The 118219-nt window shown below is 43.0% G+C and overlaps 1 protein-coding gene, 1 long non-coding RNA gene and 1 pseudogene across 52 annotated transcripts; 2 read left to right on the plus strand and 1 right to left on the minus strand.

The window, feature by feature from the left end:
- Nucleotides 1-9386: 9386 nt before the first annotated feature.
- Nucleotides 9387-27816, minus strand: LOC134479837 (uncharacterized). Of its 50 annotated transcripts, XM_087559415.1 has the most exons (10): nucleotides 27671-27816; nucleotides 26825-27377; nucleotides 16938-17097; nucleotides 15436-15566; nucleotides 14584-14767; nucleotides 12802-12946; nucleotides 11478-11667; nucleotides 11039-11154; nucleotides 10273-10385; nucleotides 9387-10178 (listed from the first exon to the last, which is right to left on the minus strand). In XM_087559415.1, the coding sequence occupies exon 2, from the start codon at nucleotides 27317-27319 to the stop codon at nucleotides 26891-26893; it is 429 nt and encodes a 142-aa protein (XP_087415541.1). In that variant the 5' UTR covers nucleotides 27320-27377; nucleotides 27671-27816; the 3' UTR covers nucleotides 9387-10178; nucleotides 10273-10385; nucleotides 11039-11154; nucleotides 11478-11667; nucleotides 12802-12946; nucleotides 14584-14767; nucleotides 15436-15566; nucleotides 16938-17097; nucleotides 26825-26890. The 50 variants fall into 50 exon arrangements, with proteins under 50 accessions (XP_087415541.1, XP_087415547.1, XP_087415525.1 ...); XM_087559421.1 differs by lacking the exon at nucleotides 16938-17097; XM_087559399.1 differs by lacking the exon at nucleotides 10273-10385.
- A 10011-nt stretch (nucleotides 27817-37827) lies between these two features.
- Nucleotides 37828-73223, plus strand: LOC148004519 (uncharacterized). Its single transcript, XR_015624512.1, has 4 exons — nucleotides 37828-38154; nucleotides 43768-43813; nucleotides 44458-44569; nucleotides 72131-73223. It is a non-coding gene; the product is annotated as an uncharacterized LOC148004519 (long non-coding RNA).
- An 11911-nt stretch (nucleotides 73224-85134) lies between these two features.
- On the plus strand, nucleotides 85135-110455 carry Ube2r2l1 (ubiquitin-conjugating enzyme E2R 2 like 1; annotated as a pseudogene). The gene is made up of 5 exons (XR_015626101.1): nucleotides 85135-85167; nucleotides 85642-85749; nucleotides 99152-99249; nucleotides 108451-108585; nucleotides 109989-110455. The product of XR_015626101.1 is annotated as a ubiquitin-conjugating enzyme E2R 2 like 1, transcript variant X2 (transcript).
- The last annotated feature ends 7764 nt before the right edge of the window (nucleotides 110456-118219 follow it).

Consider the following 118219-nt stretch of genomic DNA (forward strand, 5'->3'; position numbering starts at 1 on the left):
GCCATTGAGTGTAGTCAGCTACCTGGTCAACTAATGTGCTGTCCCATGCAGGCTGACTCATTTGCAAGGCACCTGTCCTGGGCTTCCAGATCCTGCTCCGACTTGTCCTCTGGCTGGTCCTGGGTGTTCTTCCAATTGGAAATCTCTGGTTCATAACACTACCACAAGTGTAAGATCTCCTTGAAAAGTTTGTTTTAAGTTTTAAAGTTTTCATGTATAATTTAGTGTAAAATGATTTTACATCAATACTTACTGTATTATTTCCTCCCCTAGAAAATTAGTTATCACTGCATTAATTATTTCCTTCTTTGAAAAAGGAATTATGTTAGCCCCATGCCTCTGATTCTTGCTAGTATATTATCTTGAACTCAAGAAGAACTGAGCCAGGGCCTGGAAATTTCTGTTTGAACCTGAGGAGAGAAGATGAGTTGGAAACCTGTAAGTCACATGTCTTTGTTGAGCTCCATTTCCAGAGATGAGGCTCTCTTCAATTTACCTTTGAAAACCCTGAGTTCTAAGACTCCAGTTAGGATGAGTTTTCGTTGAGGGAAGGGTTGCGCTGAATTTTATTATTGTTGATTTTTAAATGTGTGTGTGTGTGTGTGTGTGTGTGTGTGTGTGTGTGTGTGTGTGTGTGTGTGTGTGTGTGTGTTGAGCACACATGCCCACATTTCTGTGCATATGCTTGTGCTGGAGCACATAATTTAGAGGTTAGAAGAATGTTAAAGAAGCCATTCTTACCATCTGCCATGCAGAGTCCAGGGATGGAACTCAGGCTGTCAGGCATGATGACAAGTGCCTTTACTTCCTGAGCCATCTCACTAGCCTCACCAGTGTGATGTGCTAAGAAAACGTGGCCTTTTGTGTTGTTGCCTGTCTAGGAATCTGCCAAGTATTTGGACCCACTTTTCCAGGGCAGAGAATAGCTCTTCTCCACCTCAAACCCTGACAGGAACACTCAGACTCAGTTTCCAAATAGTGTGAAATAATGCTGTCTTACAGAAAGAATTCACCGATTTAGAGTGGAAAACTCTCACAGAAGAAGGGGGAGAGTGGTGGGGGTTTTATGGATGGGAAATCAGGAAAGAGGATGACATTTGAAATGTAACAAAAGCCCTTGTTGGGCAGGGGACAGAGGCTGCAGCTTTCCCAGGCCCCACTGCCCGGCTGCCTCCCTTTGCTCATGGCAGGCGGTGTCTGCCTGGGACTTGCCCTAGGGCTGTTGCTGGTACTGGTGCTGGTGATGCCTGCCAAGCACATGGTGTGCAAAGAGCGCTTGGTTCAGTCAGATTAGGAGCTGAGGGAGTGGCAGTCTGAAAACAACCAGAGCTTCCAGTATGATCAAGAGGTCTTCCTGGGCAAGGACTCCAAGACCTTCGATCAGCTAAGCCCAGACTAGAGCAAGGAGAGGCTGGGGAAAACTATTGATCCAATTGACAGTGAGGAGATGGCCTTGTTACTACTGAGGAGCTGAAAGTTTGAATCAATCAGGTAGAGAAAAGACACATCTACGATAATGTGGATAAAGTCTGGAACGATTATGATAGTGACATAGATGAAAAGATCTCCTGGGAAGAAAAAAGCAGGCCACTTATGGCTACTGCCTGGGAAACCATGCTGAATTCCAAGATAGCTCTGATCATCACACGTTTAAAAAGATTCTGCCACAGGATGAGAGGAGATTTAATGCTTCAGACTTTCATTGCAACCTGAGAGCTCCTCAGGAGGAGTTCACTGCCTTTCTGCACCCAGAGTAGTTCGAACGTATGAAGGAGATTGTACTTCTGGAAACCCTGGAGGATATCAGCAAGAACAGAGATGGTTTGTGAACTAGGATGAGTACATCATGGACATGATTTTCCCGTGAGGACAATGGCCCTGAGCCAGACTGGGTTTTGTCAGAATAGGGGCAGTTCAATGATTTCCATGATCTGAACAAGGATGGGAAGTTGGACAAGAACGAGACTCACCATTGGCTCCTCCCTCACGATGATGACCATGCACAGGCTGAGGCCCAGCATCTGGTGTATGAGCCAGACAAAAACAAGGATGAGACACTTAAAAAGGAGGAGATTCTAGACAACTGGATCATGTTTGTGGGAAGCCAAGTCACAAATTATGGGAAAGTCTTACCAAGAATCATAGTGATCTTTGAAAGACACTCATCCTCATGTGGCCAACGGTCACAGGCTTTATGCAGATGTTCTGGGTGATTGCTATAGTTGTCAAGTGTATAGCAGTTGTGTCCCTAAACCGTGAGATTATACGTCAGATTGGGGTAAAAATTATTTTTCACTCCATATTTACTGGAAAATAACCATCACTATCTATTCCAGTAGGATTTGGCTTAAAACACATTGAACTCTTGGCAAAATGCAGTATTCTGGGGGATATGTTGCTAGAGCATGATCTCCTCAACTCCTTCCCTACTTACTTAATTAATGGGCAAGAAATCCTGAAGGGGTTCTGTAAGTCAAGGTGGGTGGCAGGGACACTGTGCAGAATAATCACTATGTATTTCAACTATTAAATTTTGCGACTTCTTAGTTGCCACTGTTAAATGGTGGCAAAGGTAAAGGCTTGAAGGAGGCAATGTTATATTGTCCTATGTCAGCCAACTTGGAGCAGGCATGGTTTTTCAAATTCTTTATATTGGGAGTTGCTATTGTAAATGGTATATATACTTTTGTGAGTTTTCCTGTTTGGACCTGCTAATGTGCACAATAAACCCACATCTTTGTGGTTTTGTTTTGCTTTGTTTTTAATACTAAGAAGCAGAGTTCCCTGCAGCTAAATCCCATGGGAGAGAGAGCTGGACCCTGAGAAGTGTGGAGACTCCTGAGAAATCAGTGATGACAACATTCCAACATTCCCTCTGCCCAAGAGAGAATCGCCTAGTGCCAACTGTGCCCCCTGGGTGCAAGGACCAAGGAGAAATCAGAGGCAGAATTCTTGTGATTCCTGCCCCCGCCTAGAGATGTAAGAGAGTCACTAGGATTGCCCACACACAGGAGATCAGAGCACCTGTTCTCAGAAAAGGCTGAAAGAAAACAGGAAAACAGTTCGTTGGGAGTGCAGACACAGAGGCCTACAGGAGGGTGAAGCCACTCTCAGAAACAACAATTCAAGCAAACACCAGAGATAACCCAACAGCTAGAGGCAAGCACAGGAACCTAAGCAACAGAAACCAAGACTACTTGCCATCATCAGAGCCTAGTTCTCCCACCAAATAAAATACTGAATAGCCAAACACACTGGAAAAACAAGACTTGATTTAAAAATCACACTTTATGCTATAGATGGAGGACTTTAAGAAGGACATGAATAGCTCCCTTAAAGAAATGCAGGACAACACAAGTAAACAAGTAGAAGCCCTTACAGATGAAACACAAAAACGCCTGAAAGAATTACAGGAAAACACAACCAAACAGGTGAAGGAATTGACCAAAACCATCCAGAAACAATAAAGAAAACACAAAGGGAGACAACCCTGGATACAGTAAACCCAAGGAAGAGACAAGGAGCCATAGATACAAAAATCACCATAGAAAACATCGACACAACCATCAAAGATAATGTAAAAACGCAAAAGCTCCTAGCCTAAAACATCCAGGAAGTCCAGGAAACAGTGAGAAGATCAAACCTAAGGATAATAGGTAGAAAAGAGAGTGAAGAATCCCAACGTAAAGGGCCAGTAAATATATTCAAGAGAATTATAGAAGAAAACTTCCCTAACCTAAAGAAAGAGATGCCCACAATGGTATAAGAAGCATACAGAACTCGAAATAGATTGGACTAGAAGAGAAATTCCTCCAGTCACATAATAGTTAAAACACCAAATACACAAAAGAAGAAATGATATTAAAAACAGTAAGGCGAAAAGGGCAAGTGACATATAAATGCAGAACTATCAGAATTACACCAGACTTCTTACCAGAGACTATGAAAGTCAGAAGATCCCGGACAGATGTCATACAGACCCTGACAGAATAAAAATGCGAGCCTAGCCTACTATACCCAGCAAAACTCTCAATTAACATAGAGGGAGAAAGCAAGATATTCCATGACAAAACCAAATTTACACAATATCTTTCTACAAGTCCAGACCTATGAAGGATAATAGATGGAAAACTCCAACACAAGGAGAGAAACTATGCCATAGAGAAAGGAAGAATATAAACTCCTTGCAATGAAACCAAAAGAGAGACACACAACCATAATTCCACCTCTAACAATGAAAACAACAGGAAGCGACAATCACTATTCCTTAATATCTCTGAACATCAACGGACTCAATTCCCCAATAAAAAGACATAGACATACAGACTGGATATATAAAAAGGACCCAGCATTCTGCTGCATACAGGAAACACACTTCAGAGACAAAGACAGACGTTACCTCAGTGTAAATGGCTGGAAACAACTTTCCAAGCAAATGGCCTGAAGAAACAAGCTGGGGTTGCCATTCTAAGATCAAATAAAATTTTCTTCCAATCAAAAGTCATTAAAAAGGTAACACCTCATATTCATCAAAGGAAAAATCCACCAAGATGAACTCTCAATCCTAAATATCTATGCTCCAAATACAAGGGCACCTACATTCATAAAAGAAACCTTACTAAAGCTCAAAGCACACATTTCACCTCACACAATAATGGTAGGAGATTTCAACACCCAACTCTCATCAATGGACAGATTGTGAAAATAGATATTAAACAGAGACATAGAGAAAGTAACAGAAGTTATGAACCAATGGATTTAACAGATATTTATAGAATATTCCACCCTAAAAGCAAAAGGATATACATTTTTCTCAGCACCGCATGATACCTTCTCCAAAATTGACCACATAATTGGTCATAAAACAGGCCTCAAAAAATATAAGAAGGTAGAAATAGTCCCATGCATCCTATCAGACCACCACCGACTAAGGCTGGTCTTCAATAACGACAAGAACGACAGAAATCCGACATATACATGGAAGTTGAACAACCCTCTACTCGATGACAACTTGGTCAAGGAAGGAATAAAGAAAGAAATTAAATGAAAATGAAGATACAACATACCCAAACTTATGGGGCACAAAGAAAGCAGTGCTAAGACGAAAACTCATAGCTCTGAGTGCCTGCAAAGAGAAATGGGAGAGAGCATATGTCAGCAGCTTGAGAGCACATCTATAGATTCTAGAACAAAAAGAAATAAATGAACCCAAGAGGAGTAGAAGGCAGGAAATAATAAAACTCACGGCTGAAAACAACCAAGTTGAAACGAAAAGGACTATATAACGAATCAACAGAACCATTAGCTGGTTCTTTGAGAAAATCAACAAAATAAATAAACGTGTAGCCAGACTAACCAGAGATCACAGAGCATTTATCCAAATTAACAAAATCAGGTATGGAAAAGGAGATATAACAACAGAGTCTGAGGGAATTAAAAAAAAATCATCAGATCCTACTAAAAAAGCCTATATTCAACAAAACTAGAAAATGTGGAGGAAACGGACAATTTTCTAGACAGATACCAGGTACCAAAGTTAAATCAGGAACAACAAAAAAAATCTAAACAACCCCATAACTCCTAAAGAAATAGAAGCAGTTATTAGAAGTCTCCCATCCAAAAGCAGTTCAGGGTTTAGTGCAGAATTCTATCAGACCTTCACAGAAGTCCTCATACCGATACTGTCCAAATTATTTCACAAAATAGAAACAGATGGAGCACTACCAAATTCCTCCTGTGAAGCCACAATTACTCTTATACTTAAACCACACAAAGACCCAACAAAGAAAGAGAACTTAGGACCAATTTTCCTTATGAATACTCATGCAAAAATACTCAATAAAATTCTTGCAAACCAAATCGAAGAGCACATCAAAATGATCATCCATCATGATCAAGTAGGCTTCATCCCAGGGACGCAGGGATGGTTAAATATACAGAAATCCATCAATGTTAATCCATTATATAAACAAACACAAAGATAAGAACCACATGATCACTTCACTAGATGTTGAGAAAGCATTTGACAAAATTCAACACCCCTTTATGATAAAAATCCTGGAAAGATTAGGAATTCACGGTCCATATCTAAACACTATGCAGCAAACCAGTAACTAACATCAAACTAAATGGAGAGAAACGTGAAGCAATCCCACTAAAATCAGGGAGTAGACAAGGTTGCCCACTGTCTCCCTACTTATTCAATATAGTACTCAAAATTCTAGCCAGAGCAGTCAGACAGTGAAAGGAGCTCAAAGGGAAGAAATCAAAATGTCAATATTTGAAGATGATATGATAGTATACTTAAGTGATCCCAAAGGTTCCACCGGAGAACTACTTAACCTGATCAACAACTTCGGCAAAGTGTCGGCTTATAAATTTAACTCAAACAAATCTCTAGCCTTCTGCTACTCAAAGGATAAACAGGCTGAGAGACAAATTAGGAAAATGACACCCCTCACAGTAGTTCCAACTAATATAAAATATCTTGGTGTGACTTTAACAAAGCAAGTGAAAGAACTGTATGACAAGGACTTCAAGTCTCTGAAGAAAGAAATTGAAGAAAATCTCAGCAGATGGAAAGATCTCCCATGCTCATTGATTGGCAGGATGAATATAGTAAAAATGGCCATTTTGCCAAAAGGAATCTACAGATTCAATGCCATCCCCATTAAAATTCCTACTCAATTCTTTATAGAGATAGAAAGAGCAATTTGCAAATTCATTTGGAACAAAAAAAAGCCAGGATAGTGAAACCTAGCAAAAACTACCTGCAACAATAAAAGAATTTCTGGGGGAATGAGCATTCCCTGACCTCAAGCAGTATTACACAGCCATAGTGACAAAGCCTGTATTATACTGGTACAGAGACAGGCAGGTAGACCAGTGGAATAGAATTGAGGAACCAGAAATGAACCAACACATCTGTGGTCACTTGATTTTTGAAAAAGGAGCTAAAATCATCCAATGGAAAAAATAGCATTTTCAACAAATGGTGCTGGTTCAACTGGGGGACAGGATGTGGAAGAATGCAAATCAATCCATTCTTATCCTCCTGTACAAAGTTTAAGTACAGGTGGATCAAGATCTATACATCAATCCAGATACACTCATAGTAATAGAAGAAACAAAAAAGTGGGGAAGAGTCTCAATCACATGGGCAGTGATGAAAATGTCCTGAACAAAACACCAATGGCTTATGCTCTAACATCAAGAATCGATAAATGAGACCTGGTAAAACTGCTAAGCTTCTGTAAGACAAAGGACACTGTCATAAGGACAAATTGGCAACCAACAGATTGGGAAAAGATCATTACCGATCCTACATCTGACAGAGGGCTAATATCCAAAGTTGCAAAGAACTCTAGAAGTTAGACTCCAGAGAGCCTAATAACCCTATTAAAAAACGGGATACAGAGGTAAACAAAGAATTCTCAGCTCAGGAGTATGGAATGGCTAAGAAGTAACTAAAGAAATGCTCTACATCCTTAGTCATCAGGGAAATGCAAATCAAAACAACCCTGAGATGCCACCTCACACCCATCAGAATGGCTAAGTTCAAGATCTCAGGTGACAGCAAATGCTGGCAAGGATGTGGAGCAAGAGGAATCTCCTCCATTGTTGGTGGGACTGCAGACTGGTACAAACATTCTGGAAATCAGTCTGGAGGTTCCTCAGAAAATTAGACATTGTACTACCTGAGGACCCAGCTATACCACACTTGGGCATATACCCAAAAGATGCTCCAACATACAACAAGGCACATACTCCACTAGGGACATAGCAGCCTTATTTATAATAGCCAGAAGCTGGAAAGATCCCAGATACCCTTCAACAGAGGAATGGATACAGAAAATGTGGTACATCTACACAATGGAGTACTACTGAGCTATCAAAAACATTGACTTCATGAAATTCATAGACAAATGGAATGAAGTAGAAAATATCATCCTGAGTGAGGTAACCCAATCATGGAAAAACTCACATGACATGTACTCATTGATAAGTGGATATTAGCCCAAATGCTCAAATTACCCAAGATGCACAGACCACATGAAACTCATGGATAACCAAAATTCTGATGCTTCACTCCTTCTTTAAAAGGGGAAGATTAACCATAGGAGAGGTATTCTATTCTTTAGAACAGAGCCTGAAGGAATGGTCATTCAGAGTCTACCCCATATTTGGCCCATACATATACAGCCTCCAAGCTAGATAAGATGGATGAAGCTAAGAAGTGCAGGCTGACAGAAACCGGATATAGATGTCTCCTGAGAGGCACAGCCAGAGCATGTCAAATAAAGAGGCAAATGCTAGCAGCAAACCATTGAACTGAGAACTGGATCCAAGTTGGAGGAATTACAGAAAGATTGAAAGAGCTGAAGGGACTTGCAACCCCATCAAAACAACAATGCCAGCCAAGCAGAACTCCCAGAGACTAAACCACTACCCAATGACTATACATGGACCGTCCCATGGCTTCAACTGCATATGAAGCAGAGGATGGTCTCCTTGCACACGAATGGAAGGAGAAGCCCTGGGTCTTGTCAAGGCTGGACCCTCAGTTTGGGGAATGCCAGAGAGTTGGGAAAGTGGGTGGATGGGGAACGGAATACCATTATAGAAGAATGGGACGGGTGGCATTGGAGCTTATTTCTGGGAAACCAGGAAAGTGAATAACATTTGGAATGGAAATGAAAAATATCCAATTAAAAAAAAGAACAACAACAACATGGCATTTAGAGCTTAAATTTGAAAAATGCCACAATCAGGAGACACAGAATTGTATGCCTCTGGTTTTCTTCAAATATGCTCTGGGCCCGATTCAGTTCTGGGCCCATGCTGGACCAAGCAGGTTCCTGCCACTGACTGCTCCTACATTCCTATATCCAGAGGCACTATGCAGTTTACTCTTGGGCCAGGGATGTGGGAAGAGTTGGGCGGAAGGGGCGGTGTGTCCTGTGATCTCAGGATTGTCCGCATTTCTGGGTGTTCAGCACTCTCCACCACGGGATTTTGGTGCAGGTTTCCTGATTGCTTTCATCTCCCTTATACAATGTTTATATTTCCTGGGAGATATTATAGAAAATTTGATGTTTATCCCATTAATTTGTTTAACATTCTCATCCACAGAAGAGTATAATTTAGTGGTAACTAAATATTTAAAAACAAGTATATACATTGGGTAATTTTTGCATGATGAACTTGGAATTCACAGAGTTGGAAACACAGTCTAAAGTGAAAGTATAATTGCCTTTGTATCTCAGTCTAACTGGGAAGTAATTATGATGCCCAGTCCCCATGAGAATGCAGAGATCCATCCCTGCCTGATAGCCGTGGGACATCAGATGGTGAAACCACACCTCAATAAAGAAGGTTCTTAAGAGTTGAGAGTTTGAGATCACTCTTTTATTCACCAGAATACATCAATAGTATCCAGATGCAGGTAGTCAATATATACAGTTTGTATCCTTATCAAAATAGCAAATCAAATGAATGAACAAAACAACAATGAATAAATAACAAAACTTCAAATGAATATAAGGAAAACCAAATAACCAAAGTAATCAAAAGTCAAACCAAAATGTAAACAGAGGAATTGTCCTAAGCATTCTTTTGATGCTCGTTTGCAGAATTGACTTATAGCCAATGACTTGCCTTGGAAACACAGTAGACAAGCAGTTACTGATGGTAATAATCTTTTCAAGGGGAATGTAAGTAGGTCTGCCTTGTTGGAGTGAGGGTATGAAGGACAAAGCCATCCAATACTGAGTATAAAACATATGACAGTCTTTGACTCAAAGTTTTTCCAATGTTGTGGACTGATCTCCATGAAACTCTTCTGGGTGACCCTTCAGGACAAGTACAAATGTACATGTGCACACTCTTCCTGGATGCTCAGCAGTTCTCGATTGATGTGCATCAGCTCTTCTCTGTGCACGCTTCTTCAAATGTGCACGCTTGCTCGGGAGAGCCGAGATGAAAGTATGGCCTATTCAATCCAAAGAAATCAAACTAAAGTAGGAAAATGCAGCCCACAACTGCTATGGATATTAAGGATGCGATGTAATAGTGGTGTATTTGTTGTGCACACTTAGACTCCTCCTGTGGCACTGCTCTCCAAGGGAGATCTTGTTCTGGTCTATGCCATGTTCGAGTTTCGCTGGAGAATTTTAGACCTAGCAGAGCAAGGGAAAAAAGGATTAGTGAGGGTTTGTTGATTCAGCTCTCCCTCTTACGTCAGCTCTATTCGGTTGGACAATCCAGCATTACCTGTCAACTGAGGTCATTTCCTGCATCCCCAAGTGTCATAGAGTAAATGGGCTTCGATTTATATATCAGCTTTTAAAAACAGCTAGAAATCGAACTGTGGACTATGCACAGTACTGGAATCAAAAGAAAAATGAGCATATTTTGTCACTGGTCCAGGTATATTATATTGAATAACAACATTGTGGCTATGTCTGAATCTGAGTTCAAGAGAGATATGAGCAACCTAGAATACCATGTGGATGTCTTATGGAGAACCTGCTCAGAATTGAAGTGAAGGTTCAGATTATTTTTGCAGGAAGGAACCTGCCTAGGTTCCATTTGTAACCACTGTATCTGTAAATACACAGAGAAACCATCTCACATCAAAACCATGGGCACTGCATACATCCTGTAATCACTGAGAATGGGCTCCGTGTAAATCTTCCCAGTGTACACACTGAGCATTAAAGGTGATGGTGGTGTACAAACAGAACAGAACCCCTGTATGTGTATAGTCATTGTAAGGCAATTTGTGAGAGAACAGAAAAGAAAATGTTCTCAGAGTTTACCACAGAGGTAAGAGAAAGAAGAAGTAGAAAATACCAAGAAATCTTGAAGATCACATATATTGCATCATGGACAAAATCCATATAAACTGTACCAGAATAATACTCTGAGTAGTTCTTTAGCTGACTGAGGCTGAAACCATGTAGGTGGTCAGTCACCCACAAAGGATAGTTATATAGGACAGGAAACCCAACTGGCTTCTGCCAGCCTATGTTCCTACCTGATCTCAAAGATGTCACAATTCTTCTACACTGTTTCTCCCAAGTCACTTTCCTGGGTGATCAGTTCTCTCTGCTTCAGAGTGTCCTGCATTGTTTCCTCTAATCCTTCCTTATTCTGGTCATTAGATGAGTGTAATGTCAGTGGAGGCATGCATACCTGTGTGCACATACAAACACACACAGACACACAGAAACACTAATACACACTCCCAAACACAGAACACATGTGTGTTCACACAATATAAGCATAGTACATTGCAGTCAAGTGTTTACTTTCTGAGGTAATCCTTAATATAAAGACCCCCCAGGATTCTCTGAAGGCATAAAAACAAATGTTGAGTGGGATATGTACATAGCAGGCATAGCCTATAGCCTATAAACAACTCAGTCAGTGTTGTGCTGTCCTCCCATAAACCAACATAGAATCATGGTCCTTGCCTTATTCCCCAATCTGGCTTAGCTCGTTCCCAAGGCTGTGTAGAGCAGGCTTGTTTCCCAGCAAAGGATCATATGTTGGTGGTGGATTAGACTCTGTTCTTGGCCACTGTTTCAGGCTTGCCCCCAAAGTGTGCAGCTTCTTCTAATAGCAGCTCTCTTTACCTTAACTTGAATGACTTCGTGCCCAAGGCTATTGGAACAGAATCATAGGAAATCTCCATACCCAGGATACAAATGAACAGTTTTTCTCCCCATAATGTGATTGTGTCACAGATATTTTGAGTAAGTAAGTAAATGCTTGCATGGATTATCTTACACTGAGTCATAATGCATGGAATGGCCCCACCGTATAGTACATTTTCACTCCCTTAGCTGATGGACGTCTGGACAGATTCTCCTTCAGGGCTGCTCGGGGACTACCACAGCACTGATGAGCCCTAGTTGCTCTGTTGACACCTACTCCTTGTTCTGTAATCTTTGGGTCAACTAAAACTTCTGTTCCAATTTCTGTACATGGCTTCTCATAGGCCTACCTGTTCTTACACTACCAGACCTGTCTTAAGATCCTCATTCCTCCTATCCCCCACTGAGGCTGACTTTAACTCAGAGAAAATGATGTTGACTAACAGCCCTTGCAGAATGCTACACAGATAACACAGGGGATGCTTTAGGTTATTTGTGCATCTAAAGCCGCTCCTGAACCTGCCCTGTTCTTGAACCACAGCACAGCTATGGGGCTTCTGCTGGATGCCAATACAACTCCATGCAACTCAATTTCTCAGTGAATACAATCCAAGCCAGACTCCAAGGTGAAGTTGTACTGTGCCAAGGTAGCTGGAAAGAAATGGGAGCAGGCAATGTGTAAAACAAGCTTGGAGAAGACACAGTGAGTGACATAACCTTTCAGTGGGCTTTCACAATTCACAAAGGACAAAGAAGGAATATAAACTCATGGATTTTATAGAGAAGCCTCCCCCTTACCTCCATGTACTCCATTCCTTTAATGTGCTCCAAAGGATTTCAATGCAGATTGGTAGGTTTGCCCCTAATACCGTTAAAATTGAACTTTACAAGTGCTTTTGTGTCCTTTTGCTGTACAGAGCTAGGAGGAGAGGCCAAAATGATTGGGCTGCTGTATTTGATGTTTCATGACGCAAAGTGAACTCTCAGAGTGGTTTTCTCAGTAAACTTGGAAATAGGCAACACAGTTATATTTTTGCACAAACTAAAACACAAATACACACACATGCACACACACACATTCACACACACACACACACACACACACACACACACAAACACACACACACTAAGGAAAACATACCTTTTATCCAGCAGGTTTTCTGTTGAATGAAGAATTAGTGGGAGCTATGTTATGTACAAGTCTCTTACAGTCAAGCAGGCTGTGCTGCCCTGGCCTGTACTCATTTCCACTTCAGGAAATCTTGCTATGCAGATACTTGCTGGACCTACAAGTAAGTTACAAACTCTGCACAGATAAACTAAACAACACATCACCAAATTCCCAAGACAGAAGAAAAGCCTCCAGCAAGCTCCATGTTGACTCATCATAGGCCCCTCACTAAAACTACCCTGCTTCCCTCATAGAAGACCTTGGAAGCATCAGAAGAAGACAGTGACTCATGGTCAGTACCCAGGGACTTTTCATCACATTATAATTCATGTGATATTAAAACAACCTCAACATCAGTCAGAAGGAGGCAAAAGAAAAGGCTACAGTGACTTTGCTGAAATGCTGCACCCTGTACAACACTGAGAGGGAATGTATCCTGAAGAATGCCATGCCCATGATATAGTCAGCAAAGCAATGTCAGCAGAGGGATGCACTATAGGATTCCATGCACGATCATGGTTAAGGCAATAAGACAGACCAGAATCTTCCAGGGGGATACCTCTATTAAGGTAAAGTGACAAAATCTAATCCTTACTTTTAAAATAGCTGAATGGTTTAGCTATTCAGAATGTGTTGAGACAAATAACAGAGGTGGCAACACCTGGAACTGGACAGGTGATGCAAAGACTGCTGACCAGCACAAAACAGGAAGATTTAGGTTTGTTGAGAGACCTAGGCTCAAAGGACTAAGTTAGAGAATGACTGGACAAAATTGTATGTCATTAACTGGCCTCCCTGAATACCCACAAATTACAGGTCACCACAGCAATGCATACACACACACACACACACACACACACACACACACACACACACACACACACACGAAAAACCATAAGTCGGCAGAAAACAATGAAGATTCCATCATGCTGGAGGAAGATCATAATATAGATTATTCAAAGCAGGTATTTTAAGAGAGAATCACTAACTCAGCTAATTTTCCCTAGAGGAATAAAAAGGCCTAGATAGCACTCTTCTTGGTCAGAATGTGGGGTATATATGGAGAACTTTGTTCTTGAAGTCTCAAATCTCTCATGCCTATCCTCACCTTTTGAAACCCTTTCCACATCCCTGCTCTTCTAACCAACTTCAGAGTATAAGATGCAGATATGAAATGTCCAGCAGCACTTAAACAAAATAGGACTGACATGCTGCTACTCAGGTTCTGTCAGGTACCCAAGATGTATGAAGCATGAAGAGACCATCTTCATATATAGGGAAAAGGGGATAGAAAGAACAAAAGGCACCAAAAGATTACAATGAGAACCATTTATTTGGCATTTCCACCAGGCTCTCCTCCTTGCAAACTACTTACTTCCTGGAATCTCACAAGATCCCTGTAAAGCAAATGAACTACAGGCATTTGCCTCATCCCTCAAAGCTCTGTGCTAGTCTAAAGAGGGGCTCCCACATAGCACCCTCCTCCACACATAAAGGCATGTAGTGCTGTGATGTAGTCAGCCTATCTCCCGTAATAAACTGCAGATTCTAGAATAGCAGGGGCATTTGCCTTCCAAATATGCAGTTTCTTCAAAAAGGCTACCCCAACAGAAAGCCTTGTAAACGATCACATAAATGAACACTTGGATGAGACATAGGTCAGTACATGGATAAGTCAATGGACAGTTACATTCGTTTGTCTATGTTTATGGTTAGACATGAGGGCAACCTGACCTTGAGGTCTAATCCTACCTGCAACTGCTTGGCTCTGGGGACACAGATGTTCATTCCGGCCTCTTCACAGAACCTCTTTGCCTCCACACAGGATGCTGGCAGAACAGTCTGCTCCACCATCAGTTTTTTGTTCTCATACAGCAAAATCTTTATATTGTTCTTCTATGGAGTCCGTTCACGCAGGAGCTGGAAGTGCCTGATGCTGAACCATAAACAAAAAATGGTAAATACCAGCCAGCTTCTATCTGCCTGTCTCTCCTGCAAGTACAATCATCCCTTCAAGGGTCCTCATCCTCCAACATCCCCAGAGTAGAGCCACACTATACAAGTCAGCACCAATTAAAGGCAGTCAAATCCAGAGTCCAAATTCAATATGAATCAAAGTACTTCTGAAAATCCTGACACTGAGTGTTTATATAAATCAAGGAAGAAGAAATGGTACATATGGGAGCTTATATGTCCATGGTATGCTAAAACCACCTGCAGGTAGAGGGCAAATCCCCTCTGAGGGTGATAGAAGACCCAGTAGCTATACAATCTTTCCATGTGTTTCTCATGGATCATAAATCTTTAAATCTCATGTCAGAGTCCTAGAGGTTCAGAGTTGATTGATATTCCCACCATGGTGCAAATCTTTTCTATCTAGAGAATCCTTAATGGGTAAAAATAACAATCGGAGGGTTTTCTACACTCTTCACATGTAGAACAACTAAGTCCAAGAGTTACAAATCCAAGACCCTTGCCACGAGGCAGGCTTCCTGTTAAGAGTTAGACACTGCAGAACCAGAGCCCTGACTTTTGTTCAAAGTCATAGCTGGACAGAAGCATTCCCTGCCAAGTGCTGGGGTTTCATCTCTGTCAGTGACTCACTGTAGGAATTGTTCTCTTGTATGAGCTCCTTGTACTTCTCCATGGCGTCACATATTGAGTTGTTCATTTAATGCACAGCCATCATTCTCATCCCACGTTCAGATTGAAGTATAGGCAATTCAACATCCAGCCTGTGGTAGGGCATGGCCCATGGAAAAAATAACCATCTGAGCTCATGAACTCAGAATTAGATGAAATGTAAATAAAAAATATCCAATAAAAAATTAAAATTTAAGGAATGGGGGTGAGGGAAGCATGTGGTAATCTCTAAGACCAGAGCAAAAACACAACAGTGAAACCCCAAGCATGATTCTTCCATAGAAAATATTTCTATGCAAATCAGCAAACAATTATTTTGAAATAAGAACTCCTTAAGAACCTGGGGAGATATGGCTCTGCAGACTCTCTGTATAGGAGTGGGCAGAGCCTGAGAACTGCCTGCTTGGGAATTACAAGTATCAAGGGTTTGTTTCCAAAGCGACTGTTTCTAGGTCACAATAAACCATTCATAGATAGCTAAAAAAATGAAAAGTAAAAAAATAAATAAAGTTCAAATCGGGCAAAAAATAGGTGAAATCAGACTGTTCTCTGTATTATATTACTTAAAGCCAGTATATATCACAGACTTGCTCCTTTGAACTGGGTCCTATTGGTGCTGATTAAACTTATTATCCTGGGTACAGGACAATAGAGCCAGGGTACCAATTGGAGGGAGCTGACCTTCAAGAGTTGGCCAGGTGAGCATGAAGGCATTGACTAGTTCTGTAAGAAGTTTCCTCAAGTTTGTGCCACAACCTTAGGTCCAACAGAAAGTGGCAATGACATTTCTTTTGTTTTGAAAGCAGGGATTCTCAATCATTGTTTCCTATCGTTACATGAATTCCCAGAGGGCATAAATACTTTTGACAGGGCAGAGGATTTATAACATCTCCTTCCCTCCAGAGAGTCCTATCTTCCACCAAGGTAAATAGAAGGTGCAAAGTGCTCTATTGATCAATGTGGGCCTCCACAGACTCATCACTATCATGACCTATAAACTGTTCATCAAACAAATCCTCAGAGCCCATCAAAGGTCCCCAGATGTCCTGATCCTGAGCAAAACACTCACAAATACTTTCACATACATGTATACCAACCCATATTTAAGTACAATTAGAATGCCAACTATATCCAGGGAGGTGCCTTAGAATCAGTGAACAATGAACAGATTCAGGGTAAAAGAGTGATGACATGCAGGCATTTCATTCACACTCCTAGATGCAGCAAATGTGACCAGGTCCTTCCAGCTGTTGACAGAACCAATCCAACTCCAAGCACCTCAGGCTCAAGTACAAAAGAGCTTGACCCTAAGCCCACAGCACCTAGCTTATCTCAACAGGCCACACCTGCCAAGGCTCTTTGAAATCCAGGATGAGGAGTGAAAAACTCTCTTGATGTAAAGAAATCTTGGGTTAGCAGAGAGAGCACAAGACAGTGAACAGGTGACTGGGCATAATGACTACCTATAGTCCCAATCATCATAGATATAAAGGTCCAGGATTTGAGAAAGTACATCCCTCTGGAATTTACACTTCTGGGTTTCAAATTTTAGTTCTTCCAATTTCTTTAGACGCTTCTCTTGCTTACTGATATCATTTCAGGATGATGCCTTCCTACCGAAACCTGTAGATAGATAAACACAAGTGAAATTGCATATTTGATGGCCCAGGGGAGGAAAAGACCATTCTGAGTCCCAGAAAGGAGGTTGAGGAAATGGAAAGGCTGGAGACTATATGATTCCCTGAAATAGCAGAAAAGCTTTCTTCAAACTGGACTCTTAAGCTATGTCCTTCTTCCCAATCTTCACTGCCATACATAAGTCACACTCACTATTAGAGGACCCCTTGCCCTGAAAGCCATAAGCTGCCTCAGACATCCAGACATGGGACATTGTCATCTCATATCAGATGTGGTACAGGTAAATCCTGGAGTTCCTAATGCTTAGAACCATCAATCTCTAATGAGTGTGTTCAAACCCAAAGTGTCTGAGATCTTAGTTCATGACTAGGGGTGCATCCTTCCTTGTTCTTATCATCAGAGACTTATGTAACCTACAGTAATCTAGAGGATGAAGTGCTTCAACTCCCAACCATGAATGGTCACATTGTTAATCTCATCATGCCTCCTCCTGGCATGTATTGGCACTCGAAATTACAAAGCTCCCAGAAAAAAAGCTGCAGGCTTGCCAATTCTTGGCTCTCTGTCAAACTAATCATCAGAACTCTGGACTCTTGGTCTGTCATTGAGAAATCCCAAGGTTCTTTGTTGCAAGGCCTACTCCTGGAAGGAACGTCTCAAACCTATCTCCTCAAGGATGTTCCCCAACTCTGCCCTGGACTCACCAAGCCTTCCCCAGAACGATTTCATTCTTCCTTTTTTACTAGACAGGAGGTCTGCATCCTTCTGCCTTTTTCTGGTCTCTCCTTGATCTCTACTCTCTTTTCGAACTAGCCTGAGCAGCTGGCGAAACATGCCTGTTTGTGAACCCAAAGGGAACTGAAGGAATATGCCAAAGGCAGTTGGTGTCACCACAACACTGGTGACATCCCAGAAGATTCTAGTGCTGTCTTAGAGACAAGAGATTTTCCTAGGAAAGGCTTACTGATGATGTTACTGCGAGGTTCTGTGGCCTACCTGCTAACTAGCTCTCCGCAAATTGATCAGTTTCTGTAGGGGCCTTTCCCTGCAGTCTCTCATGTGACTCAGGGAAAACCCTTTGACAACCTCTACTCCAAAGCTAGATATTTCTCTCTGCTTCATTGGAAGTCATCAATTCTCTTAATGGGAAGAGTTGGTTACAACCCTGAATTGATAAGAGATTTTTGTTAGCACCCAAATCTCTAGGGAGCATGGATAAGGGAGATTTTTCTTAAAAATAAATCTACCACCTGAGACAACGCATGTGACATAAATTTTGAATCCCAAGGTTTTCCCTGTTTTCTAGAGGCCAATAGCTTTCTCCTATACATTTGGCTATATAAAACCTGGTAATATTTGCTTAATGTGCAGTCCTAGACAGCTGGCATTGTTTCCATATACACATCTATGTATTTCACAAAATCAATGGTCTATAATCCTACTTTTTGAAATAATCACTCCCTTTTCTTGGGATCGTAGGGATCAACTACAGGGCATATATAAAATTATAACTTTATGTCTCTTTTATATATTAAGTTGGACATCCTCCCTTTCTCAAATATAAAAAGACAATTAAATGGGACATCAGTAAGCAAACGTCAGCCTGGACCCTGTGTTACTACATTGTAACCACATAGCCATTACTTCTCAAATATCATTCTTCCTGAATTTCCAAGTCTAGGCATGAGAATATTGGGGCTGCACCAGGATCTTTTACTCGTAGCAAACATAAGAATCAGGAGGATGGGCAGGGAGTGGAATGTCCTGAATTAGGAGGTCATAGTTCTAGAAGGTTATCCTTTGCTCTCAGCAGAGCCGACATTTTTTCAACCATTCCTCACCCTCTGCCACAGGACCAGAGACTTCCCCAAACAACTGGCTGGCCTTGCTAAAAGTCCTGGCTTGGCTTCTCTTTGTAGAATAAGACATTCAGAGTCCTTGAGAACCCACCAAGAAGTCTCCTCCACAAAGGCCCCTTGTTGTCAAAGGAAAATGTTCTTGCAGAATCCTGCCATGGCAGCAGGAATTTCAACTAGGCTGCTTTTAGGTCCAGCTCACTGAGGGCAGGCCTGAGGCCCAGGTGTATCTGTGGAAAGTAGCAGCACACACTACCTCACAGCTCTCTCTCTCTCTTGGATGCAACTGCTAGAAGTGTAATACGATTTTTATTTCTTTGTTTGTTTATTAGAAATACCTACAAACCTGATTAAAGTTGCAACATGCCTTCAATTCCAGCATGCAGAATTTTGTTAAATCATTGTTGTTCCTGTTTTATGTTTGGTTTTGTTTTTAGTCCCCTCAGCAAATTTCTCTGTACCTAGACTGTTAAGCACATGCTCTGGAGGGACCTATTATTCAAGTTAGGCAAAGCTTTTGTTCTTACCAACCACTCCATAGATGATCCCATTACTTACTTTCAAATAAGAAAACAGTCATAGAGAAGTAAGTTAACCTGTATGCTATCACAGAAGAAACACATCATGATTGTGGAATTGCACCCGAATCTTTTGTATTTCCTAGTTTTTTTTTTAATTTTAACTTTTTTATTGGATTTTTGGTGGGTACATTTCATTTGTTTTAAATCTAAAAGGTATCCTTTATAGCTCTCCTCTCATTTACAAAGAAGAATTTCACCTGTAATTGTTACTCCAGATCGTTTGGTCACTGGCTTAGATATTACCTTGCTCTGTTTCCTTGCCTTAAGCTGTGCTAGAAGCAGGCTCAAAGGTTCGGGACTCAACAAATAATGAATTCCACTACATCTGGATCCCTAGTCTCACAGACAGGAAGGGACTGTATTTCCATTAACTATTTAAAAAACAAACAAACAAAACAAAAACAGACGCAGTTGTTCTCAAGTATATTAAAGTGTGGATCGTGGTAATATAGTTATATTATATAATATACATGGCATTCATCTTTCTCCAAATCCTAAAATTTCTTTTTTTGTTCACATTTTCTTTTTTTGATTGCTTCTTAGTAATTTTTATCTTGTTTTTTTAATTTTAGTTTTTTTCATAGATATATTTCTTTATTTACATTTCAAATATTATTCTCTTACCTGGTTTCCAGTCCATAAGCCCCCATCCTGTCTCCCTCCCCGATATGGACAGTCTCCCAAACCACTCCCCTTACAACTCCCCGACATTCCCCTGCACTGAGGGTCCAACCTTGTCAGCACCAAGGGCTTCCCTTCCACTGGTGCCCCAAGAAGGCTATTCTCTCCTACATATGCAGGTGGAGCCCTGGGTCAGTCCATGTATAGTCTTTTGCTATTGGTTTAGTTGGTTGGCATTGTTGTTCTTATGGAATTGCAAGCACCTTCAGCTCTCTCAATCCTTCCTCTAATTTCCACAAGTGGGGTCCTGTTCTCAGTTCAGTGGTTTGCTGCTAGCACTGACCTCTTTATTTGACATACCCTGATGTATCTCTCAGGAGAGATCTATATCTGGACCCTTCCAGCAAGCACTTTTTAGCTTCATCAATCTTATCTAGTTTTGGTGGATATACATACTTACACACACACACACACACACACACACACACACACACACAAACACACACACACACACACACACACACACACACACATATATGGGGGGGGCATGTGCTGAGCAGGCTCTGAACGGTCGTTCCTTTAGTCTCTGTTTTAAACTTGGCCTCCATATCCCCTCCTATGGATATTCTTGTTCCCCCTTTTAAGGAGTAGAAGCATCCACATTTTGGTCATCCTTCTTCTTGAGCTTCCTGATGTCTGTAGATTGCATCTTGGGTAATTCGAGGTTTTGGGCTAATATCCACTTATCAATGAGTGCATACCATGTGTGTTATTCTGTGATTGGGTTACCTCACTGAAGATGATATTTTCTAGTTCTTTCCATTTGCCTATGAATTTCATGTAGTCATTGTTTTTCATAGCTGAGTAGTACTCCATTGTGTAGACATACAACATTTTTCAAATCTATTCATCTGTTGAAGGGCATCTGGGTTCTTTCCAGCTTCTGACTATTATAAATAAGGCTGCTATGAATAGAGCAGAGTATGTGTCTTTATTGTATGTTGGAGCATCTTATGGGTACATGCCCAGGAGAGGTATAGCTGGGTGCTCAGGTAGAAGAGTGTCCAATTTTTTGAGGAACCTCCAGACTGATTTCCAGAGTGGTTGTACCAGTTTGCAATGCCAGCAACAATGGAGGAGTGTTCCTCTTTCTCCACATCCTCGCCAGCATCTGTTGTTACCTGAGTTTTTGATCTTAGCCATTCTGACTGGTGTGAGGTAGAACCACAGGGTTGTTATGATTTGCATTTCCTTGATTACTAAGGATGTGGAACATTTCTTTAGGTGCTTATCAGCCATTCGATATTCCTCAGCTGAGAATGTTTCGTTTAGCTATGTACTCTATTTTTTAATAGGGTTATTTGGCTCTCTAGAGTCTGACTTCTTGTGTTCTGTGTATATTTTGGATATTAGCCTTCTATAAGATGCAGGATTGGTGAAGATTTTTTTCCCAATCTGTTGGTTGCCATTTTGTCCTTATGACAGTGTCCTTTGCCTTACAGAAGCTTTGCAGTTTTATGAGGTCCCATTTGTCGATTCTTGATCTTAAAGCATAAGCCATTGGTCTTTTGTTCAGGAAATTTTCTCCAGTGTCCATGTGTTCGAGACTCTTCCCCCACTTTTTTTCCTATTAGTTTGAGTGTATCTGGTTTGATGTGGAGGCCCTAGATCCACTTGGACTTAAGCTTTGTACAGGGTGATAAGAATGGGTCAACTTGCATTCTTCTACATGCTGACCTCCAGTCGAACCAGCACCATTTGTTGAAAATTCTATCTTTCTTCCATTGGATGGTTTTAGCTACTTTGTCAAAGATCAAATGACCATAGGTGTGTGGGTTCATTTCTGGGTCTTCAATTCTGTTCCACTGATCTGCCTGCCTTTGTGCCAATACCATACAAACTATTGCTCTGTAATACTGCTTGAAGGCAGGGATGGTGATTCCCCCAGAAGTTCTTTTATTGTTGAGTATAGTTTTTGCTATCGTGGGTTTTATGTTATTCCGAATGAACCTGCAAATTGCTCTTTCTACCTCTTTAAAGAATTGCATAGGAATTTTGATGGGGATGACACTGAATCTGTAGATTGCTTTAGGCAAAATGGCCATTTTTACCATATTCATCCTGCCAATCCATGAGCATGGGAGATCTTTCCATCTTCAGAGATCTTTTTCAATTTCTTTCTTCAGAAACTTTAAGTTCTCATCATACAGATCTTTCATTTTCTTGGTTAAAGTAATAGCAAGATATTTTACATTATTTGGGACTATTGTGAAGGGTGTCATTTCCCTAATTTCTTTCTCAGCCTGTTTATCCTTTGAGTAGAGGAAGGCTACTGAATTGTTTGAGTTAATTTTATACCCTGACACTTTGCTGAAGTTGTTGATCACGTTAAGTAGTTCTCTGGTGGAACTCTTGGGGTCACTTAAGTATACTACCATATCATGTTCAAATATTAGTATTTTGACTTCTTCCCACCCAATTTGTATCCCTTTGACCTCCTTTCATTTTCTGATTGCTCTGGTTAGGACTTCAAGTACTGTATTGAATAAGTAGGGAGACAGTAGGCAGCCTTGTCTAGTCCCGGATTTTAGTGGAATTGCTTCAAGTTTCTCCCAATTTAGTTTGATGTTAGGTACTGGTTTGCCATAATTTGCTTTTACTGTGTTTAGATATGGGCCTTGAATTCTTGATCTTTCCAGGACTTTATTCATGAAAGGGTGTTGAATTTTGTCAAACGATTTCTCAGCATCTAATAAAATAATCGTGTGGTTTTTCCTTTGAGTTTGTTTATATGGTGGATTTCGTTGATGGATTTCTGTATATAAAACTATCCCTGCATCCCTGTGATGAAGCCTACTTGATCTTGATGGATGATCCTCTTGACATGTTCTTTGATTCGGTTTGCAAGAATTTTATTGAGTATCTTTGCATCAATATACATAAAGGAAATTGGTCTTAAGTTCTCTATCTTTGTTGTATCTTTGTGTGGTTTAGATAAAAGAGTAATTATGGCTTTGTAGAAGGAATTTGATAGTGCTCCCTCTGTTTCGAATTTGTGGAATAGTTTGGATACTATTGGTATGAGGTCTTCTATGAAGGTCTGATAGAATTCTGCACTAAACCCATCTGGTCGTGGGTCTTTTTGGATGGGAGACTTTTAATAACTGCTTCTTTTTCTTTAGGAGTTATGGGGTTGTTTAGATGGTTTATTTGTTCTGGATTTAACTGTGGTGCCTTGTATCTGTCTAGAAAAATTGTCCATTTCCTCCACATTTTCCAGTTTTGTTGAATATAGGTTTTTGTAGTAGAATCTGATGAGTTTTTTTAATTTCCTCAGATTCTTTTGTCAGGTCTCCCTTTTCATTCCTGATTTTGTAATTTGGATATACTCTCTGCCCACATTCTTGAACCAAGAGGAAATTGCCTAGTACCATCTATGCTCCCTGAGCAAAGGGACCTAGGAGCAGTCAGGGGCAGAACCCTTCCAGTTTCTGCCTGGGCGGAGAGCTAAAATCCAGTCACCAGGAGTGCCTACATACCTGAGAGCAGAGGTATGATCTACTCTTCTGTGCCAAGAAATCCACCAGGTTTTCAGGTCTCACAAACTCAGGAGCACCTTTATGTTCACAGATCCGGCTAAAAGAAAGCAAGTCTACAGGAGTGCTGACACACAGGCCTACAGAAGAGTCAAGCCGCTGTCAGAGACAGTAAGACAAGAGAACACCAGAGACATCCTGATGGCGAGGCAAGTACATGAACCTAAGCAACAGAAACCAATACTCCTTGGCATCACCAGAGCCCAGTTCTCCCAGCAAAGCAAATACTGGATATCCAAATACACCGAAAAAGCAAGATTTGGATTTAAAATTACATTTTATGATGACTGAGGACTTTAAGAAAGACATAAGAAACTCCCTTAAAGAAATACAGGACATTGGGGCTGGGGATTTAGCTCAGCGGTAGAGCGCTTACCTAGGAAGCGCAAGGCCCTGGGTTTGGTCCCCAGCTCTGAAAAAAAGAACCAAAAAAAAAAAAAAAGAAAGAAATACAGGACAACACAAGTAAACAAGTAAAAGGCCTTAAAGAGGAAACACAATAATTCCTTAAAGAATCTGGGCTAACTGGCTAGCCTCTGCTCTTCAACCAGGCTCACTGGCTAGCATCTGCTCTTCAGCCAGGCTCACTGGCTAGCATCTGCTCTTCAGCCAGGCTCACTGGCCTACGGGACCCTAGCACATTGCTTACCAATCGGCTCATGACTACCTGGCTGCACTGACTCCTTAAAGCCATTCTCTAGAAAGAGCACAAAAACCAAAGAGAAACACCACTGGGACCTTTTCCCATGGGCTCCGCTTAAGTTTAAGCAATTTTGTTATTTCTTTTAAAAAGTGAAATACAATTTCTGCTACTCATATGGCCAAGATAGCTGGGCAGTAATCATTGCTTTATGGAATTTGATCCTTTATTTTATTACGAGGTTATCTTTATGCTGTATGATGTATCTTTAGAAAACACAACACTAAATTCCTAAAATCTAGATGTTTTAAGACATCAGTTCATGGAGAAACATAAGTGCTTACCTATCTAGACTGGCCTCTTTTGCTATACTGCAGGTACAATCAAGTTTCCACACTACTTCCATGATTTTCAAGAATGGTTAAGACAAAAATAAGTTGAACATAATGGACAGAAAGGGGATTCTGTCAAGTTGTCTTATGTGGAACAAGATACCAAGATATGACTGGTAAACCTAAAACCAACTGTTTCAGAGACCAACAAAACTTACAGAAAATACATACTTTCTTATCATTCCTCTGCCCCGGCGGTAAGTAATTTATTGAGCACCTACTATGATCCTAGCACTGTGCATCTAGGGGTGTAATGTTGAATTAAAAGTTGATAAAAAGCTTCATTAAGGAATAAAGAAAAATGAAACATATCTGAAACTCAGAATTCAATATAAGCAGCACCACCATTTCTCAGCTGGTGATTTCTGAAAAATTCATCATTTTTTCCATGTGCTTCTACAGAAATGATACTCAGTCTTGATTTTGTAAGTCATAAATAGGCAAGTCATACTTCTTTCTTGGCTCCCACAACTGTCAAAGGGAACAACACCGTCGCTGTACATTGGGCTTCCCTATTAATCCTGCTTTGAATGGTAATAAATTCTAGACTTTTAAATGTGAAAACAGGTCACCAAAAATGCTTGAGGGGAAAGGTTGTTAAAATTACCCAAACTGGTCTATTCTCTAAAACTTTCACATAGCATTTTACTGATAACACAATGCAAATTCACCACAAATATTTAACCAATAAAAACAGAAATATTGACTAGCTCTGTAAATCAATAATCATATATACTTGAAAACAACTTTCATGGAAACAAACAACGTACTAGGAGGAAAGATACATCACTAAAAACTACACAAGCAACAACAAAAAAAAGACACTACACTTCTTGGTTTAAAAGTTAGTGATACACTTGATCTTTAAAGACAGGCAATGTACTTGATCTTTAAGCCCTTTAACTGTGCCCTGTCCACATAGAAACTGAAGCAGTGGATGACAAGGCTAGATGTAGTTTCACAACAGCCTCTTACACAGCATCAAAGTGGTCTATTTCATTAGATGGTTCCAGGATGATAACACAGACACTTTCACAGTTCCTGAGCACTTCTGAGTTCAAATACCACCAGTGCCAAGCTCTGTGCTGTTGACACATTCTGACCTGTCTCCTAAGGTTGTCAGCCACGAAAAGGACAGGTTAGCACCAGACACTGTTCACTGACCTATCCTAAACCCCGCTTCGTTTCTGAAAAAGCAACATTCCATGCTTGCTCCCTATCTGAGGAAGCCAAATGGTTGATCTGGCTCATGGCTCTACTTTTCTTGGCTCATCAACTTTCTTTTCCCACTTCAACTGCAACTAAGCTGCAATATTTGAAGAAAACCACCATAAACTCTGAGTGTCACCTCTTGAAATTTAAAATTCATGAAACAAGTCATGGCTTTCTAAATAGCACCATGGAAAACAAACAAAACCAAGCAAAACCATCCCAAAGGAACTTGCTGATCTGGAGGCCTGCTTATAGCAGGTAGGAAAGAATTAAAATATGCAGAACTGTAATCTCTCAGAGCTTTTGAGGCTAAAAAAGGAAATCTGTGTTTATGTTCCCTTTCTCCAAGTAATCATTTGCAAGGGGCAGTCAATTACAAGGTAGATCAGAAGAAATCTATTAAATAATATATGTTCATTGCCTGCGGTTTTAAGAAGATATTTTCACACGATCCCTGTCCTTTAACACAAAATAGAAACCTTACAGGGAGTGTGCCACCAGGATAAGCTACCTCTCAAAAGCCTGTCCTACCCTGGCAGGTACAAGGCCATTTAATTCCAAGTCAATCTGGAGAGAGGTGACAGCTCCAAGTTCCTCTGAGGATGTCAGAGCACAGCTCTCATGCACATTCCAGATCACCTCTCCATTCTTTCCCCAAGGCCATGGGCTTTCCAATCCTTGCTTCAGCACTCCAAACATCCCTGAACCCTCCTTTCCCCTAAGCAACTGGCTCACTTTGCATCGCCTCCTTCTGCCACCACTTCCCCAGAGCGGGGAAAGTGAGCACAAGGATGCTGCCCAGTCTCCTGCCTACCTTGACGCTGCTGCTGCTCACAGGCCGCTCAGCTTGCTGTCCCTGGGGACCAGACCAGCGACCCGGCTAGGGGTCGGCCAGAGCACCATGCCTCGAGGTTCCCTGGCAGGGCTGGCCCGGACTTTTGTCCCCCGACACTGCGAGTCCGTAGTCTCTGTGGGAAACCCCGCCGCTGTCATAGCGCGCCAGACCTTGGCTAAGGCGACCGCCCTTGGCGCTACCGCGCCTTCTCGGGCTCCCGCTATCAGGGCGCCATTGGCGCTGAGGGCCCGGCCGGGGGAGGTGGGCAGGGCCCCACCTGTGGCGCCCGGGCCACACTCCGCCATGGGCGCCCCACGACCCGCCTACACAAAGTCGCGTCCCCACGTCCCCGCTGCCTCCTCCATCGCTGCGCGAGGCCCCTCCTCCTTGCCGCCTCCGCCGCCTCCGCAGCTTCTTCCGCTTCTTCTTTTCTTCTTTTTTTTTCTTTCTATTTTTGATCCTGATGTGGCGCATGCGGCGAGCTCGCCTCCGGAACGGAGGACGTCATGCAGGCAGAATCACCTCTGGGGGCCTGCCGGGATCGGAGAGAGAGAAGAGAGAGCAGTCAGCTTGGGCGGAGGCGCCCCGGGCTGCGGGCACCTGGGGAAGGAAAACACGCCCCGCACAGGCGCCGCTGCGGGCGCCAAAAAGAACGCGCGTGCCGGCGCCCACCGCCGCGCACCACGTCCCCTCAGGCCCTGCCCGGAGCTCACCGATGAGCGCCACGTCCCTTCAGGCCCCAGGCTCACAGCCTGGCGCCTTGTCCCCTCAGGCACCGCGCTCACCGCTGAGCGCCTCCTCTCCTCAGGCCCCTCCTTCACCAACCTGCGCCGCGTCCCCTTAGACCCGGCTCCGGCGCGGGCTCGCAGCAGGGTGAGAGGGACACGTGCGCCCACTCCGCGGCGCAGGGGACACGGAGATACGCGTCGCGCCGGGCTCCGGGCTCTGCTCAGGCCCGTCAGTCCCCCCTCAGGGCTGGGTGGAGGCCCAGGGCGGCTTCTGACGGCGCCCAGGCCCACTGCCAAGTACCCGCAGCCATTGCCTCCTGAGCTTCGCACTGCCCACTACAGGCCGCGGGGACCTGTCCAGGCTTCGGCGCTGGCATTGTGGTCACTGCTCTGCTAGGCCAGCTTAGCAGGGCGCAGCCCCCACCCCACCCCGCCAGCTGTCTGTCACCTGAAGGCATCCCGAGGGGCCGCAAGCTGGCACACCCTGGAGGGGCCGCAGGTCATGGGGCCTTGGATTTAGTCCTGCACCTACTCTCCAGCCCCTCACTTGGAACCCAGTCACTTCCCCTCCTGCTCCTGGTGAGCTTCCTCAGTGAAGCAAACCCATTTCACACACAGAAATCAATCCTTTTACGTGCCCCTGGACTGTGAAACTCAACATGTCCGACTGGTCGCCAGGATCTGGGGTAGGAATGGCATGGCTGGCAGGCGTTGAGAGACAGAAGACCTCCCCAAAGTTTATTTGGTGCCTCTGGGTTGTCCCACGGAGGTTTGTTATTGTAGTCTCTTTCAACTGTGTCTTTCCTAAACCTGCCACCAGAGATGCTTGCTTGTCCAACCCCTAGTGGGTACCAACCAAATCAGGACCATCTTTTGGGATAGGATCAAAAATCAGTAATCAACGTGTCGTTCCCATATATAAAGACTTTCCTTACACCTCCATTCCTGGAGCCAAGGAAGAGTGCAAGACCACTGGGTAGTCTGGCAGAGCCATTGGCAGAGCAGCAGGACCAGTGTGCACTGTATGGCACCAGAGGCTCCACCCACTTCCCTATCCCAGGCACTCTGAGGTCCAGTCTCCTGCCTGGTTCTAGCTCCAGTTTTTCTCTCATTGTACTTCTTCTTCTGGAAAGGCACTTTCCCTGGAACCAGGAGTACCTGAGAGTTCCTTGGGACAGAACTTAGAGACCTTGCCCTCATTAGCATGATATGGTACCCAATTGCCAAGAAGTCTCTAAGGAAATGAGCTTTACATTCATAAACATGCCCACCCTTTCCCCAGATGAAACATCAAAATCCCTCCCTGTTATTCTTGGGGTGTTTTAATTCTTCTGATCCTCTGGCAGGCTTTTGTAAAAGAACTGGGAGAGTCAAATAGGGTCTACACATTAACAAATGTTTTCTTATGCATAAACAATATTTTAATTCTTTTTCCAGCACCACCCTCCATATTAACTCCTTTCATAGTTTAGCCTCAAAATATTTTTATCTTCTGAGTTTTGAAGGAACTATCAAATCAGCTTTTCATTTGCTGTATTAGATTTACAGTCATAATTGTGTTTGAATTTGTGAGAGGACAGAATGCAGAGGTCTTCCAGTAGGAGTTCTCTAATAGTGATGTTTTCAATAACCACCTAGAGGATCCTGCCTTAGGCCAAGATTTCCCACGGTGCTTCCCAGACTTTTCCACCTGGTCAACTTGGGGTATATATTCGGTAAATAAAGCTACAGAATGGGCATTCCTTCTTAACAAAAATAACCCATGCATGTGTGTTTTTTTTAATCCCACATGTGATTTTAATAATCCCGCAGGCTTACGCACGGATCTCCGTGCTGTGTCGGTGTGGGCACTGAGAGCCTGTTCCTGTAACATGCAATTCTTGGTTCCCAACCTTTTTCTTATGCTCAGTTAAGAGTTTTTCTTCGTTACAAACAATACAGTAAGCAAGTATTTCTCCTCTTGGCCTATGCCTCTATAAGTCTAGGTTGTGTCAAGTTGACGATGTAAACTAACTAATGCAAGTCACAGCCCCTTTTCCCCCAAACTTACCTGTCAGCCACCCTGTCCCATTTTCAACCCACCAGCATTCTTGTATTACCTCCCCCTGACCAACCAGGCCTCATGGCCAAGACTTTTAACCTAACATGCTGAGTGGCATGCTGGTCCCTTCTTATTCTTGCTCTCCCATGTCCACCTTGCCAAGATGGATATATTTCTACATATGTCTACATATATCTAATCATGGCCTTTTCCTCGCATACTCCAAGCTGCCACTCAGCTGAAGAAAAAAAAGTCATGTAGCCAAGCTATCTGACAAATATATGACTTCTGTCTCTGAAGAGTCGTCTGTGCTTTCAGGCAACATTTTACTCTTTGCTACTGGACATGGACCTTTGTTCTCCAAACTGTTGGTCTTCTGATTGCCCACGTGATTCCCTAGCTCAGAAGCTGCCCTAGGATTCTTACACAGTCAACTGCCTCGAAAACTTAACTACATCGGCTGTTCCTCCAATCTGCCTGCCCTCACTCCACTCACCTCCCTAGTGGTCTAAAATTGGCTTCAAATGAGAAGCTGTGTGTGTTGGGTGTGATTAGCTTCCTCTATTAGGATGTGATTGATTGGATCTTGTCACCTTCCCTTGAGTACAAGGTGGAGTCTTTCCTGAAGGAGTGGCCCACACCATTGCCAAATGTAAGAACAAGAAGAAATCAAGATCTTTGGAAACAGCCTTGACTCTGGTATCATAAAGCAACATAAAAGGAGAAGATGCCTTCAGAAGATGATGGAGTACAGCTCAATGGTGGGCACTTGCCTCTCATGCACAAGGTTCCAGGGATGAAAAGAACAAAGTATTCTAAGTGTGCTCAAGGTACCAAAGTCTTAGACTGTGAGTAGCAACTCTGTATGGGGTCACAGAAGCAAGTGTAGGGGTGCAAAAACCTGGGCCACAGTAAAGGGGTTCAGAGCATGTGTTCAAAAATTCATTCAATGTCCCGCGCGACCTCTCCCCAGCAAGAAAACACGCGGGGACATACGAATCCTTGCTGCAGCCAAACTTTTGTTCAATCTTAAGGAGAAGCCCCGCACGCCTGCATGGCGCGGCTTATATACACCCTAGCGCGGCGCATCCACACCTCATTGGTCGCTTACCCATGATCTCATGAGGCACGCCCCGGAGTGGGCAAAGACCTGGCACGAAGGCACTCTTGCACATGCGCACACAGTTAACTTCCTGAAAGGAAGTCGGCTGGCGCGGTGGAGGCCAGCGCCATCTTGTAATGGCGGAAGCTATCCTGGCCTTCCACGTGGGGCGCAGTGGAAGCCAGCACCATCTTGTGGTGGCGAATGTTATAGCGGCCCTCTACAATTCAAGGTCAAATACATGGTGGATGTGTGGTGTCTGGCAGAACTCACCCATGCTGTGTCACATGACCTCACCACTCTTGGACCTGAAAGTGTAGTTAGAGCTCTTGAAACATGCCGTGTGATACCAAGGCTGCTGCCAGGAGCCCCGCAGCTCCTGCCAACGCTTTGTATCAAGAGCTGCAGCATTCTCAAGGTAGACACAAAATTTTCTGCTCTTAGATAAACGCTGGTTTAATCACAGAAAACAACGGCTTCTAATATTTTCCTACCATCAGTTCTCAGCATGTAAATATTAATTCATGTATTGGATCACCTTGGGTTAGAATGATGTGTCTTTAAAATCACTACTTAACTCCTTGATTTGGGCTTTATTTTTTTTAATTGTTAAATGAATTTTGATTTGGAAATGAGACAATTTCGAGCAAGTTTTGAAATGGCCCTCTACAGTCTTCTGCCATTTTATGCTACATAGTTATGCAAAGCAGTATCTTTTGCACTGACAATCATAAAATCAAATTTTCCATCAAGTTTAAAAAACATTGAAGAAGTTCTTCATCCTGCTAATATCCAGCCAAGCTTTTAATCTTGATGTAAAAATAAATACACATGGTACATCATCTCATTAGAATGAAACTTGGCTTTGTGATGAGTTGAATATGCTTGGCCCAGGCAGTGGCACAATTAAGAGGTATAGGCTTGTTGGAGTAGGTGTGTCACTGTTGGTATGGGCTTTAAGACTCTTGTCCTAGCCACTTGGAAGCCAGTCCTCTCCTGATTCCCTTTGGAATAAGATGTAGAACGTTTAGTTCTTCCAATACCATGTCTGCCTGGATGCTGCTGTGCTTTCTGCCTTGATGATAATGACCTGAACTGAACTTCTGAACCTGTAAGCCAGCTCCCATTAAAGGTTCTTTTTAAGAGTTGCCTTGGCCATGGTGTTTCTTCACAGAAACAGAAACCCTAACTATGACATACTTTGTATTTAATAAATAATAACTATATGTATACAAGGAATTATTTTTAAATAAGTTTATTATTTATCATCTGCAAATGTCGCATCTGTACTCCTATTTTAAATACTTATATACATGGATGGCATAAAAATTTAGTGAGTTAAAAGTCGTCAGGAAAGAGTTCAAGAGACCCTGTTCAAAGCAGTGAGAAGGGAATTGAGAAGCCAGGCAGGGAGGAGATGCCTTCATCAGAAGCACCCTAAGGCTGGATACTGAAGCACTAAGTAAGTGACTTCAAATCACTCCATATGGTTTTAAGTCCCTGATGATGTTAGCTGAGGCAGATTTGCCAGCCCTCGCTCCCCTCCACTGTGACACTACAAATTCAAGGACAGTCCATGAAGAAGAGAGGACACCCTCCTCCCCACCTCACTCCCAGCCAGCATGAGCCGGTGAGCTAACAGTCAATGAGATGCCAGAGCAAAGAAAACTTGAGCTGAAGAGACCAACGTCACCTACAATACGGAGGGTCTTTCCTATGATATCACTGACATGGCACAGGTCCTTGTTCTCTATCTCCTTTTTGCTCACTCTATTTCTCTTACCAAGGCTGCTTTCTTCCACATAATACACTGTATAGAGCTTCCCTTAACTGTCTCCCTCTCTTCTCACTTTCCTTCCCTCACATGAAGCCTCCCTGTCCACAACACATCTGTTCTGTGATTCTCGTTCTTTCTCCCCTTCTAAGCTGCCTTTGTTCTGTCTGCTTTCTGCCTTTTCCATCAGAACTGCCTTCCTAGAGATCCTGGTTGACACACTGAGTGCTGGTTTTCACTTTTTATATCTGTTGACTTTTTCTAGAACATTTGATGCTAACCCCTCTATTGTTGCCATGTTCCCTAGGTCTGCCAAGGTTCTGGGCTGACACATTAGTCAAAACATACTACATGTGAACTCCATAAATCGGTTTTCCTACACTGTATATGTTACTCAGGAGTGTTCAACCCACAGGGTAGCACCATTGAAAAAGTCCGCATCAATAGCCACCTCCTGAGTCTGTTGCTCCGTTTAACCCCCTGAGACATTGCAAATTAACCTAGAAATGTCTCTCCAGCCCATTCCCATGAGAATGGACTACTTACTGTGTTAGCATACTCCACACAGACTTCTGTACTTGCCTCCTTACCCTGCTTGCCATAGTTCCCTTCCAGGACCAAGCTGTGTCTGCAGCTCCAACAGAATGATCCTTGGTAGGGGTGAGGGATGAAGTGGAGTTGGATTTCTGTTCAAATTCAAACTCTCCAATGGTCTTGCTTCAAGAAAATTTCCTTTTCATATGCACAAGGACATTTATAAGCTAGGCCTCGGGTTTCTTTCTAGTATAATCTCCTACTTCAATGTAGCCAACAGTTTCACACTATCTTTGTGAGGAGGCTAGACATCATCACCTTCTGCCTGTGGTGTCTGCTAGGTATAGAATTTTTTTTTTCCTTTTCACCTTTAGAAGTAGGAGGTATCCTTCAAGAAACATAAACATTTATTGCTTCTATAATATATTTTAATAATTTATTAGTGTTTCAAGGCCCTTGAAGCACTAAATACACAGTTCCAAATGGCTCTCATTATTATATATCTTATTCAATTATTCATGAATCTTTGTCCACATGAGTTAGCTCCACATAAAGCTTTTTCTGGATGCAAAGTTAGTCAGCCTTTGACATTACATAGGATTTACCATCACCCCACCAACTAAGGGTTTGAATATTATAGATCGTCAATAATTTTGTAGATTTGAATTAATAAGACTACCTTTGTCCCTCAATACTCATAAACTCTTTCTTGTTTCCTAAGTCCTCTTCCTTCGATATTTTGAGTTTCTATAAACTCTATACTTTATAGTTCTTTCTTTCTTTTTCCTTATAACCCTATGCAAATAAGCGCCTTCAGGTAGCTACCATCTGTACTTTTGAAAGCGATTGTTTGGTTCTATGAAGGAAGGTAACTGGTTTGAAGTAGAAAGTATATCTATTGTCCATTGTGTATAAATTAACAGTTCTATTAAAAATGAATTAATGGGGGTTGGGGATTTACTCAGTGGTAGAGCGCTTGCCTAGCAGGTGCAAGGCCCTGGGTTCGGTCCCCAGCTCCGGAAAAGAGAAAAAAGAAAAAAAATGAATTAATGGAGGAGTTGAGGCCTCCCTACAGGGCTTTAAAAGTCCTATCTGTGAGAGGTAGACTATAGCAAAGCCCCACCAGATCAAACACAGCACCCCTCCAGCTTGGTAAAGTAACTCCATAATTAGTCAGAGATCCCTACCACAAATAACATACCACACAAAAATGGTTGAAATATTCAGAAATCTGTTGCTATAACCAAAGTAGTTGGCAACAGGGAGCTTCTCTAGACAGCTCCCACTTACACACATAAGAAAAAAACAAGGCCAAACTTTACCTCATCCTTGAAGGAAAAGGTACCTGAAACACCTGTGAGGAACAGTGCTGTCACACAAAGGTGGTAGTGGGAAGGCTCAACACAAGGCATCCTACACTATATGGAACTTGGAGAGGGGCAAAGGAAGGAAGTCAGGCTTGTGTGAGCCTGGCCTTAGAGGAAGTGATGGAACTCACTTGCCATGTGAGGTCAGAAGGTCACAGTGGAGAAGACTACAGCACAGGCTACTGTGCTTCTTATTTTCTGTCTCCATTAGAGTCCTGTACAAATTGTCTTCTGTACTTAAGTGGTGTTTAGGTGCTCCAGGGAGATAGCCTCAGATGATCTCTGAAGATCTTGTTACCATTGGAATCATGGACCCTGAGCTAGGCTGGGATAAGGGAAACCTTCCCTGCTCTGCTATCAGGCACTGGAATGCATTACAAGTGGAGTCTTTGAATTGCCTTTTCCTATGAACCTTGAGAACTGGGAAGGCAATTATCTGCCAGGAGGGTTGGGGCAGTTCCAGTCCCAAGGCAAAGGGTCATAATGAAAGATTCTGGTTGACCTGTGGATTCTCAGTGTTCAATCACTGGTGTGTTTTTTTAAATTTATAATTGCAATCAAATTAAATGTTTAGCAGCAGCAGCAGCAGCAGCAGCAGCTGCCTCACCCCCAAGTTCTTCCTAGTCTATTTTAATGGAATTACTATTTGATCTGATACAATGAAACATTGTAGCCTTCTTCCAAATGCACATTTCTCTCCTGTGTAGTTTTAGTGTATTGAAATCAAATACCTTTGTCACAGTGTATTTCTAGAACCTGGGTTGCACCATTTCACTTCACTGGCCCATTTCTCCTGCTTTGTAAATTAGGTCTCCTTTCTCTCTGTCATTGAGCAGAGATCCAGGATACTTGTTCAATTATAAGTTCCTTTTTCCTGATACGGTAACTGCTTTGATGTTGTGTGCTTGCTGTGTTTGTGACAGTCGGGAACAATTAGGAACAATTCGATCAAAGTACAGTCTGGTGTTGTACTTCAGGGTTTCAACTCACATCGCATCCAAAATAAACTTGTTTTCTCTTCCATATACTCTAGGATCAACTGGAATAGGGGGATTAAATTGGGAGGGAGCTAGGAGAGCAGGGTAGAGCAGGAGGTAATGTGGAGAGTACAGTGTTGTTTCTTTGTGTGGGTTGGTCTAAAAACCACCATGGCTGACTTATAGGAGTCTAACAGAAGGAACCTGAAAACTAGCCAGTTTAAACTGGGAGAAGAGCTTTACAAGTAAAAACACCCTGAGAGGCCTTTGAATTCTTTAAGAGGGAAGATATTTATCAGGTTTTCTATTTAAAGTGTATGTGAAAGCAATAAAAGAACCAGGAGTGTTCATTCCCCAGGAGGCAGAAGCAAGTGGGTCTCTGTAAGGCCAGCCTGGTCTACAGAGAGAATTCCTGGCCTCCCAGAGAAAGTCTGTCTTAAAAGACCAAAGGCAGAGACAGAAAAAGACAAAAGTCCATGCAATCCAAACATGCCATTCCTATTCCTGGTAAAGGCTTTGTAATCTTTCGGGAGGGGTATTGTGAGAGAGGGGGAACAGAGACAAACACACACATTCACACATAGAAAGAGACAGAGACAGAGACACAGAGACAGAGAGACATGCACACAGGAGTGCCCACACACATGCACACACAGACACAGACACACAGACACACAGACACACACACAGACACGGGGAGGAGAGGGAGAGGGAGTATATAGAGGAGACGGGGAGAGGGGGAGAGGGGGAAAGGGGGAGAGAGAGAAAGTGCTTAAGGGAATTAAAGCCAGGACATCCTTCTATTATGCTAGGTAAGAACTCTCTCCTGTGTAGTATCCTCTGTAGTTCTCTCTTTCCATTTATGTATAAACAGTGTCGCTAAATCGTCAGGGCACCCTTGAACTTTTTGTTTTCTTTGCCTCACAGCCTCTCCTCCCAAGCAGCTGGGGTTAGGAGATTGTACCTCTAAGCCCCACTTCCAGTAGGGTTCTCTTTGAAAAGTCCTTTTCTGTGAGGACCCCTTACCATCTCTCCAGACTGTCGTTTGCTCCCTTTTTCAAGCATTTAAAAAATACCATGCCTAAGAATCTTTTGCAGGGAAGGGGATAGTGAGCTGGGAAGGCCTATTTTCTTCATTTCGAGATTCTGGTAATAAACATGTCATAAATATAAATGCCAAACTCCGGAAATGCAGGTGTAGAGCGTCAAATTCTATTTGGACTTAAATGATGTGGTGTTTTGCTCTAAATTCTACTGTGCTCTCCGTTCCTCAAGTCCATGCATTTCCTTAGGGTGCTGCCTTTCCAGAGTACTGGTATGCTGCAGGGTGCTCAGTTCCACATCTGTCTGCACTATTTCAAAGTTTCCCTCCAGCCCACACAACTATGCCTAGAGCTAGAGGTTAGAACCATCTGTCCATGCTCATGAACCAACCACTCCAGATAGGTGTGGTGTTTTTTTTTTCTCTGTACTAAAATTAGGACAGTCCAGTCCCGTTGTTAGACCATTCACACCACAATGTAGTCACCAATCAAAGGCCAGAGGAAAATCAGATTTTCACCACTGCAGTTTCCAACTTATTTTCATTTTCCGGACCTTGGAATTTTCCCCCTTTTAAATGGGTGCATTATCCCTAATATTTTTATTTTTTATTTCTTATGTTATCATTTTATCCAGCATTACTGTATCTTTAATGGCAATTTTAAGTCTCTCGTTTTGCCAGTTCAAAAAAAAAAAAAAAAAGAAAGAAAGAAAGAAAGAAAAGAAAAAGAAAAACACGTAATACTTTTCTTCAGTACAAAAGGTAATCATGACAGAATAAGGCGTTGAAGGGGTTCTGTGATACGAGATTTTCACGGCCTAGCTGGTTTCTGTAAAGCTTACAAGGAAAAGCTCGCATTGCAACTTAAGTGCCACGACGTAAGAAATATTCTCTTGCGTGTTCACTGCTGTGTGTCCCTTGTACCTGATAATTCAGGTACTTATCATCGGAAAGGGAGAAAAAAACGGAAGGAAAAACATAAGTCCTGACGGCTGAAGGGCCAGTCTGTGAGTATGTCCTCCAATATGCAACCGGACTCATCTGCTAAATGTGGCTGGAGAAAGGGGTAAAGGGGTCTGGCCAGGCAAGGCCTTCTTTCTAGACGGGCCTGTTATTTTCTCTTTCTACAGGCATTTTGTTACTTTTCAGTTTGGTCGCTGAGCTTTTCAGACAGGATAACCCTATGTATTGCAGGCGCCATTTTGAGGGAATGACCTGAATAAATGGTTTCCTGACAGAACTCTGATCACGGTTCTGCACAGGACTTGTTTCAAAGGGTCTTCAGACACGGTTCTGGGGGGCAGGGGAGTGGCGCAAGTCTGTACATCTGCGAGGCTCCGGCCTAGCTCTGCACTGAGCACTGTTCCTCGCGCATGCCCCATGCGTACCCCTCAGATACTCAGATGGGCGACGTGGGTCCCCCCCCCCCCCCCCCCCCCCCCCCCCCCCCCCCCCCCGGCGAGGGCCGAGCGCTGCCGCCCATTGGCTGAAGCCCAGGACAAGGCCAGCCACCCACAGTCTTTCCCTAGGGCGAGCCACCCACACCTCAGTGTTTCACAGGCTCCCGCCAAGTCTGCTCAGCTGCCTTGGAGGCCCTCGGCTCTCCTTCAACAGCCACCTTGGCTTTTTGCCCGTTGGCGGCCAGGCTGCCACTCCGCAGCTGCCCTGAGAAGCTGCTAACCACATGGCTTCAGTGGTGCCACCTTCGCGTTATTTTTGCACCAGACTTCCGGCCGCCATCACGGTGAGTCTAGGGGAGGTCCCGGGTGACAGTGAAGACCAGCCCTAAGCTGCAGACTCCTTACATGGAGGTTGAAATTCGGCTTTTTGGGTGTAGCACAAAGAAATGGGGAGAGGGCAAAAGGGGTTCCTTCGAATTTCCGGTTCTGGGTTCCCCCACCAGACAGCCACCAGGGTAAATCCTGGAGGGCGGGAGTCGTGGCCTTGCTGACTTTGCGGCCTACACAAGCACTGAGGGGCCCCAGGAAGATGGGGGTCGGCCGGTGGCCAGTGGCAGCCCTGGGGACCTCGGGCTGGTCCAGGGTGGGCCATGTGCAGGACCTGGGCATCCTGTGACAGCCCTTTCCTGCCTTTGGGCGGAGGTGCCCAGAGGAGTAAGCCTTGGGTCAGGCCCGCGGCCTCCCACGCCCCACCCTGCCGCACAGGCCCTTGTCTGGAGCAGCTTCCAGGTAGGAGTCAATGTGGGCTCCTTTGCCAGGTGGCGCCTAAGCTGGCAGCCTCAGAGCCTGTGGACTTTTGGATTAGCTGCTGTGTCTAGGGTGACTTAGCAAGTATGGTTATTGGGAGGCTGGAGGAGGGCCTTTGAAGGCTGCCATTGGTCAGGCTCTGTGGACAGTGGTGCCTGAGTGGTGGAGGCAGCTTTGCCTCAGCTGTGTGTTTAACTTCTGGTGTGCATGGGCTGGGGGAGAGCCAGAGGCCTAGCTGGGTTGAGGAAAGGGTGAAGGAGGGGATAGCTAGACAGGACACGTGCTGTACCCCACTACAGGATGCTAGCTTTAGAGCTTCCAGGATAACTTAGGCTACAGTAAGACTCTGCCTCAGAATCAGTACTGTAAACGTTGATGGCCATTTAGTCACAAATCCATTGTATGTTGCATCTTGTTTATAATTTTTTGCACTTTAAAGGTAAAGGAAGAAATTCATACAGTTTATGACAGATGTGAAAATTAAGTGGGACTTTTGTAAACATTTGCAATAATTGAGAATCACAATTGTGAATTATCTATTACAATAATTAAGATCTGACAATACCGGGCAGTTACTCACTACATTAGTTTTTGAAATGTGAGGACTTCAGACTTTATATTAGCTAGTATTTGTGACATACATGGAAATTTGCCTAGTACAGTGATTTAATTGCATTTCAAAAACGTTATCCTAAAATCTTTAATAACAGTATTCTCAGCTTCTAGCACTATTTGTTATGTGGATATTCAAATATAATGGAATATGTTACTGTACATAATAGCAAAGTTTGTGTGTGCTAGCCTCCAAGTTCATTGCTGGTATTCTAACATTTCCCGTTAAGTCATAGCACATTTGGAGATATAATTAATCTGCCTTAAATTTATTACAATTTGTTTTCAGTATGCTATTACAGTCTATTGGTGGGTAAGATTATACTTTTCCACCAGTGTCAGTAGTGGGCATGTAGATGTGTGGAAAATCTCAACTATTGGGGTGAGTGGGGACCAGAGGCCAAGGCAAGAGGATCACTTGAGCCCTTTAGAAATTCAAGTCAACTTTGGCAACATAAGACGTCCTTTAAAATCTGTTGTACTCAAGAAATAGAGGCATGAGTTTGAAGCCAGTCTGGTCTTCATAGCAAGCTTCAGGCCAGCCAGAGTTACATAATAAGGCCCTATCTCTTAAGTTTAAAACTTAACACTTTCTTGAACATCAAAATTTGACTTACAAGTATTTGGTTGTGGAGTGGTTTTGATCATATTTTAAAAGAAGTAACTAAAGCGTTTATCAGTAGTGGGTGTTTTAAATACAACAATATTGAGCATACTGTAGGCATTAGGTCTTATTAAAATGGAGTTCTTTGCTTTCGTGGTTTTGAGTGCCACCTACTCAAGGATAAGGACCAGGATATGGTGTGCTTTCTTTAATACAGTTTACACTATTAGGGTGAAACCGATTTTATGTTTACTCTGGTGAAACAGGTAGTTTAAGCCCAAATCAAGCATCCTATAATATTTACTGCTTTATTTTCATTCTCAGTAAACTTTTCTCAAACATTCATTTTACTTTAGTACACAGAATACATTTAGAAGACATTTGAGATTTTTTTCTAATTTTTGTAAGCAAGCAAACCACTATTATGAACAATGAAAAGCAAGTTCTCCCAAACAATTATTTTGATCTTTAGTTCTAGAGGTACCCATTACAGGATTTTTCATCATATCCCTGTAGAGGTTTTGGTCCCAGTAATACTTTGTTATGGGAATCCATTGTTATGGAAATATCCCTGGCTGCCTACCACATGCCAGAAGTTTACTTCACTGGTGACATCCAGAAATGTTCTAGACATTTAATAGTACCCCTGCAGTACTGAGAATCAGTGCATTATAACTTATACTCTGGTTAACTGGTGAAATATTACACTTCTAAGTTGAAATATATCCATGTATTGTGGTACAGACACCAGTAAAAAGAACCATCAAATGTAAATATATTGTAAATTCATCCATACAAAATGGGATATTGAGAAATGGAATCCTATAAAAATTAGAGAACTAATGTTTTTTGTTTTGAGTTTATTTTTGAATAAAAAAATTGAGTAGAGATGGATAGATTGTCTATTAGGAAATCAAGTCAAGTCAGGTTCTAAATAGTGCAGAAGATGCATAGCATATATAGTAGTTCCATTTAGAATAAAACTGAAATTGTAAGATAGTGAAAGAAGGAAAAAATTTAATAATCTTACTCCCTGCCATTTCATTAGCATGAAATAACACAAAGGGGATTTACTGTTCAAAGGAATAAGGTAGTTCTCATGTAGGAAACAAAATAGAAAATATGGCTTTAAGTAGATAAAAGCGAAACATGATTTGATGATTTTTCATTTCTAAAGTTTTTATTAAGTTAATATTTTAAAAACTAACTGACATTTTTAGTTTAACATGTATGCACACATATAACCAAGTTATGTATTCTAGCTTTTCCTTAATATTCAGTATTTACCTATTAAGTTTCATGAATCGATTTTGAGTGGATGTGACATAATAGTTTACTACAATTCAATTCAGTGAATAAGGCAGCTAAGATAGGAAAATCTAGTGGGGGGGGGACTTTTCTAACTTCATTGAAACAAATTCAAATACATCATACTACTTTATACTTTATAAATTGAGTTCACCAATTTTAGTCATTATCAGAGCAGTCTGTCAGAGATAAACTCGGGTAAGCATGCTGCTTATAACGTAACTTAGTAAGAGGCATAAATGTAGGTGTTTTGACTAAGTCCATTTCTGTTGTGCTCTGTTGTATTGCCTCTTCCATACACACATTCCCAATAAGTTCTACTTAGAAAAATTCATCTTAACCAATTAAGAATCTACTGTATGTTGATTGAAGAGAGTTTGGATCAAAATCAGGAAAAAAAGGGGTTGTATGCGTAGAATATCTGAAAATAAAATATGGTATTGTTTCTATTAACTTCTGACAATTTCGAGATGGCACTGGGGCTTATATGGTGTTATTCAAGAAACGGCTATTTGAAAACATGCATTAAACACAGTAGTATTAGGAATAAGAACAGAATTCATTCATTTCTAAAGTCAGTCGGACATTAATGTGGGAGTGTTAAGATTTATATTAATTTAATAACAGAAGGGCAAAGAAAAAAGACTAATTTGAGAGTTTGATATTTTTCTGTTTGGGGTCTTAAAAAGCTGTTTTGTTTTCTTTGGAGTTTTAATATGCTTTTGATTCAACATACCCGGTAAAAATTAAAATTTAATAATTTAATTCTTCCCTTCCAATTTGTAGCCCTTTGAGCTCATTTCACTGTCTGATTTCTCTGGCTAGGACTTCGAGAACTATATTGAATAAGTAGGGAGACAGTGGGCAGCCTTGTCTAGGCCCTGATTTTAGAGGGATTGCTTCACGTTTCTCTCCATTTAGTTTAATGTTAGCTACCGGCTTGCTCTATATTGCTTTTAATATGTTTAGGTATGTGCTTTGAATTTCTGATCTTTCCAGGACTTTATTCATGAAGGGGTGTTGAATTTAGTCAAATGCATCTTCGAAGCTAATGGAATGATCATGTCGTTTTTTTCTTTGAGTTTGTTTATATAATGGGTTACCTTGATGGATTTTCATATATTGCACCATTCCTTCATCCTGGGATGAAGCATACTTGATCAAGATGGATGATCGTTTTGATGTGTTCTTGGATTCAGCTTGCAAGAATTTTATTGAATGTTTTTGGGTTGATATTAGTAACGGAATTTGGTTTGAAGTTCTCTCTCTTTGTTGGGACTTTGTGTGGTTTAGGATAAGAATAATTGTGGCTTCATAGAAGGAATTTGATAGTGCTCCCTTTGTTTCTATTTTGTGGAATAGTTTGGTATAGTACTCAACTCCATAATTAGTCAGAGATCCCTACCACAAATAACATACCACACAAAAATGGTTGAAATATTCAGAAATCTGTTGCTATAACCAAAGTAGTTGGCAACAGGGAGCTTCTCTAGACAGCTCCCACTTACACACATAAGAAAAAACAAGGCCAAACTTTACCGCATCCTTGATGGAAAAGGTACCTGAAACACCTGTGAGGAACAGTGCTGTCACACAAAGGTGGTAGTGGGAAGGCTCAACACAAGGCATCCTACACTATATGGAACTTGGAGAGGGGCAAAGGAAGGAAGTCAGGCTTGTGTGAGCCTGGCCTTAGAGGAAGTGATGGAACTCACTTGCCATGTGAGGTCAGAAGGTCACAGTGGAGAAGCCTACAGCACAGGCTACTGTGCTTCTTATTTTCTGTCTCCATTAGAGTCCTGTACAAATTGTCCTCTGTACTTAAGTGGTGTTTAGGTGCTCCAGGGAGATAGCCTCAGATGATCTCTGAAGATCTTGTTACCATTGGAATCATGGACCCTGAGCTAGGCTGGGATAAGGGAAACCTTCCCTGCTCTGCTATCAGGCACTGGAATGCATTACCAGTGGAGTCTTGGAATTGCCTTTTCCTGTGAACCTTGAGAACTGGGAAAGCAATTATCTGCCAGGAGGGTTGGGGCAGTTCCAGTCCCAAGACAAAGGGTCATAATGAAAGATTCTGGTTGACCTGTGGATTCTCAGTGTTCAATCACTGGTGTCTTTTTTTTTAAATTTATAATTGCAATCAAATTAAATGTTTAGCAGCAGCAGCAGCAGCAGCAGCAGCTGCCTCACCCCCAAGTTCTTCCTAGTCTATTTTAATGGAATTACTATTTGATCTGAAACAATGAAACATTGTAGCCTTCTTCCAAATGCACATTTCTCTCCTGTGTAGTTTTACTGTATTGAAATCAAATACCTTTGTCACAGTGTATTTCTAGAACCTGGGTTGCACCATTTCACTTCACTGGCCCATTTCTCCTGCTTTGTAAATTAGGTCTCCTTTCTCTCTGTCATTGAGCAGAGATCCAGGATACTTGTTCAATTATAAGTGCCTTTTTCCTGATACGGTAACTGCTTTGATGTTGTGTGCTTGCTGTGTTTGTGACAGTCGGGAACAATTAGGAGCGTGGCACAATTCGATCAAAGTACAGTCTGGTGTTGTACTTCAGGGTTTCAACTCACATCACATCCAAAATAAAGTTGGCTTCTCTTTCATATACTCTAGGATCAAGCTCTGCCTTCCTCCCTCCACAGAGCACTGACTGAGCCAGGTAACGTTCTTTACCCACCCATCACTCTCCAAAGATCTTATTAGTGTGCACTGACACTTCAGCCATGAAAAAGATCCCCATTGTCTCCACTACATCTCTGTTTCCCTTCTAAACAGGGGGCTTAGTTCAAGGTCCTCCTTCTCTAAGCCATTTTCTCTTGGTGGTCTGTAAGCATTTCCATCCAACAATGTAGTGTAGGCACTCCTATTTTCGGGGAAGTCAAGACTTCTGTCCACTTTAGGTGAATAGGAAGCGCACTGGCTGGGTGACTAAGCCAGATCAGAGGCACACTGCCTGGGAGTGTACATCAGAACCCTGGTAGTCAATTACTGCTTGATATGAAACAATAATCCTCGGGGATTATTATGTTCCAACTTGGTCACATGGGGGATAAAAACGATGACTGGGAGCCAGTGATTTGAGTCAGAAGGTAAAGGTACTTGTGGCATAAAAAGTGGGCTTCAGTCTCTAGGACAGACTTGGTGGAGGAAGAGGAGTGACCTCTGAACAGACAGACACATAGTCTCTCTCTGTCCTCTCTCTGTGTCTCTCTCTTTGTCTCTCTCTCTGTTTCTCTCTAAATGTAATAAAAATGCTTCAAATAAAATAAAAAATAGTAACTAGTCTTTATATCTTGTTCCCAGGGTTGATGGTGGAGCAAGTCACAAGAGCATCATGAATAGGACTTAAAAGGAGCAATAATCTACATACTATTTCTGGTACACACAGGAGATCTCAGCTCCAACTCTATGTAAGGTACATCCCTTCTCACTGTTTCACTAAAGGTTATTTTTAGCAGCCTCCTTGTTTCCATTTTTAATAGAATAGAATAGAATAATGTTCTATCATGGAATATGGATATGCAGTGTGTCCTATTGAAGTCCGTTAACAATGGATTCCTTCTTGACCTATTGGCTTGGGGATTATTTGCACATCCACTTGTCCATCCGTATTGAGCTTTAAAACCATTTTAGTCTTCTACTACAGAGTTAACTAACCTGGACTCACAGGGGCTCACAAAGATTGAACCACCAACCAAAGAGCATGCAGGGGCTGGACCTAGGCCTCCTACACGTTTGTAGCAGATGTGCTACTTGGTCTTCATGTGGGTCCCCTAACAATTGGAATAGAGGTTGTTTCCAACTCTGTTGCCTGCTATTGGGTCTTCTTCCCCTAACTGGACTGCCTGGTTGTGCCTTGGTGGGAGAGGATGCACTTAGGCCTGCTATGACTGGATGTTCCAGGGTGGGGCAGTACCCATGTGGGGCTTCCCTTTCTCTGAGGAGAAGGGGAGGAGGAGGTAATGGGGGAGGGATTTGTAAGGGTGGGACAGGGAGGAGAGAAGGGATGAGGGTAGGGGTGATTGGGATGTAAATTGAAAAAAAAACAAGAATCCCTAAAAAATAAAAACTGCTTTAGTCTTCTAAATCTAAGCTGATGATTCCAAAGAGAGAGAACTAGAACCCTGAGAGAAACAGATGGTGTCATTGAAAAAGAGAGGTGCCTGCTTAGCAAACAAAGACTGTCTTAGAGAAATGCACTCATCAATTCTGAAAGGCAGGTAGGTGTAACGAGGATCACTGGTTGGGATTATTCCCAGGATCAAAATGAAAGAACATATGAGAACTAGGGCTCTCTACCAAAGACATCTCCAGTCTCTGGACCGCACAGAGACGTCTCAGCTGCCTCCTCCACTCCCCCAGAGAAGGGATGTATTTTGAAGAAATGTGAGTCTTGAACCTCCAGGGTGATGGTAGGATGTAATTAAGGCAGAAGGATTCTGGAAGAAAAAGATTAAAACCAGAGCTTCCTTTTACTCCAGCTGCTCCAAACTAAAGAACTGGTGGGGCCTGAGCTTGGTCCCATCTGGTGGACACCTGGCCTCAAGCTCCTCTGGAAGCAACAATGGAACATTTGACATTAAATGAAGTAGACACAGAGAAAGCTGCTTGCAGTAATTTCACCCTGGTCGGGGTGCAGGCTAACGAGAGGACTTTCTCCAAACTGTCTGCTAGAGTCGTATTTCATTTAGATGATGCAGTGTCTTATCTAGAAAATCCAACAAAGTATCTCCAATCAGCCTGGACAAAATGTACCTCAGCAAGGCCATTGACTGCACAGGGTTGGCTACATGACTCAGGCAGGAGGGCTCTCTGCAAAGGGCAAGTGCTGAGATGACTAAGAATCGCAGGACACTGATAGCAGATGATCAGTCAAGAATTAATCTGAATGCTGAGAATAGGAACCTATGGGTGGGCCATAACATCCTGGAAGCATTGTCTGTAAGCACATATGGGAGCAGCAGGAGACCCTCAGAAATATGACTGCAGGTGAAGGCACTAAAATATACGGCAGAATCTTTAGACAAATAGGAGAGGAAGTCCATGGCTGATGGGCACAGGAGAAGTAAAGCAAACGATACAATATATGGAGAGTATACCTGGAACAAAGGATTAAAACATCCTCTTTAGTTACACAAATTAATCGTATATGGAGATGGACAAATGCCCTTCTGCTGACACCATATTCTCCCACTACACTTATAATTAAATAAAAAGAATAGAGTTCTACAGAGACAAGCTCACAAAAATGAAAGCCAATGTTCCACAGTAGTCCCCTCAGCAGGAAGCTAGAGTAACAACGAACACATGCCAGGAGATTCTGCAAGTGAATTTCTCTCTCTTAGCACATAATACTCAGGAAATGAGATTAGAAATGTCGTGAATTAATTCTGTGCCCAAAATGCCTAGCACGGAAGTAATGAGCCAAACACAGTAAGAAAGTAAAAACACAATCGAATAAAGTAATCCAACACAAAAGTAGTATGCATTCTGAAACAAATGGGCGAAACTGGCAAGCTATTAACCAGTAAAAAACAATAACAAGTTACTGTGATCAGCGAAAGGTTCAATTGATTTTTATTACATTTTAAGAAACACTGTTCAGGGCTAGGAATGCAGCTTAGTAGTAAAGGGTTTGCCCTGGGTTCAATCCCCAGCCTGCAAACAAAGGAACCAACAAAAAGCCATTATTCTGAGCTGCAAGTGTCTGACTAATTGATTTACTAGTCATGCTTTCCTGATTTTGCACAGGCATGTAATAAAAACACATAATCAGAAACAGAAAACGGTTGGGTGAGGTAGGTGCTATTATCTCAGTACGTTAGTGGTGAGTTCTTTCAAAGCTTTTAAAAAATAAGCCATTCCTACACTTCTTAAATTGCTCTAAGATAAAGTTTTAAGGTACAGCATGTTTTCTTTAAAACAGTATGAATTTTTTGAGCCCCAACTTCATCATAAAAGTACAAAACCTGAGTAACAGTTTACAAGTAAGGAAAAATAGGAGGGAATCCATCCAACAGAGGAACAGTCAGGATTCTCCCTGGAGAAGAGTGGTCGTATCCATGGACTCGATTATAGTATATTAGCAACACACGTATGGCTCCTTCTACACCAAATGCCAATAAGTACCATTTGGAGATTCCATCGCAATGTTCTCAGGAAGAAAGGCTACAAACAAACACAAAAAAGAATGAAATTTAAAATCTTTTTTATCAGGCTGGAGAGATAGCTTGGTGGTTAAGAGTGCTGCTTCTCCAGAGCTCCCAAGTTCAATTCCCAGCAACTGCATGGTGACTGACAACTATCTGTAGTGGGATCCAATGCCCTCTTTTGTCTGAAGCTCTCTTCTGACATGCAGGCACACTTGCAAACAGAGTGCTCATATATATATATATACACACACCTTTAAACAATAAAACCTTTTAATCAAGTTAATGTAACTACATCTAGAAGCTAGAAAAGGGTCACACCAATATTAAACATAATTCAGAAATGGTAAAGGGATGTAGGAGAGTCACAGAATTCACTGGGCAAGATGGTGTATGCCTGGAATCCCAACACTCACAAGGCTGAGGCAGGTGGATTGCCTTGAGCTCAAGGCTAGCCTAGACTAAAGTGTGAGACCTTGTATTAGAAAACAAAATAACTGGGGACAGGATGGAGAGAGAGAGAGAGACAGAGACAGAGAGAGACAGAGAAAAAGAGAGAGACAGAGAGACAGAGAGAGACAGAGACGAGAGAGACAGAAGAGACACAGAGAGAGAACTCGATGTCATTTCTTGCACTGATGACAAGCTATTAAAGAATGTGAATGTCTCCTACCAAAACACTGAGATAATGCTAATGACAGAATAGGTTTTTTATTAAGATATCATAAAACGCAGCTGGAAAAGTAAAGGAATATATAATAAATAAAAGAGAAATCAGACATTGGAAAGCCTGAATCTAGAAGATTATGTATGTTTAAGTTATGGGGAGGGGATGAGGCAATGTGGGGAAGAGAATAATCAGAATACATTGTATATGTGAATGAAAATGTTAACTAACGTCAACCAATGAAAAGAGAAAAGCAGGTTTAATTTACGATGAAATTGAGTTCCCATATGACACTATATAACATTTTATAAATTGATTATATGAATTATCTGCAATAAAAAATCAATTGTTGTTAAAGATGTGGTTGTGTTCATATTAATGTCAAATATTTTAAATCCTTTTCATTTATTTGCTTATTTATCGATCGATTTTTTTTAAGATAGGTTTTTGCTATGTAGACCAGGTTGGCCTCAAAAAGGAGCTCTACCTGCCTCTGCCTCCCAAGAGCTAGAATCGAAGGTATATACTCACACATGAAATTTACATGCTTAAAGTGATAAAAAATTACAGCAATCAACTTGGTACAATTATTGAACAGTGATCAACTGAATAGAAATATCAGAAGTACCTTTAAGACATTTGATTACTATTGTCAAAAGAATCTTGAGCAGCATTCAAGTCATCCAGGACACACATTTTGAGAAAAACAATAAAGTGGGTAAAGATAATTTAAATATTTTTTATCTATTAAACATTTTAAAGTGCATTTGATAGGAAAGCTGTGAGTGATACACTGCATTTTTGCTTATATACATCTTCAATTTTATGTGCATTCTGCAAATATTGTCCATGTTTATTCAGGCTCTTAATATTTCCCTTGACTGATAACATTCACAGAAGTCATATTGAGCAAACTGTATATGTTGACATATAATAGAATTGTATTCTACACAATATAGCATAGAAATATGTATATTCTAATATGTATAAGTGCCCACATATGTGTATATACATGTGTAAATGACGAAAGAAAATGGGTATGACTTTATCATTGTGGTATTATTTTCGTCAAAATACTAAAAACGTTGAAATGGCATCAAATAGGGGCCAGATTGGGAAAAATACACAAAACTCTTATAATGAATCTAAAGATACTAGCAAAAGATACAAAAATATTAATGTTGCAATGAAATAAAAAGCCCAGGTGAAATACTGTATAATATTTTTTCAACTCTAGGAAAATGTATTTTTGTACAACTATCAATAAAAGGCTGAATTTTGAAGAATTCAAAAGTAGTGCAGTATAATTGTGCAGTGGTCATACTGCTGCATACTATTGTACATAACTGCACACACTCTACAAGAACATACTACGTACTGTACATATTATAGTGTACTGTTACATAAGGATGGTATGTATTGCAACAATCAAATGTTCTGAAGGAGTCTTATATTAACCATGCTTTAATGGACTTAGATTTCCCTTGCTAGAGAGAGACTTCTGTGTCCAGGACAGGACAGAAATGTTAAGTTGTGACATGCCCATGAGTGTTGTCCAGCTTTGGTGCTGCAGTGCAGCTCTCCCCTGTGCACACGACTTGGGGAAATCCAGCCAGGCCTGTACCTCTCTTTGAACTCATTTAAGCTGCAGCCACATGACGACGACGTCTTTCTCACTTGGGGTTGGTAGAAATTCAGCTTCAATTCTCTAAAGTCACCATCTGTACACTGTAACCTATAACTTCCTTCTGCAGTGTCTGGATTTCTTTAGCCATGGAGTATCCTTGGAAAACAATTGAGAAGCAGTCACCCCTCTCCTTGTGTTCTGTGATCTAGGGATGAACTCAGGTAGATTTATGAGGAACCATTGCATTGTAGACTTAAAATGGATTAATTTGGGGGTGAGTAAGTCATATTTTGGTAGTTGCTTTAAAAATAAACTTTTGGATATTAATACATCAAGTAATTCTCCCCGAAGGAAAAACCAGACACCAAGAACCTAGACCACTGCTGTCCATGAAAACTTTCTAGATGATAGAAATATTCTATCTCTGCTGTGTTTCTTGCTATGGATTCTGGCTGGCTGTTGGCCCACTGGTTTGCCTGCTGTGACTAAAGAGGCAGATTTTAGTTCTAAGTTTAGTTCATCTCAAATAGCCATGTGTGACCAGTGGGTGCCATTTGGACAGTGTAGCCAGAAGAAAACACAGAAAACTGAAGCAGTGTAACCAAAGACTCACCTAGGAGTCAGTTGACCTCCTAGAAGGTGACTTGGGAAAATGTTGGCAATGATAACCTCTTGGGGAGCTTACCTTCACTAAAACAAACTGTGAATCCTTAACTCTTCTGCAATAGTCATAATGTAACTGGTCTCACACACACCCCAACCCTCACCAAAGACACTTGATAGGGAGCTTAATCCACTGTGTCCTTTAGATTTCAGTTTAGCAAGCACTTCCTTCAAAGTGGAGCAGACTGAGATTGCCAAGTCCTTTGCGTGGCTCCAGGGACTTGGGCCTGACCGGAGGTGAGGAGGAAATGAAGAATGACATTGGACACACATACATGGGCAAGGCTGGGTCCGTGGGCTGGAGAAAACGCAGCATCCCAGAAGCTCAGCATGTTTATTATATAGAGTTGGCCAGGAAGCAGGGTTCTTGCACACAGCAGCAAGGAGGTGGGCATTACATGCAGATAAACAAGGAGGGGAAGACTATGCATATGTAACTGACAAGGGGCAGATTTAGCTAATCTTAGTAGGAGCAGTCTCTGCAGGGAGCAGTCCTCAGGCTGTAAATATCCAGATGGGGCCAGGGAGAAAGATAGAGTAGACTTTTTTTGCACACACTCTCAACACCATCCTGAGAAGGCTTTGGCATTTTTCTGAGCCTCATGGGGCATGGGGGCCTTGGCCTTTTTCCCATGGGTAAATGGCTTTGGGGTCCTTGGCATGGTCATGCTCATGTTAACAGCACACATCCATTCACGACTTCACTTCCTCAGGGCTTCCTCTGCTCCCACAGTGAGATCTCAAAAGAAAAACAGAAACCAAACAAACAAAACGTGCTTAGTGAACTGGTTAATTCCCTAAAGTGTACAGATCCAGTGTCCTAAGTCTAGGACTTCCTCACAGGCTACAGAAAATTCTGTGGACCTATGATAAGCAAGAAAACAAAGAACCTTGCCTCCTCCCCCCAAAAAATGAATGGGAGAAAAATTATTAAGTTGTTCATAGAAAATTGGTGAAGAAAAACACAATGGAATTATACTTAATAGAGTTAGTGTGCTGAGATGTGAGGCCCACTCATAGCATGCAGCATTTGGAAATCTCAGACAATTTAACAGAAGAGGATTCATAATTATTATTTGTGACCACTCTCCTCACATGACTTACAGCTTAATACTAACCTTAATGACTGAGTTGGGAATAGTATTCACCATAGCAGCTAATTAGAGCATTAGTTTGCACACATGCACACACACACACACACACACACACTCACACACAGTCACACACACACACCCTCATACACACACATTCACACATTCACACACACACAGTCACACACACACACACTCACAAACACCCTCATACACACACACACTCATACACACACTCACACACTCTCACACACATACACTCACTAACACACACTCACACACTCATACACACTCATACACACACACTCACATACACACTCAAAAACACACACTCAATCACACACCCTCAGACACACTCTCTCACACACTCACACACTCAAACACACTCAAACACACTCACACACACTAATAAACACTATTGGGAAATCAAATCAAGTCAAGTTCTAAATAGTCCACAAATTGCATAGCATATATAGTAGTTCCATTTAGAATAAAACTGAAATTGTAAGATAGTGAAAGAAGGAAAAAATTTAATAATCTTACTCCCTGCCGTTTCATTAGCATGAAATAACACAAAGGGGATTTACTGTTCAAAGGAATAAGGTACTTCTCACGTAGGAAACAAAATAGAAAATATGGCTTTAAGTAGATAAAAGTAAAACATGATTTGACGATTTTTCATTTCTAAAGTTTTTATTAAGTTAATCTTTTAAAAACTGACATTTTTAGCTTCTTAACATGTATGCACACATATAAACAAGTTATGTATTCTAGCTTTTCCTTAATATTCAGTATTTACCTATTAAGTTTCATGAATCGATTTTGAGTGGATGTGACATAATAGTTTACTACAATTCAATTCAGTGAATAAAGGCAGCTAAGATAGGAAAATCTAGTGGGGGGGACTTTTCTAACTTCATTGAAACAAATTCAAATACAGCATGCTACTTTATACGTTATAAAATGAGTTCACCAATTTTAGTCATTATCAGAGCAGTCTGTCAGAGATAAACTCGGGTAAGCATGCTGCTTATAACGTAACTTAGTAAGAGGCATAAATGTAGGTGTTTTGACTAAGTCCATTTCTGTTGTGCTCTGTTGTATTGCCTCTTCCATACACACATTCCCAATAAGTTCTACTTAGAAAAATTCATCTTAACCAATTAAGAATCTACTGTATGTTGATTGAAGAGAGTTTGGATCAAAATCAGGAAAAAAATGAGTTGTATGCGTAGAATATCTGAAAATAAAAGATGGTATTGTTTCTATTAACTTCTGAAAATTTCGAGATCCAGTGGGGCTTATATGGTGTTATTCAAGAAATGGCTATTTGAAAACATGCATTAAACACAGTAATATTAAGGAATAGGAACAGAATTCATTCATTTCTAAAGTCAGTCGGACATTAATGTGGGAGTGTTAAGATTTATATTAATTTGATAACAGAAAGGCAAAGAAAAAAGACTGATTTGAGAGTTTGATACTTTTCTGTTTGGAGTTTTGAATGGCTGTTTTGTTTACTTTGGAGTTTTAATATGTTTTTGATTTAACATGCCCGGTAAAATTAAAATTTAATAATTTAATTCTTCCCTTCCAATTTGTATCCCTTTGAGTTCATTTCACTTTCTGATTTCTCTGGCAAGGACTTCGAGAACTATATTGAATAAGTAGGGAGACAGCGGGCAGTCTTGTCTAGGCCCTTATTTTAGAGGGATTGCTTCACATTTCTCTCCATTTAGTTTAATGTTAGCTACTGGCTTGCACTATATTGCTTTTAATATGTTTAGGTATGGGCTTTGAATTTCTGATCTTTCCAGGATTTTATTCATAAAGGGGTGTTGAATTTAGTCAAATGCATCTTTGAAGCTAATGGAATGATCATGCCGTTTTTTTCTTTGAGTTTGTTTATATAGTGGGTTACCTTGATGGATTTTCATATATTGCACCATTCCTTCATCCCTGGGATGAAGCATACTTTTTTTTTTTACACTTTTTTTTATTTAAAATAGTCATTTCTTTTATTTTTTTAAATTGAGTATTTCTTATTTACATTTCCAGTGTTATTCCTTTTCCCGGTTTCCTGGAAAACATCCCTCTAACCCCTCCTCCTCCCCTTCTTTATGGGTGTTCCCCTCCCCATCCACCCCCATTGCCGCCCTTCCCCCAACAATCACGTTCACTGGGGTTTCAGTCTTAGCAGGACCCAGGGCTTCCCCTTACACTGGTGATCTTACTAGGATATTCAATGCTACCTATGAGGTCAGAGTCCAGGGTCAGTTCATGTATAGTCTTTAGGTAGTGGCTTAGTCCCTGGAAGCTCTGGTTGCTTGGCATTGTTGTTCATAAGAGGTCTCGAGCCCCTTCAAGCTCTTCCAGTTCTTTCTCTGATTCCTTCAACGGGGGTCCTGATCTCAGTTCAGTGGTTTGCTGCTGGCATTCGCCTCTGTATTTGCTGAATTCTGGCTGTGTCTCTCAGGAGCGATCTACATCCGGCTCCTGTCGGTCTGCACTTTTTGCTTCATCCATCTTGTCTAACTGGGTGACTGTATATGTATGGGCCATATATGGGGCAGGCTCTGAATGGGTGTTCCTTCTGTCTCTGTTTTAATCTTTGACTCTCTCTTCCCTGCCAAGGGTATTCTTTTTCCCCTTTTACAGAAGGAGTGAAGCATTCACATTTTGATCATCCGTCTTGAGTTTCATGTGTTCTAGGCATCTAGGGTAATTCAAGCATTTGGGCTAATACCACTTATCAATGAGTGCATACCATGTGTGTTTTTCTGTGATTGGGTTACCTCACTCAGGATGATATTTTCCAGTTCCAACCATTTGCCTATGAATTTCATAAAGGCATTGTTTTTGATAGCTGAGTAATATTCCATTGTGTAGATGTACCACATTTGCTGTATCCATTCCTCTGTTGAAGGGCATCTGGGTTCTTTCCAGCTTCTGGCTATTATAAATAAGGCTGCTATGAGCAAAGGGGAGCATGTGTCTTTTTTATATGTTGGGGCATCTTTTGGGTATATGCCCAGAAGAGGTATAGCTGGATCCTCAGGTAGTTCAATGTCCAATTTTGTGAGGAACCTCCAGACTTATTTCCAGAATGGTTGTACCAGTCTGCAATCTCGCCAACAATGGAGGAGTGTTCCTCTTTCTCCACATCCTTGCCAGCATTTGTTGTCACCTGAGTTTTTGATCTTAGCCATTCTCACTGGTGTGAGGTGAAATCTCAGGGTTGTTTTGATTTGCATTTCCCTTATGACTAAAGATGTTGAACATTTCTTTAGGTGTTTCTCAGCCATTCGGCATTACTCAGCTGTGAATTCTTTGTTTAGTTCTGAACCCCATTTTAATAGGGTTATTTGTCTCCCAGTGGTGTAACTTCTTGAGTTCTTTTATATTTTGGATATAAGGCCTTTATCAGTTGTAGGAGTGGTAAAGATCTTTTCCCAATCTGTTGGTTGCCATTTTGTTCTAGCCACAGTGTCCTTTGCCTTACAGAAGCTTTGCAGTTTTATGACATCACATTTGTCGATTCTTGATCTTAGAGCATAAGCCATTGGTGTTTTGTTCAGGAAATTTTTTCCAGTGCCCATGTGTTTGAGATGCTGCCCTAGTTTTTCTTCTATTAGTTTGAGTGTACGTGGTTTGATGTGGAGGTCCTTGATCCACTTGGACTTAAGCTTTGTACAGGGTGATAAGCATGGATCGATCTGCATTCTACTACATGTTGACCTCCAGTTGAACCAGCACCATTTGCTGAAAATGCTATCTTTTTTCCATTGGATGGTTTGGGCTCCTTTGTCAAAAATCACGTGCCCATAGGTGTGTGGATTCACTTCTGGGTCTTCAATTCTGTTCCATTGGTCTATCTGTCTGTCTCTGTACCAATACCATGCAGTTTTTATCACTATTGCTCTGTAATATTGCTTGAGTTCAGGGATAGTGAATCCCCCTGAAGTACTTTTATTGTTGAGAATAGTTTTAGCTATCCTGGGTTTTTTGTTATTCCAGATGAATTTGCAAATTATTCTGTCTAACTCTTTGAAGAATTGGATTGGTATTTTGATAGGGATTGCATTGAATCTGTAGATCGCTTTTGGTAAAATGGCCATTTTTACTATATTAATCCTGCCAATCCATGAGCATGGGAGGTCTTTCCATCTTCTGAGGTCTTCTTCAATTTCTTTCTTCAGAGTCTTGAAGGTCTTATTGTACAGATCTTTTACTTGCTTGGTTAAAGTCACACCGACGTACTTTATATTGTTTGGTTTTATTATGAAGGGTGTCGTTTTCCTAATTTCTTTCTTGGCTTGTTTCTCTTTTGTGTAGAAGAAGGCTACTGATTTATTTGAGTTAATTTTATACCCAGCCACTTTGCTGAAGTTGTTTATCAGCTTTAGTAGTTCTCTGGTGTAACTTTTGGGATCACTTAAATATACTATCATATCATCTGCAAATAGTAATGTTTTGACTTCTTCTTTTCCGGTCTGTATCCCCTTGATCTCCTTTTGTTGTCTGATTGCTCTGGCTAGAACTTCAAGAACTATATTGAATAAGTAGGCAGGGAGTGGGCAGCCTTGTCTAGTCCCTGATTTTAGTGGGATTGCTTCAAGTTGCTCTCCATTTAATTTAATGTTAGCAACTGGTTTGCTGTATATGGCTTTGACAATGTTTAGGTATGGGTCTTGAATTCCTATTCTTTCCAGGACTTTTATCATGAAGGGGTGTTGAATTTTGTCAAATGCTTTCTCAGCATCTAATGAAATGATCATGTGGTTTTGTTCTTTCAGTTTGTTTATACAATGGATCACGTTGATGGTTTTCCGTATATTAAACCATCCCTGCATGCCTGGGATGAAGCCTACTTGATCATGGTGGATGATTGTTTTGATGTGCTCTTGGATTTGGTTTGCCAGAATTTTATTGAGTATTTTTGTGTCGATATTCATGAGGGAAATTGGTCTGAAGTTCTCTTTCTTTGTTGGGTCTTTGTGTGGTTTAAGTATAAGAGTAATTGTGGCTTCATAGAAGGAATTCGGTAGTGCTCCATCTGTTTCAATTTTGTCGAATAGTTTGGATAGTATTGGTATGAGGTCTTCTATGAAGGTTTGATAGAATTCTGCACTGAACACATCTAGATCTGGGCTCTTTTTGGTTGGGAGACCTTTAATGACTGCTTCTATTTCCTTAGGAGTTATGGGGTTGTTCAACTGGTTTATCTGTTCCTGATTTAACTTTGGTACCTGATATCTGTGTAGGAAATTGTCCATTTCCTGCAGATTTTCAAGTTTTGTTGAATATAGGCTTTTATAGTAAGACCTGATGATTTTTTGAATTTCCTCTGAATCTGTAGTTCTGTCTCCCTTTTCATTTCTGATTTTGTTAATTTGGACACACTCTCTGTGTCCTCTCATTAGTCTGGCTAAGGGTTTATGTATCTTGTTGATTTTCTCAAAGAACCAACTTTTGGTTCTGTTAATTCTTTCTATGGTCCTTTTTGTTTCTACTTGGTTGATTTCAGCTCTGAATTTGATTATTTCCTGCCTTCTGCTCCTCCTGGGTGCATTTGCTTCTTTTTGTTCTAGAGCTTTTAGGTGTGCTGTCAAGCTGGTGACATATGCTCTTTCCTGTTTCTTTCTGCAGGCACTCAGAGCTATGAGTTTTCCTCTTAGCACAGCTTTCATTATATCCTATAAGTTTGGGTATATTGTGCCTTCATTTTCATTAAATTCTAAGAAGTCTTTAATTTCCTTCTTTATTTCTTCCTTGACCAGGTTATTGTTGAGTAGAGCATTGTTCAACTTCCACATATATGTGGGAGTACTTACCATATTGTTATTGAAGACCAGCTTTAGGCCGTGGTGGTCTGATAGCACGCATGGGATTATTTCTATCTTTCTGTACCTGTTGAGGCCCATTTTTTGATCAATTATATGGTCAGTTTTGGAGAAAGTACCATGAGGAGCTGAGAAAAATGTATATCCTTTTGCTTTAGGATAGACTGTTTTATAAATATCTGTTAAGTCCATTTGGTTCATGACTTCTCTTAGTCTGTCTACATCTCTGTTTAATTTCTGTTTCCATGATCTGTCCATTGAAGAGAGTGGGGTGTTGAAATCTCCTACTATTATTGTGTGAGGTGCAATGTGTGTTTTGAGCTTTAATAAGGTTTCTTTTACGTATGTAGGTGCCCTTGTATTTGGGGCATAGATATTTAGGATTGAGAGTTCATCTTGGTGGATTTTTCCTTTGATGAATATGAAATGTCCTTTCTTATCTTTTTTGATGACTTTTAGTTGAAAATTGATTTTATTTGATAGTAGAATGGCTACTCCAGCTTGCTTCTTCTGACCATTTGCTTGGAAAGTTGTTTTCCAGCCTTTCACTCTGAGGTAGTGTCTCGCATGGTCTCTGAGGTGTGTTTCCTGTAGGCAGCAGAATGGAGGGTCCTCGTTGCGTATCCAGTTTGTTAATCTATGTCTTTTTTATTGGGGAGTTGAGGCTATTGATGTTCAGAAATATTAAGGAATAGTGATTATTGCTTCCTGTTATATTCATATTTGGATGTGAGGTTGTGTTTTTGTGCTTTTCTTCTCTTTCTTTTGTTGCCAAGACTATTAGTTTCTTGCTTCTTCTAGGGTGTAGCTTGCCTCCTTATGTTGGGCTTTACCATTTATTATCCTTTGTAGCGCTGGATTTGTAGAAAGATATTGTGTAAATTTGGTTTTGTCATGGAATATCTTGGTTTCTCCATCTATGTTAATTGATAGTTTTGCAGGATACAGTAACCTGGGCTGGCATTTGTGTTCTCTTAGGGTCTGTATGACATCTGTCCAGGATCTTCTGGCTTTCATAGTCTCTGGCGAAAAGTCTGGTGTGATTCTGATAGGTCTACCTTTATATGTTACTTGACCTTTTTCCCTTACTGCTTTTAATATTCTTTCTTTATTTTGTACATTTGGTGTTTTGACAATTATGTGACGGGAGGAATTTCTTTTCTGGTCCAATCTATTCGGAGTTCCGTATCCTTCTTGTATACTTATGGGTATCTCTTTCTTTAGGTTAGGGAAGTTTTCTTCTATGATTTTGTTGAAGATATTTACTGGTCCTTTGAGCTGGGAGTCTTCACTCTCTTCTATACCTATTATCCTTAGGTTTGATCTTCTCATTGAGTCCCGGATTTCCTGTATGTTTTCGACCAGTAGCTTTTTCCGCTTTACAGTATCTTTGACAATTGAGTCGATGATTTCTGTGGAATCTTCTGCTCCTGAGATTCTCTCTTCTATCTCTTGTATTCTGTTGGTGAAACTTGTATCTACCGCTCCTTGTCTCTTCTTTTGGTTTTCTATATCCACGGTTGTTTCCATGTGTTCTTTCTTTCTTTTTTTTGGTTCTTTTTTTCAGAGCTGAGGACTGAACCCAGGGCCTTGCACTTCCTAGGCAAGCACTCTACCACTGCGCTAAATCCCCAACCCCCCATGTGTTCTTTCTTGATTGCTTCTATTTCCATTTTTAATTTTTTCAACTGTTTGATTGTGTTTTCCTGGCATTCTTTCAGGGATTTTTGTGATTCCTCTCTGTAGGCTTCTACTTGTTTATTTATGTTTTCCTGTGTTTCTGTAAGGGAGTTCTTCATGTCTTTACTGAAGTCCTACAGCATCATGATCAAATATAATTTTGAAACTAGATCTTGCTTTTCTGGTGTGTTTGGATATTCAGTGTTTGCTTTGGTGGGAGAATTGGGCTCCGATGATGCCATGTAGTATTGGTTTCTGTTATTTGGGTTCCTGCGCTTGCCTCTTGCCATCAGATTATCTCTAGTGTTCCTTTGTTTTGCTATTTCTGACAGAGGCTAGACTGTCCTATAACCCTGTGTGTCAGGAATGCTGTAGACCTGTTTTCCTGTTTTCTTTCAGCCAGTTATGGGGACAGAGTGTTCTGCTTTCGGGCGTGTAGTTTTTCCTATCTACAGGTCTTCAGCTGTTCCTGTGGGCCTGTGTCTTGAGTTCACCAGGCAGGTCGCTTGGAGCAGGAAGGTTTGTCTTACCTGTGGTCCCGAGGAGGCTCAAGTTTGCTCGTGGGTGTTGCTTATGAGTTCTCCTTGGAGGCAGCAACCAGGAAGATCTGCGCCGCCCTTTCCGGGAGCTTCCGTGCACCAGGGTTCCAGATGGCGTTTGGTGTTTTCCTCTGGAATCAGTAATGTGGGCAGAGTGTAGTCTCTTCTGGTTTTCCAGGCGTGTCTGCCTCTCTGAAGGTTCAGCTCTCCCTCCCACGGGATTTGGGTGCAGAGAACTGTTTATCTGGTCGGTCCCTTCAGGTTCCGGCGGTGTCTCAGACGCAGGGGACCTGCTGCTCCTGTGCTCTTATCTCCAGGAACCCAGAGGCAGTATACAGTTTCCTCTTGGGCCAGGGATGTGGGCAGGGATGGGCAGTTTTGGTGGTCTCTTCTGCTCTGCAGTCTCAGGAGTGCCCACCTCTCCGGGCGGTGAGCTATCTATCCCAAGGGGTTTGCGAGCAGTGAGCTGCTGCGGGCTGGGGGGATGAAGCATACTTGATCAAGATGGATGATCCTTTTGATGTGTTCTAGGATTTAACTTGCAAGAATTTTATTGAGTGTTTTTGGGTTGATATTAATAAGGGAATTTGGTCTGAAGTTCTCTTTCTTTGTTGGGTTTTTGTGTGCTGTAGGATAAGCATAATTGTGGCTTCATAGAAGGAATTTGATAGTGCTCCATTTGTTTCTATTTTGTGGAATAGTTAGGACAGTATTGGTATGAGGTCTTCTATGAAGGTGTGATAGAATTCTCCACTAAATCAATCTGGTCCTGGGCTCTTTTTTGTTGGGAGACTTTTAATGACTGCTTCTATTTACTTTGGAGTCGTGGGGTTGTTTACATGGTTTATCTGTTCCTGATTTAACTTTGTTACCTCATATTTGTCCAGAAAATTGTCCATTTCCTTGAGATTTTCCAGTTTTGTTGAATATAGGATTTTGTAGTTGGATCTGATTATTGTTTTTAATTTCCTCAGATTCTGTTGTTATGCCTTGCTTTTCATTCCTGATTTTGTTAATTTGGATACACTCTCTGTCTCCTATGGTCAGTCTGGCTAAGGGTTTATGTATCTTGATTTCCTCAAAGAACCAGCTCCTTGTTTTGTTGATTCTTTTATAGTCCTTTTTGTTCCTACTTGGTTGATTTCAGTCACAGGGTTGATGATTTCCTGCCTTCTACCCTCTTCAGTGTATTTGCTTCTTTTTTTTTTCCTAGAGCATTTTAGTTATGTGTCAAGCTGCTGATCTGTGCTCTCTCTTGTTTATTTTTGGAGACTCTCAGAGCTATAATTTTCCTCAGCACCGCTTTCATTGTGTCGCATAAGTGTGGGTATATTGTGCCTTCTTTTTTATTGAATTCTAAGAAGTCATTAATTTCTTCATTTTTTTTCCTTGACCATGTTATCATTGAGTAGAGTGTTGTTTAACTTCCCTGTATATGTGGGTTTCTGTCATTTTCTTGTTATGGGATGCCAGCATTAGTCCATAGTGATCTGATAGGATGCATGGGATTATTTCTATCTTCTTGTGTCTGTTGAGGCCTGTATTTTTACTGGTTACATGGTCAATTTTGGAGAAGGTGCCATGAGAGGCTGAGAAGAAGTTACATTCTTTTGTTTTAGGATGAAATGTCCTATAAATATCTGTTAAGTCCATTTGGTTCATAACTCCTGTTAATTTCTCTATGTCTCTGTTTAATTTCTGTTTTGATGATCTGTCCATTGATGAGAGTGGGGTCTTGAAATCTACTATTATTGTGTGAGGTGCAATGTGTGATTTGAGCTTAGTAAGGTCTCTTTTATGAATTTAGGTGCTGTTGCATTTGGAGCATAGATATTTAGGATTGAGAGTTCATCTTGGTGGACTTTTCGTTTGATGACTATGAAGTGTCCTTCCTTAACCATTTTTATGACTTTTAGTTTAAAGTCAATTTTATTCGATATTAGAATTGCAACTACAGCTTTTTTCTTTGGGCCATTTGCTTGGAAAGTTGTTTTCCAGTCATTTACACTGAAGTAGTGTCTGTCTTGGTCTCTGAGGTTTGTTTCCTGTATGCAGCAAAGTGCTGGGTCCTCTTTAGGTATCCAGTCTTTAAGTCTATGTCTTTTTATTGGGGAATTTATTCCATTGATATTGAGAGATATTAAGGAATAGTGATTGTCGCTTCTTGTTATTTTCATTGTTAGAGGTGATGTTAGGTTTGTGTGTCCCTGTTTTCATTTCATCGCAAAGAGATTATATTCTTGCTTTCTCTATGGCATAGTTTCTCTCCTTCTGTTGGAGTTTCACATCTATTATCCTTTTTAGGGCTGGATTTGTAGAAAGATTTTGTGTAAATTTGGTTTTGTCATGGAATATCTTGCTTTCTCCCTCTATGTTTATTGAGAGTTTTGCTGGATATAGTAGCCTAGCCTGGCATTTGTAGTCTCTTAGGGTCTGTATGACATCTTTCCAGGAACTTCTGTCTTTCATTTTCTCTGGTGAGAAGTCTGGTGTAATTTTGATAGGCTTGCCTTTATGTGTCAATTGACCCTTTTCCCTTACTGCTTTTAATATTCTTTCTTTGTTTTGTGCATTTGGTGTTTTAATTATTATGTGACAGGAAGAATTTCTCTTCTGGTCCAATCTGTTTGGAGTTCTGTGGGCTTCTTGTATGTTTACGGGCATTTCTTTCTTTAGGTTAGGGAAGTTTTCTTCTATAATTTGTTGACTATATTTACTGGCCCTTTATGTTGGGAATCTTCACTCTCTTCTGTACCTATTATCCTTAGGTTTGATCTTCTCATTGTGCCCTGGATTTCCTGGAGATTTTGGGCTAGGAGCTTTTGGTGTTGTACATTATCTTTGATGGTTGTGTCGATGTTTTCTATGGTATCTTCTGCCCCTGAGATTCTCTCTTCTATCTCTTGTATTTTGTTGGTGATGCTTGTATCTATGACTCCTTGTCGCTTCCTTAGGTTTTTTTATCTCCAGGGTTGTCTCCTTTTGTGCTTTCTTTATTGTTTCTATTTCCATTTTTAAATCCTGGACGGATTTGTTCAATTCCTTCACTTGTTTTGGTGTGTTTTCCTGTAATTCATTCAGGCATTTTTGTGTTTCCTCTGTAAGGGCTTCTATTTGTTTACCTGTGTTGTCCTATATTTCTTTAAGGGAGTTATTTGTCCTCCATCATTATCATAAAATGTGATTTTTAAATCTAAATCTTGCTTTTCTGGTGTGTTTACATATCCAGTATTTTCTTTGTCGGGAGAACTTGGCTCTGATGGTGGCAAGTAGTCTTCCTTTCTGTTGTTTACGTTCCTGCACTTGCCTCTAGCCATTGGGTTGTCTCTGGTGATTGCTGTCTTGCTTTTTCTGAGAGTGGCTTGACCCTCTTGTTTTCTTGTTTTCTTTCAACCTGTTCTGAGAACAGGTGCTGGGACTCAAGTGTGTAGGTGTTCCTGGTGACCGTCTTTGACCTTTAGGTGCAGACAGGAATCAGAAGGATCCTGTCTGTGATTGCTCCTGGGTCCTTGCATCCAGGGGGCACAGTTGCCACTAGGCGATTCTCTCTTGGGCAGAGGGAATGTTGGAATGTTGTCACCAATGATTTCTCAGGAGTCTGCACACTTCTCAGGGTCCAGCTCTCCCTCCCATGGGATTTAGCTGCAGGGAACTCTGCTTCTTAATTTTAAAAATAAAGCAAAACAAAACCACAAAGATGTGGGTTTATTGTGCACATTAGCAGATCCAAACAGGAAAATTCACAAAAGTATATATACCATTTACAATAGCAGCTCCCAATATAAAGAATTTGAAAAACCATGCCTGATCCAAGGTTGGCTGACATAGGACAATATAACATTGACTCCTTCAAGCCTTTACCTTTACATTTAACAGTGGCAACTAAGAAATCCCAAAATTTAATAGTTCAAATACATAGTGATTATTCTGCACAGTGTCCCCACCACTCACATTAAATTATAGAACCCCTTCAGGATTTCTTGTCCATTAATTAAATAAGTAGGGAACGAGTCTAGGAGATCATGCAGTGCATCCCCTCAGAGAATTACAATTTCCCAAGAGTTTAATGTGCTTCAGGGGAAATCCTACTGGAATAAATAGTGATGGTTATTTTCCAGTAAGTATGGAGTGAAAAATAATTTTTACCCCAATCTGAGGTATAATCTCACGGTTTAGGGACACAATTGCTATACAGTTGACAACTGTAGCAATCACCCAGAACATCTGCAGAAAGCCCAAGATTGTTGGCCACATGCCAATGAGTGTCTTTCGAAGTTCATCATGATTTTTGGTAATATCGTCCCCATAATTGGTGGCTTGGCTTCTCATAAGCATGTACTTGTTGTCTAGAATCTCCTCCTTGATTAGCATCTCATCCTTGTTTTTGTCTGACTCATGCACCAGATGCTGGGCCTCAGCCTGTGTATGGTTGTAGTCTTGAGGTACAATCTGGTGGTGAATCTCATCCTTGTCCAGGTTTCCATTCTTGCTAGGATATCAGAAATCCTTGAACTGCTCCTGTTCAGACAAAGCCTCATCTGGCTCAGGGCAATTGTCCTCCTGGGAAAACATGTCTGCGATGTACTCATCCTGGTCCACAAACAATCCCCGTTCTTGTCGATATCCTCCAAGGTTTCTAGAACTACAATCTCCTTCATATGTTCCAACTCTTCTAGGTGCAGAAAGGAAGAGAACGCCTCCTGAGGAGCTCTCAGGTCACCATCAAGTCTGAAGCCTTAAACCTCCTCTTATTTTGTTGAAGCATCTTTTAAAAGGTGTAATGACCAGAGCTATCTTGGAATTCAGCAGGGTTTCCTAGGTAGTAGCCATAGATGGCCTGCTTGTATTCTTCCCAGGAGATCTTTTCGTCTATGTCTCCCTTTCTTTTATGTTCTCTTTCTCCAAGTAATTGAAGGAGGGATATTTTACATCCTCCAAGTACAATCACTTGCAAGGGGCAACCAATTACAAGTAGATCAAAAGAAATCTAAAAAGTAATATACCTTCATTGCCTGCAGTTTTAAGAAAATATTTTCACAGGATCCCTGTCCTTTATCATAGGATAGAAACATTACAGGGAGTGTGCCACCTGGCTAAGCTGCCTCTGAAAAGCCTGTCCTGCCCTGGCAGGTACAAGGCCACTTAATTCCAAGTCAATCTGGAGAGAGGTGACAGCCCTAAGTTGCTCTGGGGATGTCAGAGCAGAGCACAGCTCTCATGCAAACTCCAGATCACCTCTCCATTCTTTCCCAATGCCATGGGCTTTCCAATCCCTGCTTCAGCACTCCAAACATCCTTGAACCCTCGCTTTCCCTTCACAGTGGGCTCACTTTGCATTGCCTCCTTCTGCTACTGCTTCCCCTGGGCAGGGAGAATGAGCCCAAGGATGGGTACGGGTCTCCTACCTGCCTGGATGATGCTACTCTGGCGGGGCAGGCCATCTGGCTTGTTGTCCCTGAGGACCAGACAGGTGACCCGGCTAGGGGTCTGCAAGAGCAGGCATGATTGGAGGTCTGCCCTGAAATGGGAAGTTGTGAGTACTTTTAAGCCAACCGAAACCTGCAAGAGGCATTTACAGTGGTATATCTGTTGCTTTCTCATTATCCTCTGAGCCTTCCATAGGTGGGTATGTTAGCAAGCATTCTATGTGACAAACACTTCTGTTCTCATGGTAGAAATTTGAGTCCCAAGGCACACTTAGCAAATGTGTGGAACTTGCCAATAGGAAGGGAGAAGTCAGTTGACAAAGAGTAGATTCCTTTTTTGCCTTCCTGAAGCATTGTGCCTTCCTCTGGACGCCAACCACCAGGTTGCAGGACTGGTACTGAAAGGTCCAGGCCACCAGCCAATATTCTTCCCTTTCTCTATTCTGGGCCATCAGGTATGCTGGCAACAGTCCTGATTGTATGAGCTATATCTGTTAGAGTCAACCCAGAAACAGAGAACACAATGAGAATATCGTCCCCAGGTGAGGAATGGGAAAAGAAACTCAACACATATAACATTTCAGAGTGCAGTGCAATAGAGCATTTATCATTGACAATAGAGTTTTGTGCACTCCAAAGCTATCAGTGGACTAGTGTCTTAGGTAGGGTTTTACTGCTGTGAACAGACACCATGACCAAGGCAACTCTTACAAAGGATGACATTTAATTGGAGCTGGCTTACAGGTTCAGAGGTTCAGTCCATTATCATCAAGGTGGGAGCATGGCAGTGCCCAGGCCCGCATGGTGTAGGAGAAGCTGATAGTTGTTCACCCTATTTTGAGGGCAAATAGGAGAAGACTGGCTTCCAGATTGCTAGGACAAGACCATACCCACAGTGACACACTTCCTCCAACAATGTCACACCTATTTTACCAAGGGCGCACCTCCTAATGGTGCCAAGCCATGGGCCAGTCACATACAAACCACCACAGTGCTTAATAAGTGTGGATGCTTCAGATCTTCTTAGAAAAGGGAACAAAAATACTCACAGGAGGAAATATGGAGACAAAGTATGGAGCAGAGACTGCCCTACCTGGGAGATCTATCCCATATACAGATAATATTGCAGATGCCAAGAAGTGCATGCTGACAGGAGCCTGATATAGCTGTCTCCTGAGAGACTCTGCCAGAGCCTGACAAATATAGAGATGGATGCTCACAGCCAACCAGTGAACTGAGAACGGGGTCCTCAATGGAGGAGTTCGAGAAAGGACTGAAGTAGTTGAAGGGGTTTGCAACCCCATAAGAAGAACAATATCAACCAACCAGAACCCCAGAGCTCCTAGGGACTAAACCATCATACCAAGAGTACACAGGATGGACTTATGGCTCCAACCGCATATGTAGCAGATGATGGCCTTTTTGGGCATCAATGGGAGAAGCCCTTTGTCCTGTGAAGGCTAGATGTCCCAGTGTAGGGGAATGTAGGTGTGGGGAGGTGGGAGGGAGCAGGTGAATGGGTGAGGGAGCAACCTCACAGAAGCAGGGGGAGGGGGATGGGACAGTGGGTTTCTGGAGGGGGAACTGGGAAAGGGGTAACATTTAAAATGTAAATAAAAAATATATCCAATAAAAGAAAAAATAAAGAACGCTTACTGTCCATCTCCCAGTGGCTACAGCTGACCAAGGTGAATCGAGTCAGAGCCTTGAGCACCTGCTGGAGCCTTAGCTGGAACATCTGTACTCTACCCTTCTTCCTAAGGCCTTGTGGAAGATGGACAGAAAGATTGTAAGAAGCAGCGAGTGAATGCAAGAAGCTGTGTCCTCCGGACACAACACGGCAGCTGGACAAAAGCATTCACAGTGGCTATGACAGCAAGCACAAGCCCAGTGCAAGTTCAAATTAGACCAAGTCCTCTGCTCTTTTTAATATAGAAACTAAGAGTAGCATCTAGGCAGAACAACGGAGGTGGGGCTTTAGCACACAGTAGTTAGTTAAAGCAGGGGCCCCATAGTCACTCAGGTCCCTGTACTATTCTGTCTCAAGATCTGTTTTAGAAAGCAAACACTCTGATTTGTGGTACCTTGGGCCCCACAACTAAGTCTGATGGGCTCTTGGTGTAATATTTACAATCAGTGCCACGTGTTGGAATTCAGAAGAAATATTGTTGCATAGCAGCTTACTCTGCTATTGGAACACTCTATCCTACAGACGGCTTCTTAAACAGGCAGATAAACAACTCAAAGTAGATTTAAGAAATACCTGAAACTGACCAGATTCACCAGGCCCCTCCCTGCCAGAGTGAGCAATAGAAGCTGGGATTCCCTCTCAGACCAACTAAGGGGAACTGCAAATAAGACTCTTGAGACCACACAGGCTGCCTGGAAAAAAGCAGAAAGCAGCTGAGCTGCCTGGAAGAGGTTTAGACCAGAGGTACCTGGAAAGGTCACACTCTAACCTGTGCAGGGTGCTCCAGTTTCCCAGCTGTCACTCATACAGAGTGGGCCTAAATGATGCAGCTGCCTTTGAGACATTTGTGTTCTTACAAGTAACCCCTCACCCATATATATATATATATATATATATATGTATATATGTATATATGTATATATGTATATATGTATATATGTATATATGTATATATGTATATATGTATATATGTATATATGTATATATGTATATATGTATATATGTATATATGTATATATGTATATATGTATATATACATATATATAGTGTGTGTGTATGTATGTATGTATATGTATATACACACACAAATACATATGCCTATAAGTAGGTCCAATAAAACTCATTGCCCCACCAAGTTGGTCTTCAGTCATGTCCATACTTTTGTCTCCTGTGGGTTCCCAATGTGGGTTGAAGAGACATTTGTGCTGCATCTTCCCAGGACAACTTTATCACACAGCAAATATCTGCTCCATTCTGCAGGCATCTCTAGCCCTCTAGGAAATGTGGTGGGTGCTCTATATCCATGGGCTTTTAAGGGGTGAGAACTCCATCTCTTTGCAGTCTCCTGGAATCTCTCTTAGGGAAGAAGTAAACGTGGCTCCTTGTCAGCTTCAGCTATGTTCTTGGCACACGTGTGACACAAAGGCCACCTAGCCCAGTTTCTTCTTCTCTGAAACCTCATGAGCTGGGTCTCCATTGCTTGTGTTTCTTAGGCATTCTGGTCTTCTAAATCCCCATGGATAACAATAAGTTTTTCACATTCTTCATACCTTCCAGTTCTGCAAGCCTCGATCTATAGGGTCAGGTTAACAGAGGGTCAGCCTATGATCTATAGGGTCAGGTTAGCAGAGGGTCAGCCCACTGCTCAGTAACAATATTTCTGTATTAGCTACTTTTCTTGCTGTGAGGATGATAAAATACCGGACAAAGGTGATGTGCCGAGGAAAGGCGCTCTTATTTTGCCTGTAGTTTGAGGATATTGTCCACCATGGTGGGGAAATCATGGCCAGTCCATGGAATTGTTCCACTCACACCCACAGTGCAGGTCCCACCCATCAAGCTTCCCTGCAATGTCCTTACATACACACCCCGGAGGTTGTTTCCTAGGTGATCCTAAGGCCTGTCAAACTGAAAATCGAAATTAACCATCACAGCATTGTAATTAGTACCATGTGTGTCTGGAGGTAGGCGCAGGACGCTCGAGGCCACACCAATCCTATCCACACTGTGGAAGCAGAGGATAAAGGGCAATACTCATGCCATGGTATTTTATAAGAGCAACAGAAAAGCAACCAGTACAGATAGGGTGTGTTAAAATAGCACAAGTATCTTTAGAATATGAAATACCCAACCTAAGTGTACTGAACACTTGGTCCCCAGATGGTGGCCTCTCTGGGAAGGTTGCTCAGCTTTTGGAGGTAGCTCCTCACTAAAGAAAATGGGTCGGTGGAGGTGAGCCTTGAGATTCTGTAGCCTTGTCACACTTTGTTCTTTGTCCTGCTCTGCTTCCTGAGTGGTGCTGAAAGGAGACAGTAAGCCTCCTGCTCCTACTCATCCCTTCCCTTCTCACCAATGTCTTCCTGAATTACAAGCCAAAATAAGACTTTCCCTCCTTCAATTGCTTTAGTAGGGTGTGTTATAACAGGGAAGCAAGGCAACAAGCCACATTGCTCTACTTATCTCTTTGTTTTGCATGAGTCCTATCTGTACAAGGGCCAGAGGACTACCTCAGGTGTCTTTCTCAGGATGCACTTCCTTTGAGACAGGGTTTCCTTTTAGCCTGGAGCTAACTAATTAGATATACCCTAAAGATACGCCTGTCTCAAATGGCTAAGTTCAAAAACTCAGGTGACAGCATATGCTGGCGAGGATGTGGAGAAAGAGGAACACTCCTCCATTGTTGGTGGGATTGCAGACTGGTACAACCATTCTGGAAATCAGTCTGGAGGTTCCTCAGAAAATTGGACATTGAACTACCTGAGGACTCAGCTATACCTCTCTTGGGCATATACCCAAAAGATGCCCCAACATATAACAAAGACACGTGCTCCACTATGTTCATAGTAGTCTTATTTATAATACCCAGAAGCTGGTAAGAACCCAGATGCCCTTCAACAGAGGAATGGATACAGAAAATGTGGTACATCTATACAATGGAATACTACTCAGCTATCAACTTCAATGACTTTATGAAATTCATAGGCAAATGGATGGAACTGGAAAATATCATCCTGAGTGAGGTAACCCAATCACAGAAAAACACACATGGTATGCACTCATTGATAAGTGGCTATTTGCCCAAATACTCGAATTGCCCTAGATGCACAGAACACGTGAAATTGAAGAAGGATGATCAAAATGCGAATGCTTTATTCCTTCTTTAAAAGGATAACAAGAATACACTTAAGAGGGAATAGAGAGGCAAAGTTTAGAACAGAGGCTGAAGGAACACCCATTCAGAGCCTGCCCCACATGTGGCCAATACATATACAGCCACCAAACTAGATAGATGGATGAAGCAAAGAAGTGCAGGCTGACAGGAACCGGATGTAGATCTCTCCTGAGAGACACACCTAGAATACAGCAAATACATAGGCAAATGCCAGCAGCAAACCACTGAACTGAGAACAGGACCCCCATTGAAGGAATCAGAGAAAAGACTGAAAGAGCTTGAAGGAGCTTAAGACCCCGTATGAACAGCAATGCCAACCAACCAGAGCTTCCAAGCCACTACCCAAAGATTATACATGGACTGACACTGGGCTCCAACTGCATAAGTAGCAATGAATAGCCTAGTAAGAGCACCAGTGGAAGGGGAAGCCCTTGGCCCTGCCAAGACTGAACCCCAGTGAACGTGATTGTTGGGGGGAGGGTGGTAATGGGGGGAGGGTGGGGAGGGGAACACCCATAGAGAATGGGAGGGGGAGGGGTTAGGGGGATGTTGGCCCAGAAACCGGGAAAAGTTATAACAATCGAAATGTAAATAAGAAATATCCAAGTTAATAAAAATGGAGGAAAAGAAAAAAAGATATGCCTGTCTCCACTCTTCTGTGTGTAGCACTATGTAGCCCTGGTTTCCAGAGATAGACCTCAGGTCCTCAAAGCAAGAACTTTATTTATTGAGCTTTTTCTCCAGCCTCCTAATGCACATATGGTACTTCATTGGTTAAATATATGACTGTGTGAGAATCTTCATACCTGGTGCCCTGCTATTGGAACCTCCATGGTCCTGCTGGCATTGTCAATCATGCTGCATGCTGTCCTAAGCCAGCAGCAACTATGTCCCCTTTTCCATTGCCGTTTTCTCTCACATGTAGCTAAGGGCTGGCTCACCATGACACCCCATTCTCCCCAATAATTCCAGCTGTATTGTAACAGAGCAGAAACTGACGTGGTCTGGATTATCACCTATGTGAACTTGTTCTCCAAAATTGATATTTACCTGATTTCTAAGGTAATGTGTTGAGCTGAGTTTATGAGCCATGAACCCCAGGTACATGAAGTCAGGATCTCCCACTCATAGGTATAATTGGTAATTGAGGCCTGGAAATTCTTGTGTGGACTGTGCTGTTCATTGTAGTTTAATTGACAGTACTGTGTAACTGTTTCCTCTGTGTCGAATGTAGTCGTTGCCATCTTGATTCAGTATCATGACTCACAGAGACCCCCATGTGCCCTGTTAGCATGCTCTCCAGAGAGAGATGAGTTCTTGGGGCTCCTGTGAGATCTTCAGGAGTAGCCTCTCTCCCCTGTGATCCCAGTCCTGACTCCATAGGGGTAAACGCGTGACCAGAATAAGGCTTCTCTGGGGGCATAGCTACCCAGAAGTTCCCTCAGGGTCTTCCCAGCAGTGTCACTGCCTTTGGGTCACTTATACTTCTATTAGTATCTCCCATAACTTAATTGGCTCACCAAACTGGACCTGAAGAGAAAATTCTTTGGTCAGATTCTTCTCAACAGCCTTTATTGCAGGACCACCTCATTGTTGATATGGGGACCGCCAGCAGCAAGGGCGCTCACCTTATAAACATAACAGACTATGGTTGTATACTTTTCCTCCAGGGATTGGTGGAGCATGAAGCACCTCATTAGCATGAATATCGCCCCGGCCTGATAGCTGCCGGAGGTATGCCAACACATGTGCTGCACAGGTGTTTACCACAATCGAGTACCGGATGTTGGTGCCATCTTTTTAGACCACATCGCTCCCTACAAGGAATGTTATTTTGGCTTACAGTTTGTGGGAACACAGTCCATCGTGTTGGTGAGGAAGGACAGTGGCAGGACGGAGAGGGTGCGGGGCACATTATATCCATACTCAGGAAGGAGAAAAGGATGAGCAACCAACCGGTGAAGCCAGGCTAATAAACCTTGAGGCAATTCCCCACATGAACCCACTTCCTCCTCCAAGCCACCACCTTCTGCAGATTTCACATCCTTCCTTAGAGAGCCTCCAGATGAAGACCAAGTCTTCAAACATGAAGGGCTATGCAGGACATTTCACCTTTGACTCACAACAGGAGGGGTATCAGAAGAAGAAAGAAAGCTAATAAGCAGGTTGCTGTTGTGCATTGTATAACATGAGGGCTGCCTTCCTGGGGACTTCTCCCTTGAGGAACATGATGTTTTCTTATTTCCACCAGGCAGCACAAGACCATAACCAGAAATTTGGAGCCACATTTAATTATTAAATACTATCTAGGACAATGGACAGTGGTCAGATCCAAATTCAGGATTCCCAGAGTAGCCAGAACTACTTTATTCAGAGACTTCTAGAGGCAAAACCCACAAGGCTATGTGCTTTCTGTCTTTGTCCAACAGGGGCAAGCATCCATCATGATGTACCTCCTGCCTACTTCTGATGAAGCACATGCTGTGCAGTTGGGGCAACCAAGTTGGCTTAAAGAAGCAAGAACATGTGGCCTATTATCTTACATGACCAACATCCCCCAGCACTCCAGGCACATAGAAGGAGAAAGAAATGTGAAAATTTTCTCACTTTTCATATGCCTTAAATCATTTTCTCTTCATACTTTTATAACTTACTTAAGCTTTTATATCCCCAGATATGAAATTACTTTCTTTGACTCTCATAACTTTCATAAACTGTAAACCATTTTTTCCTCTTTAACCATTTCTCATAATACAGTTGTTGATTGCTGAGAGCAGTCCTTTATTGTGGGGATACTCTTCTTGTGCATTGTGTAAAGGTTTCTTTGTATTATTCAAATGTTGATTTCTGTACCAGCAGATTGCTGAGTACAGTCTGAACATTGCTATCATTTTCATGAAGCATCACTTGTCTCAGTGTTTGCTTTAATAAGGAGCTGACAGCCTATGGCAGGGCAGGAGAGGAAAGGGGAACACCTGGGTAGAGAGAGAAACTCTGGGACAGAATAGTGTGTGTGTGTGTGTGTGTGTGTGTGTTGTGTGTGTGTGCATGTGTGTGTCTGTATGTCTGTGTGTGTATTTGTGTCTCTCTGTGTGTGGGGGTCTGTGTGTATATGTGTCTATGTGTGTCTGTGTGTGTGTGTTTGTGTCTGTGTGTGTCTGTCTGTGTGTGGGAGGGTGGGTCTGTGTTTGTATGTCTGTTTGTGTGTGTGTGTATGTGTGTATGTGTGTGTGTGTGTGTGTGTGTGTGTGTGTGTAGTATTCACTAGCCAGACACGGAAGAAGAAACAGGTGCCAAGACTGAAGGAGAGATAACAGGACACGTGGCAGAATGTGGATTAGAATAAATGGGTTGATTCAGTTATATGAGCTAGTTGGGAATGAACCTAAACTATAAGGTCTAATCTTAATAAATAATAGTAAGTCTCTGTGTCATTATTGGAGGCTGGTGGGTTGAGGCTGCCAGGTTGAGACAGTCTGGAAATAATTTATTATTTCTTTAAATAAAGGAATAATAAAAAGTTACATCAGAAACCTGTTTATCTTTTTGTGAAGCCTGTTAGCAAGGTAAACCTGTCTACCTTTTCTGAACAAGAGATCTTGTTTTTGTGATGTCCTCACTCCCTTGCTTGTGCTTCTGAATAAATGACCTATAGACTAGCCTGTGTCTGAGAATTTTCAGGGAGCCCATTTTAGGACAGATTATAAATACACATTTCACAGAAGGGGGAATAGGAGAGACCAACAGGCCTAGGGACAGAGGATCAACTTCAGTGCTCAGATATATTCAAACTACAGAGGGAAGCGCCATTTTGTCTCAAAGTTTGGCAAAAAAAATTTTTGTGGTTGTGTTTTGAGATAAGGTTTCAGGTGGCGCAGGACAGCCTCACACTGGCTCTGACCTCAAACTTCGGATCCTCTTGCTTTCAGTTCCTGAATGCTGGCTTAAGGCTATGATGGACATTGTTGATTATTGGCTTGACTGTCTAGAATCAGCTAAAACCCAAAAATCCAGGACTCCAGCCCTACACAGCCATTGTTGAGCTACTTGAACTACAGACTGCAAGCCACTCTAAGAAATCACACCAGCTCTGTCCCTGCAGTGAGTTGTGTAGGCTTAGGTTTTTCAAAATCTACTTTAATAAGAATCCTCAAATGCTTCGACCCACTCTCCTTCTAGTCCACTGTCCAAAGGTTGGAGAGAAAAATGGTAACTAGGACAAGGGTATGTGGACCAGAATAGAAGTAGGTCTTTGGGGGTGATTCCAGTCTTTGTTGTTGAGATACCAGCAGTCCAATTTGGTAGTGGTAGGATATCAAATACAGATCAGCAGTGGAGGTATGATCTAGCAGAAACAGACAGTCCTCCACTATGGGAGTGACCAGAACCAGCCGGGGTGCCAGGAGAAACTCTCTGCCATACCTCTCTCAATGAAGTGAAGATCAGTGAAGACTGAAGACCAACGAAACATTGCAAGGCTAGCTGTGCAAGCACCCCATCACTGTCTGTTGAGTCCTATGTATGTATACTCTCTCCAAACATCACCTGTCCTGCTGCAGGTCTTGCCTAAGCAAAATACCACATGAGTCTGCATCGCATGACACAAACAGAAACTTCCACTTCATAGCTGTGACTACTCTGCAGGCAGACGCCACAATACCAGATTCACGTGGTTTACTATAGGGATTGATCCCGGGACTTCAGTGTCCCAGGCAACCACTGTACTGCCTGAGTAGGATCCACAGACTAGAACTGTGGACTGTCTAAGGCACTGGGAGGATGTGGAGAAACTAATGTAGTTCTATGAATATGTCACCCAGCACAGTGCCCTGACATCTAAGCACAACTCCAGGGTTAGCAGTCCCCACTCACTCTCAACTCCATCCCACCTGACAGCTGAACAAGCTGTTCTTCAAGGCCTCTGGTGGCTTCCCTACCCTGGCCAGCTCTCTGCTCCCCTCCCTTCTCCTTTTGAACCTTTCTCCTGTAATCCATTCTTTTTCTGCCTTGCATTCAGTTGGCCACCTCTCTTACTGAATTGAGAATGTGAAAGGAAAACAATGTGCATGTGTTTCGTCTGTCTCAGTGAGGCAGTCCTCAGTGTGTGTCTGTGCACTCCACACCCCTATATGGCTTCCTCGCCTGTCTGCTCTCTAGGTTGCCTCTGTGCTGCCCATCTCTCCTACGCTGTAGTATCACTCACATCAACAAGTGTTGTAATCCGACACAAGAAACAGTGGAAGGGGGGAGGGGAGGAAGAATAAATAAAGGAAAGAAAATGTCTTTGTTTGAACTTCTCTTTCTATAGCTCATTTACAGCAGCATATCTCCAGGGAGTTGTTTATATTCTGCCTTCTTGTTGGGCCCATCAGCATTGACTGATGTCATCCTTCTTGAAGCCCTTGGAAAGCTTCTGTGTCTCTCACTTGAGTCTTCCCCCGTGGCCTCCACTCTTCATTCAGCTATTTCCCCACCTTTCCAGTCACCTCATGTTTGTTTGGCCTGAGGCCCCAGCGCCTCTACCAGTTCTGCATGGACACATATCCCTTCTTCCATTTGCAGCAAGGCCACTGTCATGGCATCCTGTCTGGCCACTTCCTCTTTTCCTTGTTTCTCTGAAAGCTTCTCTCTACTGAACTGCTAGCGAGCAGGACCTTTCAAACAGCAATAACAAAAGCTCTGAGTCAGATCTCGTTCTTTTCTTTAAAATCCTTCCCACTCAAAACAGAACCCAAAGTTTCTAGGTGGTAGAGGAAATCCCATCTGATGGCTCCAGCTCCCTCCTGTTTCCTGTTTCTCCCTCCCTCCCTCCTTCTCTCAGCTCCTCAATGCCATTTCCAGAACTGCCTTGTGTTTCCCATCTCAGGGTTCAGCTAATTCCTACCCCAGAATATTCCATTTCCAGATATCCACATGGCTACTCTCCCTCAATCTCATCTCTGTTCAAATGTCACTCCATTCTCAGAGAGTCTTCTGCTGAGCCCTCCATCTAAATAGCAACCTCGCCAGTCTCTGCCTTCCTATCCTGATTTATTTTCTTCTTTGCTTTATATAGAGCATTATATATTTATAGTGTCCTTTCTTCCCTTACTAAAACAGCGGGAAGCTGTATTTATTTTTGATTACACCCTGTTCCCATCCTCATTGTATTTAGCACAGATAGGTATCCAGTAAATCTATGCTGAATGAAGGAAAGAATAGACTCAGATCTAAGCCAACAGCTTCATCGCAGAACTTTTCACCACAACAAAGTACTTGGAGCAATATTAATGCCCTTGTGTGAGGTCCTGGAGAAATAAAATGAATAAAATGCTTTATTCAATTATTATAAGAAATAAACTATTTATGTGTCCAGCTATCAGTTTGGGTAGATCTGAAGAACACAAGTTCAGGTGGAAGGAAACAAGAGACTGAGAATAGGGAATAAATGAGAGAATGTCCAAGTAAAATAGATAAGTAGTAAGATACACTCGGATCACATTAAGGCTCCTCCGCAAACTGTCCGTGATGGGGTTCTCTCGGCTGAGTTCAATTGTATGCTCAAGTTTTAAAAGTAAACCAAAACCACAAAGTCTGTGAGGAAGAGGAGTTGTTTCTTACTTAACTGGAGACTGTAGGACCTGACTCCTTCGAAGTGCAGGTGAGAGCCAGGGACTGGGCTCATGAAAGTGGTGTGTCTCTGAAGGAGGCAAAGAATGAGAAAACTCAGTCCTCTGCAAGAGGTTGAAACAGGAGGAGGAGGTAAGCTACAAAAAGAAAAAATCCAGGACAACGCACAGAGGGCCCTACAGTGTGTAAAGCAGGAGAAGCGAAACCATCGATAAAACCTCCGAGCCTTGAGCATGTCAGGCCAGGGTTCTACCTCTGAGCTACACTCTGCCCTCTGTAATTATACCTCCTTTTATTTAAATGAACAAGTATTATACAGAAGGTAGTCTTGATATTGAAAAAATTAATTTTGAAAAGAATGCTTTAGACTCTCCTCATAACCAAAATGGTAGAGCATTTACGTTTTAAAAATGAATAATCTTTTAAACAATGACTTTTATTTAAATTTGAAAAAGCGCAGGAGATAGCCGAACAGTCAGTGCTTCAAATGTGTAAGCAAGACTACAGTCTGGTCCTGTGAGCCTCAGTTGCATAGACATTCCAGTCTGTTCTGTGTGTTATCTTCAGGTAGGTTTTAGATTTCATAATGAATAGAAATGTGAAGATCAAAGACACAAATCAAGAAATTCATTCCCAGGTAGAAGTTACGCCAGGTGCAGCCATTTTGTGAACATTTATACATTCACATGAATCATACCTTACTTACCTTAGTTATCTGAGTCCATTTAGTCATAAAATGTAATTGTAGTACTATAAGAATGGCTACAATATCTAATACTTACACGGGCATTTTTTTCTCTGTTTTTTAACATGACATTGCTCATGAAACAGAGAGTGCAGCACAAAGGACCTGTTAGCCATGGGAATCCCAACTTTCCAGTCCCACCTTGTCTCCCTTAGATGTTCCAGAATTGTTCCTTGGCTGTTCTAGAGCCCCTCCCTCCCTTCCCACTTTCCAGAACTTTCAGAGTGAGCTCTCAACTTTTGACTGACTCACCCACCCACCTTAATACTCTGCCCATTGCTCCCTACCACTGCCCACAAAGCCTGGAAGACATACTTGCTGCTTCCCTTGACCACTTTTTACTTCCCTATCTCTGCCACAATGATCCCAGAATTCAGTTGTGATGACCACAGGGCCTTTGCATATGCTTCTTCCACAAACAAGAACACTACTTCCGTCCTTCCTCCTGATAATGATATTTACCTCCAGCTTCCTAGCTCACAGGTCTCTCCATAGGTATGGTACTGATATTCCAGTATGTTTGAGTAGATAGAAAACGTTCCTTCTTTATGCATCAATATTCTAGTGAGAGCGTCACAGTAATGTATAAATGTGCAGCACGACATGGGCCTTGGCATGTGTGCTAAGAAGAGAAAGAGGCAGCACTGGAGGGGTAACCTTGGTGTAGATATGGAGTAAGGAAAGGGCTTCAGGGCAGAGCCGTGGAGGTAGGATTGACACTTGGGACAGGTGGACAGAAAAGACCTCTCAGTTAAGCGGCATTTGATTGCAGCCGGAAAGAAGAGAGAAATCAAGGGTTTAATGAGGCAAACCCAGCAGGCAGTGTGAGATTAAGCCCAAAGTCCTGACACAGGCTGTTCTTCACAGTCTCTGGAAGAATAAGAGGCCAGCTATAGAGCAGGCTGAGCTGTGGACTGGGCAGCACAGTGGAGGAGCTGAGGTCTGGAGGCAGTGGGGAAGAGCTTACCTGATGTGGAGGCTGGGCGCTATACAAAGTAGTTTCCTGTGCAGAAGAAAGAGGGTAATGGTTGGGTCTGAAGGGATGAGATCCAGGATTCAAAGTATATTTCTGAAGAAGGACTCGGGCTGTTCGATGGGTCACAGCCAACAGTAGGCTCTGAGAGCCTGTGGGAGCCCACACCTCAAGAGTAAGGAATGGTGGAGGAGAAATGAGGGAATTCTAGGTTTTCACTGAGGGTAAAGCCAATGGGCTTCTTGGAGCCCTCTCTGGTCTGGGTCAGGCCCATTGTGTCCCTGCCTCAGATCTCCTCCAGGTCACAGGGTTGTGTCCTTTGTGTGGTTTTGAGATAAGAAACGTTGCAGCTGTTGATGGTCTTTCTGACCCAGAGAGGAATGAGATGGTCCAGGACAAGGAGGGTCCCTCTTCGGTCCTGCTTGGAGAACTACAGCAAGGCTAGAGGGATACACAGTGCAAATGGACAGAGTCACTGCTGGGTTTGCCCAGGTTAACGAGTGGGAAGGGAGGAGGACCCCTTGGGCTACACTCATGTTCTGTGCCACTGAGCCAAGGCCCAGAGGAGGAACATAGACACGGGGCTTCCATGTTGGGTTCTCATAACAAAGAAGAGCTTGGCCTGGGGCAAGATCTGAGCGGAATGTGATGGCCTGAGAAGAAATGGGATCGCAGTATGTGAGGACAGAGGTTTCATAAGGCACGTGGGACAGATCCCAGAAGCAGCACATGCCCCTAACTGTGTCTGCAATTCCATGGAATATTCCAAACCCTCGCTTTGTCTTCTTCTGGCTCTGTGGCCAATGAACACTTGAAACGTGCCTCTGTGGCCAAGAAATGAAAATTTGATTTTGGGTTTGTTTTTGTTGTTGTGGTCTTTGGTGTTCTGTTTGGTTTTGTTTTTTGTTGTTTGTTTGTTTTGAAAGATTGACTGGACTTAAATGTAAAAATCCAATGTTGCTAGTGGTTGGTGCTGGGCACAAAAGCAGGAAATTTAGGCCAGAGACCAATGTTCTTTGTCTCATACAGCAGGGAAACTCTGAATTGTTTGTGTCCAGGAAGTTCCTGGAATCACCAAGAGGCCCAGACCCAGGAACTGTCCTCACAGGAGCTAGTGTGGGAAGGTAGAGACAGAGACCCGCTGCCCACTGCACCCTTGGCTTCACCCAGTTAAGACCACTATTCCCCCTGCCTTTAACACAACTGCTGGGTAATGAGGGTAGCTGAATAGACACTGCCCTGAAAACACAAACAAAAACACCTGGAGTGTTCTTAGCAAAGAAGGATTCTGATAACAGGCTAACAGTAAGTCCATGCAAGAGTAATGGCTAGGTTTACATATTTAGCACCCAGTACCATGTGACTTTTAGGCATTTGTTTTGTTGTTTTGTTTTGAAACAGGGTCTCATAAAAACAGGAAGATCTCATGGGTAACCTTGAGTTTCTGATCCTTTCTGCCTCTTCCCCTGGGATTTCAGGCACACCTGATTTTAGAGTCTGGGTTTCAGAGCAGTTTAGGCAAGCTTCCTATCAACTGAGCTATACCCTAGCCAGCCATGGATATCTTAAATGGAAATTCAATGACAGTTCAGAAAAACAGTGAGAGTGGCTAAAGCTGCCCTGTAATTCTTCCTTGGCACTGCTGGGGCCAACATGCTAGAGGCTCAAACTTCTTTAAAGAGCCACACTGTCATTTTGATACTACATGGCAACAGATCCCTTCTCAGCCGGTGAACTGGCTTGTGCTGGGTGGTACAGTGAGTAAGCAGTAGCACCTTTAAACAGAGGCTTCCTGTATTAGTTAGGGTTCTCTAGAGTAACAGAATCATAGAGAGAGTCTCTATCATCTATCTATCTATCTATCTATCTATCTATCTATATCTATCTATCCATCTATCTATCTATCATATGTATATATGTGCATACCTATATGAATAATACATATATCATTATTTATATAGTATATATTGTTATATATAATTATTTATGCATATATGTATACATGTATTATATGTATACTATATGTGTATTATAGTATACATATGTACTTTATGTGTGTGTGCATGTATATTCTATATGTACATTATATGTGTATATGTATATTATATGTATATATTGCATATATATGATTTATCAGAATTACTTATAGGCTACAGTCCAGCTAATTCAACAACAGCTGGCTGTGAATGGAATGTCCAAGAATCCAGTTGTTGCTCAGTCCACAAGGCAGGATGTCTCATCATATCTGGTCTGCAGTATACACTGCAATCCTGAAGAAGGAGGTTCCAGTACCAGTGAAGGGATGGGTATTCTAGCAAGGTGAGGGTGAGCAACCAAAGAGCAGAAGTCTACTCTGTCTCTGTCTTTTACGTAGACTTCCAGCAGAAGGTTTGGCACAGATTAAAGGTTTTCTAATCTCAAGATCTGCATTAAAGATGTGTGTCTTCCTCAAAGGTCTGGACTAGAAGTGTACTCACCCACTTCAAACCAAGCAAAAAAATCTCTCATAGCTGTACCCTCCATTTCTGGATTATAGTTCACTCTGATTATAATCAAGTTGACCACCAATAACAGCCATTATGCTCACCAAAGCAAGAGGCTCAAGGAACCCACTCTATCTCAGCCCCAGCTCATTAAACACACAGGGGCAATCACTACTTGACCAGACCCCTGTGCTATGTAGCCCATGATACAGAGAGGCAGTGAGGAGTGAGTTCCCTGAGAGCCTTCCCCATCTGTGGCTAGTCAAGACCTTGGGCAATAATACTTCTCTGTGGCTCAGCTTCTGGGTGAAAAGGGACGTGATGACACCAAATGTTTGTGTGAGAACGGCCAGCTATTGGGTCCTGGCCAGTGCTCCTCATGCATCAACTTCTGCCTCTGCTATTCCTGTGTCCTGGTAACTCCTGAGAAAAGTGCATGAGGATGACTCCAGGAGCCAGTCAATCATCATTTCTTGAATTGATATTTAAAAAAATATTTAAAGCACTTTATTTAACCATGTGGCTAGTAGTCAATCCACAGTGGTGCTTGGTAATGTCACTATAGGAAGTTTGAGCCTTAATTATGTCTTATGGGAAGAAAGGCATTAGAGGTGTAGAGGTTCTTGACACTTAAAGCTCCAGAATCCAGCTGTTACTAATGCAGATACTCACGCAGGGTTGTAGGTATAAATATTGGAAATTTAAGCCGATGAAATAGGAAGATTGGACTAAACTTTACAGGAAGGTTCCCTGAGGGGGTTAATAAGTGTCCTTAGGTAAATTTGGGAAACCTGGGGTCAAGTTAAGTGGATTACTGCTATCTGTCCCAGAGGTCTATCTTCATGAATAGCAGTGTCTTTTTTCCTCTCCTTGTGATGAACTCTGCAAGCACATAGGTTATTGTGTCCTTCTCACTCTACCCTGAAGACACAGAGCAGGTTGCAGCCTGTCCCTGTCTGTCCAACTGTCCATTATAGTGACTCAAACACTATACCCATTTTCATCTCTGGTCCCCCTATGGTACTTTTAGAGTTTGTGGTCCAGCTCTTCCCCTCTCCTTGACCTCCTCTCCATCGCTTGGAGGTCAGCAGCAATGTGAGACCCACTGCAAGTCCTTCCTGGGCTTCTCTTTGAGCTGATGCCCAAGACACTGTGCTGGGAAGCCAGCCCAGGATGCACCCTGGGGTGGGTGTGGCTGGCCCAGAAGGAAGCTTCCCTTAAAGGTGGGAAGACCAAGTGCTGTCTTCCCCAGCATTCACATGGTTAAGGTTGTAATCCCTGATGTGATATCATTTGAGGGAAAGTTGAAGAGGTAAAGAGGGTGGGCCTCATGGTGGGACTAATGGCCTGATTTTTAAAAAGAGATCAAAACTCAAAATATGTATTTCTTTGTGAACCTAGCCTTTCACAGCTGAACTATCTCTCCAGCCTTATACTTAACCAAGAAGCTATTTGCAATTAATGCCCACTTGTAAGGGGAAATTCATGTTTCTCCAGTGAGATGTCACTGGGCATATCAACCACACTTAAGAACAGGTTCAGGAGTAGTTGTCCAACACAAAACAAACTCAATGTTTGTATAGTTTCTCTTTTATTTTGGCCATTATTTTCTTGGTTTTGTTTGTTTCAATTTTCATCTTTTTGGGTGTTTCTTCTTGTTTTTCAGAGAGAGGGAGGGGTGGAGGGAGGGAGGGAAGGGAGTGGGAGGGAGGAAGAGAGAGGAAGAGAGGAATAGCAGTATTAAAAGGAGAATTAGTACCTATAGAAAGTTTAGGGCAGAGGAAGAGGTGGGAAGGGCTAGTATGCTCGCATGGACTGGGAAATGTGGGATGGGTACTTTTTATACTGAAGGAGCCTGAAGGCCAGCATGAGCATTGGTGTGTTGACAGATACCACAGGTAGCCATTTGTCCCTCTGCCTTTGATAGATGGCAATGAGTTTCACAATTCCTGAGGAATGCTGGCTATTATCTAACCACCAGAAACCCTCCTGTAGTCCAGGCTGAGCTCATACCTGGATGTTTGGACTGCCTCTTGGAGTCAGGGGAATTGGAGTTTCCTTTGGCTCTGACATTGAACTTTATTTTAAACATGAATACAGTCAAGTCTTGTTTATCTATTTTGTTTTTGATACTGCAGTTTTGGAGTCACAGACAGGAAAACTGCCACATACAATGTCATGATAATTTACACCTATGTTTTAATGTGTGAGTTTTATAATGTTAGCTCTTTTTATGACTTAAAAAAAGCTTTATTTATTTTATAAGTATACTGTAGCTGTCTTCAGACACACCAGAAGAGGGCATCAGAACCCAATTACAGATGATTCTGAGCCACCATGTGGTTGCTGGGAATTGAACTCAGGACCTCTGGAAGAGCAGTCGGGTGCTCTTAACCTCTGAGCCATCTCTCCAGCCCAGAACTAAACACTTTAGCAGGGCCATGGTAGTGCATGCCTTTAATCTCAGCACTTGGGAGGCAGAGGCAGGCTGGATCTCTGTGAGTTTGAGACCAGGGCTAAACAGAAAAACCCTGTCTCAAAGAAACCACGTGTGCACGCGCGCTCTGACTAGGGTAACTTTGAACATAATTTTAGGCAGTAATTTTCAGCAAAAGCCACGAGGAGAACTGTTTACATGATGGCCCTGCTTCAAATTAGATAAATAGACATCTCTCAGAAAGTAGAGGTTTTTAGAAAACTTGTAGAAGGGGCAGATAAATGACAGTTCTCAAGGGTGCAGTGTGGGTGTCATGTGGTTTGAGCAGGTTCTCTCCAGTGCCTGCCCACACACCGACATCCCACCCCATCATAATTTTTTATATTGAATTTATAAAATATTTGTTGTAAAGCTTTTGCAATAGCAGATTAGACTAGACTGAGTTGTTCTTTGGAAAGGCCTGCTCTCTTGTGACTAGCCTCTAGAAAGTAGGCCAGCCCTTCTGTCTTGACCTCCTGAGTGCGTGTGTCACAGATGTGTGCTGCCAGGCCTGGTGTTGGTTATTTCCTAGCCCTGTGAAGTAGCTGATCTTTATACAGCGTTTTCATTGCTTTTATGATGGAACTCCTAAGGGTCCTTGCTTTGGATTTCTGAAAAAGATTTTTTTTTAATTTTTTTAAAAATGTGCTTCTTCTTTGTTTGTTTGCTCTGCTGCAAGTACACCTGCATGGCAGAAGAGGGCAACCTTACAGAGGGTTGGGAGCCACCATGTGCTTTCTGGAAATTGAACTCAGGACCTCTGGAAGAACGGCTAATCCTCTTAACCACTGAGCCATCTCACTAGCCCAGTTTATTTTATTTTATGTATATGAGGGTTTTACCTGCAGGTATGTCTGAGTACAACATAAATGCAGTGAGGAAGTCTGGACAGAATGTGAGATGCCCTGGAACTGAAGTTACAGACGGTGTGAGCCACCTGAGTGCTGGGTACTGAACCCTGGTCCTCTGCAGAAGCCGTCAGCGCTTTAACCACTGAGCAGTCTCTCCAGGCCCTTATTTTATATTTCATAATATTTTAAATATGAATTCTGGCCAAGAACATATATTGTAAGATATTTATCATATCAAAAGAGCAAGGAATAACCTAAATATCCCAAGGTAAGAAAACGACTTTTTGAAAGAAAGAATTCCTGTGTGTGGGTGAATACCCATAATCCTAGTTAGTAAATGATAGACAGGAGGACTGTACACTGGAGGCTAGCCTTGGCTACATAGATAGCTATAGCCTGGTTCCAAAAAGGTTTCATCTCTGTGTGTATAATCAGGTTATGTTAACATTGATAACCACACTCAGAACATTGCTCTATTTGTTATAAGATACGGACTACATCATAAACTGGGTATCTTTTTGGAAAGGGGCCACATTAATCTAGGCACAGTTCCAGTTTTATTAAGTAATCACTGCCCAAACAAGGGCTTACTTTTCTGTAGAGTCTAAAGCAGCACCAGGCTGGCTTCAACTCACTGTGCCAAATGCTCAAGTTACAGATGTGTCCCACCTGGGCTAGCTTTTTGTGGTTTTGAGACAATCTTTTTTTTCGCACCCCCTTTCTGTTTTGAGACAATCTTAAGTAGCCCAGGCTGGCCTAGCATAAGAATATTTTATAATTAAAAAATGTTTATGATGTGATACAGGCAAAAGCAATATAGAATTTCATATGTCTACATGCTAAAATTTCCTTTTGAGTCATCTTTTGTTAACATAAATGCACACATTGTGGTACATACATTGTTATACCTTGTTGGTTTTTGCCTCTCTATTACCCACATTTCAAAATTTTCTTTTTGTCAGTTCTTCAAATTGAACTTAGGGCTAGGGAGTGAATGCTAGGGAAGTGTTCATTACTGAGATGCATTCAGAGCCTGTTTAAAGAAAGTGTTAAGAGTAGCCAGCTACTCAGCTGGCTCATGGTTAAAAGCACTCGTTGCTCCTGCAGAAGACCTAGGCTTGGTTCCCAGTTCCCATGAGGTGGCTCACAGCCATTCATAACTCCAGTTCCAGGGCCTACTCTCCCTCTCTGACCTCCACAGCTACCAGGCTCATGTGGTACGCGTACACACAAACATCCAGTACATAGATAACACATTTACATGTAAGTTTTAAAACCTTTATTTAGTGCTGGGAGATGCGTATGAGCTTGAACTATGAGCTTTGGAAGGTAAACTGGAGTCTCGAGGCTCGGTGTGGGTGGGGAAGTGTGTAATGAAAACCCCTGGAAGGAAAGGATGTCCAAAGGGGGCAGCAGCATTGTTTCTCATTGGGGGGATAATGTTTGCATGATGGCAATAAAAAGAAAATGTATTGATTCTGTAATCTTTACTAGAAAACCGTATCAGTTGTTTTGTCTGGCATAAGAACAGTAGCCAGAGGATGAGGACGGGTGTGGCTGCAGAGTGCAGGTTTGTATGCCGTGGTCTGGGTCCCTCCTTGCCTGGCAGCAGCAGCCTCAGCACTGGGCACAGCCTACCTTTCATTCTTCTGGGTTGGGGAATTTAATATCAGTATTTGATGAGATGCTAAAAGAACATGCTAACAACTAGAACATACTTTATTCTTATTAGAAAGGAAGTTTGTTTATTTGGGATATAAAAGAATGAATTATTAGGCAAATGAATAATGCTTTGTTTATTAGCATATCGTCTTTCTCTTTCAGGCACATGTTAAATTTCCTATTGACTACCCATATTCACCACCTACCTTCAGATTCTTGACCAAAATGTGACACCCCAACATCTATGATGTAAGAGACATTGTCATAACTGTCTGGTTTTGTTTTTTCAGATTAGTTCTTTAACAAGAGGTTAGGGCTTTACCAGTCAGGGCCCTGAGTCTGATCATCAGCACACAGAAAAGAAGTGGTTTGGACTAGAGAGGGGGGCTTAGTGGTAGAGCATCTGCTTAGCATGCACAAGGATCTGGGCCCAGTCAGAACAGCACAGCCCCCGCCCACCTCTAAAGTAGATTGGATATCTCAGAAAAGTGTGTTTTGCTCTAACTACAGGGAAATATTCATGATTTTTGCACTCCTACTTTGTAGTGTCTGGTTTAATTATAATATGTAGTAATTATAATCCAGTTAAAGATTAAGCCTTAGCAGCTTACTAAGATTATAATGCTCGTGTGTTAACATTTGCATTTTAAAAGTTTAATAAAGTCATATAAATGTATTTGTGTGTGTGTCCCTAGCCCTCATAATGAGGGTTACCTGTTGCTGTGCGCGACTGGGCTTTTGGGGCGGAGAACTTATCCACTTGATTTGGACTGGCTTCCTGTCAGGGGTTACAGCTGAGCATTCGAGCCTCTTGGAATAAATCTTCTGTGAACAAGCTAATGTCCTGAAGACAGCATTTCTAGGAGAACTGGTGGTTGAAACATGAAACATACTTAGCTTCGGGCTGCATCCTGACAGTACTTGAGTAATCTGTGCATTACCCTCTCCTGTGAGGTGTCTTCATTGCACTTCCTGGTTAATTTGGGTTTGACACAACTTTCCTGATGGATTTCAGGCTGTCTTTCATTGTCCTCGGGGCTTCCCAAGTGGGTTCTGGGCACGCACAGTTTTGTTTTTGTTTTTCTAGCTAGAATACACATGACAACAGTGATGTGTGGTTACCTCTCCAGAAACAGCGCCTGTGATATTCTCTTAGTATTTAACATAATCATAACACTAAGGCACTGCATGAAGGCTCAACCAGAACAGGCGCCTGCCACCAAGCCTGGCAGCTTGAGTTAGTTTCCAGAAGCTGCATGGTGGAGGGAGAGAACTGACTCTTCAGAGTTGTCCTCTGGTCTACACACACCATGGCACCTCTCCCCCAATAATTCCAGACGTGTCAAACAGCAAAAGATGGAGTTCGAATTGTGGTACCCCCCACAAACACACACACTTAATCCTAGAAGAGGCAGGTGGATCTCAATTGGAGACCAGTCTTGTCTAGAGAGAGAGCTTTGGGATAGTCAGGGATACACAGAGAAACCCTGTATGGGGGTGTGTGGGGATCAAACTTTGATTATAGTTTATTAAGTACTGTTATGGCCAAAAAGGCTGTAAACTTTACTGTAATAATTGTGAATTTAATACTTTTAAAAATACTATGTTTATGAAAGTTATAAAAATGAGGCAGAAACACGGAACAAAAAGAAATTTAGTTGGAGCCCTAGAGATGAGTCAGCGGTTAAGAGTGCACCCGGCTTTTGGAGAGAATCCAGGTGGAGTTCCTGTTGTTCTCGTTCGGTGTTCGAATCTCCAGGGGTGGATACTGCAATGTCTGTAACACCGGCAATCTCATGCTTAGAACCAATTCCTCTATCTGCAGGGTTAAAGATGGATCTTTAAATACAAAATAAATTCAATGTGGGTTTGCCATCAGTAATTATACTACCCAGTATGATTCCTTTCTGCATAGGACTGGAGAGATGACTCAGAGGTTAAGAGCACTGTCTGCTCTTCCAGAGGTCCTGAGTTCAATTCCCAGCAACCACATGATGGCTCACAACCATCTGTATTGCTCTCTTCTGGAGGGAAAAAAAAAGATTCCTTTCCATTTTGTACTGTTATTTACAGTTAAGAAATGTATTGGCTGCAGGATATGCTGCTGTACAGTATAATCCTAGCACTTGGAGGGCAGGTGAATCTCTGTGAATTTAAAGTTAGCCTGGTTTGCTTAGAGAGTTCCAGGCCAGATAGGGCTAGATAGTGAGACTCTTTTTTTTTTCTTTTTTTTTTTATTAAGTAGTTTTCTAGTTACATTTTTCCTGTGCTCAAAAGCATTCAACTGGAATCTACTTGGACTGTTGTCTTTATGCAAATGACTACAAACCTTATAGATAGGATGACTTAAATAAAATATTCATTACCATCCTCACCCTACCCCACCCTAGAACCTCAGCTTACAGTGCATGGGAAAGCCTGCTATCATGAGAGCCTGAGCCCAGGACCTAAAGGCTAGCTTGGACAAAACAAGCCAGGCATTTGCTGTCTGATAGTAGTGAGATATAATTGGAAAAGACATATATTTGAATCCTGGAACTGGCAAGTCATTTGTGTTAACTTTTCCGTTCCCTCTCCCTTTCTCTCCACTGTTACATTGCCAGTGCTGGACTTGAACATCCTATCCCAGCAACAGTGGGCACATCCCTGGGCCCAGCCTTTGCTCGGTGTTATTGGGGCAGCAAAGCTTCGAGCGTGAGACAGACGGAATCACTTTTCTGCTTCACTTCTTGATTGTTCTTGTTCACTATGTTGGTTTTACTAAATCGAGTTATTCTCTGTGTGGAAGATAGAAATATCCACTATCTTATAGAACTTGTAATTTCTGTAATACTAGCTTTAATGATTTATCCTAACTAGGAATCAACTGACAAGTCTAAAGATAATGCACTAGGATTTCATACACAGGTTATACTGTGGCAGTTTTATGACCTTATAAACCAGAGACGTTATTAACTATCTCATTGTTGTTAAACTCATGGACATTCTAAATATAAAATTCTTAAAAAAATTAAGATTTGGTGCACTATTTGTATGTTTTGTTCTCATTGTCGAAATGTTTTAGCCACATTAAAAGCCACTGACATAAACTTTTAAAAATGATTTTTGCAGCAACTTTAGATTTTAAAAAGGTTACATGGGGCTAGAGAGATAGCTGAATGGTTAGGAGCATTTGTTGCTCTTGCAGAAGATCCAGGTTTAGTTTCCAGCACCAACACAGTGTCTCACAGCCATCTGTCTGTAACTCCAGTTCCCGGGAATCCAGTGCCCTCTTCTGGCATTATGGACACCAAGCACACATGTGCACCACAGATACACAGGAAGTCAAACACTCATACACAAAGTTTAAAGGATAAAGAGGTTTCAGAAACAGTTGACACTTTGGATATTTTGAGGCAGTGTCTCACTGCATCGCCCTGGGTAATGCACACCCTCGAGTCCTGGCTTAGTCTTTCCCAGTGGTGGGAGTTAAAGTATGTACCCCAACGCTGTATCCTCACATACCCCTTTTGTTTGGTGCTCCGGGTTTGGGGAGAGTAAGACTGAGACAGGGTCACAGTAGCCCAGGTTGGTGTGAAGTCACTGTAGTCCTGCCTCTGCCTGTTCTTTCTGCCTTCCAGATCCTGAGAATTCGTAGGTGAGAGCACTGTACTCGGCTGTGGATCTTGGTTTTTTATCTTTTTATGTTTAATGGACGTCTGCCTGTGTGGACGACTGTGTACCACATATGTGCAATGCCTGTGGAGCCAGAAGAAAGGTGTGAGGTCCCTTGAGCTGCCGTGCAGTATTGGTAATGAACCAGGGTTTTCTGAAGAGCAGCCAGTGCTTAAGGGCTGAGGCTTCTTGCCCTTGTTTTGAGAATGGCTGTTGAAAGAGCTCCCTGTAGACCCTTAATGCTGTTTTCATTATCCTGCGTCACCCTGTGCACGCTCATGCACATGTATATTCACACACACACACACACACATACACACACTCATCACAAACACTCATCACAAACACTCATCACACACACACACTCACACACACTCATCACAAACACTCATCACACACACACACTCACACACCTGCACACGTACTCATCACACACACACACTCACACACCTGCACACATACTCATCACACACACATGCACATACTCATCACACACACACACATGCACACACACACAATCACACACACACATGCACACACACTCATTACACACTCATCACAAACACTCATCACACACACGCACACACACTCATCACACACACTCATCGCACACATACACACATATGCACACACTCAGCACACACATGTTCACAAACACGCATCACACACATACGCACACACACACACACACACATGCACACTCACACACACACATGTACACTTAGGCTTAGGCAGCTTCCATTCAGGGCAGTCCTGCTTCAGCTCCCCAGTGGCTGGCTTACACTTGTGTACTACATTCCTCGCCCTATTTATTATTTTATTTCCCCCCAAAAATTGTCATCACTGCCCAAGCTAGTTGCTTTCTATATTGCTGTAAACAAAATACTTTACAGAAGAATCTACAGATGAGTCACAGTTTGAGGGTTTGAGGGTGCAGCTCCCTGTGATGGGAGAACTCTCAGCTGTGGGGCTGCAGGTCTGTAGCTCACTCTGCTGTCCAAGGAGGCTGACATTTATCTTGTGTTCATTTTACTCTCTGGCCTTTAACAAGGACCATAAAAGGCTGGAGAGCTGGCTCTGCAGCTAAGAGCACCGACTGCTCTTGCAGAGGCCTCTGGTCTGATTCCCAGCATCCATCTGTAACTCAAGCTTCAGGAGATACAATACACTTATGTCTTCCGCAAGCACCGGCTGCACACCCAGCAAACGGACAGGAAACACTCATACACATGAGTACCGCCATGGACGGAGAACTGTGCACTGTTGTTGTCCTTGTTTCTCTGTGTAGCCCTGGCTGTCCTGGAACTCGTTTTGTAGACCAGGTTGGCCTCAATCTCACAGAGATCTGCCTGGCTCTGACTTCTGAGGGCTGGGATTCCTGGCTCAGACAAGCTTTTTTCTTTCTTCAAAGGGACAAATGGTATCCTTCTAATACACATTTTAAAATTCTATTTTAGCTGGAGAGCGATAGTGCATCTCTTATCTCTTTAGTTTCCAGCACTCAGGAGTCAGGTGGATCTGAGTTTGAGATCAGTCTACTCTACCAAGAGAGTACCAGGATGTCCAGGACCAAACAGAGACCCTGCCTTGGGTCATTTTTATTTTATGTATGTGAGTGTTTTGCCTGCATATATGCTTATAGACCGTGTTCGTGCAGACATGTTAGGGCATCAGATCCCCTAAAACCAGAGAGGTGTGAGGCACTTTGTGTGTGTTGTGAGAGAAACTCAGGTCTTCTACAGTAACTGGCATTAAGTATTCATTTTTTCCCTTATTTTGGTAAAGATTTATTTATTCATTTTACATAAGTGTTCTATCTGCATGTACCCCTGTGTGCCAGAAGAGGGCATCAGCTCACATCGTAGTTGGTTGTGAGCCACCATGTGGTGGCTGGGGTTAAACTCAGGATTTATGGAAGAGCAGTCAGTGCTCTTTTAACTGTGGCGCCATCTCTCCAGCTCCACATCAAACATTCTAAACTACCAAGAGATATCTGTAGCCCCATACATGTACATTTTTATCACATAATCAGAACTTTTTATTTTTTGAGAGAGGGTCGTAGTATTCACCTTGGCTAGCCTGGGATTCTATATAGAGAGCAGGCTGGCCTTGAACTCATACAGACCACCTGTCTCTGCCTCCCAAGTACAGGGATTAAAGATGTATACCACCATGTCCTGCCCAGACATAATATAACAAGACTCCCATACACATAAACTTTTAAAGAGACAGGAAGGGGAAAAGGACACGGCTGCAGAGTTGTGGAGAAAAAGTAACTCGTATGGTTGTTGGTTGGGCATGTGCGATGGTGTAAAAATTAACATGGACGTTCCTCAAAAAAATTGGAACTGTGATGTGAGCTAGTTGCTTGCTATGTACCCAGGAAACTCAGGGTTAAATACAGTTTGGATCCCTGCCTGCCTACACTTCATTTAACTTCACAACAGTTAGGTACATAACCAGGTTAGATGCCCATTAGTTGCCAATGCCACATAAACTGGACCCAGTAGGACATTTCTGTTGTTAGAGCATTTTGATGGAATCAAGAGGATTCTATCCTGGGCTTACCAAGTACCCAGGTCACATAGGGCTTTCTGTCTCAAACACACAGCAAAGTGTAAGCCCTAGCACTGAGAAGCAGAGGCAGCAGGTCAGTGCCAGTTCCAGGCGTGGTGGTGCACACATTTAATCTCACTGCACCTCTGAAGGCGGAGGCAGAGGCAAAGGGAGAGGTGGGATAGCTCTGAATAGAGGCCACTTGATCTACTTGTAGAGGTCTAGGCCAGCCAGGACTATGTAGTGAGATCCTACTCCAAAACAGACAGACAGCAGAAACATACATGGGGAAAAGAAGATGTACTATAGACTCACAACAGAATATTATCTAGCCAAAAAAAAAAGTAAAGTCCTGTCATTTGTAGGAAAATGAGCAGAAATGAGTAAACAAAATAGGCCCAATTCAGAAAGACAAACACTTTGTTTTCTTGAGCCACTGTCATGCTGTACACCTTTAATTCCCAGCACTCGAGGCAGAGGCAGGCAGATCTCTGTGAGCCAGCCTGGTCTACAAAGTGAGTCCAAGACAACCAGGGCTATACAAAGAAACCTTGTCTTGAAAAACAAAAAACAAAACAAAAATTTTCTCATACATATCCAAATCTTAAAAATAGAAACAGTAATCAAGCAAGAGACGGACAGACATAAAATTAGAATGGGGACTATAGGAAATAGAAAGGGAACCAGCATTAGGGAAAAGAAGAAAGGGTGTAGGGGGTGAATATGATCCTAGAATTAGGGTCTTTCTATCGGGCCTGAGTATTGCCAACTGCTTAAGGGTGGCTGATCAGCCAGCCCCAGGGATACACCTTTCTCTATATCAGCCCTGGGATTGCAGGGGTGCCATGGCACTCAACTCTGTTCATGTATTTATTTTTTATTTTATCTAAAAATGACACTTAGATATTTCTTTTCTTTGTTCAAAAGAAGATTTCTCTGTGTAGCCCTGACTATCCTGGAGACCAGGCTGGCCTTGAACTCATAGAGGTCTTCTGCTTTTGCCTTCTGAGTGTTGGGATTAAAGTTGTGCATCAGCACCACCTCACCACACCCAGCAACAGTCAGCATTTCATGTGCACACTGGGGACTGAATTTAGGTTTTCACGATGTCACAGCAAGTGCTTCACCAGCTGAGCTCCTAATAAAAGACAACTGTAAGAGGGCAGAGAGTACTTGGCATAAATGATCCATAAATCTCCAATCAAAGTAAGTCTCTCTCTCTCTCTCTCTCTCTCTCTCTCTCTCTCTCTCTCTCTCTCTCTCTCTCTCTCTCTCTCTCTCTCTCTCTCAGCAAGATGCCCATAAAATTTATAGAGAAATGAGATCTAAAGGTAGGGCCAAATCGACATCGAGAGAGAAGTAGAGTGTGAAACTTGTTACCAAGGATTGAGAACGTGTGTAATTACTGGAGTTTTTGGCCTGGTACCCACACTGGCCTCTAACTCACACTCTTCCTTCCTCAGTTTCCCAAGGTTTGACATTGTAGGCAGGAACTGTGATGCCCGGTCATGACACCACACTCGTTGAGTGGTGTACTTTCTATGGCTTCTGTTGTGATAAACTACCACAGATTCCTATGAGAAGGTTTATTTGGCTTGCATCTTCTGGGTCACTGTCCAGAGAGGGAAGCCAAGGCAGGAACTGATTGATGCAGAGGTCATGGGGAAAGTCTTTCTGGCTTATATCTCAGGGCCTGCTCAGCTAGCCTTCTTAACAACCTGTCCAGGGGTGATTCCCCTTCCCCTCCAACATCCACATTAGTCAGTCCTTGTCCACAGAGCAGTTGACCTCCTCCCTGTTAAGATTAGCACAAGTGGGAAGTAGCACACTTATTAATAGTTGCATTTCCATGAACAACAACAACAGATGATAAAAATGTTCAAAAGCTGCTCAGAAATAAACTCTAGAGGCAGAGGCAAGAGGGCTCCTGCAGTTGAGGCCAGCGCAGTCTGTAAAGTTCTTTAAGGAATTTCAAAAAACTCAGTAGTAAGAAGATTAACCTAGTTGAAAAGTAGCCAAAGTTAGCCACAAATGTATACTCAGGCTGAGGTAAGAGGATTAGGCCCGACTGGGCAACAACCTGTAGGAAAATACAAGGAGAACCTGACAATTATTGAATGAACTGAAGGACACATCACATCAGCCTAGGCTAGCTGCATCTGAGGAACAAGGACTGCAGATGCCACACACTGCCAGTAACGCACAGGACAGTGGACATTCTCTTAGACAAAGGTAAACACGGGTCTCACATCTAACCCACAGTTCTGCTGTAAGGGAGAAGAAGCACACGCTGTAGGCAAGCACACAAGTGTAGAGCTCAGCACTGCGCACACCAGTGTCCCCACAGCACCAGCTCACCACATCCACGCAGGGGGTCACAAAGGAGAGGCAACTGAAACATGCAGGAAAGTGAAAGAAGTCAGAGAAAGGCTTGCATATTGTATGGTTACATTTGTATTTAAGATCCAGGTATTCAACAGAAGAGCAAGATGGTAGTGAGAAGTCTGGGGAGGTAAGGAGTGGGGAAAACACCAAGCAGAGTATTTTAAACTGGTGTGATAGAACTTGAAAGCTTCTAAAAACGTTAATTCATAGTCCTGTGAATGTACAAGCACCACTGGAGTGTGGTTTTTGTGGTGCTGGGGCACATTAATACTGATTTCTACTTCCAGCCCAGCAGTTCCCAGACTTTTCTGACTTTTTGTTCGCTTTTTTGAGTTTACTTGAAACAGTTTACTGTAGTGATAGCAGACAGATCTGTATCTCACTGTGTAAACTACGCTGGCATGAACTTAGAGCCATTCACCTGCTTCTGCTTTTCAAGTGTTAGGATTGCAAATGTGTGCCTCCATGTCCAATCCAGTTACTCTAGCCAGCCATTGTAACATAGAATTTTAATCCCAGCACTCAGTAGGCAGAGATGAATGGATCTCAAGGAGTTCAGTTCCAGTCTAGTGTATATAGAACTCCTAGCTAGCCAAGGCATGATGATAAGACCAAAGTTTAGTAAGTAAAATTCATCTAAAGATTTTTTTTAAAGATTTACTTATTTTAAGTATGTGAGTACACTGTGCTGTCTTCAGACACACCAGAAGAGGGCATTGGATTCCTTTACAGATGGTTGTGAGCCAACATGTGGGTGCTGAGATTTGAACTCAGGACCTCCAGAAGAGCAGTCAGTGCTCTTAACTGCTGAGCCATCTCTCTAGCCCTAAATTTTTTTTAAAGGGATACGTTCTTGCTTCTACAAAAGTAGTTTTGTGGCTGGGGGTAATGATGCACACTTTTAATCCTAGCACCCACTAGGGAGGCAGAGGCAGGTGAGTTTTAGGTCAGCCTGGTCCACAAATTGAGTCCAGGATAGAAATCCTGTCTCGAAAAAACCAACCAACCAACCAAAGGTTTGTGAGTTTGAGGACAGAAAGAGACCCTGTCTCAAAAAACAATACAAAACAAAACAAAAAACCAAAAAAGTATTAACTATACAGAATGGGTTTCATACATTTCATACATGGATATAATTTTTTATCATATTCCTTCCTTTACTCCCTCTTGTCCCACTTTGGTTCTCTCATTCTTTTCCTTTTTCCAGCTGCTCCTCTTTCTACCCTGTCCACTTTTTCTTGCTATTGTTGCTGCCTTGTTTTTGTTTTGGTAAATGGGTTGCATGTGTTTGCTGACAGTGCCTGGGCACCTTACTAGTGACACCAGGATTTTAGCATTGAAGAAACTCTTCCTCCCTAACAGCCATTAACTATAAGCTCAAGGAAGGGTGGGGCTTGTTGAGTTTCTGCCCTTTGAGTGACAGGATATTGGCAGGTGTTTTCCTGTAGGGCACATGAAAGTATTCACAGCTGCTGTGAGTGCACGAGAACACCTGCGTGTCATGTGCAGTAGTCAGCTCCAGGCTCCCAAGACTGCTTACCGCCTTGCTGACCTGTGGTTGCTGAGCACTTGAGGAGGGGGATGTAGATGCCCTGTTTGTGACTGAGGCGACAAGTTATGAGCCTACTGCAGAAGGGAGCTTTTCTGACCAAAGCTGACAGCAGCATCAGTCTGGGGCATAACTATGGTTACCTGGGAGGCAGCCTGACAGGCACTATGTCCTCTTAACAAAGCAGCAGAGTAGCTTCCTTAGGAGAACTTAGAACTGCCTCAGCCTCAGGCTTTCAACCAGATACAGCAGGTGGTCTGGTTATTTGCTTGTTTGTAATTTCTGGAGCTGGGAAGACATTCAGCAGTTAAGAGCATGCACTGCTCTTCTGGATGACCTGAATTCAGTTCCCAGCACCCACACCCTAGCTCACAGCCAGCTGTATGTGACTTCTACACCCTTTTATAGCTTCTATGGGCATTATACTCATGTGGTAAACAGATGTTCATGAAGGCAGAACACATAAAAGTAAAATGAAATTTAAAAAAAAAAGTTTACTCTGTGTGTGTGTACACCTGTGTGTGTGTACACCTGTGTGTGCAAGTGTGTGTACAGTTGTGTGTGTGCACCTGTGAGTATGTACACATGTGTGTACATGTGTACAGTTGTGTGTGTACACCTGTGAGTATGTACACTTGTGTGTGTACACCTGTGTGTGTATGAGAGTGTGTGTGTACATCGGTGTGTGTACACGTGTCTACACCTGTGTGTGTAATCCTGTGTGTGTGTGTGCGTGTGTGTGTACACGTGTGTATACCTGTGTCTGTGTACATCTGTGTGTGTGAGTTTGTACACCTGTTTGTGTGTACGTGTGAAGACCTGTGTGTGCGTATATACACCTATGTGTTTGTGTGTGCGTGTGTACAGCTGTGTGTGTGGGCGTGTATACACCTGTGTGTTTGTGTGTACACCTGTATGTGTTCGTGTGTACACCTTTGTGTGTGTGTTTGTGTGTGTGTACTTGTGTACACCTGTGTGTGCAGGTCTGCAGAAGACAATGAGATCAGACCTACTGGAGCTACAGGTGGTTGTGAGCTGCATGATGCGGGTGCTGGGAACTGAACTTAGGTCTTATATCAAAGCCATTTCTCCATGTTATTTTTTGTCTTAAAGATTTGATTGCTGGACACTGCAGGACAGTGGACTGTGAGAGGAAGCCTAGTAAGATCGAGGTGGGGTTGAAGACCCAGGGACCCACGAGGGACAAACATTAGGAGCTTCGCCTGCTCCTGTCACCAGGCCCTGGTCTCATAGCCACAGCCTACCATGGAGAGAATTGTGGCCATCAGTCATGGAGGGTCAGTGCCTCCACATAGAGACGAGGCGTCCCTAAACATTTCAGACCAAGCCAATAGCAATAAAGATGTGTGAGAATTACTCCATTGTCTGAGAGCATCTGTCACACAAGAGCTGTAACACTGCCTGGGAAGAGAACGCTCTCCAGAAGCTTTTGCCACTAGGAGCCCCTCTGCACGTCACTGTCTAGCCAGCCTTCTACTGTCTCATCTCTGCTCAGCTCCCAGAGGCTGACATGGGGACATGCAGTGGCCCCAGAGCGGCAGTCAGGCTGGGCCTGGTGTGCAGGGCACCTTTGATGGGAAAGGCCCATTTGCTGTGTTGGGGGTGACTGGTGCTCCTGGGTTCCATAAGAAAGCAGGCCAAGCAAGCCATGAGGAACAAACCAGTTAAGAAGCACCACTCCGTGCCTCAGCACCAGCTCCTGCCTCCTTTGAGTTCCTGTCCTGACTTCCTCCAACAGTGCTGAGGAAGTGTAAGTCAAATAAGCCCTTTCCAGTTGCTTCTGGTCACGGTGTTCCGTCACAGCAATAGTAAGACCAGCTGATTGACAGACATTTTCATACAAAGAGACATTTTCCCTCTCATACAGTGCATCCCAACTACAGTTTTCCCTCCCTCTGTTCCTACCAGTACATACATATAATTTAAGAAATTCAACACACACACACACACACACACACACACACACACACACACTTTAAAGTGCTTTGCACTTGGGTGATGCCTCAGGGAAGTGATTACTGTGCAGACATGAGGGCTGAGCTCCCGTCCCCAGCTCCTGTGAGAAGCCAAGTGAGACAGTGCAGTGTAGACCTAATTCCAGTGCGGTGTAGGCAGAGGCAGGAGGATTCCTAGCTAAGCCTTGTAGTTGACTATCTTCGTGCTCAAAAAATAAGGCAGAGAGGAAATGACAGGGTGGTCACCACTGACTCCCTCACACGGGCTACTCACACATACAAAGAAGTAGTTTGTTTAGTTTTTCTACACAGGCTTTCTCTGTGTATCCCTGGCTGTCCTCAATCTCAGAGATTCCCCCTGCCTCTGCAAGTGCTAGAATAAAAAGCTTATGCTACCACCGTCTAGCCGTCTGCATGTATTTTAATTTGATTATACATAATAATTTTTATACCTCACATTATATATATATATATATATATATATATATATATATAATCAGTTCAAAAACTTTTAACTCTTATCTCCATCCTTGAGATTTAAAAAACAAATAACTTGCCGGGCAGTGGTGGCCATGCCTGTAATCACAGCACTCGGGAGGCAGAGGCAGGTGGGTCTCTTGAGTTTGAGCTCAGCCTGGTCTACAGAGTTCCAGGACAGCCTGGGCTACACAGAGAAACCTGTCTTGAAAAAACAACAGGAAAAGGGAAGGTAGGGGGAGAAAAGAAACAAATGACTGTTTTACTGACCTGTTTTCTATTGAGTATGTTTATTTAGATACCTCCCTGTGGCTGTGTGTTTGACGTATTGACTGTGCTTGTTAGATCTGCTCTTACAGTGCTTATGCATTATGCAAATCGTATAGCACAGCAGTCAGTTGGTAACCGTGTATTTAGCAGGTACCATGCTTGCTTGCTTGTTCTGTTTGTTTCAGAAAGATGATGCTACAGACAGGACAGACATCTATCTTGGAGACTACCCCATATGTTTTGTTCTGCTTGAGGAATAATAGCCCTAGGTGGCCTGGAACTTAATATGTATATAGATCAGGCTGTCTCAAACTTGGAATGACCGTCCTGCCTCTTGTCTCCTTGAGTGCTGACATGTGCCACCATACCCGGTCCAAATAAAATTTTATAATATTTAATTCTACTTCAACTTAGAAATTGAGCATGGAGAAATTTTAATAAAAAACTTTATCACATTTTTGGGTTTTTGGTTCTGTTTTATTAGAGTCAGATTCTTACCTGTAGCCCTAGCTGGTTTGGAATTTGCTGTATAGCCCAGGCTGACACTCTCATATCTACCAAGGCATGGGGTTAAAGCACACATGAGAGAGAGAGAGAGAGAGAGAGAGAGAGAGAGAGAGAGAGAGAGAGAGAGAGAGAGAGAGAGAGAGAGACTGTATAGTAGCCCAGCTGGGCCTCATACTTGAGACCCTTCTGCCTCCGCCTGGGTTGCAGATGTGTGGGGTTGCACCTTGCTTGTATCAGTCTCTTACATTTTACTGAACATTGTATCATTGTCTTGTAGAATGGAGATGTATGCATTTCAATCCTTCATCTGCCCGTAGATGACCCACATTGTGGAGAGCTGCCCTCTGAAAGGTGGAATCCTCCTCAGAATGTGAGGTAAGGTGTTCTATGGAGTGGACTGTGTTGTGTTTTGCTTTCATTTATTTGTTGGTTAGTTGGTGGGCTCATTTTTTGAGACAGGGTTTCTTTCTCTCTGTAGCCCTGTGGCTGTCCTGGAACTCAGAGATCCCACCTGCCTCTGCCACCTCAGTGCTGGGATTAAAAGTGTGTTCCACCACTAACCTGGCTATTTTTTGAGACCAGCCTCAAATTCCTGGACTCAAGTAAATCTCTTACTTCAACCTCCCGCATACACAGGGAGTACAGACATCTGCTCCTTGAATCTTCGTTTGGGCGTATATGTGGTGTGTCTCATTCTGTTTGAATCTGTGAACAGAATCTTTCCTGCGTTTGTGACTTTCTCTCTTGCTATTGCATGAGGGTGTGTTGGACGGCTTTCAAGGTAAAAGTGTATCCTGGTGACCAGCATGCTAAGGAATACTGCAGAATTCACATCATGCAACAGACCTCACACAACAGATTTATTGGAGAGTTGGGGGACGTGAAAGGTGATGGCCTTTGAGTGGGGATAAGAGAGAGCAGCTGTGACGGCTCAGGTTTATAGGAGGGCATGGGGCATGGGCGTAGGGAGGATGTGCACAGTGCTGGCAGTGGACTCATCACATCAGCCTGTACTGACAGTAAGTGAAGATGGAGTTGGGATAGGGGAGCATCTGATTCTGTAATGTGTGCAGTTCCTAGTTGACTGACACATGCACCTGCATCAGTCTGAAGTGTTGACTCCCTGAGCAGTGCTGGTTGGGACTCTGATTTTCCTCATCTGCTTCTTATTTATTTATTTATTTATTTATTTTGTTTTTTAGATTTATTTATTTATTATATATAAGTACACTGTAACTGTACTTCAGACACACCAGAAGAGGGCATCAGATCTCATTACAGATGGTTGTGAGCCAACACGTGGTTGCTGGGATTTGAACTCAGGATCTCTGGAAGAGCAATCAGTGCTCTTAACCACTGAGTCATCTGTCTAGCCCCTGCTTCTTCTTCTTACATTAGAATTTACTCCTTATTAGATCCCTTAACTTTTGTGTTTAAATTGTGTTATGTATATATAAAGGGAGGGAGAGAGAGACAGACAGACAGACAGAGACAGACAGACAGACAGACAGACCGACCTCAGGTGCTGAGGTCCGAGGCCAGAGCTATGGAAATCAGTTCTCTCTTTCCATCAAGAACCAATTCTGTTCATCAGGTAGCAGGCTCCTTTTTTCCATCCAACTTGCCAACCCCACCTGGGTGATTCTGAGGAGCTTAGGCAGCCCAACTAGTTATGGTTTTGATGTAGTAAGAAATATACTTCGTGGACAGTGTCGTGGTGCACACCTTTAACCCCAGCATTCTGGAGGTAGAGGCAGGAGGATCTCGGTGAGTTTGAGGCCAACTTGGTCTACATAATACATGTGCAGCCAGCACCACACAGGAAGAGCTTGTCTTGGGGGGGTGGGGTGCAGACAAAGAGAAGGTAAAGACTTGTTGCTTCTGTGAGGTGCAGTCTCTGTTATGCTCCCCTGGTGCTGAAAGTTGTGAGTCAGTGAGGAAGCAAAGCGGCTCCACAGCACCTGTCAGGGAGCTGCCTGGGGCCCTGTGTGCTGTCAGGTGGGAGATGACGATTTGCCCCCCCTGCCAGAGGGCAGAATAGCTGCCAGCTGCATGCATGTGTCGCCCCAGTCCACTCCACATGGCACATCTAATCTGAATGCTGAGTACATGAAAAATATTTTAAACATTTTGTTTAAATGCATTCTACTTCTTTGCTTTGAGAAGAACCCTGTATAGCAAAGGCTTTGAATAGGGACTATGGTAACAGACTAAGTAGGGAAAGTTTCATTTATTCCACTCTAAGGTCATCAAGTGTCTAGGAGGCAGCCTGAGAGGGCCCTGTTCTGCTTCCCAGGCTACTGTGAGCTGCAGGTGAGCAGACAGTGTACTTTGTTTCCCATGGTCAGCTGTGGTCTGAAAGGATTGAGAAAGTCTAGCAACAAACAGCTTACAAGTTTGAAATTGTGCTCCCCGCTTGTGTTCTGACTGTGTGTTGCACACCCCTTAGTCACTTAGCAGCTGTCGTCCTCACCAGGGCAGCATCACTTTGTTCTCCTTGGCCCCAGTGCAAGGGTAGTTAGGAGGCAAAGCTTAAAGGAAGCGTTGCAGGAACCAGGCCGGTGAAGTGCACAGGCCTGCTTTCCTCAGAGGACAGAAGGATGATGGCTGGTTACCCAGAATCCTGGAGTGAGAGAAACAGAGGCCCCTGCTATCCTGTTAGGAGCCAGCCTCCACCCAAATCCTCAGAGTGTGTTCGGCTCTAATCCTGGGCTTTGCCTTCAATGAGGAGGACTCATCCTTAGGAAAGAAACCCAAGTTCCCTGCGTTCTCCATCATGAGAATCCACCCTATGGTTATTACGAATCCTCTCTGGGCCCCGTGTCCTGTTCCCAGTCGGTAGCCTTGATCCTCAGAGAGAAGGTCTCAGGTGCTCTGCCGAGGTCGGGCATCCGTAAAGGAGTTTTTATGTAGCTGTCCCCAAGGCTTTGCTGTGAGACTTGTCATGTGGAGACCACACCCCAACCCCTGGTTTACATCAGGTTTTACTGTGTTCAACTGTGTAAAAAGATTAAGCCACAGGATCAGACTTTGTGGAAGTTTTGGTCCAGCATCACTGACTAAGTAAGGTTGTAGTGAGTTTTCATCCTCATCTCTTTGAGGTTCAGTTTCCACCAGCTGTGATACCTGCAGGGACTCCCCAGCAGAAGTGATGCTATAAACCAGATGGCCCTGAACTCACACACATCCACCTGCCTCTGCCCCCCAGTGCTGGGATTACAGGGATGCGGCCATGCCTGCTTCTGTTGTTTCCTGCACCTAGTGTAGGGATGAACACTGTAGGTCGCTGTTACATTTCCAGTCTGGTCCTGTGGAGTTTGAGGTATCCTGAGGATAAGTCTTTAAGAGTTCATTTAAAGTTGGTCACACACCCCCATCCTGGTTATCGCTTGAAGTGTGAGTGTGGTGCTTATTACTCAGGCAGGGATGGTGCACACCCTGGCTTTGATGAAGTGGTCTCCCTGTATTGGTGGTGCTTCTTTTTAGAGGCTGAGTGTTGACTCCATGTCTCTGATTCTTTACTTTGGGGAATAAGCCTCTGCCTTGATAGAAAGCCTGGAACGAGATTTTTAATCATTACATCCCTTCCTGGATGCTGCTGTATTCCTCCTGTTTACCAGGAAGTCACACTATTTTTCCTCGGTTACTTGTGGTGGCACAAACTTTTAATCGTAGCCCTCAAGAGGTAGAGATTGTAGATTGTGAGTTCAAGGCCAGCCCAGTCTACACAATGAAGATAAGACTACAGTAAGATCCTCTCTGGAGAGAAGGGAGAGAGGGGAGAAGAGCTCTTTATCCTAACAGGGAGGTGTGTTCTGCTCTCACCAGGCTGTTTTGTTGTTGGGCGGCTCTGGAGTCACGTCCTAGGCTGCTTGCGGCCTTTGTCCCTTTGCTTTAGAGCTGGTTACTCTCTTGGGTCTTGTGTCTCTGTGCTGCATGATGTTGGTTGTTACTTCAGTCTGAAACTGCCTTGTCTGCTTGGCACTACCTGGTGGTCTTTGGGAGCCAAGTCAGGAACGTGTCCACTCATGATTCGCAACAATGGCGAATCTTTCTCTCTCTTTTTTTTTTGTTTCTGTTATTTGTTGAGACAAAGGTTTCGTTTTGTTGTTGTTTGTTTTGTTTGTTTAAAATAAACCCAGGGATTTACTGTTAGCCTAGCTGACCTTGATCTCGGGCCTCCATCTCCTGCATGCTGGGATTACAGGCACGCACCAGCAGGCTTTGGAGGTTCTCTCTTTTAAAGGTTTTTTAAAGATTTATTTTATGTATGAGTACATTATAGCTGTACTTCAGACTCACCAGAAGAGGGCATCAGATCTCATTACAGATGGTTGTGAGCCACCATGTGGGTTGCTTGGATTTCAACTCACTACCTCTGGAAGAGCAGTCAGTGCTCTTAACCACTGAGCCATCTCTCCAGCCCTGGAGGTTCTTTCTAAAGATGGTAAATTGCTAGATTTGTTTGAGGGTTACTTGTGGAAGTGCTATGTCCCCTGTGTAGCTCTGGCTGGCCAAGCATTTGTTCTGCAGACTGCTTTGCCATGTATTTGCTGCCTCTGCCTCCCAAATGTTCAGCAGGTGTAATGATGCCACCTGTAAAAGACAGTCAGATGGACAGGTGATCTTCCAATCAGCACTGCTGCTGAACTGTCAGCGTTTAGCAGCCTGCCTGACCGAGGCACTGTCAGTAAACTCTGAATCCGGTCTAGTTGTGCTCACATCTGTGACTGTTCGCATGTGAGTGGGTGGGTTTTTGTCACCTAAAGAGTATGTGGAACCTTTTAAGAGCTGGAGTCCATACGGTTGTGGGAATTGAGTAGAGCAATAAACAAGAAAAAAAATCCAGTTGTTATCTACTGAAGTTTGATGGTTTTGCCATCTCTGAAGGACTGAAGTCCAGGAACCCCATGAGGACAATGCTGGTGAGTGGTCCTTTGTCTCCTGTTTGTGGGAAACGGCCAGAAACCGACTCTCGTTCTTGCCGTGGCCTGACCTGACAGCTGCTTTCTCTGAGCTCCTCTCCAGAAGTACCTGTCATCTCTCCTTTTCCTAAAGGGTGGAAAAGTGGTCTTGGTAGGTGTGAATGGGGGGACCCAGTCCAGCAGCCACAGATGCGGGTATGAGTTTCTTGTCTGGTCTTCTACAACCTGTTGAAATGGAGAGATCCAGGGTCTGCTGCAAGCATTTGTCAGCAAAATGGGCACAGTGAAGGGGTTTTGTTTTGTTTTTGGAGAGACAGGGTAGTTTGTTCAGGTTGCTATGTCTGTGTAGCTCATGTCAACTTTAAAGTTTGCGCTCCTTATTGTCCTGCCTTCTTCCTCCAACTGCTTGGTGTGTGTCACCACCGTGCTTAGCTCTGTGAGTCAAGGCCCTGCCTTGTAAACCTGGAGGTCTGAGTTCCATCCCCAGCGCCCACGGAAAGGTGGAAGGAGAAGACTGGTTTCACATAGACACCTTTATACCTATGTGACGTGTGTGCACACACATGCACACAACACTTCATACACTCATGCAAAATTTTTAAGTTACTTTTTTGCTTACCTGTCTTTCGTGAGAGCTGTTTGATCTCCAGAGGCATGCCTCCCCAATCTTAGGGGGCTTTTGTGGTTGCTGCTGCTGATGTTTCTGAGACAGGGTCTTTCTACATAGCTCTGGCTATCCTAGAACTTACTATGTAGACCAGGCTGGCCTTTCAGTCTTAGTTTTTAGACTTTGCACTTTTGTGCAGTTCACCAGGGAATCCTTGTTTTTGCATTATGTCCTGGGAACATCAGCAACAGCATCCCAGCACTGCTCAGCCAACACCATTAAAATGTCACAGTTGCTTTAGCAGCATAAAGAGAAAGACCCAATATGTCAACCATTGAAACTACTTTTTTTTACCATGTGTTGCTTCCAGTTAGAACTGGATTCTTTCCCTGATGTCCTCTCTAAATATCTTTTCCATGTTGAAGTATACAATAAGGACAGTATTAACTGGGTTATCTTTTGGTATTACTGTCTGCCTTTTCAAAGATCCTTCTAATTAGCAGAGTCAGGGTAGAATATAGAGCTGATGTCAGTGACAGCAGCACTGTGTGGAGTTTACCTCTGACAGATTATACTAAACCTGTAAACCCCATCTACCAATCCCTGGGTTACGCTCAGGTTTTTAAGAACGAGCTCTTTTTGCTTTCTCAATGCTCTTCGGGGTGGGTGGGTATAGCCTGGGGAGGGAAAAACAAGGCCAGGCTGTTTTCTGTTTATTTCTTTAGTTCACTCGCTTACTTATGTATTTAAATATTTATTTAGAAACAAGATCTCACTATATGGCCTTGACTGGCTAAGAACTTGCTGTGTAGACCAGGCTGGCCTCAAAGCAGACATGCCATTCCCTCTCTCCCTTGTGACTCCCTTGGTTTCTGTGAGAGCCAGGCTCTCGCTCTGGCTCCTGCACCTCAGGTGTGCTGAGATTGCACACATCGACTCCTCCCTGCCTTCTAGGTGGCTTAGCCAGATGGTTGCTGGAAAACAGGTTTTTTAAAAAATCTATTTGATTTTTAATTATGCATTTGTGTATCTGTCTGTGGGTATATGCATGTGACCAAAAAGACCAGAGGTTTCAGATCCATAGGAGCTGGAGTTAGCGACTGTGTGAGTGCCTGATGTGGGATTGTGTGTGTTGGGTGCTACATAGCAGATTTGGGTCTAGAACAACAGTACTTGCTCTTAGCCACTGAGTCCTCTCTCTATCTCTGAAACATATTTGAGAATTTCTTTTTTTAATTTATTCTCGCTCTCTGTCTCTCTCTGTCTCTGTCTCTGTCTCTCTCTCTCACACACACACATACACACACCCCTCTCTCTGTCTCTCTGTCACTCTGTCTCTCTGTCTCTGTTTCTCTCTCTCTCACACACACACACAAACCCCTCTCTCTGTCTCTCTCTCTCTCATACACACAAACACACCCCTCTCTCTGTCTCTGTCTCTCTCTGTCTCTCTCTCTCTCTCTCACACGCACACACAACCCTCTCTCTGTCTCGGTCTCTCTGTCTCTGTCTCTCTCTCTCTCTCACATACACACACACACACACACACACACACACACACACACACACACACACACACAGACACCTCTCTCCTCAGAGTAAGACCAGACCTCCCAAGTATAACAGCTGAGACCAGGCACAAACCCTCCTTGCAGCCCAGTGGGAGGATCACAGTCCATGATCAGGCAAGAGAGTCAGAGATGAGACCCACAAGAACACTGAGCTACACAACCATAACATACAGACAACCTGGCACATACCCACGCAGACTGTAATTGTCACTTCCCTCTCTGAGCCTGTATGTATGTTTCTGTGGGCTGTGTTCTCCTGGTGTCCTTGACCCATCTGGCTCCCATATTTCCTTCTCCCCCATTTCTATGGGGTTCGTGAGGGAGGAGCCTGATGGAGACCTCCAGCCTGGACTGGCACTCCCCTTAGTGTCTGGCCGTGAGCCTCTGTATCAGTCCCCTCTGCTGCCAAGAAGCCTCTTTGATGACAAGTAGGTGAGGCATCATTAGGAATCATTTGTTTTTTGTTTTGTTTTCCCATCATAGGTCTCTGGGCTGTCCAGTTAGTGTCAGGCATAGGCTTCCTCTTGTGGGGTGGGCCTCAAAGAAGACCAGTCATTGGTTGGCCACTCCCACCAGTTCTGTGCCACCTTTACCCAGGTGCATCTGCAGGAAGAACAGATTGTAGGTGGAAGGTCTTGTGGCTGGGTTGGTGTCCTAGGCCCACCACTTGGTTACAGAAGACGGTCTGTTCAGGCTCCGTATCCTCCGTTACTAGGAGTCCTCCCTAAAGTCATCCTCGTGGGTTCCGGGGAGCTTGCACTACACTAGGTTGCCACATCACCCCATAAATGCTCTCCAGTTCCTGCAGTCTCTCCTTGTGCTCTCTGTGTCCCCCACCGTGCCCTGATCCCTCTATTTCCCTCCTCAGCAGAATCTACTCCCTTCCTATTTCCCTTCCTAGGGAGAGCCCTACTTGTTATGTAGCCAGCCTCCTGGGTCTGTGGACATTAGCATTTGCCCTTGACAGCTCATATGCACTTCCTGACGAGTACGTTCCACGATGTCTTTCTGGGTCTGGGTTACCCCACTTGGGATTATCTTTTCTAGTTCCATTCATTTGCCTGCAAATTCCATGATATCATTTTCTTAACAGCTGAGTAATACTCCATTATATAAAGGTATCACATTTCTTTATTTATTCCTCAATTCAGGGACATCTGGGTTGTTTCCCACTTCTGGCTATTATGAATAAAGCTGTGAACATAGTTGAGCATGTGTCCTTTTGGAAGGATGGATCCCCAAGAGTGGTATAGCTGGGTCTTGAGGTAGATCTAGTCCCAGTTTCTGAGGAACTGTCATACATGTTTACACTCCCCCCAGCAATGGAGGAGCACTCCCCTTGCTCCTCATCTTCACCAGCCTGAGCCATCCATCCCTTGTGGTTTTGATCTCGGCCATTCTGACAGGTGTGAGGTGAACTCTCAGGGCCATTTTGATTTGCATCTCTCCGATGGCTGAGATGCTGGAACATTTCTTTAGGTGTGTCTCAGCCATTTGGGATTCTTCTATTGAGAATCCTGCTTACCTCTGTGTCCCAGAGTTGGATTATATGGTTTGTTGATGTCCAGTTTCTTGAGTTCTTTATATAATTTTGGATATTGGCCCGCTGTTGGATGTGGAGTTAGTGAAAATCTTTTCTATTCCTGTAGGCTGCCGTCTTGTCCTATTGAAAGTGTCCCTTTTCTTACAGAAAAATTTCAGATTCATGAGGTCCCATTTACTAATTGTCGATCTCAGCACCCATGCTATTGGTGCTGTGTTGAGGAAGTTGTCTCCTAAGGCTCTCCCCACTGTCCCCTCTGTCAGGTTCAGTGCATTTGACTTCATGCTGAGGTCTTTGATCCACTTAGACTTTGGTCTGTGCAGGGTGGTAGCTATGGACCTATATTCATTCTTCTATGCAGACGTCCACTTAGAGCACAGCATTTGATTTCTGAGTTTGTCTTTGTTGGATGGGTATTTTGTTTCTTGGTTTCTGTTATTTGTGGCCTGCGTTGAACTGGGGGGTCTCCACTAGAGTTCAGGGCTGAGTTCTCGAGCCTCTGATCCAGCAGGGAGGTTCTGGGGACACAGAGTAGTCCTGTGTGGGTGGCCTACCTGGAGTTCTGGTGGTTGAAGTGGCTTCTGGTCCTAAGAAAAGAAATGACATTTACTGTGTGTATTTATATTTGCATGTTGTGGCGTGGAGTATAAAGCAGCTTGTGGGGCATTCTCGTCCTCTGTCCTTTTCACTCAATGATCCACGCAGAGCAGCAGGCTTGGTGGCAAGTTCCTTTACCTGCTGGGCCATCTCACTGGCCCCTGAAAACAAAATTGCATAATCCACTTTTCATAAGTCATCAAATATTATGACCTCAAATTTGCATCAGAAATTTTTTAAGGGGAAAAACTTTAAAACTGTAGTTTCTTAAAAACTGTGCTTGTGGATATGATGGACGTGGAGCTTCACTGTGGGTTCTTCTTTCCTTCTCAGGACTATCGTGCTGAGTGTAATCTCCCTGCTTAATGAGCCCAACACCTTTTCCCCAGCCAATGTGGATGCTTCAGTCATGTTCAGGAAATGGAGGGACAGCAAAGGAAAGGACAAGGAGTATGCTGAGATCATTAGGTAAGGCATTCTGGATCTAAGGGGTTAAGTTCAAACTTCAATATTCTGAGTACTTTAGAACAATTCTCAGTTGTATTTATGGAGTAGTAACCTGATGAATTTAGCTATTGAAAGAGAACCCAAAACAGAAACAAAGCACAGTAAAAAAAAAAAATAAGTAAAGAGAACTCACTGGACAGGAGTATAGAACTTCTGGGCTTGTTTTGGTTGTGTGTGTATCTCTCTCTCTCTCTCTCTCTCTCTCTCTCTCTCTCTCTCTCTCTGTGTGTGTGTGTGTGTGTGTGTGTGTGTGTGTGTGTGTGTGTACATGCATGGGTGCGAGGCAGTTTAAACCAGCCTGGCCTTGAACACAGAGATCTGGCCTCTGCCTCCCAAGTAGTGGGATTACAGTGTCCATCCCTGTGCCCTGCTTGTGTTTAGTGGTCAGCCACTGGGGTGAGTGAGTCATATCAAGAATCGAAGGTATTTAGTGTAAGCTGTAAAGGCCTGTAGGAGCTACAAGAACATCCATGTTCAAGGCCTGGCAACAAATTGAAGCTTCTAGAAAGTGGTGTTCTTTTCAGTTTCTCCAGTAGCCATGCCTCCCCAGTCTCAATGGCTGTTTTTGTACTTTAGGCGAGAAGCTATTTACACGTAGGCAGAGAAGCTATTTACACTTAGGCAGGCAGCATTTTGTGGCAGAACTGTTACCTGCCAAGCCCTCACAGGACAATGGAAAACAGAACCCAGCAGGAAAAGGGTGAAGGTCAGGTGGTGCCCACAGCCCTGCACATTTCACAGATGCAGGGCATGGCTCTGATGCAGGACCTCTTACCTAGCATTCGGCCCTGCCACTCCAGACACAGGGAGACTCAGTGACTGGGGGAACCTAGAGGGTGAGGGGAAAGTCTGGCCTAGTAATCAGCTGCATGAATGCAAGGCACTAAGCATGCTGGGCCTCTGGCTCACGTGTGCAGGAGTTCAGAACCCGCATATAGAGCCAGTAGTGCACATGTGTCCACAATCCCCAACCCTTAGCAGGAGATGGGAGGCAGAGGACAGAGCTTTGAAATGCTCTCGAGCTAGCCTGATCTCTGCAGCAGCAAACGAAGGAGACCTTGCTGCAAACAAGGCTGAAGTGTTAGGGCAAAGACTCTCCATGACACGAAGGTGCCTGATGGTTGAGAGCCTTGGCGTGATGCAAGATGTCTGCTCTGTGTGGCCTGAGACATGTGAGTGACAGGGAGTCTTGGTTATGCACAGTTATAAGACTCACCTAATACAAGTGTGCTGGCTTTCCCTAATAATCCAGCACTCCCATCCAAGGGCTGGAGGATTATAGAGGCGAAGCCACGTGGGTTAGCCTGAGACCCTCTCTAGATAGACAGACCTCTACAAATGTTCCTATGTTGTCCTCTGTCCAGAAAACAGGTCTCAGCCATGAAAGCTGAAGCAGAACAGGATGGAGTGAAGGTCCGAACAACCCTGGCAGAATACTGCATCAAAACTAAAGTGCCTTCCAATGACAACAGCTCAGATTTGCTTTATGACAACCTGTATGACGACGACATTGATAACGAAGACGAGGAAGAAGAAGATGCCAACTGTTATGATGATGATGATTCTGGAAATGAGGAGTCGTGACATGTTCCTTCAGTTCCCTGTACTGCCCTGACATCTCAGGCCAAAGGGAGGGAAGCAAGTGGGGATCTACAGTGGCCACTCAGCAAAAACTTACTCATGGGGTGGGAAGCAAACAGCCCCTGATGACTCACTCCTCTTGCAGATCTCAGTTTGCTCCTTTTTATGGACCTTACTGGAGAGGAAGTTCCCTCCACAGAATGTCTGAATCCTTGCATTCTTCCCTCCATCACTGTATTGATTCTTTTTTTTTTTTAACTTTTTTTATCTATATCAACTTGCGTATTTCTTATTTACATTTCGATTGTTATTCCCTTTCTTGGTTTCCAGGCCAACATCCCCCTAATCCCTCCCCCTCCCCTTCTATATTCTTGTTCCCCTTCCCATCCTCCCCCCATTACCACCCTCGCCCCAACAATCACGTTCACTGGGGGTTCAGTCTTGGCAGGACCAAGGGCTTCCCCTTCCACTGGTGCTCTTACTAGGCTATTCATTGCTACCTATGAGGTTGGAGTCCAGGGTCAGTCTATGTATAGTCTTTGGGTAGTTACTTAGTCCCTGGAAGCTCTGGTTGCTTGGCATTGTTGTTCATATGAGGTCTCAAGCCCCTTCAAGCTCCTCGAGACCTTTCTCTGATTCCTTCAACAGGGGTCCCGATCTCAGTCCAGTGGATTGCTGCTGACATTTGCCTATGTATTCGCTGTATTCTGGCTGTGTCTCTCAGGAGAGATATACATATGGTAACTGTCGGCCTGCACTTCTTTGCTTCATCCATCGTGCCTAATTGAGTGGCTGTATATGTATGGGCCACATGTGGGGCAGGCTCTGAATGGGTGTTCCTTCCGCCTCTGTTTTAATCTTTGCTGCCCTATTCCCTGCCAAGGGTATTCTTGTTCCCCTTTTAAAGAAGGAGTGAAGCATTTGCATTTTGATCATCTGTCTTTAGTTTCATGCGTTCTGTGCATCTAGGGCAATTCAAGCATTTGGGCTAATAGCCACTTATCAATGAGTGCATACCATGTATGTTTTTCTGTGATTAGGTTACCTCACTCAGGATGATATTTTCCAGTTCCATCCATTTGCCTATGAATTTCATAATGTCATTGCTTTTGATAGCTGAGTAATATTCCATTGTGTAGATGTACCACATTTTCTGTATCCATTCCTCTGTTGAAGGGCATCTGGGTAGTTTCCAGCTTCTGGCTATTATAAATACGGCTGCGATGAACATAGTGGAGCACGTATCTTTTTTATATGTTGGGGCATCTTTTGGGTATATGCCCAAGAGAGATATAGCTGGGTCCTCAGGTAGTGCAATGTCCAATTTACTTAGGAACCTCCAGACTGATTTCCAGAATGGTTGTACCAGTATGCAATCCCACCAACAATGGAGGAGTGTTCCTCTTTCTCCACATCCTCGCCAGCATTTGCTGTACCCTGTGTTTTTGATCTTAGCCATTCTCACTGGTGTGAGGTGAAATCTCAGGGTTGTTTTGATTTGCATTTCCCTTATGACTAAAGATTTTGAACATTTCTTTAGGTGTTTCTCAGCTGTTCGGCATTCCTCTGCTGTGAATTCTTTGTTTAGCTCTGAACCAACAGCCACCACCCCTCAAAACCCCATCTCTGCAGAGTGTTCACAGCAAAACACCTTTGTCTGTTTCTAGATTCTTGAAGAATTAGTCTGTTTAAGACATTGTGTTTAAAGCTGGGAGCCCACTGGGAGTCCACAAGTGCTGCATATATTGGGTAGCAAAAGAAAATGGGGGAAAAAAGAAAAAAAACAACAAAACCGAAAAAAAATAAAATAAAATAAAAAAAACCCACAAAACAAACTTTAAAAAAAAGCCAATTTGCCAAGGTTTAGCTGCTCCTTTACATTAGTGCGTGTGCATTTTTCAGCCCTGTGGTGGTGAGTTTTGTTTCTTTCCCTTCCTAAGTCTGGGCTGAGGTGGGCATCAGGGACTTACTCTCGCTAAGTCTGATGAAATGTGCTGCCTCTGTGAGACCATCCCAACATGGAGGCTGCAGCTACTCTGAGGAGATATCAGATTTTGCTTTTTGGAATGGATTGGGATCTAAAGCCTGAAATAAATATTCATACTTTACATAGAACTGAGCACTTGGTTGCTATTTATTTTAAAGGTAGGATAACTTTTTCCACCAGAAGGTGGGGCCGGGAGTGGTGGTAGAAGTTAGTGTGTGTGAATTTCTAGTTCTGAAAACAGAACTATCCCAGTGTTGGTTGATGGCTCTGATGGGGAAGAATGAGGACTGCTGGTGGCCGCTGTTGGGAGAGGGTGGATCCCAGGTTTTTATTTAAGTAGCCACCTTTAATTATTCAGTATTAATCCTGGGTGCATGTGTTAAGATTTTGGTTTTCATTGAGCTGCTCATCTTGATAGTGATAATTGTGGATGTGTGCAACTTGGGAATGGTTGTCTTCCTCATTGGATATGGTCTGGACTTCCTGCTCCTTTCAATGTACTTGGGCCAAGGAGTGCAAGCAGAGGTGGTTTATGGAGCTTCCCTGGGCTCCTGGCACTTGGGCTTTGTTCCCAGGTGTCAATCATGTGGCTTCCTGCAGCTTCATCCCAGACTTTAAAGAGAGTTTTGTTTAGCAACTGTGAAACCAGACTTCAAGAAGGATAGTGGGTTGAGATTCTTGTGTGCCAGGGTCCTTCCTTATCCTCAGATCACAGCTCAGAAAGAACCAAAGGGCAGAAGGGAACTGGAAAAGCCTGACCCTCCATAAGTAAACTATGCTTCCTCCTTCCATGGTTCCCCTTCCTTTCTGATCTCAGGGTTTTTTCATTCTCTCTTCAAACTGCTCAATGAATGCGATTTCTCAGCAGTTCCTGGCCTCTTAAGTTTCATCTGTTACTAAATGAGAATGTTTACTGTTGAACATGTGAGCATTGAAATTTAAAGAAATAATCTCCACTGTCTGTACCCAAGTCTCCTGACTCAGGACCACAGCTGCTGTGCTGAACAGGGCCACAGCAAAGAGACACTTCCAGCTTTTGCTCCTGAAGAGTTAAATTTCAAAAAGTTAGTCTCAAACAAAGTCCAGGCATGCCTGAGAGAATTTGAGATAGGGCTCACCAGCCCCACTATCAGCTCCCAAGGACACTGGCCATCTGGAGCCACCCCCTCCCCTTCCTTCACTCCCTGAGGATGGGTCATCCCCCTGCTGCAGTGAGATGAGTTGCCCTGCCCACATTGCTGAGATGCTAGATTACACGTATGCTTTGTTGATGTAACTCCGTGCCAAAAGTAACTGTGCACCCTTTGTATTAGCCAATTATGTGTATCCACACGAAACCCCTGGTTTTCCCTATATAAGCTCCTGCCTAGAGAGGCTCGGGGCTTGACTCAATCTCCTGTGTGGGATACGTGTCAGCCCGAGATCTCGTAAATAAAACTGCCTCTTGCTGATTACATCAGGACTGGCTACTCGTGTTTCCTGGGTGTACCCCAACCCATGACTGGAGCGAGAGTCTCCCCAAGTTTGGGGGTCTTTCATTGGGGGCTCGTCCGGGATAGGAGCATGACCCCCGGATACTCGAATGCCTCTTGGAGGTACGTTGGTGTGATTGTTGAAAGCGGCCGCTGTGTGTGCATGTGTGTGTGTGTGTGTGTGTGTGTGTGTGTGTGTGTGTGTGTTGTGTATTACGTACTGTATATTGTGCCATGGTCTAGGTTTAATTTGAGTGCACTCGGGTGGATGGGCTTCCCACCCTGTATTTGAGTGTACTTGGGCGGATGGGTTTCCTGCCCCGGACAGACGCCTGTGAGTAGGTACTGGGTTCCTACTCTGAATAGCTGTTTTCTTTTTGTTTTCTTTTTTTAGATAGCGGAAGTGGGGATGCCCCAGCTCTGGGAGACGTTCCAAGAGCCGAATATTGTCGGGAGAACCCGGCGACTGACAGTCGAAAAGATCTGACTGTGACTTGACTTCGGAGGTTGCGTACGGCTGCCTATTTAAGTATAGGCATGGACAAGTGTGCTTGGATGTGTTAGTGTCTGTTGTCTGTATTCTGTTTCTGTGTTTGGTATCCCAGAAGCAGCTAAGGTTAAGCTGCAGTTTGGCCAGGTACTGAAGGTACCAGGCATCTGTGGAAATTGGTTATAGGATGCTTTGTCTTGGTCTTGTTTGTCTGGTTTGTTTTCTGTGGTATTGTCCAGTGTCTTTTTGGCTTTTGTTTCGTTTTTGGACTTGGACTGACAACTGTGTTTGAAATCTTGGACTGACAACTGTGATTGAAATCATGAAACTGTTTGCTTTGTTTGTCAAGGAGTTTTACTTGGTCCTCTTGGTGCTTAACTTAAAAGTTAAAAATAATTTGCTTGAGAGAAATTGTTTTCTGCCGGGGAGTTTTATCTTTCTCTCTTGAGCCTCCTCCCCAAGGAGAGCTGCCCCTCTCTTTACTCCCATTGTCCAGCCCAGCTGCTGTTAACCGTTGTGTATGAAGGACTCCAGGTTAGCGAGTGATCTGTCTGAAGCAGGCATTAACAAGAACCTGAAAGCTTTACCTTAGATCCTGAAGAAAAATTCTCCCTGTGGCTTAAACATTCACAGCTTCTAAGGAAGGGACAGCACAGAGTAGGAAAATGTAGGGGCTGAGGGTGGCAAGCATGCAGACCTGCTAGCAAGCTACAGGCTGCGCGTGGGCAGCAGCGCAGCTCTGGCCAAGTCAGCGTAAGGGGAGTTTCAAGGTAAGGAGCCCAGCAACAAAGATAGCGTAGAGTTAGTGGTTGTATTATGAGACTTTTGTCCCTGGAAAAAAATAAATAAATAATTCCAGTTGCTGCCTTCAGTGGCCAGACCTTCAACACTTGCTAACAAAAGGAGAGTGTTCATTAAGAGAAGTTCTTTAAGGGAGCCTGCCTTATCTGCTGGCCCTATTCCAAGAGAGGAGTTGATCTCCAACATTAAGTAACCTTCCCTGTTAGTCATCATTGACATGGAGAGTGCCTTTGATCCTATCCCCACAGCAGCCAGTTCCTGCCCCTGTGGTCAAAATGCCCCAGGTTGGGGGGGCAGAGAAGCCCCTAAAATAGTTTCAAAGAATCTACAACAAACTGTGAAGAACTTTGTTTTGCCAGTCAAAATTTAGAATTCAGGCTTTGGCTGTGGCCAAGGTCAGGATTAATGTTTTCTTTTCCATGGGCCTTTAACCCAGTGAGACAGCTTGGTAAAGGACTACTACTACAGTCCTGATAGCCCCAGGTGAACTGGTTACAATTCTTTTGTCAGCCACTTAGTATCTAACACCCAGGTTCTAACCCTCTCTCCATCCTTTTGTTATTAGTTCTCACTAGAAGCCTAGTGTCCTTCAGAGGCTGGGTTTATTGAGAGACAGAGCCACTGAGCTGACACTGAAGGGAGGTACTTCTTAAGTAAAATCTAAGTCCAGAGAGACACTCGGTAACAGATCAGCTGCCTCTCTGCTTGCCTTTCTGTTTCACAGGAACAAAGCTTGTGCTTATTTCTACAACGGCCTTTTTGTCCCAAGAAGGCCTCCTGGTTTAGCTGTGTGACTAAATGCTATTTGCCCTCTTCAGTAGACCTCTATTCTCAAGATTCCCTTGTTTTCTCACCATCCCATCTGAGATGCTTGTTAGTAACTGTTACAGGTCTTCTTTACCACTGAGGAAAGACGGAATCCTACTAGAGGCCAGAAAGAATGTTCCAGACACGGATGGAAGGCCCTCACTCCTGACTGTTGACTTGAATACCCCTGAAGGTAGGGTCTGCCGCCAGGCTCCAAGGGTGGGTCTCCGAGGGGCTAGAAAATGCCCCACCAATTTGGCTAAAGTAAGAAAAAGATATAAAGAAAAAGTTACAGAAACTTGAAGGGTTAAGCTAAGTCACTGAGAGAGTTGTTGTAAGTTGCAGAGAAAATAAGGTTGATATATGGTTCAGGGTCGGTGCACAAAAGTAGACAGCAACTAATAGCTGTAGAAGAAGATACAGACAGAGAGACTGAGGAAGAGAAAGAGGGAAGAAGGTAAAAAAAAACAGGAAGCTAGGGAAGAAAAGAGACAAGAGAGGAACATATACTGGCCACAGTAGTTAGGGAACCTAGGAAGATAGTACCTGGCAACAGAAGAGAATTCCTGGCTAAAGATCAGTGTGCCTAATACAAAGAAAAAGGACACTGGGTCAGGGACTGCCCAAGAAAGAACAAGAGGGGCCACTGGAGAGCTTCTTGGTCCTAGAGTGCTGGCTATGTACAGAGATAGAAGTGAAGTGTGGATACAGGGACCCAATGCTCTGTGCTCTTATGCCCCCCCCCCCAGTGGGCCAATATCCAAAGACCTTGAGTGCAAGGGGCTACTGACAACGAACAATACTTATGGACTGCCCGAAGAACAGTGGACCTTGACCGGGTAACCCACCCATTAGTTCATGGTCATCCCTGACTGCCCCTATCCCTTGCTCATGAGAAAATTGCTCTCCAAAATGGCTATGTGGGCTAAAATGGCTGGGTAAGGCCATGTGTATGCATATCTACAGACTGTGTATGTGGAGCTTAAGACCTGTCTCAGTGCACCAGTACCTGATGCTGGGAGATGTGTGTGTGTGGCTTAGTGCTGTTCTGCCTGGAACACATCATTCCTGCCAGCCGGGCTCTGACAATTATCACCCAATCCAAGACTTAAACTGTGATAGAGTGGCTGATGTTTTAGAGTGTCCCAGAGGATGGGATCACTGATCAGCTGACATGGACTAGATTCTCCACCTGTTGGGGGCAATCTGGTCACCTTGCTGCCCAATCCTGACCTGGAGCCACCACAGCACAAGTGTCAAGCACTGGCAGAAGCCCATGGGTGGAGGAAAGACCTCTGCGACTGGCTGATTGACCCCTGCTGAAAGCCGAGGACCTTGTCCACAGACGGGAACAGTCCTCTTCATGAAGGTCAGAGATAAGTGGGTGCTGCCATGGTGGACAACACAATGTCATCTGGGATGGCTGAACTTCCACCCCCCAGCACATCAGCGCTGCAGATGCCTTTACCATCTCTTGGATGCCCTGGTGAAGCCAACAACTGTGAGTACTATTCATTGCTCAGGATATCAGAAGGAAGAGATTCAGTGGCATGGGACAGTAACAAAGCAGATAAAGTGGCTCGGAAAATGGCTATGCAGGAGCCTATCCTGGTTACAGGCCTACAAGAGACAGCCACTAGGAACTGGGATTGGACTAAGGGATGGCCTCACTTAAAATGTACAACAGAAGAAAAGGCCCAAATTGCTTAAAAGAAGAAAAAAAAGACAATGACACACTTGATAAAAAAACTATATTCCTCACAGAAAGATATGTCAGTAAGTAAATGCTTAACAAGAAAACAGGACAAAGAGACCTAGAGAGCTTAGTAAAAAGTCGAAGTGAACTTCACTTGAGATAAAACCAGGAAAATATGATCACAAGTATCTCCTAGTGCTTGTAGATACCTTTCCAGGAATAGACAAAAACTTTCCTCACCAAACAAGAGACGGCCTCTACAATCATCAAGAAGATACTGGAAGAAATCTTTCCCCCGATTTGGAATGCCCAAGGTAATCTGGTCAGACAATGGCCCTACTTTTGTTGCCAAGGTAAGCCAGGGTGTGGCCAAGTATTTAGAGGTTGATTGAAAATTACATTATATTTACAGACCTCAAAGTTCAGGACAGGTAAAATAAATAAATAAGACTCTAAAAGAGACCCTGTTCAAATTGACCATGGAGACTGGTACAGACTGGGTGACACTCCTTCCCTCTTGCTCTCTTCAGAGCAAGAAATACCCCTTCCAGATTCAGCTTTACCCCCTTTGAGATCTTATATGGGGCCTCAGATCCTCTGACTGTATTAGATGATGTTACTGAACCAACATGTCATAGTAATAATGATTTATGTGCCAGGCTAAAAGACCTACAGGTGATACAGAAAGAAATCTGCTCACAGCTGGCAGCAGCCTATGCTCCGGGGACCCCCGAGACATCTCATCCGTTCCAGCCTCGCTG

Source organism: Rattus norvegicus, chromosome 7 (genome assembly GCF_021556685.1).
Source record: "Rattus norvegicus strain SHRSP/BbbUtx chromosome 7, alternate assembly SHRSP_T2T, whole genome shotgun sequence".
Lineage (NCBI taxonomy): Eukaryota > Metazoa > Chordata > Mammalia > Rodentia > Muridae > Rattus > Rattus norvegicus.

What these genes read in the sequence shown, in the direction of transcription:
- LOC134479837 (XM_087559430.1), bottom strand. Translation starts at nt 27,319, where the DNA reads ATGCGCCACATCAGGATCAAAAATAGAAAGAAAAAAAAAGAAGAAAAG.